At 28.5% G+C, this 144,179-nt stretch overlaps 1 protein-coding gene across 7 annotated transcripts; it reads right to left on the reverse strand.

The window, feature by feature from the left end:
- Positions 1-20,028: 20,028 nt before the first annotated feature.
- cib (thymosin beta cib) lies at positions 20,029-86,992 on the reverse strand. 7 transcript variants are annotated; one of them, XM_075370079.1, is made up of 9 exons: positions 86,839-86,968; positions 72,886-73,053; positions 67,075-67,259; positions 52,349-52,462; positions 38,243-38,356; positions 28,050-28,163; positions 24,946-25,059; positions 23,846-23,959; positions 20,029-22,356 (listed from the first exon to the last, which is right to left on the reverse strand). In XM_075370079.1, exons 3-9 carry the CDS (start codon positions 67,214-67,216, stop codon positions 22,331-22,333), a joined length of 738 nt encoding a protein of 245 aa, XP_075226194.1. In that variant the 5' UTR covers positions 67,217-67,259; positions 72,886-73,053; positions 86,839-86,968; the 3' UTR covers positions 20,029-22,330. The 7 variants fall into 7 exon arrangements, with proteins under 7 accessions (XP_075226194.1, XP_075226193.1, XP_075226196.1 ...); XM_075370078.1 differs by lacking the exon at positions 72,886-73,053 and having other exon boundaries at positions 86,839-86,992; XM_075370081.1 differs by lacking the exons at positions 52,349-52,462; positions 72,886-73,053 and having other exon boundaries at positions 86,839-86,992.
- Between the last annotated feature and the right edge of the window lie 57,187 nt (positions 86,993-144,179).

Raw genomic sequence — 144,179 nt, forward strand, 5'->3', positions numbered from 1 at the left:
AAAAAACTTTTTTTGTTTTCTAGACATAGTAGTAATTTACATGACCCACAAAAATACTTTGGAAGTAATATTGATGGTGAGGAAGCATATCAAATTTTTAAAATATTGATTTTTTGAATTTTTAGAACTTGTTTTAGGTTTATTCAAACTTTTAATAATTTTAGAAGTCTAAAATAAACTTTTAATAATAATATTACAATAAAATTTCATCATGATTCACCTTTCATCCCCAAAAAACAATCCCAAGTAATTTTTTATTCGTTGTACATTTTTCTGTGGATTTTTTTATTTTCTTTCATTTAACATATTAAATATTAAAAAAAAATCAAAAAATTTCTTGGAAGGTGATTTTTGGAAGTTGGAGAGCAAAAAAATAAAAAATAGCCATCTTTTGAATTTTCTTTACATTTTTTTGTATACATAATAATTTTACAACAAAACTTATTCATAAATTACCTCTACCCCAAAAAAGAAATCTTAGATAACATTTTTCATGTATCATTCTTTATTTCTCCACTATATAAGAATAACCAATGACAGGAAAGTGTTACGACTGTTGTCAACTTTTTACATTTCATATCAAATTCATTTTTTTTTTTTTATTTCATTCAATCATCTTTAAAATTATTTAAATATTTTCATATTAAAAAAATATATAATTAGATATATATATATTGAATCCTATAAATACAAAGGCATAAATTATTTTTTCAAGCACACACTTCCCACTACTTTATCAAGAACAGTTATTTGATTACCCTATATGAAGAGTTGAATATTTTTTTCGAAAAATAGTTAACTATCCTCTACCATTTAATTCTTTTTATCATGTACCCAGGGTTTTCTATGTAATATGAATTATTCTGTATTAATTTTATAAATGGAGGACTTGTTCAGAAGTTACAGAAACATGAAAACAAATAAACACATTATCCAATGCATAAACCTCCTGACATGGATGATAGGACTACAACTATAGCATATTATATTCCTCTCTTTTAATATACTACAAACTGATAAGAAAAAAATTGTGTTTTATGTATCCACAATAAAACAAGACTACTATACAAGATTCAGTTAGCTTACAGAGTTCTAGTAAACAGACTCCACAAACAAATGTTCAGGTGGCCAATTTACAAGCATCTCCTGTAAATCCTGATCCATATAGAAGAAACTATGCTAAGTTAATATTCAGTAACCACACACTATTATATTTTACTAAGTTTTATATTTTATATATATATATATATATATATATATATATATATATATATATATATATATTAAATTTAAGTAAATTAAGACATGCTAAATGATCAATCAGCACATCTGATAACCCATGAACAATTTATTCATTAAAATTCTTTGTTGTTACTTAGTTTCCATGATTTGTAGGAGTTATGAAACTCTCCACTAACAGAAAAAGTTCAATAATATTTTAGATTAAACTTTTATGATAATAAACAAATAATAAATTCAATTCAGTTTTCGTCGTCTGATGACAGGCTCAATTTTGTTTTCTATTATATTATCCAACTCCCAATAGTAATCATTACATGTTTTATACAGTTTTACAATTCCTGCTGACCCAATTTATCAATGCTGCTGTACACAGACATCACGTATTGTGAATCAGCCCTGATACACAGGATGTGATTCAGAAAAATCATGATGAACTCACACAAATGTAATGTTTGTTTATTCTTCACTCTATAAGCTAACTGAATAAAGTGTAGAAGTAATAGAGCTGAGAGTGTCTCTGTAAAAATAGTGTTTACATTCATATCCCTTTTCTAAACAATTTATCTAACATAGTTTTTCTGCTCATCTCAGGACATATTAGTTCTTGCCAAAGTATATGCATTAAACTAATCAATCACCTGTATAATAGTACAATAAAACATTTAATTATTTCTGAGGCAATATTCTTACAACTTCATACTTTTAACACAGATCGGAAACAACTTCATTTAAATTTGAACTTCAATTAAATTTTTACTTAAATGATCCTTACTAAATTATTAAATGACAAGAAAAAGATTAAAGTCCACAATTAGGTAATAGAGATGTAAAGGGACAAAAAGGATTAGTAACTGGATTGCTAAGAATTGGAAAATAATTAGTGGCAAGAAAATCATTTTTTCCTTTCATCAACCAAAGGTGAAAGAAAAAAATGAAGGAGGATAAATATAAGACAGAAAATAAGATTCTGCAGTTACAAAATAGGTAAATCAGACAAAGTAAAAAATGTGATCCAACTAAGCATCAAGGCCAATTTATCACTTGATTTAAACTGCCACAACAAATATAAGTAATGTACTGATACTTACATTTTGAAATACATCTTTGTACATGTAACCAAACTGAATACAATGCCTCCTTACTTCTAAATGAAATGCTTGTGTTAAGAACAACTAGAAAAAACAAACAATTTCAGAAAGATAAAAATCATCATAATAAAGTTAAAAATTACAATTCACATATATTTAGAGCTTTTAAAATATTTTTTGTTAATTCATTTTAAATACATAAAGACCGACATTTTAAAATAATAATAATAAAAGAAATAAATAAAAAAGATAATCACTAATTAAACTGAATAAAACAGAATAACCTGGTGTAAAAGGAGCAAAAAACTGTTTAAAATACAATTTAGTAAAACTAGTGTGGACTACTTTTCTCATAAAAATAAAAAATTGAATAACATAAATCTTCAAAAAAATATCAGTTTGTTTTTCTCTGATAAAATTCTCCTTTCAACCATGGCATGTGATATAAAAAATACAACATAGAAGTGATAAAATGTCAAGTGCTGTCACAGTGTGAAAAATGTCCAGGCACAATGAAGTGCTCAGATTATTGCAAGAAAGCTGGGATGATTTTGATTCTGAAATTATCTTCAAGCAGTGGGTTTCTGTTGACTGTTGTGAACTAACTATTTAAATTCTTCCATTTCAAGAGTAATTAGATAAACTTACGGAAAACTTAAATCATCTAAAGAGGCCTCATTTTGTTGTAAAAAAAATAAGCTTATTTCCTCAACACTATAGAGGAAAACTTGTTGGAGGATGAATGTATTGTAATGGGAGACTTCTCTCAAAATTTTATTTTTTTGATACAGGATGAAATCCAGTCACATCACTGGTCAAAAACTTAGGCCACAGTACATCCATTTCTCATATATTTAAAAAAAAAAGGAGAAAATTATAAAGTCAAAGCTACTGTGCGATTAATGAGTACTAGAAGCACCAATACTACATTGTTCTTCTGCTTACAAAAACAAGTTATAAATAAAGTAAAAACATTGTTACCAAAAGTTAAACAATTTTTTTATTTGTCTGATAGCTCCTCAACCCAGGAAAAAAAATTTCATAAATTTGTGCTACCATCAAGATTGTGAAATTGCAGCTGAATGGCAGTTTTTTGCCTCATATCATGAAATCTATAATTATTGGAAACTGAAGAATAACTCAGTCCTCGTTGTCGGGTACACAACAGTTCCAGAAACAAAAACCTTTCACAGCTACGTTCCAACAAGTCCGAAATGTATTCTGAAAGTCCAGGTGACCTCTGAACTAGAAACATTTACGTTAGTATCGGTATACAAGGACATTAGTGTTTCTGATTGCTTTATACGTTTACCAACGCCAAAATGTAGAAATTATATCTGCTGCGTATATAATGGCAAGCAGTGGATAGGCGAAGTCATTGAAATCAAAATACATGAAAATGAAGAGGAATATAGAATACTTTTTCCATCTGCAGGATCCTTGTACTTCATTCAAGAAATTATTGAGGGATAATCAAACATGGGTTCAACTGGAAAATATTATAAGATTCTCACGTCTTCAGAGCTTTTTCTATCAACTACTGGAAGAGGACACAACATTATACCAGAGCTGAATGAGGACTTATAAGTTCTACTCAATAAAAAAATAGCAGGAGCACTGTTATGTTAGTTAATATTTGTTATCAAAAATTTCAGATTTATTCATAACTTCCATTAGCAGAAGTAAAATAAGATAAAAGTGAATTGAACAACTTGCTAATGTATTTGAATTGTTTATCATTCTGTAATTGACTAATTATCATTTTGTAATTGACTATATATTAGTTATCAATTTATTCATTCTAATGAATTTAGTTGTAATTTTTATAATCTGAAAAAAATACATAACATCAATATTTTTGGATATGTTGTTTATGGTTAGAAGGAACGGTGTTTTTAGCGGTTTTGTTGACTTCATTACTCGTCAACCCCCTTTGAATAACAAAATAAATTTTATATAGTTTTGAAGTACATAAAAAGTACTTACTGATGTAAACACTTCAGATTTTTACCACCTGTCCCACATGTGGTTTTTGAGCCCAAAAAAATGAGAAATTTTCAAAATCTTACAATTTGGCAGTTATTTTTTTAAATGAAGAACACAGTAAGGATACTCATGCGCACACGCACACACAGGAAACACTTCTCTAGGTCAAGGGATTGTCTCTAAGGTAAAAGCTGTGATCTGGGAGACAAAAATTCTGATAAAATTTAGTTGCTTCAGAGCAAAGAAAATTTTACCATCTAAATACCTGGTAAAAGTCTTTCTCAAGCTGCAGTTTCAACTTTACAACTCCAAATCACATGATCTTATTGATAATATTACATTGAAAATTACTCTAGTGCTCTTTACTGTTTTGGACAAGCTCATGGTGATAGACCAGAGAAACCTGCACTGCAGAATAAGTGTTGTGAAAGCATCTTTGCCTTAGAAATCAAAAACAGAAATAAAGAATATTGAGAAACCATCCATTCGTGCAACAAACTCAAAATCAATCCCAGTCCTGAGACCATAAAAATGAAAGTGTCACGCTTAACTGATCAGCCTGCAGACATTGATTAAAAGGCTCCAACAGGTTCACCTGGAGCCACTGGCCTTCCTCAATGAGAAATATCCAAGGATTCATTTACTGCTGGAAGCCTTACTACCCAAGAGAGAACTCTTGTACGATTGTAAAATGACAAAGCATGTAGCTTACAGGAATCACATGCAAACCTTAGCACAGGCCAAAAAATTCCATCAGAAAAGAAAACCACATTTAAGCACAAAGTGTTCTACGATTTAAGTTTGTAAAATACATATTTCTTAAAAGTTTCAGCGTGGATAATAGAAGCGTAAATGAATATTTACATTTCAAACTCAAATATCTAAGTTGAAATTTTTATTATAGTTTACGCTTATATAGATATATATTATATGGAAAAATTAGATCTTTTTCCCAAGCTCTACCAGAAATATCAAGCCTCAATTTTCAAAAAATGAAAAAATTTTAATTTAAAAAGTTCATAAAAAAAAAGAAAGGAAATATTTATCAATGTTCTTACTCTAGCTGCAGTTAGTGTGGTAACATGTAATAATAATAAAAAATAAGGTTTGATATTTCACTCCAGATTTAAGTTCTCTAAAAAGTGGAATTTGTTAAATTTTGAGATTCAAATTTTGGAGGTTATTTTCACTAATTAGGCTTATTAAGGCTGTTAATGTATAGAACCCAAATTAAAGAGGAGAATTAGATGAAAAAATGGTCTATTTTGCAACATTTTATCATAGTTCAGCCCAAAGATATTAAAGTTACGTTAATGTCTGTAAAGTCCAAAATCAGCACTCACTTCTAAGCCAAAATGCCAGCCACTCACAAGCAGGCTGGGATAAAAAAAGACCTGTTTTGGACTGCCAATGTATAGGAAATAACAATAAAAAAAAAATTTATAAAGTAAAAATGTTGAAGCAACCAAAAATACTTTGTCTGCATCACTTCATACAGATTGACTCAAAACTAACAATTATTTCAAACATTATGAAAGTGCTGGGTGTCATAAAACCAGTTGGAACTTGTATGCAGGTTACAGACTTTCAACATCTATTGTGAAATTAAATTGTGTCATCTTATTAAAGTTGTCATCTTATGGAAAACAGTTTTAAATATACATTTTCAAAACTTGAGTTATATTCTTTGTTAAACAATTTCCAATAACCACACCAAATTTTTTCACTTATTACAAATTTAAACAATAGAAAATCATACAAACTCTAGACAAAATATAAATTAAATGAATAAACACTAAACAGTTAAAATATACTATACGACCACAAACTACATAGTAATGCTATAATATCACTGATATGTATAATAGTTTTGTAAAGATGTGAAAGTAAAAGGCAAGACATATTTCAAATTAGTTACTGCAAGGTTTAAACCAAATTTTACTAATACTATTAATTAATCAAATTTCACTAATAATTAATGAACATCCTCTCATGATTATACTAACTGTACAATACTCATTTTTCTCCAAACTTCAACAAACAATTACCTTGAAAACAAATACATTAAAACCACAAGGAGAGGGAATAATATTTTTAGTGTAGTCTAATTATTAACATCAAATAATTATTCTGAAAAGATAAATATCACAAACTTCTTCTGAGATTCTAAAACATGGACTTGTGAAATTAAATTGTGTCATCTTATTAAAGTTGTCATCTTATGGAAAACAGTTTTAAATATAAATTTTCAAAACTTGAGTTATACTCTTTGTTAAACAATTTCCAATAACCACACCAAATTTTTTCACTTATTACAAATTTAAACAATAGGAAATCATACAAACCTTTTTAGTAGCATTAAAAATCAGATAGCTAGTAACTGGATGTGACTGATAACAGCCAAGACTATCTTAAAGAACCAATATACAAATACCTACAGTAAATTACATATGAGACTACACTGAATTTTTATAAGCATTTATATTCAAGCACCTAAATGAATACATCACATTGATAATAAAACACATTACTCTAATTAAATTGATATGACATAAATTACAAGACCAAAATGAAAAATAAACAGCTAGTTCTTATATTTATAAAAATACCTATTCATAAACCATTTAACCTAGTTAAATGGTTAAAACTAGGAGTAAATGGTAAAGCTAAGAGTTGATTACAATAAATTATATTATTTAACAATTACCTGTTCGGACACCACACGAAAAAGGCAAGAACCATCTCGAGCTGTATGTTTCCTGTAGTATCCCTGAGCATCAAGCCATAAATCCATTCGATCAGCTGGTTTTAACCACATTTTAACTCTAGATGCCATCTTATGAATTTTTTTTAAATTCTGTAAAGAATAAGCAAAAGTAAACTTTTTTTAACCTATGGTAAAATGTAACTTTTAATCAATAAGTAAAAAACCAAAAACTTTACGTTAACAAAATGTTTACATCAGAAAATTAATTTAAAACTAATTTCATCCAAATGAAATCACTAAGTTATCACTGACATGCTTCAAGATGAAAATTAAACTGAATTTAAAGGAACTCTATCTAAATAAAAAACTTCTGTTTACTAATATATTCCATTAAATAAGACAATTCAAATTACTTTTGGAAAATGTAATATAATGGGGCAAATTCATATTACAGAATCTAAATTCACAAAAATGAACCAGTAATACACATCAAAAACTGAAAAATCTTTAAAAAAGCAGCTCAATTAATTTAATTACATACAACAATTTAGTACAAAATAAATTGAAAATTTGGGTGAATTTAAGTGTTAAATACAAAATAACTCTGCTTAACTCTATACCTTTCAATACAAGTATTATCAATTAGATAAGCAATCTGACAACACACTGCCTGTTAGGACATAGCTAAGCAGGTAAACGATGGTAACTTAAGACTAATATTGCATATTAAATGACATCGATATTCACTAGTTCTATTAATAAAATAAGAAATTGTAAGCCAAAAACATTAAAACGTAATAAAAGAAGTCTTTAAAACCCTATTTATATTATAACTGCATTCGATATCTTCGACGATCGCTGAACACACAAATCTGTAATTTGATACCAGCCTTTAATTCATATAAGAAAAACAATAAAATGAAACTAACAAAATACTTAAGTTACAGGCAATCAAACTACTCACAAACAAATAACTATGCAGAAATAAAGCGACAATACTGCAAATGAAAACGCAACAAGTGCCGGTAACTCACGTTATGTTAAGGTAAGTTTGCACTGCACTTTGAATCTTGTAAACTCAAGGACTAATCCATTTTTAGGGGTAGATTAAAACTACATTATTATAAAGTTAGGGTAGATTATTAAACATTCTTCTCGTAATTGTTTCCTTTCTGGTTATCGTTATCATATAAAAATACACATATTAAAAAAGGTCTTTATATATAATAACTACAAAAATATGAGTATTTTTACAGTACATTTAATTGATAATTTTGTCTTTAACGAAGTACAACAAACTTTGTACAACATTTTCTTTTAGGTCACTGTCGCCCAGAACTTATTTTGTGCAACCCCATTAGTGTATTTTTCATTCTAAATAACCTCATTTTCTTTAATTTTATTAGATTACATTGGCAGCGCTTCAGATTAATATTTATATTCAAAACTTACGAGCAATCAGATCGTGTGGATTACGATTCCTTAGTGAACCGCTCTCTTTAAATTGAATAAAAAATTGAATAAAAGAATATTTCACAATAGATCCATTTTACTCTACTAGAAAACTCTCAATTTTCGGAACGGCTTTCTGGAAGAGTCTTAGATTTAAAATGTATTAATTTCATTTTTTAATATAGCAACAAATACGTAGGCTATAGTTATAAATAAAATAATTATAATAAAATTAAACAATTTTAAGGGTAACGACTGCAGTTATTCATGAAACAAAGCTTCATAAACTAAATAACCACTCTAACACTGCTACAACAAAAAGTTAAATTATTGTTGATGGACAACCCCATCTTCAAACAAACCCCCCATTCATCAACCAATCAGTAGCAATAGATAGAAATTCCTGTAACGAATGATTGTCTACATTAAGTAATACATTTTGAACCCTTTTTAATACTAATTGTGAACTTATGTTGATCATTGATTAGGAAATGGATTTCAATAAATAAATAAAAAATCCAAAGAAATTATTAAAAAAAAAATAATAATACAAATAATGTTCTCAGCTAACTACATTTTTTCATAGTTTTACATCATTAAAAATAACACATTTTCCCCTACCCTGAATAGCATGATAAAAAATTATAATAAACCTGTTTTTTTTTTCTCCATCTGACTAGTTCTTATGTTACACCTTCTACTTGCTCTTTGTTATCTTACTTTCTGTCCATGCTAATCTTTTAATTTTTTAACTTCTAATAATTATTATATTACATCTTTAGTAATTAATTTTGTACGTTATAACCCTTGTTTCCTCAGTAGTTATTACCTTCTACCCCACATTAAGTAAATCTTGGTGTCTTAATATATAGCCATTTATTTTTGCTAAAATTTGGTTACTAGATTCCACCACAACTTTCTGCTTCTGTTCATCTTCATTTCATTCATTATGAACTTCAAACCTCTTCATTTCGTAATTTATCAGCCTTCCAAATTTTCAAAATCCTTTCATAACGTCACATTTTAAAGGCTTCTATTCTTTACCTTTCTGTATTTTTAATGTTCATATTTCATACCACAAATTTTTATTATACTTCACTTAAACATTTTCAAGAATTTGTTCCAAATTCTTTGGCCTTTATTTGATACTAGAAGACTCCTTTTTTTTCATGAAAGCTCTTCTTGCTTGTACTAGTTCACTTTTGATCTTTTACTTACATTGTCATTCCTTTGTAATTTTGATGCATAGGTAAGAAATACTGCAATTTCTGGTTCCTTGTGAATATTAATTCCTCATCTTCCTTTCTGTCACATTTCATTAGTTTTGTTTCATTTTTATTTATTTTCAAATTTAATTTCTCTCCTATTAATGGATCCACACCTTTCAGAATCTATCCTTACTCATTTTTCATTTCTGCCGGAAGGTTTTGTGGCCCACACACTCAAAACAATTAAGTTATAAAAATTTATTTTATTTAATATTAATTATTTATAAAAAAATTTAAAAAACAAAAACTGAATATTAATTTTAATTTCATTCATTATTTATTAAGTTGTGGTAAATAAATAAACTACACAGTAGTAAACACCACAGAAAAAATTTAGACAAAATAAAAATTTTAAGAATTTTCTAAACGAAATGGTCATAACTCAATTTTATTTTAAAATAAAAGTAATCTAACATTTTAAGTAAATATAAATGGTAATAAATTATTACATAAAAAGGGATTGAAATAAGATTACATAAAAAAAATAAACCTATAAAAAAAAATTTAGAAAATTTTTTTCTAACTTAAAAGAAGTATACACTGAGCCCTTTTCATTTAGGATGGCAGTATAGGCCTATACGAACAACATAAATATATTCAGTTAAAGTATTGTTTGTACTGGACTGCAATCCCCAAGCCAGTATAGATAAGAAATATTGACCTCAATTTAAGAGCTCTATCAAACTCTGATCTCAAAATAAAGTCCTCTGATGTTACCAATCTTTCTTCTTCCAAGCATCATCTGATAATTTTTCCCTCATTGCAATTTTTTCATATATTCCTGCTGTCAGTTAGCTTTTTGTTCTCTCTAACAATGGGTTTAAATCAAGACTATCAATACTAACACATTTTGAAATTATTCTTTATGCTAAATTTACCTTTTCAAGTAACCATATTTTTTTCTACATCACTACATCTTTTCATCGTCCAATTTCTTTTGCTACTTTGCACTTTCTAATAAGTCCCTACCTTGTTCATCTTTAGAACTTCTTTTTCTTACTTCTGTCCATTAATTCTAATATATATATATTAGAATAAATATATGTATATTTATTTTCCTACCAGTGGTTTTCTATCATCGATAGAAAAAATGTTATCTTTCTACCTGAAATTTCCATTGTTTCTTTTAATTATTCCATTGTTTAATTTATTCATTTGTTACCAACTGAATCTGTTTTGGTAGTAATTTCTACACCTGTATACATTATGATTTGTTCAGATTTTAACACTAAATTTTTTTCTGTTTATCTATACTCATCTCTTTGTTTTTTTTTCTTTAAGTTTTGTTGTAACTAAGTTGATATCAAAATCAATGTGTGCTCCTGAATATACTTTATATAGCTTAGTGTCAAAATTTCTGCATAACAATTTTATAATCTGTATTATACAAGTCTGTACAATCTTTGTTTTTCTATGCATATTTTCTTATTTATTGTTTGAAAAAATATACCAAAAGAAAGTGTTTGCAATCACTGATCTGTAACTAGTGCAGATCTCTGAGAATCTAATTCCCCTTTCATTTTTCTGATCTATTTCTTCATACTCTAATTATTTTTCCTTCTTGTCTTCCTATTATGGTATTCTAGTCTACCATTACTATCAAATTTTATGTTCTTCAATATATTTGATTAAATCATCTCTTTCTTCATATATCCTTTGTTACTTCCCACATATAATCTATTTATTTCAACTTCATATTAAGAGGCTGACTTAAATTTTAATTTTTACTTGTCATTGTAGGCTTGGGCTTAGAATCCATTCTAACTAAAATAATTCTTTCACTATACTACTTCTAATACCATATTCATGCCATGTATTATATTCATTATTATTCCTAATATGCATTTCCATTTTTACCCTTTGTATTAATTTTCTCTCTATTATATAGAGGAAATGTTTGTATATTAGTAAAAAACTCAAGAACTGCTAAACTAATCACTACCAAATTTTAACAGTAGCTTCATTATGTAATTTGGAGTGTCTTAGGCTATATTAAGATGAAAAATTATTTACTAAAACATGTAAATAATCTGTTATGGTGCTGCACCCTTTTCATTCAGGTCATTAGGTGCTGAGTTGTTAAATTCTCATGCTCCTTTCTTATGGTGAGCCACTCCTAAGATAATTTTCAATAGATATATGTATATATATAAAGTTTGTCTCTTTGTTTGTTCTTGCATCATGCAAGAAGCAACTAACCGATTACTTTCAAATTTATAGGATACATTCGTGTTATCCCAGGAAAGGGTTTAGGCCATAGACCAAGGGTCCTAGCTCTGTTGAAGATTAAGATTTAAAAAATATTCTTTATTTCTTTACCCCAAGGAGGATGAAGTTGTGAATTAAAATTATTCATTAAGGAATAAAAGATTAATCCTTTTACTTCATTATTATATTTCTGCTATCATGGCAAAGAAATAAGTTATACATTTTTCATCATCTAATGTGAGTGTACTTTAGTTATCATTACTGTCTTTTATAGTTTAGTTTCTTTTGCAGGTTTCTATAAAACTTAAATATATCAATTGCTCTTCATCAGTATTATTTTCATAACCACAAGGATAATGAACAGTACAGGGGTCGAGGGGCCCAGCCCTCTGGGTAGATGGGAATGGTGATCAAAGCAAGCTCTATGGCCATCACTAGTCTCTATGTCTGAGCACTAGTCCCCCTGGCAACATGATGACTTGGGCTAAGCCTCTTGGCCACAAGGAGCTCCTGAACTGTCTCTAGAGTTTGCCTGGGCCCTGAGGGTCCAGGTTATAGCTGCTAGATTATGCCTGACTAAAACTTTTGTTTATCTTACTAATTCTTATAAAGCTGTATTCTTTTTTTAACTTATCCAGCTCATTCTTGTTTAAACTTTGAACATTTTACTTTTCAGCTTAAAGAATGCCTTGGTTTTTGTACTTCCTGATGACCTCTTCTCAAGAATTTCATAACCGTACATTTAACTGGGTGACTATTTGATCCAAGAAACTGTCATTATATTGTTTTTTTTTTTTTTTTTTTAATAGTAATTATTATGTAAAAACTTTCTTCAGAAAATACATTGAAATTTTCTAACTGCCTCAAGTTTGTTATTCAAAACATATGAACAACCATCAGTTACTTGGATTTGCTGCCCTCTTATACAAGAGAAAACATTTATAGATACATGTTTCCTAAACATTTTTGTAGTACCTACAATATATCTGCTTTTCAAAGGATTATAGGTTTCTGTGTGAGGAATATGATAGCTAATTTACAAGTAGCCAGTACTTACTTATGATAGAATATCTTTATTGGTTTTGCGGTTTTAAATCTAGATTTAATGCCTAAATGTGTATCTGCTTTGTGTATGAAAACATATTTTTTTACCATTAAACATTGGTGAAGAAGTTATCCAGCCATCAGTGGAGTTATTGGCAGTTAATTAAACAGTTAGGAAACTATGTAAACTTATGTAAACCTTTTATTATGTTGTCAGATAATGTGTTTTATCAAAGTTATTCCTTCAGAAAACGCTTTTGTAGAATTTAGTGAGTTAATTGGGGTAATCTTTATTTTTTATTTTTGTTTCAAAAAGGGGATTTCATTTCATGTTAAAATTATTTTTCTAATAAGTTTTCATATTTCTAATAAGTTTTTTCTAGAAGTTATTGTACTGTAATAATTTTATTATTGAGCTATTGTTTTATTTTAAGTTGATTTATATGATAAATTACTTTACAATTAGTTTAGATTTTACTTGGTTTGCTTCATGGAACTGATAACTGGGCTTAACCTTCTCTTGTAGATTAACTCTCATCAACTAATTTTTCATAAACTCTCCACTCTCTAACATATTTCTCTCTCTAGGCCTAAAGTTTGACAAGTTCTATTTTACACTTCCCTCATGATTATTTTGCTACCATCTACTGAAAATCTGATTTTACCACTGAATGAATACCAATCTGCAAAAAATGGTGTTACTGTAGTATTGGTAGTGTAGAAGCTAATCTAACTGGTGTTTCAAAAACGATGCAACCCTTTTGTTTGACAATGTGAATTTATTACAAAAACATTAATGTTAATAAAATACTTACACAACAATAATCACATTACCTTTAATAACTTTACAATAGATGTTAGAAATGATTTCCTGTGAATCCAATGCAGGTTCGTACACATTTCATAACATTTTCAGCCACTTTTTGCAATGTTTGCTCAAAAAAAATTTGAAATCCCACTTTCAATATTAGCCTTCAATTCGTCAGAATTTATGAGGATTGTTTTTAAAAACTAACTTTTTAAATACCCCAAAAGGAAAAGCCTGCTGTTGTAGGATCTTGGCCATAACCCTTTTGACATCAAACGATGGCCAAAAAATTCCATTAACATACCCAGGGTTTCATTAGCAGTATGACATGTTGCACTATCCTGCTGGAACCAACATTCTAGTTTGTGTAAATCTAACATGACAATAAATTGTTTAAGTTGTGATAAAAATGACATCACCTACAGATTTGTCAAAAAATAAAGACCCTATTACACGACGCCGGGAGGTCGCTCACCAAACTCCAATTTTATGTGTGTAATAATTGTTCAAGAAACATGTGAGGATTTTTAGCGCTCCATATGTAGCAGTTTTAGCTGTTAATGTAGCCAACCAAATGAAACCATGCTTCATCGCTGAAATAAACCACGATCCAAAATTTCAATACCATTACCATCAACAAGAGAACAAAAAATGACAATACTGGAAACATTTTCCGTGGTCTACTTCTTTCAGTTCTTGAATGACACTGATGGGATAAGCATGCAATTGTAATATTTTAGTGGCCCTGAAAGCTGTAGATAGTGAAAGCCTAGCCTGTGAAGATAACTTGGCTGGGTGAGCGAGTCAAACATTCTTTCACATCCTTCAGAACTTCTACTGTAAACAGTGATGGTCTACCTGTGCTTTTCCAATCATATACACTCCCAGTCTTACAAATTCATTAATCAAATATATATTAGTCAAATATTGTATTAATATAAATGTATATTAGTCAAATTGTATTAATCAAATATTGTATATTAGTCAATACTGTCGACTTATTAGGAACTGAAGGATTGGGAAACTTTATCCGAAACTTGTCTTTCACTTGTTTGTAAGATCTATATGCGCAATAAGTCTCAATAATAATAAACACATATATCCTTCGAAAACGACATAATTAACACAATAGAGATGAATTTATAATAGTATAGCACTAGTGCATAAGAAGGATATTTCAACTGTTACAAGCTGCTAACTTTGAGTTCAATGTTGCCAATTGACATGTAGGGAGAAATAAAATTTACCTGTGTGCGAGTTCTACCTTCGTAATCTTAGGGTTGCGTTGTTCTTGAAACACGCGTTATATTAAAAGTTGTGCACTAAGTTTCAATGTATTTCATAGTATTGAGAAAATGTTCTTATTGAACATTTGAATGAACAAATGCTAATCAGCACCATTATCACATAAAATCAAATATCAGTTGAAAAACAAAGACATTAAAAGTTGTAAAAGATTAAAAGTTTGTAAAAGACTTGAAAAGTTTTTAAGGGTTCTGGTATTTTTTCAGTTTTACCACTACACTAAAAATATGTTCATGCGAACATTAAATAATTTCTGTAAAACTTTAAATAATCTTAAAAAGGTTGTGGTTGAATGTACTAATTACATAGATTTGTAATAATTTTTTGAGATGTTAAAATTGTTTAAATAAAAAACTGCAACTTTTTTCTTTCCTTGGTAGTTATAATTATAACAACTTGTGTTTTGTGTAAAATAATCAAGTTTTGAACAATATTTCTGTTTTTAACATTCACTTTATTCAAAGAAAAATGCAATTGTTTAAAAATGAGTATTATTGTTATTGGTACACACTACAAGTGGCTATACAGGTATGGATGTGTCACACAAAGATGTTTGATTATAATAGTAAAGAAATATCACTTCTAACAAAGTTATTGAATATTGTTTACAAAAATTTATTATGATTTCAGTTTAATGTAAATTGCTAAGGGTTTTGAGAAACAATTTCAGTGGTCAAATTTATTGTACATCATATTCAGCCTCTCTTATCATATTGACAATAACGTCAAGAATTTTTTTCTTACACTATTTTCATTCTCTAAAATTTTTTCAAGGCTACAGCTTTTATGGTTTTCTTTGCATTCAACTATATTTTGTTGTGAAGGAGATTGTTACATATTATATTTACATGTTACTTATATTGTATGTTATCTAAGTGCACACCTATTAACATTATTTGGGTATTTACAAATAATAAATTACTTAGAGAAAAAACCAAACTGAAGGCTTGATAAGATAAAAAGAAACATACCACTATTCTGGGTACAAGATTTGTACACAGTATCAAATAAGGTGCACTACAGCATGAGGTGATAAGTAATGGATTCCATATGAGCATCCTCAGCATTAAATATGTTAACACAGAATTTTAATTCTTTTATTACAAAAAAGTTTGCAGAACACAACTTTTCAGTAAATAGGTCAGGAATAATGAACTGAAATTAGCTGAAACCATTTTTTAATTAGTTTTAGATCATTATTCCTGAGATGTTAATGTTAAATGACCCCAAAAGCCAAAGGAAAAAGCAGGTTAGGTCTAATTAACAGTAACAACATTTACCTTAAACTAAACTTTAAAAAACTTACCAGCCCCTTAATTATTGTATAGATATCCCTCTCTTAGCACTTACGATCATAAGTATCTGAGTTATAATCAGCAAAATTGGATTTATTTAACTGAAGCATAATAACATGAAATAATGATTCTTTATAAAACATCTATAACAGTGAAAGAAAAAAACCTTGTAATACCAAACTATCTGATTAGTCATTTTAATCTTTCATAATTGAATGTGCTCAGGTGATAGATTTGTAGCTACAGCTTTCAAAGGAAAAAGTTTTACCTCATTTTCTTAGTAATGGGATTTTTCTATATATTTTCAGCATATATATACTTATCCAACTGAGATACAAAGGTTGATAATCCTTCAAATAAAGAAATGCAAGGTAAACTCCATGCACATATGCGAGGAGGTACCAAAAATTATCGAAAATCTTTACCTGGTATGCAATGCAGTTGTGAATTCTGCCACTAGGTGTAGCAAGTTTAGTCTGTTCTAGTCAGTCAAGTGGTGTTGCTCTGTGTAGTTTATATGGTGTTCTGTATGAGTTTTTCTTGGTCCTTGATTTTTGTGACTGATGATCATATAGAGTAGAATCTGCATTAATTTTTTTTTCTTTTAGGAAAAATATAAATGATAAATGACATAATGCTTCAAAAACATTAATGATGCTTTGAAAGAGAAAGCTTTAAATAAAGTAAGTCTAAAAGTGGTTGTCAAGTTTCAAGTAAGGGAATGTGACTTGAAGACCAACCAAAATTTGACCAACCTTTCACAATTAGAAAGTATGAAAATCTTGAAAAGTTTGTAATGCAACTTATAAAGATCATTGAACTATTGAAGAAAAGTTTAAATCGACTTGTGTGTCTTCGAATTCTTGGCAATGAATTTTATAGATGATTTGAACATGAAATCTGTTGTTGAAAAATTTGTGCCTTGCTTGCAAACAGAAAATTAGAAAACTAATTATGACAATGCCTCTGCCCACAATTTCAAACGGTTCTTGCCACAAAAACAGAATGACTAATGGCTTTCAGCCTTCTTACACACCCAACCTTCATCTGAGCAACTCGTTTAAAAGCATTTCTGTATCATGAAGGAAATCACAGAAAAATTGCTGCACGTCTTGAAGAATGTTCCACTTCAGGGATTCCAAAAATATTTCCAGCAATGGGAAAACCATTGGGACAAGTGTATTAAGTTACACGAAGAATATTTTGAAGGAAATTAAAATGTCAGTTAACAAAGATTATTTAAACAATATTTTTTTAATAATGCCAGTTATTTATGAGTACTCTTTAATATGCCCATATGCATTACATAACAATAAAAAAAGCAGAATAAAAATTACTGCACCACACAAACACTGTGCAGTACACTGTACTATGTAGTGTAGAACGCTAAGTAGAGTTACTTTATTATTATATTATTTATGTAATATCATAAAGAATCAATGTGTGTTAAAAACTAAAATCATATTGAACTTTATTAATCAAACTTATTTTCAACATTCTGGGTGAAATGTTGAATTACAAAAGAGGCAAATTTTATAAATAAATATATATATATATATATATGAATATTAACTTAAATGTAATTTAAGTTTATTTTCCTCTTGATTGGATAGAATTATTAAAGATATATTTCACTAAAAAATATTACCTTTATTAATTTCTTGGGTTAACCAATCAACTATACAAACTTATAAATTAAATTCACAATGTTTCACTTAGAATTCTCTAAGTTCCTCAGGTGGTAATACACATTCATACAACATACATCATACAAAATTCTCTTGCATACTAAGGAATTAACTGGTCTACCCACCCTAGATAACAATACTTTATCCCTAGTCTTGTTGTAATAAATCCCCCTTTCCTTTCTTTTTTCCTGTTTAGCCTCCGGTAACTACCGTTTAGATAATTCTTCAGAGGATGAATGAGGATGATATGTATTTGTGTAAATGAAGTGTAGTCTTGTACATTCTCAGTTCCTGAGAATGGACCATTCCTGAGATGTGTGGTTAATTGAAATCCAACCACCAAAGAACACCGGTATCCACGATCTAGTATTCAAATCCGTGTAAAAATAACTGGCTTTACTAGGACTTGAACGCTGGAACTCTCGACTTCCAAATCAGCTGATTTGGGAAGACGCGTTCACCACTAAACCAACCCGATGGGTTGTAATAAATCCCCCTACTCATACTCTACTAATCTTATCTTTAGAAAATTATCTCTTTGTATAACCTTATTGCTATTTCCTGTGTATTAAAACCTTTGCAATATTCAAACAATGCACATAATATTTTTTTCAAAAATTACAAACATTAAACATTTTTTTTCTTAAAAAATTTAATTTTAATTTAGAATTACAACTATCTGAATAGTATATTTTCTAGATTAAAATTCCTGATAGAAAAAATCAGCAAGCCAACATAGTGTACAGCATTCCGTGCAAAGATTGTGACATGTTGTACATTGGACAAACACTGCTATACCTTAAAAAAAGAATAGTAGCTCATAAATGTAGAATAAAGGAAGTGACAGCACTCACAAAACATACAACAGAACATGAACACTCGTTCGACTTCAACAGCACCAAAATATTACATAAAGAACAAAATACATATAAAGGACCACTCTAGAAATGATATACATCAAGAAAAATACAAGTGCTGTCAACAACAGAATGAACAGAGCTGGATTAAGCAACATATATGTTAATTTAATTTAAAAATTCATATTTATATTGAAAATCTAGTTTTAAGGAAAATAATGTTTAATGTTTGTAATTTCTGAGAAAAATATGCACATTGTAAAGGTTTCAAAATACAGGAAATAGCAATCAGGTTGTATAAAGAGATAATTATCTAAAGATAAGATGAGTCAGGTATGAGTAGGGGGATCTCTATTACAAGGGTGGGGATAAAATATTATCTAGGATGGGCAGACCAGTTAATTTCTTAGTATGTAAGAGAATTTTGTATGATGTATGTATTAATGTGTATTGTCACCTGAGGAAGCTTAAAGAATTCTAAGTGAAACGTGTATTTTATTTATAAGTCTGTACTGGTCAACCCAAGAAATTAATAAAGGAAATATTTTTAAGTGAAATATGTCTTTATTTTATATTTACATTATGGGGCTAAAAAAATTATTGCCAGTATGAAAAAACATGTTTCTAAAAAATGCAGAAGGAGAGAAAACTAAATCTTGAAAAAAAGAGGAATGTAAAGAAATGTTGTTAAGTGACTGATACAAAGTGTAAGCTACAGTCTTTCTACAATACAAAAGTATATAATTTTTTTAGTTAGCTTCCTAACTAATTTTCTTGTTTTGTTTCAAAATACTTTTATATCAAAATAACTTCAGGCTGTATGTCACAATGTTTTATTATTGGGAAGAAACTTACAACAGGTCACTAAAGTAACTTAAAAAAAATGGTAAAATTGATGAAGCTGGCATTAGTAAGACTTGAACAAATATAAAAGAAAAAAGCAAAATATAAATCAAACTGAGAACTCCTTTTTGAAGTTGATTATTGTGATATTTTGAGTCATAAAACTTTTACATACACATATGTTACGTCAAAGTAAATGATACCCAAAGGGCAAATATTAAACAACACATGCAGAAGTAGAATTTATACATTATTTTATTTATTAAAGTCTTTAAAAAGCAACAAGCTAGAAAATAAAGAAATTTAACTGTTACGCAGGCTGACGACATGTTACATATAATATCTGTACGTATTTCTAGGACTAGGACTAAACAATTATAAAATTAAATGCAAAATTAAAATTGAACAGTTATAATAAAAAAATAAAAATAACAGAATGACTTTACTTTAACGTGATATAAATTCATAGTTTATTATATAAATACAATATATGACATTTAAAATAAAATATGAAATAAAAATGTGACAATGAAGAAACTAACGGTCATGATTATGATGATGACGATTCATAATAATAATAATAACAATAATAATGTAATAATAATAAATACAAAGTCTTTTAAAAATTATTAATTAAATACATATGTAATTATATAATTAATAAAAAATAATATATAATGTATAAGTACATCTAAAATTAATTTTTAATTTATATGTATAAATTTTTTAATATTTATTTCTATATAAAATACATAACCTAACTTTTGCTATAACACACATGAAAAGTATCAAAATATTTTACTTCTTTATAAATATACAGTATTAATTTAAAAAAAAGAAAATTTTAAATAATAACTTTAATCAAAATAAAAAACTGAAATGGTTAAACAAGGTTGTAATATTCATTTGTAAAAAACCCTGTGTATATGCAAAACATATAATGTAGACTATAAATAACTGTAAGATACTCAATACAAAAATTATTTTAAAATATTTCATAGCTATTCTAGAATCCAAAGGTAATTAATTTTTTACTTTATACAAAAAATTTTTTAAATCTATCTTTTAATATTTACCATGTTATCTAAATTTAAAAAATAAATAATCAGAAAAGACTAATGTTGCAACAAAACAAGAAGTGGTAGATATTCACATTTATACTTTTTTTTCAAATTTAATTATGTTATAATAAGAATAATACTAGAAATTAAACTCATTTATCACAGAACATATAATACCTACTAAATTAAAAAAATACATTCCAATGCAATATCTAAAATTATATTTATTAATTTATATTAATACTCATTCAAACTTTCTAACATCATCATTACACAACCTTATTGTTAAGAGATTGAGCATTTATAAAATTAAACAATTTTTTTTAGGAAATTCTCATAGCATGACACCATGTTGTAGATAATACAACATGAGAGAGTGATACTTAAAAATGATATAGACAGGTCCCAGAGCAACAAACATTCAGTTTTAAAGAATGAGTGAATATGTTTGCTATATTCTTCACAGAGATAAATATACCACAGCAAATCGTCATGACAAGCCTATCAATATGAAGATGAGTTTCATACTTAAAAGTTACATTCATTATCTTTATCACACAAAAACACGGGTTGATTGTAAAGTAATTACTATTTCTCTTAGAATCATGTTGGTTGGTATCTTATGTATTTAGGTCACTACTCAGTCCGGGACAAATAGTGAAAAGGAATAGGTTAATATAAACCCTATCTATCATAATAGTGCAACATACACAAACACACTATCTATATTCAGAAGGAGAATTTAATAAATTAAAAAGATAATCATCTTAATTAAAAAATTAATTGCACTGAATTAGAAAAAATGACAACAAATACATCTACAAAGAAAATTAAAAACCTTTGAAATTCAAGAATATATATTATATAATATATATTAAATGTATACATATATAATAGCAATAAAACATGTTAAAATGCACAGTAATTTTGTAAGATTTTACAATAAAAAAAAAGAAGAATCACTTTCATATAAAATAAATGATACATCATATTTATATAAATACAATAACAAAATATTCCAGCCCAAATATTCATATAAATTATTTATCTTTTGTTTTTAAATATTTTTTTTTACAAAATTTGTCTAAAGAAAAATTTAACATTATAAACAGACTTTATTACAATATAGATTCATATTAAAAAATTGTATTATGAAAAAGGACTGGAAGCACTTTTTCACTGACTTCACAGGTTACAATTATTTTTTTCATTTATCTAAGAAGTGGGCGGAATAATAAATATTACAAATGTTTTATTTATTACTAACTAATGGTCATTATTTATTAATTTCATGTATGAATGCTCGTAAATACTGCGTACGGAGTTTACAAATAGTAATTTATTTACTGTTTTGGAATGGTTTTATTCTTTATGGTGACACAAAATTCTTCCCTGTTGAGCATTAACACAATACAAAATAGGCCTATACATGCACAGGGCTGTTCCAGTCTCACCCAAGTGTACTTTTAGATACAGCTTTATGCTGCTTTTTCCTGGTCAATTGCTGAAAAAAAAGAAGAAAAACATGGAGTATTGTTAATTAAAAATGTATTTCATATACACAAGATTTTAATATTGATAAGTTTTACAAATAAACATAGCTTTATATTGAATCTATAAAAACTAAGGATCTGATATGTAGGTTTTGTTAGAGCAATCATTGTTTTAAATGGGATTCTCTGGTCAAATATTACAAGAATTTTCTTATGTTTCTGTCTTGGTGATAATACAAACTTTCATGATGACAAAATTACCAGATTTATAATAAAATGTTTCTAAAACTTATTCATTTTCATTACGTTTTTACATTTTATTATTAAATTTTATGTAGTTTATCATTGCAAAAGTTTATATTTTTAAATTAAGAACAAGGATGAAATAGCAGAATTGTTTTACGGTAGCTAACACATCAAGGATAAGCCTAATGGTGAAAATATGCAAAAAGTGAAAATAATGACAGTCATTCATCAGGTAATGTTTTTAACTGAAATTCTTCTCAGAATATCACTGAAGATATAGTGTACAACACAGTAATATTTCTAAGGACGTAATTATTAGCTGACATATTTGTCTTCTTGTTTCATATTTCTAAATTTTAATTAATAATTAGTTGACAATAACCTAACATCATACCCAAATTGACTCATCCTGACTCCCAGAGCGGAAGAAGACCTTGTGACAATGTTGGTCGCCACACCATTCTCTCCATTCCTAGTCCTGGTGGGCTTTACCAGAGGTCATCTTTTAAATCTTCTATACTTGATAACACAACACAATCACCAGTTTGTTGTCTGTCAGGCTGCAACTGATGCAAATACTTCGGCAGACATTTCCATCAGTGTATTTACACAACCTACCTTTGTATGGTCTCTTCCAACCATGTCCACGTACAATAACTTACAACCCTCAACCAACTGACTCAGAAATTTTTAAAATTAACTAATTTAACAAACATTGTAGAGGTAGGTATTTAAATAGTTGATATTCGCATCTCAACTCAATAAGAATGAGAGCCCTTGCAATTCTTAACCAGGGCTGTCGCCCTTTGAGTATGCTGCACAGGTTCAGGACCATCTCAGGCAATGCTGCTGGCATAGTGGCCGGACTTGTGACCCTGGATTTCCTTGTTCAAAAGAGGGAAGAGATGTACAGGAGAATGGGTAAGGCGAATGCAGAGGCACTGGTTGTATGAAGGGGGTAGGAGAGATGGTATCAGTTGACAAAAGGCAAATGGACCTACTGACTGTCCAGAGACAGATGATGATCTGAGACCTCCAGAGATGGCTGTACCATAAACACGAGGAACTAGAGTAACACAGTTGACCAACAAAGAAAAACTCAGTAAAATTAATTACAGACGTATTTTTTTCTGTATCCTCCAAAAATCAATACTTAAATTGCATAGAAATAAAATCAAAAGCTTAAATGACAATTTCTATATTAAAAAAAATCTAGGATTTAAAAATATTACACTACAATTAATTCTAACTAACCTTCTTTTGTTGGAAGAGGATTCTTTTCTAGAGTCTCTGTATGTTTCAATTTCTTTGGGTCAAAGTTTTCAATTCCGGCAATAAACTTTTGTTGTCCCTTCTCCTGTTCAATAGCTAAAATAAAAAATTAATAACACTATTAGTTTGAAAATAATAGACCATAGAAAAATTAATCCTTTTAATACAAAATGCATTTATTAATATTAAATAAAATGTTAGTTAACTATTAGTTTTAGAAATTTATAAAATAATGATGTGAAATTTTTACAACTTCTAAAAAAAGCAACCTTTTTCTGTAATAATACTGATTTCTTAAAATCTATCATTATACATAAAATATATTTATTTCTTGAATAGTAAGGAATGCAGTAAGTATTGTTTAAAATTAAGCGTACATGCAATTAAATTTAATTTTAATAATATGCAATCAAATATTAAGCAGCAATTACAATAGGAGGCCTTAAAAATTAGTTTCATTTGGCAGAATAAATCCTGCTTTTGCTCAAATTGAACCCAAGGCAAAGTATCTCCTTTAGTAGCAAGAAAGACTAAGATTAGGACATAATACTTTTCCCAACATTCCCTTGTTTGAAGATATAAAGCTCAATTCAGTAATAAAATATCAGTTTTTAAATGACAATGATCAAATCATTCGATATAAGTATGGATAAAAAAATGAAGAAAAAAGTCAATGAATTGATTTTATAAATTTTTATGTTTTTTTCTTAATACTTTTTTGTAACTATAATTTTCTTTTTACCACATTACACTATCAACCGAATGCTTTGATAAATGAAACTAATCTACCAAATTTTTCCTCTTTTTACAAAATGCAATAAAAAATCTTTTTTTTTTTTTTTTTACCTAGTTATACTGATAACATGTAATAATTTCAGAAACTGAATTTCATACTGTGTCTATTTTTAAAATTTTCTAGTTCACTTATTTCTTAATCACAGTGTTTTTACTTAAAACAATTATGAAAACCTAAAAAAAAACTACTTATTAGAATATTTAAAAAAATATATAACCAAGGTAAGATAAAATGTGAGGTAAGAACATTATATTTGAAAATTTATTAAATATATTACTGAAGTTACCTTCTGAGGTAGGAAGAACAATCTTTTCATTTGTAACAGTATGTTTCATTGCAGTCTTATCAAAGTGTTCAACACTTTCAATTAAGTTATGATGTATTTTCTCTTGTAGGACAACTAAATTTAATAAAACATGCCATGCAAAGCAAACAATAACATATTGTTATGTAATAATTATTAACATGCAGCAAATAAAAATTATATTAAATATTAAAATAATTACACTACATAAAAAAACTACATAATATTATTTATTACTGGTATAAAAGCAAAACTAATTTTATAATTTTTAATTATTTTGATCAAAGATTCTTCCAGTAAACATCAATAAAATTTATTTTTTTTTTTACATAAAATTTATTTTTTAAGACACAAAAAAACATTTTATTCAACTCAATTCATTTTATTTAACGCGATTAATCATCGCTTTATTTAAATAATGATCAGTATACAAATATGTGTTAGCAGTCAATACTGTAATATGCTTTCAAGAGGTAAAAAATACACCTTTAAGATGTACTATTTCATATCAGAACTGTAAAACATTGAAGTGAATGTAATTTCTTTCTGTATAATCATCCTATGTTTCTGAACATGACTGTAAACTACCCATATCTTTCTTGAAATTAGTTTAATTTTAACCCATGAGAATCTTGGGTTAAAATCTCCAAGTTTCCTGAATGGAGCTTTCTAGAATGACAGCTGTGTTTCTAATATTGAGCAGGATAGCTGACGATAGGAGTAGCTATACTCTGCACTAGCAAAAACAAACCAAAAATCAGACTTTACCGTCATTATCTCATTGCAAATTCACAAAAAATTTGTAAGGTTTGTTTTAAAGTTAAACCTCTTTAAATTTATTCATCTCCAATACACTTTATAAAACATTAACTGAAAACTTTACAACTGTTAATAAAAGAAACAGAAACCACATATATTAGTACATTTTCCATTTTTATTGAGATAATATAGTACACTCAATTTCCAGAATAAATAATTGTCCTTTGGAGGAATGTTTTTTGCATATAAACAAAATTTCAGCATAAAGGTTAAGGAATTACAGCAGTTTATCTACTGTGACTGCTTTCCAAGGCACTTAGTGAAATATGTCCAATGTATCCATATTTTAACATATAAGTATAGAGAATTTCAAAGAAAATAAAGTGAACATGGAATTTTTTCATAACGAGTTACAGAATATATAAATATATGAATAGTGACACAGATTTTATATTAATTTTTTTTAATGAATGGACAAGAACTTATCAGTCAGCAGATAAAGTACTGCTTACAAGCACAGAGATCAATTTTTTAGGTTTTTATGAAATAAAACAAAATTGTTATCTAATTTCAGCTATAATTAATGAAAGGTATTTTTACTTAGGGTATTCATTCACATAATTTAAAAAAATGAATGCAATTATTTTGATGATTCAATCATGAAAATGAAAGGAAACAGCAAGTAATATTGTAATATTTCAGTATTTTGCATAAGCCAGTTGAATTAGAATAAAATATCAAAACAAAAACTCATTTTTACTCTTTTGTTTCTTTCATTCATGGAGACACTTAATTTGAACTGAATTCTCTTGCAGATTTTTTTTGTTAAACTCTGTAGTATGCAAATGAAACATTTTGATCTAATTTTTTAATTGCACCAAAAGTGTAAATCACACTTTTTTAAATCTGCAGGAATTTCTAACACTAGAAGATTGAAAGTATACTGGTTTCAATAAAAAAGTATATAACAGTATTTCCTTTGAAGAATAATTTTCATCCATATGTTACTACATATTTTCAAACTATTAAAAAAAAAAAAAACACTAAAAATTGGTTAGGTTATAGGTACCTTCTCTTTGTTAACAGCTACCAAAGAGATTTTAAAAATTAACAAGCTTAAAGAAATAAGCTATATATCAAATTTTTATGAACTTGCATTGATAAAATTTATGGTGGTTTTAAAACTAGTATAATTAATTCATCTCTCATTGAATTAATTACAATTGTTGGGGTATAATTATTAAAAAATCTAAAAGCTAGTGTGAATCTTTTCAGATAGGCACATTAATATACTCATATAGGCTCAAATAAAAAAAATAATAATCAATAACCAATGGTCACAGATTCTTACACTGAGCAAATAGCTTACTTACAAGAAACCTTAATAAATAATTGATAAACTTCTAAAATTACATTTTATAAGAATAATAAATTTAAAAAATTACATTACTGTAGAGCATGTTAAGAAGCTGATTTAAATAAAACAAATTTAATAATGAACTATATGTATAGTGTATTTAATAACTTGAGAAAGTGATTAGTACTTAATTAAAACAGTGATGTTGATTGTAGAATATACAATGATTCATTTTAGAAAAAGAGAAAAATACTCAGATGAGGGTATTCATATGTAAATATTTTCTATGAAATTCATTATATCATTTACTGTTATTCTAATAAACGTTTACTAAAAGGTCAGATGTCTAGCACTGATACCCTCTTCAAAAAACTAACTACTGTATAGTATATGTAAGTGCAATGGTCATTAGCTGCCAGTATTAATGATATTACCATATAGCTGTTATATAGCTATATGACAGAAAGTTTAGCAGGGTTATTTGCCATTAACAACAAATGTGATACTGATATGGCTGCATTGCATGCAGCCATATCAGTTCTTTTGGTGTATTTCTCAGTATACTACTCCTTGAAAAATTTCTTGTGGAAATCAACAGGTTGAAAGGAGAGTTTACAATCCTTTTATTGAGGACATACTAATAGTACCAACTGGTGTTCTACACATCAATAATATAACAGTTTTTTAAAATCTTAAAAAACTTTTTTTATTTTATTTAAACAATTACTGTTTACAAAATGCAAACACTATACACTCTTGTATTTTATTTAATTTAAGGCTTTAATTTTGTTTTTTGCTTTTTAAGAAATGTAAACAAAAAAGATGTACTGCCCAATGAACTTAAAAAGGACTTTACTTTTATATATTTGTGTGTGTGTGTGTGTGTGTGTGTGTGTGTGTGTGTGTGTGTGTGTGTGTGTGTGTGTGTGTGTGTTTGTAATAACTATTAACAAAAATTGTATAAATTTACCTTCAGAGTCAGGTAGAATTATTTTTTCAGTTGTGATAGTGTGTTTCATAACAGTCTTATCGAAATGTTCTACACTCTCAATCAAACTGTGATGTATTTTTTCTTGTTGAACAACTACAGCATAGAAAAAGCATGCATGCAAAATAAGTAAACAATTATGTATCATGCATTTGCATTTAAATCAATCATGCAACAAAAAAGACACACATAATCATTAGTAAACAATTAAGTAAAGCAATATAAACAATGCTATGAAATATTAACAGAAAATACATCTTAAAAAAAAGAATGTTGGTGTTTATGTACTCAGGAAGACTCCTTATAATCATAGAGTTTTTAAAATGTTCATTTAGTATTCAATGAATTTCAAGTTATTCATAACTAATTTAGTGTCTCCTCTGCTTGAAGAAGTGGATAAAAATTTATCAACAAAATTTAAGAAGTCAAAGAAAATTATTTTGATAATTCCATTGTATACATACAGTATGCAATTGTAAATTCATGTTTTTCATTATGAGATATTAGTTTTTCCTAACAAGAAATACTTCAAATCTCACTGGTAGACTAATATGCAATAGATATTGAACTATGAATTTCTTAAGTTGTTTCATTTTGAAAATTTAATATGGTCTTCTCTGATGTTTTAATTCTTAATGCTAATAATCTTTGTATTAATTTAACATAACTGAATTAAAAAAATAATCAATAAATTATTAACAAAACATAAAAAGAACCAGTCAGAATCATAAGTTACATAGATTTAAAAAAAACTGAATGTTTAGTATTAAATTACCATTTACGGATGGGTAAAATGCATACATGTTACCAAGATTCATTGTAAAGTACATACAAGATATAAATTTCCAATTAATTAACTCTTTTATAAGTGATATTACTAAAATAAACATTTATATCAATAATTATTATAATGAAAACAGTAAAATATAAATTATATTTTATTGCTAACTCGACAGTTTTGTAAAAAACTGTTAATCTTATAATAGAAGTGATTCAAATAAAGCACTTATGATATGAAAAACACTTGCCAGAGTTGCTGTCTTAATGAGTAATGATGGCTTACAACTGTATTGCGAAGAAATTATGAAAAGAATGACAACTTCATTTTGATGGTTTTGCCAACATTTCATCTACAATATTTTGTAATTTAGTGAAAAAGTAACCACAAGAAACTATATCATTCTTTATTTTCCTAATATACCTGGTATGGAATGGTTGGTTTTCTTGAGTTTGACTGTGACATTTCTATTTCAAGTCAGGCCATGTGTGAATAAATTGACAAAATTAACAAGTTTGGCAAGAAGTTGGCTATAACTGTGATTATCATACTGATAATAAAAGTTTTTGGGGAAGCACAGTGAATCTAAAATTGATAACATTATTGTAGGACCAAACAGGTGAATGATTTAAATTAAATTATAAGTCTTACAAAGCTAGATCATGAAGGGGTATTGTATGCTATTGGTACTTCAATTTTACTTCATGTACTTCAATTTTTATATAAAAAAAATATTCTACAATGATATAATATCCAACACTAGGTAAATAAACATGAAATGAACATAAATATAGATAGTGAACATCATCAACTGATTGGTTTAGTCAAAATTCTACTTATTTAAAAGTTACTGGTTCAAAAGTTGGTTACTTATTTTGGTTTTTATATTAGTAACAGTCTTAGAGTTGACATCTATCAAGTTCTATATGTTTTGATTAAGATTAGTCTTTTGTATATACATAAAATATTATGCATTGTGTATATAATGGGACACAAATGCACAATAATTACTAATGCAAGTATGTATCATTAGTTTGAATGAAATGAAAATTAAAAATTAATTTTAATGAAAAGAATGACAAATTCTTTAATTGTCATTGCCTTTAATTGGTAACCAAATTATTATTCTAAACTGTAGTTTTTAAATATATATAGTTAGCTTGGTATTTTTTTAAGTTCACAGTTATAATAACATTTTAGTGAATTGCAATTTTTGGATTGTTTACTAGTTTCTGCCTAAACCAAATATGTTCTTGTACTTTAAAATTCTATAAATGATAATAAAGGGGAGGTTTCAGCAATTTAAGTTAGGTTGCCTAAAAACAACTTTTTTTATGTTATGCACTTATTTAACTGAATAATAAATTAGTTTTAGCCAATGAGAATACCAGTTATTTACATTACACGTGCTTCATACTAAACTGGCACTGAGAATAAAAATTTTAAACTTCAACATGTGAAAACTCTTCAACTTACACCTTTTTGAGTTGTATGGGTTACTAGAGTAGTCTCAGGCACTCAAAAAATAGATACTGATATGGTACTAGGTATGTTATCACTGCTACAGATGATTTATTTAGATAATTTTACATTAAATATTATATTACTAATAACAATTACTTTTAAGTTAAAATAACAGAAATAAATATAATAAAAAAATACGTGATAAATTTGTTTAAAGTTTCAGTAAACACTCTTATCTAAACAGATGAACATCTATACTAATAATCCATCATTCAAAATCTAGTAAATTTTTTTTAAAAAGTCATGATTAAGAAAAACTTCCTGAAATTACAGTAATTTAAGAGTTTGTTGATTGATTAACAACTGTGTTTTACAACTGCAGTTCCCAGTAATATTTAAATCAAAAGAAAATTATGATTCACACAAGTCAATAAACCTATTATCATCATTATAGTCATTTGAATAAACAAATACAATGTTATAATGAAAACTGCAATGATAAACTGGATAAGTGGGAAGTTACTAATCAACAAACGACAATGAATACATGCAAATGTATAATGTCAATATAGAATGAAATATTATTTCATTTTTTTATCTAAAAAAAGCAATGTTCACTTACCAAAAGCAATACATGTAATTGCAAACCCATTATGAATGTTAAAACATTTTTATACAAGTTTTATTTTTTTATTCAACATTAATATTTACACAATCAACAGAAGCAGGATTCGCATTTAAAATTACAATGAACTAAAAAAAAATTCTACTAAATATTTGATCGGTTCAACACCGATTATTTTCCTAATTAAATTCCTTCATTAGATAGTATTTTTTACAATTCAACACTTCTAATCTTTACATTAGTATTTTTCTTATTTGCTTTCTATAAAAGAATGTATTTATATTTAATTGGAATGCTTTTGTGTTAAGAAAAAACTAATAAATAAAAGTTACTATTTAAAAACAAATAAATTAAAAAATAGCAATAAAATCAAATTTAAACAACTGAAAAAAGAAGCAAAAAAATTAATACCTTAAAATAGATAAAACTTTAAAAAGCATTCAGTTTTATTATGTTAAAAAGGTTTTTTTAATTACTCCCTGTACAAAAAAAAAAGTGTATCACAATTAATGACATGACAGAGGTGAGAAGAACCTACTAAAAAAAAAAAAAATTATTTTTGAATATGAGTTGTTAAGGTTCTTTTCTCTATATTGCATGCAACAATGTATATTATATTTTGACCTTAAGATTTGTCATCAATATTTTAGGAATATACTTATACATATAAAAAACTATATACACACTGAATTAAGAACCTCTTCCCTTTTACTACATTTTTTGCAGGGTCAATAAATAACATAATGGGTTGTTATCACCTGTAATCCACAACTAACAGAAGTTAGATTAACTATGACAATAATTTTATTATTAACCAAAAAAAAGTGTAATGAAATAGTTAGAAAAGAAAATACATTAAACGTTTTAATATATTTGGTAAAAAACAGAATAAATTAAACAAAGTTTAATGAAAAAAATCAATCAGTTAGAGTATAGCAGTATAACAAGAAAACAATAGTAACAGTACAAACAAAATTAAGGTTGTTTATAATTACAAAACCATAAATGTGTATTTTTTCAAGAAATATGAACACTGAATTGATTGAACAAAATGGGCAAGACATGTTCAATGAAAGTTAGAAGAAGTTGTTGGACACTAAAATACAACAAAAACTGATCTTTACTAATCTCTACAAAACAATTTTCTCTTGTTTACTGTTGTTCAGTTACAAGAGAAAGAATTTTCAAGACAATAAGTTTAACTAATTTCTTTGAAAACATGTTTTGTTATTCATGAGCTGTTCTTTCTTTATTCTTTACATTTTCTCCTTTTTTTTTATACGAATCCAATCTCAAGTTTTTAAAAACTTTAAATCAATTTTGTAGGTAGGTCATGTTAGGTAGGTAGTTAACTTAGTCTAGGTCATGGAATATATTTGAGTCTTTTAAATCAAGTTCAGAAAGATATAGTTTTGCTGTTGTCAAAATTGAAATTTTTAAATGAGACAAATCTTTATTTTCTTTTTTCATAAACAAAACAACCTGACTTCTGTTTTTATCATAATAACATTCCTTATTTATCATTTGACCAGGCATTCTTTCTTCTTGTCAGAAATTGATTATGCTTTTTTATATAGAAAACATTTATTGTAAGATAAAAGAGAACAAAATCTTCATTTTGTTTTCTAAAATTTTCATTCCATTATCGTGAAAAGATAAACTGTTTGTGAATCAATATACTTGCAATAATAACAGCAAAAGAAGTCATTCTTAACAGTCAAATAAAAGATTTCAGTATTTAAATCATTATAAAAATGACTCACAATTAACCAAGCAAATTCCAAGCTGTTTGCTCATGATAAATATACTGCTCTAATAAATGTGGATAATGCGTTTGCATTATCCACATTTATTAGAGCATCAAACGATGCTTCTATCAAGCGTATAATGCTTGCATTATATCAAGCATATCAAGCATCAAACGATGCTTGACTCATTTGTTCAATTATATCATACAATTCAAATGTATAAAAAAATGAGAGTGTATGGCATATTTCATATGTTGTCTGTAACCTAATAACACACTTTATTACATTGATAAAATTGACATTGATAAAATTTTGTAAAAGGCAAGAAGGAAAAAAGGAAAGAGAAGATGGGGTGAAAATTAGAAAGAGGAAAAAAAGGAAAGGTTAAATGTTTTTTAATGTTTTATCAAACTTTCATTTGTGTTCGTATAATATCTCTCTCTCTCTATATTTATATATATATATATATATATATATATATATATATATATACACACTTAAATCTAGCAATAGCAAAGCATTGCTGGGTAAGCTAGTATTAATAAATCAATATATTTTAATTTAAAAAAATATATGTTTATGAAGTCGGATTTGAACCAATGTGTCCATATTAGGGATCCGACTAGTCTTACACCACATTTACTTGAGTGACGTGAAATAAAATTATTATATAACTACTATAAAATGCTGATACGTACACTACAAACAAATGTGATACAATGTGGTAACCACCACAGTGCAATTGTGTAACTGTCCACTTTAGTAAAGAATTGAAGGATCGTATCTCACTTTCAAATGAAATAAGTTTAAATGAAGTAGCAAAAAATTTGTATATGTAATTTAATAGGCATACAATGAAGTCATGCAGTGTCAACATCAGATTTTTTCTTTTAGTCTAAGGAATTTTTTGTTTTTGAAGTCAGTCTTATTTTATTAAGAATTATTATAGTTATTTAAAATTTTGTACTCCTACGTGTCATTCTGAACATACCATACTTTTAAAATCCATATGAAACGTCATATGGATTATGACAGTTCCTCTAACAATAATTATTAATATCTATTAAGAGAGAATTTAATTTATTTATGAAAATAATAAATAAAACATAATACATTAACTTATTATACTCTAATGTAAAACATATTGAAAGAAAGATATATTTTTAATTTATGTAAAAAGGGCAATGCATTAATAATAATATAATTAATTCAAGGTTATTCAGGCAAAAAGAAGGTGGGAAGTGAAATAAAATGCCTTAAACCCACATCTGACAGGTTAGTGACTTATAATATTTTAAAATTTTTAATTAAGCAACTGAAGGTAAAACAATATAAATTATTTGTTTCTTTAAATGTTAAACATTATTATTTAAAATAGGCTTCATATTTATGTAATGCAGATTAATCTTTTTTTTGCCTCTGGGACAACAATTAGATATTGCTTCAGACAATTATGAAATAACAATTTTGTAGCATGTAATGGCTGACCACAGCGGCCAGCCATTACTGCAGATTGATAAATAAATAAATTTACAATAATATTTTTAACTGTCGTATGTGTACTTCACAATGTTTATGGAATCAGCAATTTGAAATAATTTATTTTATAAGTAAATTAATAGAAAAATAAAACTGAGGTACATATATTCCATATTTTAATTCTGAGATTAGATTTAACTACAAAAAAAGTACCCAAAAGAGCCTAAGTTGAATGAATTAATTTAATCAATTATTCCAGATATTTAAATTTTAAAAAATTTAATCGATTATTATTTTGTAATAGGTATGAAATTAGTAAAAGCTTTTGTAACTTAAATAATATAACTCTTTAAAATCTATAATAAATAACAGAAATTAGATATGCTTTAAAAGAAAGTAAGATTTGTTAATGACATTGGGCTCAGTTATTTATTATTGGAATGGCAGTGTTCTTGATCTGCTGACAAGGTGTATATGTTAAACTAAATATACCAGCTACTTATAACATCTTCAAGGAAAAGTAATTTAAAAAGAAAGAATAATAAATAAATAATATGTATATATATATATATATATATTTTTGTGATTTTTTTACCCCACATTATATCAGGAGGAAAGCATCTTTGTTTATGTATTCCTTGTAATAATTTTATAATTTTTTTTTATACCTAGAGATTAACATTGAAATTACTAGTAGAAAAACAAGTATTATTTATCTATTGTTGAAAGAATTTATGTGATATTAAACCAATTTATTTGTCAATATTTATTTATACTCGTACATTATTTAATAATGTAGAATATTATTTAGTTAATTAGTGTCAATTGTGGATATATAAAAATATATTAAGTGCAGTCTCAAAATTTAAAAAAAGTTACATTATCACACACTTCAGCTTGACCAATATTTTATATATTACATATATTGTAATAATAGTGGTCACAGGCTATATAACCATTGTTGTTTTTTTATTGTTGGAAAGCTACACTTTATTTAATTTTATAAATAAAGTTTGTTTTTTTGATTTATATCTTGTAGAGTTGTTTTGGTTTCATTTTTTCCTTTTGTTTACCCTGTCACTTATATATTTTATTAACAAAATTATTTAAAATTAATTAATTTCTAAATCAATTTTAATTTTTTCTAATGCCCATAGAGGTATAAATTCATTAACAATAACTTTGGGATAGGCAAGACCAGCTGTTAGCATCTTAAGCTGCCCATCTTAAAGGAAAACCAAATTACCTGGTCCATAAAGCAGTCCTTGCAAATTCTCATTTCCAATGGTATGAAAACCATCCACATTAATATAGCACCAATGAGCGACCGTACACAGTGTTTAATGAACCTTTTACATTTTGACCCACCTTCTGTTTTCCCAACTTATCCCTGTAAAAACTTCCATGGAGATTCGACCCCATTAATTTTAATTACGATTTCACTGTATATAATAAAAATTAACAACTCTTCTCTTTCAACAAACATTTTACCATTTTTTATGAGACAAACCCAGATGCAGTAGTATACACAGATGGGTTGAAGCAGAATGTTATCATTAAATGCGCTTTTGTTGTAAATGACAAAACTTATGTGTTTGGTCTACCTGGTATTATAATTATCTACAATGCAGGACAGTATGCCATCAAAATAGCGTTGAATATCATTAAATCAAAATATCATTACATCCTTATACATAGAGATTTGTGTAGTGCTCTCCAAGCTTTAGGGGATTTGTATTCTAGACACCCTATTATTACCGAAATACATAATACAATCACTGAATTAAATCATCACAAGACAAAAATGAATTTCTGCTAGATCCCTAGCTATGTGGGAATCCCAGGGTAATGAATGTCTGGATTCCACTGCTAAAAGATGCGATTTCATTAATTCCATTAAACATACATTTTGAAGAAGGTGACAGGACCACTACACCAGATAATAAACTCTGACACATCAAAGAGACTGTGTTAATATGGGACTCTTCATGCAGAAAGATTTGTTGAAAGGAAGTGATCCTGTGCCAGTTTTGATTAGGACCTACTGGAGCTGCTCATGAAAACCTGATGTCAGCAGAAAGTGCACTACTGTGTGTCTGATGCGACTGCCGCTTGCATGTGCACCACATCCTTGTAGATTGCATGTTATGCTGCCTTACGTCGTAAATTTAAATTGCCAAGGGACATACAGCGTGTCCTACAAAATGACAAGAGTGTACTAGACTGGGTATTGTTATTTTTGTTAATAAATTTTTTTTTCAAGGTCCGATCGGTCACGAAATTAAAACCACAGTGAAAATAAAAAATTTTTTATTTGTAACAAGTACTTACATAGTTGTAACTATGTAAGAGAAATAGTGTACTATTTCTCTTACATAGTCGCCAGTCAGATTTAGACATTTGTTGTAACGTGGTACTAACCTTCCAATACCTTTGTCATAGAACGGAGCCGCCTGTGTTTTCAGCCATGTTTCTACGCTGGTCTGCAGCTCGATGTCTGTGCCAAAATGTTGTCCTCCTAGCCAGTGTTTCATGTGAGCAAAGAGGTGAAAATCGGATGGAGCCAAGTCCGGGCTATATGTTGGGTGATCAAACACTTCCCAACGAAAATGCTGCAGGAGCTTCTTTGTTACAGCTGCAGTGTGTGGCCGAGCATTGTCATGGAGAAAGACAATGCCTGATGACAACATTCCTCTCTGCTTATTCTGAATTGCCCTTCGTAGACATTGAAGAGTCACGCAGTATGATGGTCGTGCCTCGTTCCATGAATTCCACCAAGAGAACTCCATTCCGGTCCCAGAATACAGTAGCCATACACTTTTTGTTGGAGAAGGTTAGCTTGAACTTCTTTGGTTTACTGGGAGAATGAGAATGCATCCATTGTTTGGTGTGTTCTTTTGTTTCTTCAGTTTCGAAATGCACCTATGTCTCGTCCCGTGTGACAATTTTGTTAAAAAAATCTTCTCCTTCATTATGGTAGCGCTGGAGAAACGTTAGGGAGGCGTCCGTTCTCATTGCTTTGTGATAGTCGGACAGCATCTTGAGAACCCATCTCGTACACAGATTGCGGTACTGAAGTCTCTCACTCACAATGGTGTAGAGAGCTGACCTTGAAATTTCAGGAAACGAATCACTCAATACAGAAATTGTAAACCGACGATTTTCTCGAATTGCCTCATCCACTCGCTCAACGAGATCATCGGTTGATACTTGCTTCCTTCCCTGACCGCCTGCATCATGAACATCTGTATGTTCTGCTTTAAAGTTTCTGCACCATTGTCGCACTTTGCTGTCACTCATTGAAGTTTCACCGTACACATTACTTATTCGTCGATGAATTTCAGCTGCAATACACCCCCAGCCTGAAGAAATCGAATTACCGCACGCACTTCACACTTGGCGAGATATGCTATTGTTGTAGATATGTTTACGTGCTAGCTGCGTGTTCAGAAGTAAACGAAGTGACGCGGCGTGATTGAAGACCATATTAGAGACGCTGCGCAACACATATGTGCAAAGGTTCACCCAATTTCTCGCGGTTTTATTTCGCGACCGATCGTACCTTGAAAAAAATAACCCTCGTATAATCAAATTTATACTTCTTCACATTATCAATCATTATTTTAAACAGTAAATTATTTGCATCCCTTCCAAGTTATTTTTTTTTATTAATTTTTTTTATACATAACCATTTTTTCATCAACCTGAAAGGTTAAAATAACAAGCATGTGACTTATAGAAAGTCTATTATTGCTTGTTTGTCTACATAGAAATATTGACAGATTGATGAGATTTTTCAGTAATTTTAGAGGATGAATATTAAAGAAAAAATATAGCATTATTAGTAAACTGAAGAAGATTAAGAATAAACTAAAGAAGAATTAATGTGAGCGAATTAACATGCTAATAAGAAAATGCTAATTAAGAGATTATCTAAGATTGATAAAAAAATAAACATGCATAATAGACAGAGATTAGATATAAAATTAAATGACATATGATTGAATTAAATGGATCTGAAATATTATCAAGAAAATTAAAAATACATATATCAGATAGGTTATACTATAACACAACTAACCATCCTTATCAGGAAGTGGGTTCTTTTCCTGAGTTTGTGTATGTTTCAGTTTACCAGTGTCAAATGTTTCCACACTATCTATTAAAGCCTTTTGTGTTTTTTCTGCTGCTACATCTGAAAAAAAATAAAAATATGATTTATAATTAGTTTTCAGAATTTAAAAAAAATTTCTAGCCGATATAAAAAAATCTAAAAAGAAGATTAATTTAAAAATACAAATTAAATTACATCGAATTATATATTAAACATTAATGAAAATGTTCTTTTCAGCAGAATTTTTTGTAGTCATTAAAGTTTGTTATTCTATAATGTTTGATAATTATTGCATATAATTTTCAGACTTAAAAAATTTAATTTATTAAAAAAAAAGTTCAATTAAAGTCATAATCATGCAATGTAATCAAGTTTCAGAACTACAAAATTATAGAGGAACTGTTAAACAAAACTGCAGAATAAAAGATTTATCAGGGTAAAAATTCTGTATATTTTTATGAAATAAAATGTTACATAAATGTTATGAAGAACCCTTCATAATGTTACATTAATGTTGTTACATTATGTAACAAACAGGATGGTCCTACACAAGACAATAAACTATTCATCATCCTCTATCAGAGGGACAATTCCACTGAGGATTGGTACTCTTTCCTTTTTTTCTACTTTCCTCGGGTTTTGCCTTCTTCCCTAGAAAATTGCCATTGAAGTTAGGTCAGGAGTCTGGTTCTTTATTTATGACACCTGGTAGACTGTAAAGCAATTGTTTACTTATTTCAAATTAGTGGGATTGTAACCCTGTGTGTGTCTATGCCCAAAGATTCTGTTTTTCTATTAGTATTCAAACTAATGGCAGAGATGCCTAGGGGATAAATTCAAACCTTTCCTAATCAATCCAAATAAAATACTATATGTAGGATTAAAATTTTCATGATCAAAGAATCTTTTCTAAATTGATTGATAGACCTGTTAGATATTCCAAGAACTCTTCGAATATCTTAAGGAATTTTGATATATACCTATACCTATATGCAATTGTGCTCCTAGTTTCTTGCAATGATTATAGTTTGTTACATCCTTGGAGTGTCAGGCTAGGGTATGTTGACAGAATCCTACAACAGAATAACAGGAGATAGTTTGGATGAGCGGATAATACTTTAAATGAATGATTTAATTGAGTGCCATACGAGTGAGTATTTGTATCAAACCTATTCTTTCTTATTTTTTTAAATTAGTAGATTATTCTCAATACAATATTTAAATTTTTTTTTTACCGATTTTTACATAAAAATCTTTATAAATGGTTCATGTTAGAGGCAGACAAGCCCTTTGTATTGTGAACAGTCCTTGTATTACTGTTTTTTGGGACCAAAAAACATATTATGTCACCTTTCTTCTACAATTCTTTGATTAGCTAAAGTTTTTATTACAACTACTACTTATTACTAGTGAGAGGAAACAATGTTTAAAATGTACTGCTTCCTACAGAAATATTCAAAATAAACTTGTTTAAACAAAGACAATCCTAATCTTTCTTATCACTGGAAAACATTTTAAGTGGTAACATATAAATAGCAATGTAGGAATTGTTTTTTCTTACGATAATAAATGTTCATTGTAAAACTAATTCCTATATACAAATATTGAAGGTGTCATTATCAGGACTGTACATCATCTACATTTCTGAAGGCTTTTCAAGCAAATATGCAATAATACTTGTACATTTAGTTCAGTGAAGAAGTAAACAGAAAATAGTTTCATGCCTAAAAATCTTCAGTAAACCTGGCGTGGAATTTCTTTAAATGGTTATGGGTTATGCAATTTTCATGAGCGATTTTATTTCATATCACGCTGCCTGCAATCATTAGATTAAAGCATCCAATTTTAATATATTAAGATATAAACCAGTACATATAATTAAATACTCACTGTTAGAGGATATTTTATAAATTGCTAAAAAAAGAGCTATATTATAAAGCTTTTTTTTAAATGAGAAAATTTTCTGTTCTGAATCAATGCTTAAATAAGGATTTCATTACAAACAATGAACTAAAGTGAAAAATGCAAAAAGAAATAGTTTAAGAGCAGATGTGTTATTTGCAGATAACCATTATTAGTAAATATGTATGGCTGAAATTTAAGCAGTACTTCAGACTGGTATAAAAACATACAAACCCTTCCATTCAGAATAATCTGTTAGTCAAATAAATTAACAATAGTTAATTAATTAAAAATAAAAAAGTAAACAGTTATGTACCATGGAATATATAATAATAAAGTATAATTAAAACCTATATTAATATATACATATTGCTGTGAATAAGTTAAGTTATGACTTTTATGGGTGCATTAACCTGCTTTATTCCGTATGTTCCAGTCTGAAGATTTCTATAATATGACTAGATACATATAAATTACACGCAAGTGATTTCATGTTATATTAATTACCTGGGTCAAAAGGATTCCTTTTAACACAGATGTTAATATACAATTTTTGCAATGCAAATTATTCCTTTTACAAGGTAACCAATTAAAATACATCAATATATTTTTATAATAATTAATAATGAAAATTATTAAATTAATTAATTAATAAAAGTTATTAATTTATATAATTAAAAAAAAAGGAGTGTAATGTTTAGGATCGGTCATTTTAACTTTTCTCAAAAACAACTTTAACAAAAGTAAGATTGAGTCTCCATTAGATGCACCTGGATATATATGGAACAAGTATGAGAAATTTGTCCAGTGAACTGAATCTAAACAAACTTAATCTATCACCAAGTCATACCCTGTTATCACCTCACTATCAATTCTTGAGCAGTAACTTGGAACCTAATCCTACCATTGGTAATCCCTTGACAGTCAACCATGAAAGGTCTTTTAAGGAATACTCCACTGGCTGAACCAAGCAACAAGAGAGTTCAGAGAAGGCAACATACAGATACAGTAGGCTGCCACTTAGAAGATAACATGAGATCAGAAGTATTGGAATGCCCTAACACTACACACACGAATAAGAACAATACAAAATCCAAAATCAAACCAAAGCAAATCACCTAATTTCCACAAGCAATGTAAACTCACTCATGTAGACTGGTAAACTAAAAATAATAATTTACCTAATGAACAAACATAAAATTCTCATCATGGGACTGCAGGAAATAAGAAACACCAACAAGGAAACCATGAAATCTCAAAGATATAGGCTCTACAAAGGTATACCTGGGAGGAGAGTAATGAAATATGTCCTACATTTTGGAACAGGCATTTTGGTTAGCTTCAAAATAATAAACTCACAAGAATTCAAGTCACAATACCCAAGAATCTGAACACTCATCCTAAAAGCATCTAATAAAATCTACACCATAATAAACGCCTATGCCCCCACTAATAATAAAAACATTTCCAAAAGACTGTAAAGAAACTGAAAGGTTCTGGGACCTACTCGACCAGACCATATATAAAATCACAATAAACAACTAATCGAAGATTTCAATGCTCAACTAGGCAGAGAAAGAAGATCATCAACAACATCATCAGAAAATGGCCTGCCCAAAAGAGAACAAATGAAAACAGACAATCATTGATCTCTGCAAAAACTACAACCTAATCTCGAAATCAACATATTTTAAGAGGAAACTTAAAAACCTGAAAACATCCTGATTACACTAACGGAGAATGACAACTAGATCATGTCTTCATCAACAAACAGCATCACAAAGACATCTACAACATAAAAGTCCTCTGAGGAGTAGACACAGGCTCAAATCACTACACAGTAAAAATTACATTAAATTCTCTCCCCGAAGGAAGCAAAAAAAACCAAGCTCCTAGAAAAAATAAGACCCTACCCAATAATCAAGAATGAAAATTACCAAAATGCAATCAAAAAAATTACTATCATGGATAAACTCAAAATACCATAAACAAATCGCAGAAGAACTGGCCCCCAATAAATCCAGCAAACAGCATCAATGGTGGAAATGAGAGAAAACAGTGTAAAAGAGACATCAACCCTAGGATTCTTTGGACACTTCATGAGGACGCAAGATTCGAGACTTCTAAAACTCCCGATACAGTACAATGTAGACTTGAAAAACACCAAGACAAGATGCAGATGGATCAGAGAAATTAGAGAGGATGTGAAGGAAATTGGCCTTACACCAAAAGACACCACAAAAAACATAAAATTAAACTAAAGAATCAAGGGCAGAAACACTTGCTTCATACTCACAAGAAAGAAACTCACAACACAACATTTTTAATACCAGAAAAAGCATAGATATTGGAATGTATGAAAAAATACTGGGAGACCACAAGGCCGGAACAGTCTCTTCAAAGAGACTTGGATAATGGATTGACTAAATCGATCCTATGTGGTCATAAAAGATGAAAAAAATGTGATTTTTAAAAACATATTTTATTTCTAAGGGATTCCACTGGAAAATAATTACAGGGAGTGATAACAACTTTGATTAAATATTTTTAGGATGCTAATTTTCTACCAAATTCTAACTAAGGTTAATTTTAAATTCTAACAAGTACTATTTTTTTACCACTCTAACAAATAATATGAACTGCTAATACCCACTGTAAACTTATCTAAAAAAAATAATATATATTTATAATCTTGAAGCAATTTTTATTGGATCTATAGGGCACATTTTAAATATTCTATTTGAGAAAAATAAAAAAACAAATGAAAATCGAACTAAAAATCTGGTACTTTTTCATTATTATTAACAGATTAAATTATATTTTTAACTAACACTGTATTCAGTTACATATGCAATAAAAAATAAACAAAATTTCTAAAATTAACCAAGAATCAAATTTTTATAAATCTATTTACATTGATAGGGTATATGGTTGTAAAACCATGTTCTTAAGTTTCATTCATCATTAAACACAGTATAATCATTAGACACTAGATATATTTCTACAGGAAAAGTTTTTGAATAATACTTATAATTCTATCTATTACATTAAAATTATTCCTACAAGAAATCAAAAAAATAAAAATTAATACAGAATTTAAGAAGGTTAAAGATATTTTTTTCTTTCCTTATAAATAAACACAAAATCACAGCAAATGTAACAAAATATTATACAATAATTAGTAATCATCATTATGTTACTAATAATAATCATTATAAAATAGAAAATTTATATTTTATTGCGTTTTTAATTTAATAAGGTATTGATTGATAAATTTGTAGTAAAATATTTAAAAAAAATTTAATTCTCTTTTATCCTAACATAAGAAAAACTAATTACATTCTAAAACTAAAATTAGAAAGTTCTAATTCTATGTATATGAAGAAAAAAACAGCTAGTGATATTTTTTACATTAAATTAAAAAAAAATCAGTACTTAGTTTTTTGTAATTTTTTATTTTTATTTATTTTATTATAACAGAATTGAATGTCTCAAAATGTATGAATAAGGAAGATAATAAGATGAAATGATAGAAGAATAAATTCCAGAACCTCACAAAGAATTGAAAATGAGACTACCTGATCTAGAAGCCCCAACTTGCTAATCATTGCACCAATTAGCCAGCCAGTTTATTTTTCTTTTAAATGAAAAAGCTCAATAAACTGCTAAATTTTAGGGCTGTGCTATATTATCAAAACAATATTATGTACTTGAGCCAAAATTATAGCCAACTGTTCCTCCAAGGAAACAAAAGTACTTTGTTTTACTTAATACTGGTAAACTTAACTTTCAATAATTTATAAATTGCATAAGAGAAGAACTTTTAATTAAATCTGTTGTTGTTTCTTGGAAAACCAACAGCAAAGAAATGGAAGTGGCTAAATAAATAAACAGCTTTTTAATGTATCAATGGACAGCAATTCTTTAACTAAAATTGTATCTCTGAAACTTAAAATAAAACTGTTTCTATGTATAATTGTTAATTATTATATGTACATAAAAGCAAATATTAATTAAGAACAAGATCATTTTATTGAACAAATTACCTAATTTTTTTTATAATGGTTGGTCAAGATGTTTCTCTAGTGAGCAACAATTAAGTGTTTGAATCTATTCAAACATATTATTGTGATAATTGTAATGATGGATAGTGTACAGTTACACTTTAGACAAACACAATTTACTCATACATTCCAGAGAAGTGTCATTGTTTATATCAAACCATTAAAAACAAATCATATATATGCATAAATGGCAGGATGCTGGAATTGTTAACATTTACAAACTTTCAAACCTGGTTAGTATAATTAAATGCACACGTAAACACAAAAATATACGTGTCAAAATGTACATGTCTATTGCTAATTTGTGATATTTCAAAGAAATAAATTATTAATTTATCAGTATTGTTTGTTATCAAACTTGACTGTTAAAGATTATAATTATTATTATTGATAACAAAACATGTTCACAGATGTGACAGTTATACTTAAATACAACAGCAACAAGAATAATAATAAGCTCAGTTAATAATAATAATTGGTGCTTCTAAATTTATACTTCTAAGAAAACCTTTAAATGTCACATGATGAGTGGTCATCCAATTAACTAAAATGTATCTGATTTCTTGACTTATTTTTTCCTTTCAACATTTTAAAATATAAAAATAGTAAAAGTTTATTAACATAAAACATATTGAAACATTGTTTTAACATTTTTTCTCTACACTCTCTTTTATTATTTTTCCTAGTAATAAATTCTTTATTTTTACTCCAACTGTTCCCCTCTGTTGAATAAAGAAGATAGACCTCATTCACAGACCAATGAGTATATTTTTCTAGCAGATAACCCCAGAAGAATGGGAAACATAAAGCATGAACAATATACACTTATCCTTTATTTTTTCTTGAAGATCTCTACTTTAACATATTTTTTAATATTAATTAATTTGAACTCTTCAAAGATTATTAATTTATTAATTTTAGTTAAAATAAACAGAAAATAGTTGTACTAGCTGATAGCTGCACTAGCAAAAAAAAAGAAAAATCTAAATTATCTTTCAAGAAAATTAAGTACAATCATAAAAAAACTTCCCCTAATTTATGAAAGTCTTGAGTTAAAAATAAACTCACATAAGTGTATATTTTAATATATATTCAATTTTTTTTTTCTCTTGGTGAGTTCTTTACCAAAAAGTGAATAATCATAAATAAACACATACACAAATGTTATATCCTTATTAGAATCTTTTACCACTTTTGTTTAATGAAACAAAAATGACTGCTGTGCATAGAGATGATAAAATTCCATCTTTTACAAGCTGATAATAATACAATATCTGCAATGTCTTGGGGAGTAATATCCTGAAAACTGAAGGGTTTTAAATAACTAAATTCTAAAAATTTAAGCCAAATTTAATACTCCAATTTTTGTATATAACTTGAGTATACTCCACCAAATAGCAAATATTGTTACTTGGAATTTATTAAATAAATGAGTTTAAATTGTAAGAATATTTATTAACAATGATTATTATTTACTAACTTTATGGTAGCGACTAAAATTCCTAATAACTTCCACTAAAGATTTCGAGTCAAAGAAAAACGCAGGTAAATAATTTTACAGCATTTTTTTATTTTTGGTTCAAATTAAAGTAGATGACTATAAATTTCAACAAATAAGTTAACATTCTATAATAAAAAAAATTATAAATAAATAAAAAAAGCAATTATATATCAAATTTCTAACTAATATGTTAAATTTTTTCTAGGTTGCCTTATTAAATATTAATTATAATATAAATTAATATTATATTGTTTTCTTATTAAAACAGAATAACATCCATAACATTTTTCTGTTTGGTTGGTGTTTATGTAAACATTTCTGTAAAGGATTTCCTAAAATTAAGGCAATATGCTTTCCCTGATCACACTATTTTCTAAAAAATTATTTTGTAATAAACACTTTTCACGGAGTTTTTTAGTAAAAAGAAATTTTTTATGTTAGTAACACCAAAATATGATCCCTCTTCACTATTATATAAATCTTAAAAATACCAAAGTTCTAAATAAAATTATGAATGAATCATATTTTATTATTACACAGTGCTCACTGTTAAAATATAAGACTTTGTTAATTTAATAGCATTTTTTATATTTTTAAAGACAATTAAAATTGCAGAACTGGTTTAGAAAGCTGGATGTAAACGATGACAATTTTTTGGAATGTATGTTGTGTTTAAAGTATAGTGTACATCATTACAATTATTAAAATAATAGCTTAAATTTTTTTTACCAAGCTAATTTATCATTACTCCTTTGAAAACACATTTTTGAAAATAATGTTTGATTTATACATCAGGACTTATGGTGGTAAATTATTATTTGGTTTATTATTACATCTTACTCAGTAAATAGTACTTTATAATATCCATGCAACTATTACATTTCAAATACCAGAATCCAGTGAAAATGAAAACTCAACAAGTGTTCTCACACTTTAACATTCTTATGAAAATAAAAAGACGAAAATAAAAATCATTCAATAAATAAATTCATAAATAAACTGACTCACAGGTGTGAACAGGTAATAACATGACAAGAGAAAAGTACATACAAATAAATAACTAGTTAACTTTAGTAAATTTATGTATACCAAACCTTACCTAAGCAAACATTACCATGTAACATGCATGCTTAATAAAATTTAATACAATATTATACATACAATTTGATTAAATATATATATATATATACATATATACACATATACAGATAAACTTACGGTGAGTAAAGTTTATTTAATTTATTTACCTGGATGTAGAACAGGAAGTTAAATGAGATCATGGCCATAAACTAGATAAAGAAAAATCATAATATGTAACAGTTCAGGAAGAAATATAAAATATTTAAAAGCCATTCTTATAAATTTAGCAGACCATGAACTCGTAACACGAAACATTTAATTCATACTCAGATTACCATATCATGCAATACCATAACCACAATAGTGTTAAAACAAATTAATTCAGTTTAATTCAATGTATACAATTATTATTATAGGCAATACTTCAATGTAATTCAATTAACTGTTATTGTAGTTACAACAATATGATATATTATAAAAGTTAACTACAATAAAGACCTGTTCAAAAAGCAATTTTTATCATTTAAATATAAATCTAGTCCAATTGGTATTATTAATAGTAGTTAATTTTCTAATTCTACCAGTTTGTAGTTTACATACTACAAATTTATTAATATAAAAACAGGAAATCTTGTCTTCTGAACATAAATAATAAAATCAATAGGTATACACCAGGATTGAAAAATAAGAGTGCCAAGTTAAAGTAAGTGATATGTTCAAGAACTGTAACTTAAGTATCTTGACATTCTACCACGGAACACAAAAAACAACAATCCAAAAATAAAACAATCAATGCTAGAAAAATCTGGTTTTTGAAGAATGAAATGAGGCAGTTGTAAATTATGACTTTACTTCACACAATCATAAAGCTTGATTGCAAGAAATAATTTCCTTGTTATTAAATAAATACCTATGTTGAATTAAATAGTGAAGAATATTAGGTCAATAACACTGAACAACAGTAATTTAACTGAACTGTCAGATATTACTTTGCTCTGTTTTAGAACAACTATAACTACAGCTAATCACACAGATTAGGGAAAATAAAAAATAAAAATTATAAGTCACTAAAAAATTTTCGCTATAAATGGTTGTAAATCTAATTAACAAATCTTCAAGAGAGAATACAATATTATGATGCACTTCTACCAAAAGCTATTAACTGTAATTAATGTAATGTTGATTAATTTTTCATTCTTTAAAATGAAAATGTATTTAATACCATTCATTCTACATTAAATGATTTATGTCTTATTAATGACACTTTGCTTCTTTATCTCTGAAGTGGACGGGTGGAAGAGTGAATCGAATTTTTACATTAGGCCTAAAAATATCTTATTTTTTTAAGTAGCATCGACTATTATGGTCATCAAATAATAACAAATACCAACAACATGCAGTGAAAATATATCCCATGTTCTTTAACTAATCTAAGGGAATTCTTTTCTTTACATGGGTTAGGCCACAGGCATTTATCCTTACCTCATAAACTTCTACATTTTAAAATTTCACTCCCTGAAACACTCCAGATTTTGCAGAACCACTTGTTTAGATAGTGCAGTTTATCATCTTACCTAGGATCCAAAGTAGTTGGAAGCCAAGGTAATTGAGATAAATTGGGTTACGAAGGTACACAACCCAGTATACAGATTTTAAGAGGACTGAAAATTTGAAAGTTTTAGCTATTTAGCTATTAGGTTTTAATGTCTGGGAACAAATGACTATAATCAGATAGGTAGATATTTCAGTCTTCTGTAAGATGTTTATTCCTTCTTAATCATCTTGTTGTCAAAAGATAATTACAGTATAACAATTCATTTCCCCACAAGAAAAAATTCTAAGCTCCTATTACAAAAATATTCTACATACTCTATTGACATTTAAAACTTCTAGAACAGTAAAACGATTAAAGCATGGTTGAACATTCAGTAAGAAGAAAATGGGAAGTTTACAAGGATAAAAATTGTTACTAAATACATATCATTTCTATTGCTTTGTGTGTTCCATTAATCATTTATTTTCAGCAAATTGGGTTGCTATACTGAGCCATTATAGATTGAGCAATCAAATCAGGGATCCACTGTACTATGTGTATACTACTCTTATACACATTTTTATAATTTCTTTATCTTTTTAAAATATCAACTTTGTGAGTTGTTAATATCATTCTGTTCAGTATCTCTGTTCAGTTGGAGAACACTATTTCATGTCTAGTTAAAGTATATTTTTAATACACTTGTTAAGTGTAAACTGTTGCATGGAATTTAATTAATGGCATTAACTAATTATTGTCTAGCTTGATGTTGAACAAGAAAATTCTAACTTTATTTAAAGATGTTAGTTAATTTATTTATTTTAATAATAAATTTGAAGTTGATATATGTTGTATCCATTATTTCACAGAATAACAGAAACAGTTCTATTAATAAATACCTTTAAAAAATGTTGATGGTTTTATTCAATTAATTGGCTTCCATTTTTTTTTATTTGTATGTATTTTCCATAAAAACTTGAAAAAAAATATGAACTAATTTTAATGAAATTAAATTTATATCAGATAGTATACATAACATTCAACTGAATTAATAAAAGAACAATTTTTAAATAGTTTTCTTACAATTTTAATACCTTACCTAAATTGCACACATTTGGGTAAGAAAAAGAAACTATTTCAAAATCTAAGTATATCAACAACACTACACTAACAGAACAAAATTACACAAAAACAAAAAAATTAAATTACAAAAAAAAATGTTTAGTATAGATGCTATTAGAATTATTTAAAAAATTCAATCAAGTAAAATGATGCTAACTTTTATTTAATTTGTATTAATAGATGTTACAATAAGGGAAAATCACAAAAAAATTATCTCAGTAAAAAAAGATTAATTTAGAAATTAAACCAATGGATAAATGGAAATAATATGAGAATACTGATTATAGAACTGAAATGGAAAATAATTTGAAAGTTTGATGAACAATAAGTTTCAAATAATTTGAAAGTTTGGTGATAAAGCAATGAAGTTGAAATTGAAGATAAGTTAAACAGGAAGTAAAATGTATTGTATTTTACATTAACTTCAACAAATAGTATAGTCTAGATATTAAACTTACCTTGTCAAAAATAAAATGAGTATTTATAAAGTTTATTAAGAATGAAGTTAATTGAATATTTGAAATTTCAAAAAAAAATTAATTTATGACAGATGTAGATGACCAATCGTCTTGAAGTTGCTATTTTTTAAAGTAAACTTAGGAACAGAAAATGTAATTAATATTTGTAAACCATCCTTATCTTGTTACTTTTAACATGTTCATTTTTTATTATTTATTTTAAATTTACAATATGTTGTAGTAAATTTTATTAAACAGAATCAAATTTACTCATTTTTAGTTATAATCATGATCAATCAGTCTCAAAATTCCAATTAGTCTTGATCAGTCTGAAAAGAAAACTACACTCAAAATCATGGGAATCAAGAAATTAATCTACCTGAGTCAAAATGTTCTAAGTTTAAATTTTTTACAGATCAAAGTTAGTAATTAAAAAGCCATCACTCTTAATTAACAAACTGAAAAAAAAACCATCAGCCTTGCCTGTCTTAATGAGAGAGTTGCCTAATAAACAGTAATTTAATTAACCTTTTTTTGTAAGTAAATGAATGTATAATTAATTATTCTTCGTACCATGCATTTTTATAAAATGTACATCCCATATAGTGTAATGTAAGAAATTATATTTAGTTATAAAATTCCTTAAAATTTCTTTTTCTAAATCCACAAAAAATGGAAAAAATAAAAAAATCTGGATAAAAACTATTTTAGACGCAAATCATGGAAGAAATTTTTTGTTTGTTTTGTTAGCAATAAAAAGAAAGAATTACACTTGCAAATCACCAAAATCAACATGAAACTGAAAAGTACATCAAACTTCATACTTATCATATCATCTATTGTACTCATCATTTATCATCTCTTCTCAGATGATGATAAAGCTATCACAGAAGACATCAATATTAATACAATTAACAAACTAATGGAAGACAGAAATACAGTGGAGAACACAGAATAGTTTGAAATAAAATGTGCTTTAAAGCAAGGAAGCATGATATCCCTAGGCCTTTTTTATATTGTAAAGGAAGGAATGAATAACAAATTTAAACAATTATTCCAGGGATAGCACGAAACAGTGTTTTTTCCTAATGATATAATGGAAAGGAGAAATAAAGAAGGCGCTATCTAAAAGCAGCTGGACTCTTAGATTCAAGAGATGTGGTTGTATGGCCTGAAAATATGCAAGGAGAAAAGTAAGATAATTATTGGTGGTTGAATAGCAGAAACAATTGAGAGGGTGTAAAAAACCACTAAAAGTTACACAGACTAACAAATCTGACAAATTTTATATTAGAGGATGGTAAATGATATAAGATTTCAAAAGAGTGTTAAAAGAAGGACATTTTAATAACATCAAACAGCTAATCTTAAACAGTAACAGACTAAGGAAAATTAAAAATGATAATTATCTAATATTGTATTATATGAAGTAGAACTCTGAATAAAAACTGAATAAGAACAGAGAAATGTACAAGCAGGTGAAATGAAGTTTCCTGGTTGTATAAAAGGTAAGATGAGTATGGGAAATTAGAATCACCACCATAACTGAAGTAGGTCTAAATTTTTTCTGACAGAAAACATTAAAAATTGTATGTGTAATGTTGGTATAGATTTGTTAAAAACTATGAAAGAGTGTAATTGTCAAAACAAGGTGGAAGGAATGGAACCTAAATGGCAAAAAATTTAAAGTTATCCAGTACAAATAGAAAGAAAAATAAGAAGGAAATGTACGATAGAAGAGGAAAATACTGACTGATGAGAGAAAATTGAAGAAAAGGAGTGTCTTGTTAACAACCAGACCTAGCGGTAGATGAATTCATTAATCATGTTTAAATGTAGAGCAGCTTAATGAAATTACATTTAACCTTAAGTTGAATTTAAAATTTAGTAATAAATTTTTACTTTGTGTAAACAGTTCTTGAGAGTATTCTTAATTATTTTATTTTAGCTTATTCCGTGTAAAAAACATTTTACGTTACACTGCAGTTATTATTTTTACAAAAGATTGATGATGTAACAAGGTTTAACATTTACGCAGCTTCTTTTTACTGTATGCTAAACTAATAGTTTGTGAGAAAGATTGTCCGAGAAATAATTAAAGTTTAAAACAAATAAATTTATTAGTTTGTCTTTAAGCCATTAGTTTAATTAATTATTATTATTAATGCTGTTATATATCAAAATACAATTACAAATCATTCATTTAAAAATATTCCTCTTATTTTATGTATAATTTTGCATATTATTACTTGTTTAATAGAATTGTTTTTTTAATTTTTATTAGTAAATTTGTGTTAAAAAAACATTAAACTTCTTCACCAGTTTTAAATTTATTACTAGCAATTGGTTAACTAATACATTGTACTATTAGTAAATAATTTTGTAATTTTTTTTCTCATAAGAAATTCATACCTTCAGCATTTGGTAGAACTATTTTTTCAAGTGTATTTGTCCTTTTTAACATATCAGCTTTAAAATTTTCAACTCCATGAATAAGTTCATTATGCTGACGCTCTTTCTTCATATCTTTACATCATAATGTTTTGTGTTTTTTTTTTCAATTCAGTATCACAAATGAGATGATAATGTTGTTATTAACATAAATATGATAACAATACATGCATTAACAATACAATTCACAACAAAACAATACATAAAAAAATAAGAACAAAAACAAATATCATGCAATAAAAAAAATTATTAAGCTGCAGTAATAAGAAAAAGATAAATTAATATAAAATAAGTATTTTTATTTAATGCAATGAATTGTCTTCATTTAACAAAGATTACATAAAACTGGAGAGTATTTACTTATAGTACATTTCAGCTATCAATCAGTTATTAGGTTTTATACATAAGGCAATAAAAAAGTAAATAATAAATGTTAAACTTATAAAATTTTGTGAATGAATAGTACACTTTGTTCAATGCTAATTTAATTGTACAATAATTTGGGCAAGTATAGTTAATGGGGATAAAAAAATTCCCCATACACTACTAAAGTTAAATATTTCTAATCAGAAATAGACAAAAGTGTTATAGTATATCAATAAAGTAATGAATAAGAAAGCAAATGATATATAAAATAAGTAGTAAGCTATTCTTAAATTTAAAAAAAATTTATTCACACAATGGGGTACATAAATATGAATATTGTATAGACAACAATACAAACACAGCTGAACATACAAAGATGGATGAAAAGATTTTTTTATTTAACCTTGAACATTTTTTAAAAACAGACTACAAAAAATTATGCAACAGCATTTATGTAAGAGGGAATTGAGAAAATAAGAAATTGTAATATTAAATATCTTTCAAAGTTTGTCTTTAGTAATGCACATTTCTTTGATGTACATTCACAGGCATGTGTATTGATAAAAGTTAATGCACTATTTAATCTGTAAATTGGGGTTTAATAGAAGTCCAGCATATTACTAACTCTAAATAATACATGATTTTTATCAATACAAATGCCTGTGAATGTGTCTGAAAGAACATTTAAAAAATATTTAATATTGGACTAAGAAAGATTTTCTTTAAGAGTGAAATATAAAGCAGGGAACTATGAAATCAGCAGTCTCAGTCATAATTACAATTGATAAATGAAAAACAATGAATGAAACTGAGAAACAGTGTACAAAAGAGTGGAAGTGTAAATTAAAGAATTGCAGCATAAATATGAGGTTAATTACTGAAAAAAGACAGAGGTTTAACCAAAAGGAGAACGATAGTCTGGAATGATAAAATTTTAAGATCAGGCATTGGAAATGGTAAGTAAGTTAAAATTCTTGGGAAGTGAGAAACTGAATGATTAAAGATACAGAATAGAGGCAAGATCCAGTCAGTTAAAAGTAAATAAGGGAGAATGTAAAATTAAGAGCTTGGAAATTAAAAAAGAACTGAGCTAATTCAGTCATATCAAACAGACGAATGAAGAAAAACAGAGCTGGTGATATTAGATCATTAGTTCATGAGGTAAGGCAAAAGAAGCAGTAGTTTGATAGAATAGCGAAAAATGTTGGTAGATGACTGAAGGAAGGGCAGGAAAAGGTATGTATGAATTTACAATGTATCCAATATAGTTAAATGAATTAAAAACCATGGTGCCTACAACATTTTTTGTTAAGTACATGATTAATCCAAACTTTCAACAATTCTCGTGAGTTTCAATTCCGGTTAGTTTAAAGTAATATAGTTAGTTTATAGTAATCAGTTTTAAACTAAAAATTAAGAATACTTTAAGCAAATAATATAAACTGGTTAAATACTTATTTTTAGGTTTAATTGTATGTTTAAAGAGAAAATTATAATTATATTCAAAACAACTTAAAAAATAGCAATTTCATTTATTTTTATGTACAAAATGAATTTATTTATATTGTTAAATAAGTAATAAAAATATTCTCTTAATAATTTCTCTACCATGTAATACGATCAATAAAATAAACCCTTTTACATGAAATGTTAAGAAAATAGGAAGGAAAAAAATACTTTAAAACTTACAGCATATGAGTTGTTAAAAGAAGTCAAGGATAACTTCTTGGTTTTAACCCCATCAACATAGGACAACTCTATATTGTATTATTGGCTACAATGGACAACCTGATGTTTAACTGTTGTAATTATAGTAGTATTATGTTATATGTACAGCTGTTACTTTTTATTATAGCTGTTCAAGTCAGTGCCATAAGTGTGAAGGTTGTAAATTTACTAACATGAGTCATAAATTACTCTTGAAAATGACATAGTCATTCTTAAGAATAATGAGTGTCCCAAGACAAGCTTACTAATAGATGTGAGTGAAATGGTTACATGTTTCCTTCTTTCCTGAGCTGATTAAACAGTTATGCATCAGCATACCATTACATATGAGTATAATGCAGGTAAAATTCAGCCCTACAACTGATATCTACAATCAGTCCACCACCACAGGGATTACCTGTACCAGTTAACATCATTACTCTCTGAGAATGCATGGTGCCATCTGTACTATAGCTGATTTACATCTATCATAGGCATAAAAAAGACTGTGTAAGATAATATAAAGCAATAAATCAATGTACCCCCTTTCTGTAGTGAAAAAAGTATCACATACTAGTTGAAACTATTGTTTAAACTCATCAGGGGAAATTGTAATTGTATATTTGAACAAAATTTCAGAACTTACATTACTTTGATTGTTCCCTAAACTGATATCTACTTCCAATAAGAAAGATTTAAAACTTATGGTAATGAATAATCATTTCCATTAATAATAATACTATGAAATTTTATTCATAAGTTGATGAGACTTTGAATAATATAATTAATTTTACTAAAATGAACTCATTCTATATAACTATGATGTTCAAAAATTATCTTTACTTTTCAAGGTAAGAGAAAATATAGTCGTAATCTGCACTAAATAAACTGCTACTGTATGTCTGATTTCTTTTTTAATTTCTTTCCATTATACTTTCTTTTCTGCAAAAGGTGAAGTGTTTTGTACTTCACAGATGTGTTGAGTTGGATTGAAAAGATAAATAAGAAACACCATTTCTGTAATCAAAACAGGAATAGCAGTGCAATGTAAATGCAGTATTATGAACAGTATTACATAAGTACACACTCAAAATGCTTAAAAAACAACTTAAGAGATTGGTGAAAACAGGAAGACCTCACTGATTCTTACTCAATCTACAGAGTTAAATGAACCATAATAATACATAATTTACAATAAATAGAAAATACATTTAAATGAACTAATGAAGAAGCTAAAGTGAAAGGAAAAAATAAAACGTGCTCAAGAATATTGGAGTAGCAGCAATATCTTTTATATTATATAATTGTCATTAGTTTAAGTAGAGGATTTTTCTGGATTGGTAAGCTGCCTACCTTACATTAAATTAAGATAAAAAAATATTATAGTAGTACATAATGAAAACTTTAGTGCAATTTCTGCCAATATTATTAAAACTACCTGCTACACGTAGGAAATTATACTTCAAAACAAGTATAAACAATACCATGGGAAAATCCCATCACTAAAATGATACACTTAACACTGTACACATTATTTTTATAATCCTGGAAAAATCCAAATTGAAGTAACAAGGTTCAAATTATTGGAAGTTTTTTTTCTATATTGTTTTATGCAAAACTAAAGGAACTCGTAGAAAATTTAAAATTACTAGTGTTTGAAATAAAATTGTTCTATTCTCTTTTAATGTCTATTCCCCCCCCCCACCATTTTTTCTAGGTTATGTGGGTGGGATTTGGCAGAATTTTTGAGATCCAATGACATTCCTGACCTACCTACTAGAAAAAATGTTGTATGCAAATTTTTAATATGTGAAAGATGATTTTTCTGTGATTTGAATTCACAATTTCCAAATGGCAGATTAAGAAAGAGTCTGCCAAACTAGTTGGTGGAGTTTTCGCTCCTATAAAAGTAATTAAACTCTACAAAAAAAAAATTATTAACAAATTGAAGGATAAATCTGAGAATGAATAATTAGTCAAGTAGAAAGAATAAAAGTTTTGAGATTTGCTGATGTCATAGTTCTTTTAGCAGATACAAAAAATTAAGTTAAAAGAAAATCTAAATGACTTAGATTTGCTGCTAGGGGGGAGATTTGGTTTGAATAAAAAATAAAAGAAGCTAATAAAATATGAAACAAAGGAGCATAATGAAGACCTGTATGGACTAGCACGGGCAAGGAGAGCATTCATGGAAAACAAGAAGATATATGAGTATTTCAAAATATTTGTGTGGAGTGTAACAAAACAAGAACACTGCTTTATGGTAGCAAAACAAGAAAACGCAGAGAGCAAAAGAATAGAGGTCCTTGAAATGTGATATTAGAGAAAAATATTGAAAATTGGTTGAGTTGATAAAGTAACAAAGATTAAAATATGAGGAGAGGAATTTGTGAGATGAACTCAGTTGCAGGCATTGTATTAAGCTATCTAGGTTTGTTTAATTTTGTAAAAGAGGATGTACAAAAGATAAAAACTATATTTGAAGAAAAAGGACTGGAATATACAAAAAAGATAACTCAGGATGCAGTAATTACAAAAAGGTTAAATGATTAGCATAGAAAAAATGTAGAGTAGCAGCATTCTTATGCATCAAGTGACTTATGATGTTAAAAGATAGACAATTCATAGCTAGCTTTCAATTGTACTATAATATAAAAGTAAATGAAGTATATCTTTGAAGACAACAAAAAATTTATCAAACCAAAAACTACTTACCAAAATTTACTTTTGTTAATTATTTAAATACAAAATAAACAAAAAATGTTACAAAAACCTTTTATTCATTCAAAATAAACAACAATAAAGCAAAAATATAAATGTACATTAAAAAGTTGTGATTTAATATTATTTTAATTTCCACACTAAAATAAGGATTATTATTCTAGTACTGTATAATAAAAAAAGAAGAAATGAAGCTTTAGTTAGAATAAAAATCACTCCTTCAAACTGCTGAGTAATATTTTATTGGCAGCAAAACATCAATAGCAATGAACACATCTCCTACTGAATTACAGATTAGATTAAAAGAAATTCAACATCCATTATTTCACAGCTACAAATAGAATATCACTTATAAAAATAAATTTCAATACATCTAAACAAACCTAATTCAAATCAAAATTTATTTTTTCCATAACTGGTTACATTTTCTTTTATTAAAATCTAAAAACATTTGTAAATGTGGTTAAACAACCTAAAAGAAAATAAAAAATCAATATCCCTAATATCAAAGCCTGTAAGATAGAAACAGATGTAACAACAAAAAGCCAAACTAAAGTAGATAAGAAAATATTTAGAACCTCATTCTACAGATGAAGGGAGGAAAATATGAGATCAGAGAAAGGATAAGAATATATCACCTGACAATTGCTAACAAATATACACTAAAATACCCTGTGTAAACAAATGGATACAACACACTTATTAATCTACTTCTTTATAAAATAATCATATTAAAAAAAATATATATATTCTAAAATAAAAAAATTAAATTAAAACTATATAAAATAAAAAAATATACTAATCAAATAAAGAAAATTCTTCTGAATTGTAGAAACTAAAGAACTGTGTTAACACTTAAATAGGACAAATAGGTTGGGATATTGATGATGCAATAGGATGAAATCATAAAAGCAATTGGAAGTAACATAAAAATGGCATTTATGACTTATGACTGCATACACAGAGAATCTCTACTAAAAATTCTAAGACACCTCCAACTAAATACCAAATTAATAAACTTGATAAAACTGACCCTTACTGAACCTCAAAAATAAGTCAAAGGTAAAATTCAGAGGCGAGCTCTCAGAACCATTTGAGATCAAAAAAGGACTGTACCATGGCGATGGACTCTCATCACTATTATTCAACTACGCTGTAGAAATGGCAATGAGGAAATGACTTAAAAAATATCTCCCAAAAGTAAAAATATGCCAAAAAATCAAAACAAACAACCTTAGTTTCGCCAACAACTTGACACTACTAGCAAACAACATCGACAAAGGTAAGAACTTCAAAACATTGCAAATAAAATTGGCCTAAAATATCATTCAAAAAGACAGAAATTATGCCCCAAAATCCAACACGATTAAAAGAAGTAGACATAAATGGTAAAAAAATAAAAAAAGTAACCCAATTTAAATACCTCGGAGAAATAAAAACAAATAATCTACATGAAAAATCCTCTATCCAGATAAGAAGAAAAAACTAGCTAAAGCTCAAAAATTAACGTGGTACACTTACAATAAAAATGCCTATTAATAAACACAAAAATAAGACACTGCAACACAGTTATAAAACCAGAAGTCATTTATGATGCAGAAACACTTCCACCTGAATGAACAATCAAAGACATACGGACTCCAGAAAATCAAATTAGAAGTAGAAGAACTTGCATCAGTAAAAAGTACTGGGAAGATGGACAGTGGTGGATTATGCCAACAAAGTCGTGTACAGAGTTAGAATCAATCACTGATATCATGCGTAAGAGGAGACTAGGACTCTTTGAACATATCATGAGGATGTCAAGATCAAGACTTCTGAAACATCTAGTACAGTAAAATCTTGAGTTGAAAAACACAAGACAGGAGGCAGATGGATTAGAGAAATAAGAGAGGATCTAAAGGAAATTGGCCTTAAACCATGACACTTTAAACCATGATACATAAGATAAAATTAAACAAGAGAATCAAGAACAAAAACACTAGCTTCACACTCACAATAAAAAACTCACAACATGAATATTATCAACACTAGAAAGGGCACAAAGATCAGAATGTATGAACAAGTACTGGGAGAACCACAAGTCCAACAGTCCCATCGAAAAGACTTGGATAATGGACAGATAAGTGACCCAAGTGATCATAAACATTATGACTGCTAAGATAATATAAGCATAAGTCATAAAAGATAATAATAAATAATTATATGTATATATATACTTTTTTAAGATTAAAGATATTTTTTATAATGAACTGATCCCAGTCATAAAAAATGGGTTTATTGATAGTAACTGTAGGTGCTTAAATTCTATTTAGGTAAACCTAACTTAAGGCCAGTAATCATAGTTTATAAACAATTTTTAATTTAGGATTTCTTTGAAATTAAATTAATATTATATTGGATTACAAACACAATAGAGATTTTTTACTATCTCCCCCAATAGAAATAATTTTCCTCAGAATTTCTGAGAAATATTTATTTGGGAATCTTAGGATGAACTGGTCCAGCATTTTTATAAAAAAGTTTTTCAAGAAATTAAAATGAGAGTAGTAATAATAATTAAAATTTTTAAAAAATTAATGAAACTAACAAAATAAATAAAGCAGACAAGACACAAAGATTTTCATAATACTTTTACAATATTAGAACAAAAAAAAAATGTTTTTTGGAGGAAATATGAATAAATTAAATGGATAGCACTATTCCATGAATTATTATTATGCTTCTGTGTACTGAATATAAAATAAAAAAGAATTCAAGCATAAGTATGGAAGGCAGACTAATATGTAAGAATGAGTATGGGTAGCTTGTAACAGAGAGTTCAAACAACTATTATGTATTCATCTCACACAATCAATGAAGCAACTGTCCTTCAACTTATGGAGGGAACTTCCACATCTATATAACCAACTATTTTTTTTTGTTCAAACAACTAATAGATCTTCAGAATATCATCCAAACAACCATCATAGCTTACAGTATGAGGGCTTTACAATGTCAGAATGCAGCAGTTTTGTATAAAGGTTTTAAAATTGATTGGAACCTTGCATTTACCAAAGCTTCAAAGTGATGAATTCTTAATGTCTAAACAGTAATGACTAATTATTTACTATCAATAAAACAGAAATAGATAAAAGTTTTTATTTATTTATGAAATTATGGGCTCAACTGCTATGGTCATTAGCCCAAATGGAAATTTGTAGCGTATGAAAAATGCACTAAAAATTTATTTCATTTACATATTAATTTCTCTTTAATTTTTTTTACCAAATTCTGGATCAATTTTTTTGTTATCTCTGAAATAGCACTCTTACCATTTTTAATGCAACGATAATTGCATTACAATGTATGTAATTATAATTATAAATTATTGTGAAGAAATATTAATTTTGTATTATAACCTACATCTATGATTACTATATCACAACATGATAAAAGTATTCTTAACAAGCATTATATACATACCACTTATAAGTAGTCTCTAACCTTTGCAGTAGTACAGACTTTTAGGGCTATTTAGGACCATTAGTAGAGTAGTAATACCTGTCTCCCGGCAAATCATAGTTTATATGTAACCTAACTGGTTACATATAATCCTTATTGGATTATAGCTTTATAAGGATTTTAATTATTAAGAACTTGGCCCAATAAGAAAAATCCTTTTTGGATTATGATCCAAATAAGGATTTATTGAGTTTTATCTAATCCTATTGAAAAAAAATTATGACTAGGTCATTTGGCTTACCATGTATGAGTGTATAATATAACTTTTTAAGCATTTAATAATCATTATATCAATTAACCAAGGAGATAACCTGAGCACTAACTTTAGTAATATATATATATATATATATATATATATATATATATATATATTCACATCTTTTTTTTTATGTATTAATACAGTTCATAACCACTCTCTCTTTATTTATAATTTTTGTATTTTATGTCTGCACTAATTTAAGGTTTTTCAAGGGTCTTCTTTGACTCTTTTCAGCAAATTCTGAATCATTATTTTTGTTATTTCTGAAATAACACACGAAGCATTATTCTTCTTTAATGATCATTTCATTAAAATTTGTTAAAAAATTCTTTAAAAAAAAAGATTTTTTTTATTTTAATTTTATACTGATTTAAATATTGTACTTTTTGTAAATTTGGATTTTGTACTTTTTCTTAACTGCAGTAATAAGCCTTCATTGAGAGCTTTTCAATGATATATTATAAGTGGTACTTATTTTCATTGGTTTTTTGAGAGTTATAGTCAAATAAAATTTTAATTAATGAAATTTTTGGATCTTATAAAGGTAAGGCACATCGATTCAAATCACCTCCTTTTTTTGTTAATTTAAATATATTGATGTATTAATAATTATTAACCTCTGATTGTAAAAAAAAAAATTACAGTAAATAATACAATAAAAAAAAATAAAAAAATGAAAAAATATCATAAGTTATTAATTAAATAAAATTTTATGTACTTTTCATTTTAATAAAATGTGTATATGTAATTTAATATGCATACAAGGTAGTCATGTGATGTCCACATCAAATTTTTTATTTTACAAAAGAGATTTCTATTTTATAAAATCCCCTTTGAACAGAATTTTTATAATAGTTTTTCTTCTGAAAATTCATACATCATTTTAGGTAAAAAAGTTAATAAACATTCCAGTTTTCTTTATTATCAATCCTTTATATAAACAAGCTATATATATTTTTTTATACATTTTTAGTGAAAAGTGGAAAATAGGGAAATATGTTACTGACAATCTCAATCAGATTTATCATAATTTCTCACAGTACAGAAAACATTCTTTAACTAACTAATTTCACTGATTGAAAAGAATTAACAATGCCTACTTTAACAGTTGGAAGTTTAAACTTAAGTATGAGTGCAGCAAACAAATTTTAAAACTTAGAAATATTAGTGGTAAATTTATAATATTACTGTCTGATAGCAGAAATCACTGTCATGTCATTTTCATTTTTATAAAATCAAGAATCACTAATTAAAAGAAAATAATAGTTTAATACACACATGAGTAGTTAAGTATGAAACCTAAGTAGTGTATTACAAATACATAAATCACTGACTTTGGTAAAGAATCCTGTTAACTGCATTTACCTTAGTACAGAATGATGTCAACAATCGAACCTCTTAACAGACTACACTACATTAAAAATTCATTAAATAACTGTATTCAAATACCAAAAGTAATGAATAAAATGATACTTCTTTGATGCAAATTTAATAAATAAATAAATAAACCTAAAAACTTATTTAATTTACCTCTTCAAGATTGTAACAGCTTAATAATTTTTTATACAGTTATAAGCAAACACTAATAAAATTCAACATTTTAAATGTAATCTAAAATATGCACAAAACTTATATGAATGTATATTACAAAGGAATTACTATAAAAAAATAAAATAGTTACGATAAATAAAAATCAATCTGCTGTTTACTCTTTGCAAATCAAACAATTCTATTAGAAATAAAACAATTTAAAATTGAAATTTTATATATATTATATAATAAACGCTATGGCACGTAAAAATACATAGAATGAATATGAGTTAAAATTTGCTAAATAGGTTTAATTTCATAATAACGAATAAAAAAATATTCAACAAATGATATAAAAGACTGAATTTCTTTCTTTCTTTACATCTTGCCAATAACTTTAGAGTTTGTTTGTTATAGTACTTTACTTTTAGATTTTTTTTTGTCTGTTAACCTATACAATTTCATTTCATTACTGAAATTTATTTTAAAACCTTTAATTAAAAAAAATATCCTTTCTGAATACATTTAAATCAACTTGATTTTAACCATTGTGAAATGTACAAAAGAAACGTCTGAAATGTATGTCCATTGTTGCCTAAAACTAATATTTTCTTATTATTATCCTGATCCAAAATAGAGGTTTTTGGAACAAACGTTTTCCAGTTATAGACCATTTATTTTCAAATAATCGTGTTTTCATAAGGAAAGGTTACTTCTTTAAATTTTCATACTTATTAAAATTTTTATTTAAAAAAAAAAAATTTATTTTTAAATTTTTAAAATTTTTATTTTTAAATTAAATTTTTATTTTTAAAAACAATGAAAAGCTGTTGGTCCAATTTTAATAATGGGAAAATATAAAATTTGAAAAATAGCCAATTTGAATGAAAGTAATCAAAGAAGAACAGTTTATTGTGCATAAGACATCATTTTACTTTTTAATTGTTTCATACAAGTGTAAAATTATATTAAGTTAAGCACCTGTTAAAAAAGATAATTTTATTCAGTTTTTTTTTTTGAAAGCAAACAATCCAGTAATGAAACTAAACAAGATAGGCTAAGAAAAAATTGCAGATAAAAGTCGACCATACACATTATTTTACTATTATGAAATGAGTTAAGTTTCACACTTATCCCCAAAAATATAACCTGATAGTATAACAAGCATTAAATCAAAACTAATAAAAATATTAAATATCATTTTTCACAAAAGAAAAAAAGAATTTCCTTATGTGAGCAATTTTGAAGGAAATTAAATTGGTATACAAGTTAAATAACTACTGAATATGCATTACAAATGTATAAAAATGCTGACTGTAAACTGTTCTGTAAATATAGATGAACTGTGTACACTTGTATGAACTGAATATATTTAGTTCATACTTATCCAGAACAAATAATCATCTGTTCATGATTCTTACTGAACATTTAATAACTAACATTCTTGTTTCATACAACACTAATGACTTTAACCCAATTATTTATCCTAACATTTATAAAAATTATTTCTCCTAGTTATGTTTTATTGAAAAAGAGGTGGATATCATTTTATGTTGATTATTGTAATTAAGAAATTTAGCCTTTACTTCTCTATTTTATTACTAATATTACTTTTTAATCATAAAATCTATTATTTTTCATATCATACTGTAATTAATTGATAAATTATTTTGTGATTACGTTTAGTTTTATTCTCTGTAATTGTATTTTATTTTACTTAGAAATTAATCTATAATGAAGTGTGGAGTATGAATTGTATGAAGGATTTGGTGGTGGAGTTCTTCTTACTCCACACAAGGATACATAGAGTTATCATATTGTTGTTACATACTTGTACTCCACACAATCTTCTACACATATAAAAATGAATGTCTGTTTGTTCCATATGCATTCCTATACCACTCATCTAACTGTGATAAAACTTTGGTGAGCTGTTGTTTGCACGACTGCAAAGGTTTCCGAGTTAGTTTGGACCTGCTAGGTAGCGCTGGGTGAAGATATTTTGAAAATTTGTATTTATGGTCCAATTTGGCATATTCAGAATATTTATTAGTTATGTGAAAAGAAATATTTTTGCAAAAAAGGAACCCAAAGGTGGCGCTAGGGTTGAGATATTTGGAAAAATTGCATTTATAGTCTGATTTTGCCCATATTCAGAATATATATTACTTACGTGAAAATAAATATTTTTGCAAAAAATGGACCTACTAGGTGGGGCTGGGGTTAAGATATTTATAAAAATTATATTATATGAAACAAATATACAAACAAAAGAAGAATAAATATTAAACAAACAAAAGAAGAACAAAATAAAGAATAAACAAAGAAGAAACAGACTTTCTTCTTTTGTATATATAAAAGGCAATGTTCATATGTGTGTTTAGTATAGACTAAAAAACTACTGGACCGATTTACGCATGGGTTTTTGCAAAAACAATTCTATACAAATTTACAGGCAAATAAATATTTTCCTGTAAATTTTATATTATTTGGGCCCACATAAATCTTAAATATATGGGCCAAATAACATGATCACTTTATTTAGGAATCAATGATTACCTTCTGGAAACTTAGTGACTACCAACGTTTTCCGTATCTTACATGACTCACATCAGTGAAATTTAATTGATAAATAGCATATCGGAATGGGAGAATTATTTGAAGCTTTCATTTTAGGTTTTAATTAATCCATTATAAAATATTTGTTCTGAAGTACCAGGAATCTCCTCTATAAAAGTATTCAATGGAGATGATAAAAAAATATATATATATATTCTTTTAGTTAATTTAAACAGGAATATCTATTTTGATAAAATGAATAAACAAAAACAAAAATTTTCTTAATAAATAGGTGAATATTTATAATGTGTTGTTTCAAAAAAATAAATTTACGTCTGACTGAATTAAGTTTATTATATTATGCAAAATTTTTTTAATAAGTTTATTTATTTATTCTCTCTGGTAAATATAGTGCCTTATACTCAATAACAGCTACCCTCACTTCTATGGCTTTTATTAATTCTTTATGATATGAAATAAATTTTGTACTATGTGAAAAACACCAAACCAAATTGTGATTTAAAAAACATTATGAATGAAAGGTAGAGGACACTACCACTCTGGTACGATAAAAATCAGTGGAATATTACTAGATATGTCAATATCATGTAATCAACTTTGGGACTATGGAATTAGTATTAAACTTCTACTATTTTTTTATGAAAATCCATATAACTCTTGTTCAGATGATTCATCATAAAAAAGATGATATATGATTATAATAGTTGAAATAAAGAATTACATACAACTTCTAACCAAACAAAGAAAATAAATTTTATATAAAAGTTAATACAACCATAAATCATAAATTCAGTCATAGGTAGTAATCTGATATACAGCATATCAATTCGAATTCAGACAGAGATATGAGAAAAGAATTAAAATACAGACACATATCTATTAATACAAACAATCTAATTTCTTATAACATAAAACAGTATGTTGAAAATAAAATTCAGTGTTGTTAATAAAATTGTTCTTAAGCAAAGAGTAACAGAAAGAAACACAATGGTAAAGCTGAAAACTGTGCAAACATTTGAAATAAAAACATGCAAATATCAAGCATTAAATACTGAATTTATAACAAGATTACATATACAAAAATGGTACAAAGTACTTCAGAAGTAATGTAAATTTGAAACCATTGAAAGTAAAATACATCAAGTCAATCATAACACAAAACAAAATATATGTATAAGCATTCAACTCTAATATTACAGTTAGGATCACATTAATAGAAATAACAAGTTTTTTCCACAAATTAAAACTCTCATACAGTAAAGCAAAATAAACTAAAAATCCATGCAGAAATATTACAAATGGTAATCTTGCATCAAACATAGTAATAATTGTTTAATATAAAAACATGTTTTCAATAAATTCTTATTGATATATAATTTCTTAAGTCTTAGCTTGACAAAGTATTTATTTTTTAAAAAGGGTACAAGTTCAGAAATGGCAGATATAGGACTACTTTTGAGAAACGGCACAGTAAATAATTAAGGAAATATTAATTTTATTGGCATCTATTTATCCAAAATATTGTAAACAGAAACCAACTGATTATCTTTAATAATTAAATACTGATGTATTAAAAAACAAATCATTTTCTCTTTTAATCACGTGAAATTTTTCCTAAATTTAAGATGAGTTCACGTCAGAAGCAAGTGTTTTCCTTCTGGGTATGCCATTACAGTTCAGTATTCATCAGACTGAATTACCCTCAGTTTAAAAATTTCTTGAACTGTCCATTTAATAAATTATATAACATTTGAATTACTTAAAATGATTGTTGAATGAAAATCAGTTATTTCTAAAACTAGAATAGCATACATACACACACACACACACACAGAGAGAGAAAGAGATTAGATAGGAATGTATTGCCAATGACGTGACAAAATTATGTAGTTGTATACAGATTTTAACAAGGTGAAAATAGTGATGAATTTCATTTAGATTAGACAGTTTAAAAAATTAACTATTCTATCGCATAAATAAAATAAATATGATATATAAATATACGTTCATACAAACTTACCATCGGCAGTAGGTAACACATTTTTCTCATGTGTAGACGCATGTTTCATTTTCTCTGTATTAAATCCTTCTAGCTGACTTTTAAGATCACCAGCAACTTTTGGAAGATCTTTTAATGATGGACTAACAGGACAGGCTGACATTTTTCTATTTAATTTATTTTAATGAACTAGGTGACAAAAAAATCTGAAACAAGAAGAAAAAACATATAACAATCAATAAATCTGATACTTTTTTGAACTTCAAAAGATATTTCGTTTTCTTGATTTAAAATAAATCAAGCAGAAAATATAAGAAAAAAAGTAAATAATATGAAAAATACTTCTGGTTCTTTTTAACCAGTTCACTTAAGTATACAAAAATATACCCATTATGTTTGAAGTAGGCAAAAAAAATACAATAACGAATGTAAAAAAAAAAAAATACCTATGAAACATTTAGTTACACGTATATGAATGTATACTGGGGGTCCCATAACAATTAGTATGTGACCTGACCCGAGACGCAGCTCATTTATATGAAACCACTCATTTCATGCCAGTCTTATTAGAGAAAGTGAAAAATGAAGTAGATTGACATTGCCTTCTTCATCAAGCTGAATACACTCTTGTACATCAACCAAGCTCACCAAAGTATTGGTGATATTCGCACCTTTATGTAACATATCAACTGTTCAAAACAGGGAATGGTTGTGTAGTGAACATGATTGCTTTCAGAACAAAAAACTCTGGTGCCATCCTGTTTGTCAGATATAATGTTTTCAAAAAAAAAAAAAACCAGAATAAATTGTCTAGTTAAAAGACTTATGACCTCTTTCAGATAAGATACAATATATTATACCACTGTTCCTATTTATTTAAAAAATTCACATAATAAAGGATAAGAGTTTAATAAAATTTTATAATAGTGTTATATACATATTATTATTATATTATATACAACATGGAAAGGAGGTTAGAGGAATAGTCTTCATTATAATATTCTTTCTTCAATAAAATTATAACTAACTAATTAATTTAATAGGTGCTCTGTATTACTTTTATCTTCATGATGAGTTTTATTTATTTTCGTTTCGAGTTAAAATGAATACACAATTATTGTATAATTTTGTACTGTTTCTATCTTATATTTGTAGTCAATTCTTAGTATCATGGAATGAAAATTGGATATCTTTATATGTTTCATACATTTGTGTTTGAATAAATAAAACATATCAATGAGATTAAGTTTTATAATCACTTTAAAAATTTATTTTTTATGATTAGCTAACAAATTAAATAGTGACAGATTTCATATTCTGTACAAATTCGGTTACGTTGTTTATGGTATACTCATCTCCTACACAGCAATCAAATTTCCAGATAAAAAAAGAAGTTATATACTTAACAGATATTTCACTGCATAATTATTACCATATTCCGTTATAAAAAGGCAGGAAATAAATTTATTCAGGTGTCAGTGTGTTTGTAAATAGGCGTATATATTTATTCATGAGAAAGAGAAAACATAGGTAAAAAAAAACAAAAAACAAAATGATACAAAAATTAAAAAGGATATTCAGGTCAAGGAATAGATTTAAAAACAATAAAAATGATAATCAATTAAGACCTTCATTAGTAAAATTATTATTATAAATATATATATAAATTATTACAATTAGTAATCAGAGTAAAACAGCTATGATAAACATAAATGATATATAAAAATAACACTGTGTAATTCATAAAAGTAGGGCAAAATGTAACAAGAAATCATAACAAAATATTATATTTTGCTCCAATTACAACAATAAACTGTTAAAAAAAATTATTTTTATGCTACATCAACATAACTTAATTGACACAGATGGAAACTTTATTACTTTATATAAGGCGGCATATGAAGGAATGTCTTTATGACCTTCATGTTAAGAATGACATGACTATTTAATATAATGTGAATTGTATTAAATACAATTCAATCTAGATAAAAATGGAACAAGTAAAGTAATTATTTTTGCAATTAAATCAAAATACAGCAGCAATTCAGAAATGCCAATTTCCAGTGATCTGATTTTATTTGTTAATGTTTAAATTGCTAATAACTATTTTTGATACCTCGTTATTTATTTTCTCTTATTTTCATATTTATTATAGATTTATAACTAATCTTTTCTCCCTCCTAAAAACTACTCGGTTATAAAAATCATCCATATACATACAGAAATTTTATAGATTTATAATTATAAATCCAGTTATTATTCTTTTTCATGAACTTCAACAAGGAAGATGAAATGTATGAAATAGTAAGTAAAAAAAATTCTTGACACCCAATAGGAATCGAATGCAATACCAGCTGAACTAGCATGTAAATACTACACCAACCTAGTCAGGAATGATTTTACCTCTCCATTATGTGATCAAATTTTTAATTTAAAATATAATTTTAGTCAAACGTGTGTACACGTATTCATAAATTTTTAGAGATTAAAGTAAAGGGGAAAAAATACTTTTATGTATTTCATTATGAATATTATGTTATGTATGGTAAGTACTAGAACCATACCAATCTTTCTAAATCTGGTGGTGGTTGTGGAGATATTGCTTTATGGAGAATTAATCATTCAGTTTACCGAAATATGTTTACCATTATAATGACATGTGCAAAAGAAAAATGTCTATTTTAACTTTTGGTAGGAATGGAAGGACTTTTAAAAAAGTTTGGGCACAGAAAAATTTGGATTATCAGATTATGTTGCGAGTTTTATGCATTACTGAATTAATTATAACATTTTTAAGTATTTATAATTCCGCAGTATAAATGGTAATTGTATATTTCTGACATTGTAATGTATTAGGAAGGTTTTGGGTTTGAATGAGAAGCACTTCAACCCTTGGTTGGGTTTTGTGTAATTATCAAACATAACAGTGTAATGTTGTGTTTCTGGTGGTTTGAGCCACAACAAAAACACACAAGCACAAAAGGTCACAGAAATCAAAGGGGTGCCCACAATTTAATATTTAAAAACTAAAAGAGAAAAAAAAGATCTTGGTTAAAAAAATGATATAATGGATAATCTACCTACAATAAAATGAAGTAAGACAAAAAACCCAACCCAAGTATATCAGGCTATAAGTAGAATATATGGCTAACGCCATATCCATCACACCCACAATTTCTTAGAAAATTAGGGTATCTTTAACCAAAATCAAAACACAGAAAAAAATCCACATATATATATATATATAAATTGCTATTTCTTCTGATACTCAACCATTTAAAGCTAGGCTCAAGTTTTTTTTTTTTAAATCCTTACCCATCCAGAAAATTGTGTGGTGTACGAATAGCCAATTGAACCATACGCATCATTTAACCAGACCACTACTGGAGAATGAGAGTTTCAGCACAATTTGAATCTGCTTTGGGAAATGTAATTAAAACAAAAAACATTAGTGGAACTATCCACTTGTTTGATCAATGAAGCTTATTGAGACTTATGCCATGTGGATAAAAAAATGAAAAAATAAATTTTTCCATACACCAGTAACTTTCTTTTTGGCTAAAACGGCAATTCTGATATTTTCCCTATATTTAGTACATACAAATTTATCTATTTGTTATTGAATAGCTAGTTTAAACAAATAAATTATTAATGTGACTCAAAGAGAATTTAAATGTGAAAATATTAAAAAAAAATGTTTAATGTTTTATTATGATTCATAATGCTGCTCAACATTGTTAGAATCTAATCATAACTCAATACTCATGATATCACAGCAGTCATCGTTAGTTTTACAATAAACAATTCCTTTTCTTCATCAACTGGTTTCATCTATGCATCATACAAGTAGTAAAATAATGCCATAAACTGACAGTATTTTCATCTTTCAGAAAGGTAATAGAAGGCAGTAATCATGAGGTACTGTGTTTTATAAACAAAAATGTTACAAAGGGTTGATATATAAATTTAGCACCACACCTACTTGCAATCATCTTTAACTTTCTCTTCACTGAAAATTAGTTCTTGTTACAGCAAGATACATTAAAATGTAATCAATTAGACTAAAAATTTTTAAAGTTAACCAGAGAAGTACTTAACTTTAAAAACTAGAAATGTTTTACATTCCTACTTTCATGTGAAAATAGAAATGTAAAACCAATATTCTATTAAGATTTGCTGAACTCTGAATCTTTCATAAACAATAGTGAAAATTTGTATAGAATAATAAAAATTATTTCATTTTTAAAGCAAAACAAATTAAATTCATTAATAATTTAAAACCTAATAATTAAAACTCACAACAATCATTTAAATGACTCAGAATAATGAAAATATAAAATGCAAAAAAAGTTAAAATAAAAATTTCCCATATAAACTGAACAACACTGGTTTATAACAGTTTTACTTTTAATATTATTATTATTTATATATATACTTATGTTTAAAATGAATATAATTTAAATTCAATTCACTTTCAAAATAATGAAAATATGTAGATATCCAGATGTTCAGGAAGCAAATTTCCAAATAATTAAAAAGTAAATTGCATTAAATTATTATTTTTATATAAATTTTAAATAATAAATCTTTATGTTATTTTAACAATGTATTTGTTAATTTTTTTTTAATGTTTAAAAATTCTCTGTACTCCTGGGTAAATCTAATTCAAAAACTTAGCATTAGATAAGCCTTTTTTTTAAATATTTGAAAAAACTTACTCCAAAATAAATCTTCAATTATCAAATTAAAAAAAGTAATTTAAAAATTGGGAATTATATAACCCTCTTAAACCATATAAAAATCACTCTCTCTTTCCCCCTTTCTCACGGTATGAGGGTGAGCATATGTAACAATTCAACACATGACACAGATACGCTGCTCTCCTTCTCATTCTTCAATAAAAACACAAGCCTTGTTTAAGATGACAGATAAAAAAGCTTTCACTAATATACTTTTAGAAAAAAAAAAGAATGAAAGTAAATTCCAAAGAGCATAAAGTGGTTTACATTACTGTCAAACACAACCTTCAAATAAGCTATACAATAAAATATAAGGAGCTAACAATTTCTTTAATATGTTAAAACATAAATTTAGAAAAAAATGAACACAAAAATTCAGATAAAAACCTTCCTGTATTTTCTCTTTCAATTATTTATATATTAGGAAACATAAAAATAAATCATTTAATAAAAAATGATAAATATTGCAATTGGTACACGTTTTAAAATAATATGTAATAAACTTCAGTACTGTTATAATTAGATAAAGATTATTAAAAAAGACAATAAATAAATCTTTTCTTAATATTATCATACATTAAATTGCGTATCTGTCCCTGTGAACAGTTATAATGGATTTTAACAAAAATTAATAACCTTTCTCATTAAAAAAAAAAAAATGGTATACAAACAATCTATTACTCTGCATTATACCATTTAATTTAATTACTTAATTGACCCCCAAAAAAAAATATTTAACTTGAATCCTTTACAACCAGAAAGTTCTGTAACATCTGGAATGTCTCAGAAAGTAGCATCCTGGAAATTGAAAAGGGTGTGATGTTAAGTTAAATACCAATGGGTTTTGCATTTAATGAACCGGTTTCATTAGACCATCAAAGTTAAGAATGTTGGGTGAAATTCAATGCATTCTATTAGCATATTTATTAGTAGCTAATAAACATAACAGTATTTATCACTTAAAGTTTATTAAAAAGTAAATAAATAAATTTGAATAGTTCTAAAATAATCACTACTTACAGAAACCTGCTCATCTGCAATTAAAATGATTAATTACTTTATAATATATATTCTGAACACAACAATAACTTACGACTTCTAATTACTATGCTTTTAGTAATAATTACTGCTTGACAACAGAAAGGGGTACATTAATGTATTTATTCCAGTATTTCTAATGGTAGTGATGGTGATGTTTGTCAGATACCCCCTTATTCAGATTTGCCTTCTCAGAAGATAATGCCCAATATAGAACCAGTTCCTATAATAAACAGATTAAACTGTCATTGTGAAACTGAATACAAACAGCATTCTGGTGAATTTAGGATGATGATACATAACATTATACTTAGCTCAGTGAATAAGGCTATAGGTAATGGCTTCATCCCATATTACCCAACTAAGACTGCTGAAATGCTTGTTATTAATAAGAATATTTTATCATTTTTGATTGAAAATTTTTAATCATGTTCAGTCACCTACAACTTGTATTAATTCTTTGTAATTTTCTAGAGCATCCTAGCTGCTATAAATTGTATTTAAGTCAATTTAAAATAAAATAATATTGAAAATAGATATCATACCTCAATTATTAAATTATGTAATAATAAAAAGAAAGATAAAACAATTTTTTCAAAGAGAAAAATAAAAAATAAATTGTACATAGGTTTTTTGGGGTTCATATTAATTTTATGAGTTCAGATGAATAATGGAATATACTATATATACATATATCTTTTAATCTTAACAGGAAACAACAATATCTTTAGTACAGTTATTTCCCCTCATCACCATTTCACTAGTTATTCTCTTCCAAGGAGTAGTTAGTAATAATTTAAATGAATTACCTTATACGAAGTAGTACCACATTTAATAATTCTATCTCCTTACAAAGCACAAAATTGCTTATTCCTGATTGTATAGCTACCTAGACAAGCTTTTGAATTATTATCTATTATTTATTCATATTGCAATTTATATCATAGGAATGAATATTAAAATAAGATAACTTTAATAAGATATGAAGCCTGCTTATAAATTATGCGCTATCAATTTTTCCTTTAAAATTTTAAAAAGAAATTCTAATTTTTACAATTAAAAGAATAAGGTAAAAAATATTGTAATACACATACAAAATTAAAAATAAAAAAGAATTTTTTAAAAATATTATTTAAAGCCTTGTTTCTTGCTTGGTGAAAGATATATATTTTTTTAAATTCATATGTCCAAGATCCATTTTACTAGAAAATTATATAGGATAATAATTAAAGCCCATACAATTAGCATAACTTTTGACATTTATTTAGAGCTAAATTTTAACTATAAAAGGTTAGTATATTAGAGGAATTTTCTAGATATGACGTCCAATGTGATGGCCTAGGTGTGCAATCTTTATGAGGCTCAAGTAAGCAAAAATTTTTTTTATTTCAATTTGAACCTTTTCAAGTACTAATATACTCCTAAAGTGCTATGTTTAGAATATTTTAATGTACACTAAACAAATGTGTTAAATATTATCAGTGAACAAAAAAAATATTACAAATTAAGAAATTCTATGAAAGGTGAATGAGAAAAAACAATATTCCATATCATCAATTAGAAGTGAGAAAAATTAGATTGGTCAAGGAATTAAAAATAAGCTTATTTAATCTATGCTGGTTTTGGTCTAGTTGTTAACTCGTCACTGTAAGTCAGCTTATTTCGAAGTCGTGAGTTTTAAGGTTCAAATCCTAGTAAAGGCAGTTACTTTTATACGGATTTGAATACTAGATTGTGTTCTTTGGTGGTTGGATTTCAATTAACCACACATCTCAGGATGATCGACCTGAGTCTGTACAAGACTACACTACATTTACATTCATTCATACCCTTATTCATCCTATGAAGAAATATGTTACAGTGGTTCCATTGGCTAAACAGAAAACGAGAGAGGTTTGAAGGAACAAAAAGAGAGTGGAATGAAATGAACTAAACTAGTGGATAATAAAAAAAAGCATGGGGATACAGTCTAATCAACTGACAAACGTGGAGAGACAAGAGCCAATACAACATCGAAATTCCTTATGCGCATAACCTTTGTAAATTATTATATCGACTGATGTATCAATAAACAAAAATTTACTGTTTTTCTCCTACAACATAATTTTTAATTTCTTGATCAACTGATTTAATTTTTTTTTCTACGTTTCCAGATATTTACTGCGACTTTCTTTATTCAGAAACCATAAGCAGCCCATTTTTCTTGTTTAGTAACTGTAACTTTGGTTTGTTACATTCATTGATCATCACGTAAGATATTAATTAGAAATCAATAACAAAAGAGTAGCTAGGGAAAAATATTAAGGAGCTGTTAGCAATAAAAAACTGATCTAGACGAATATTGAACCCCTGCATGGAAAGTCAACTGGTAAATGATATGTACTACTCTGAAACACATTAACAAATACAGATCGTTAAGCATAGCTGGGCTAGGGCTCCAATACTTGCAAATCCCTGATTGAAGTTTAATGTACAGAATAAATATTGTAGAAAATTGAAATTTAATTTAATTCAGCAATTATCTGTAATTAACATCTAATTACTAATATAATTCTGCTATTATACATCCCAAATATACTTTTCTAGCCATCAACGATTATTCAGTGCAAGATGTAAATACAAATACACTTACCTGAATATTCCATCAATCAAATATAACAGAGAATTCTTTTGAGGTGAATAAGAAATTATCAGCAACCCCATAATTTGAATATGTAATATGACTTAATATTCAAACCATTAGTGCTACCTAGGCTTTGTAAAAAACAAATAACGGTTGCATTTACGATTTTTATTGAGCTTTCTGCATATGTTGGAAAATTAATTTATTGTAATATTAAACTTATTTTAGATTATTAGTTGTTTTTATCAAGTAAGGGCAGCTAAGAAAATAACATTTTTTTATACTTCAGGTAACATATAAAAATCTAGTTGAAAGTGAAAAAAATGAACATGTTAAGAAATCTGGTTTCATATTCCACAAATCATTGGTAAAAGCAAGATAGTTTCCCACAGTTGATATGTGATCTGCACGTAACTAAGACAACTCTCACTGGTATAGATTTAAATACTTGTATTTGAATCTAGTAAAAGTTTTTTTTAAGAATTGTTTCTTCTTTTTACTATATTTATTTTAAAAACTGCTTTATTATACGATGGTATGGATTAGAAATTTTAAGTTCACGGATTTTTAAAACATTCATTATTCACAGTTATTTTTCAGTTTTTTTAAAATGTAATTATGTAAAATAATTAGCATAACAATTTAACTTCCTAAATAATATTCTAAAAATGATTTATTTATATTAGGAAATAATGTGACTAAGCATTATTATACCTTGACTACATTTTTTTTATCGTCCCTATGGGAAACCAACAGTGAACGTGATGGAGAGAAGTTAAACGAACCTCTATATCCAAAGAAAAAAAAAAAGTGGTAGACTTCTAAACAGTAAAATATGAATGTGGAAGTTCTATTTCTTCAAGATATAAATAATATAACCTAAACTAAAAAAAGAAAACCTTTTAGTTCCATTCAAGTCAACAAAAATATTTTTTTATACATCAGAATAAATAAATGGCGTATAATCTTACTTAAGTTTAAGATCCTTTTAAAGTGATGAATATGATGACTAGGTAACATAAATCTAAAATTTACAATACACTGGTTCAATCACTTAAAAAAAAAGAAAAAAATATACAATAACCTTGTTTAACTTTTTTTATGGTCGAACCTCATTCCAGGTTCGATTGTATCTTTCTTTAAAAACTCCACGTATTGTCGAATATATATAAATATTTTTTTAAAAACTAAATCGAAGCTATTTCACCACATATATCAATAATTAATTGATAGAAGTAATATTAAAGAAATAAAATAATTAAATGAATCATCTTAATTTAGTGAATTAAAAAAAACCACATACAGTCAAGTGCTTTCATTTTTACACAATTTTTTACACTATCATCTACGGAATACATAAAACATCAATTTTGGCCACATTTAGGTTATTGTAAAACGTTTGTCAGTCCTTGTGAATATATTTAACAAAAGTTAAAATAAATTTTTAAATATAGCGTGAAAGCCTAAAATATTTTAAGACCTTAGTTATTGTAAAACGTTGTCAGACCTTGTCAAAACCTTAACATAAAGTTAATCCAAATTTTAGACATAGCGAGAAAGCCTAAAGCTGTCGGTCGTCTTTTTTAATTTTTTCATAAGAGGTTGATTTAATTTTTATAAATTACAAATTAAACAAACTCTACTTTACTACTAAATAATGTGTTCTTATATAAAATTTAAAACATAAAAAAAATCATATTTATCACAAATATAATCTCATTTTTCCCCCTTATTACTATGCCCATTTTCCTTTTCAGAAAATGTATATATATATACATTTCCTTTTTTAAATATCCATTCCTGACTAAAATATCAATCTCCTAAAAAAAAGGCCCGTAAGTTAATTGAAAAATAGTTGTTCGCTGTAATTCTCAGAACAATGGTAAAATATTCTTAACTTATTTGGTAGTTAAAAAGAAATACACTTTTGGATGACTGGTGTAAAATAGTGATATGTAATATTTGTTGTCAAAGATGAGTATTTTTTTTAAGTCTAAAAAAGGTTTCAAATGTTATATATTAAATTTAAAATTCATTAAGTTTAAAAACACAATTACTGATGTAACAGTACGTATTTTCAATACATATTAAATTCTGACAAATTATATAGAGGTTAACAAAATGGCAAATCAATTTTGTTTGTTTGAAAATCTTCTTCATTCTGTACAGTTATATCAGTGGAAGGAGGGGAACAAAGAACAAACACATCTATAAATGTAAATTTTGAGATTTGATCTGAAAAATAGTCAAATGGGATTGCGTAGGTACATAAATTGAGGTAAATAATATTTTACAGTGTTCACTTCTTTTTTGCATCTTTCAGTTCAGAATACATTTAATCAAAATATGAACAAAAAATTACATTTCATAAAATCTACAATAACTTTTTATTTTAATATTTACACTTTTGTAACGAAAAAGAGAACCAGTTTTTATAACAAACTTTTTTTTTAAAAATACTTACTTCAAACCGTTTTCAGGATCCTATGAAACTGCCTGGGTGCTGTTCTTACACTGGCGGGAATTTTTATTTTACACACGTGTTTAAAAATGTGATTGAAAAGCGAGAGGATTTGAATTATATCTGTTCATTCAATATATCGTTGTTGTGTGTTTTTTACGTTAATTTACTTAATTTTACTCTTTGAAAAGATATTTATGGCCAATAGGCTAGATACAGTAGAAAAATTGGGGTACCACTGGAGCTGTTTCCTGTTGGGGGTTTTCCTTTTTCGAAGTATACATAGATGTGCCTGATCTCAGAAGCATTTAAACATATATATATATATATATATCGTCTTAAAAATATTTTCACAAATTATCCCTTATAAGAGGCAAGTCAACAAGAGAGATGATGATAAAATCCTTGATTTTTTAATCTTATTCTTGCGTAACACAAAAAATTATAAGCAACATATGTAAAAAATATAATAAACTTGTAGCATCATTATTTTTTAAATTTCATCAAGCAATTCATTACAATTATGATCATTTCTAATTTATTTCATCGTTTAGAAAGAAGCATTTTACTTTAAAAAAAAAACAAAAAAACGACAAAAGTTATATTTCCATTCGGAATTTCGACCTACGGTAATCCTAAAATGGATCAGTAGAAACTAATAATCTGACGCACACCGAACATTAATCATCATCATACGGTTAAGGCAGGTTCTTTATCATGATCGTCTCCATTCTCTCCCGCCTACAGCTAATTTTTAAGATTTGGATAGATCTTATTTCCTTTTACGTCGTCTATAACTTTACTCTTTTTTTTAACTTGATCCCAGTCTTTCTAACACTATTTTAATCAATTTTTCTTGTAATAATAAAACACAAATCAAACTAGCTTTCCCATTCGGAATTTTTTTGACTAAGCATTAATTTTCATTTACTTTCCTTATTACATCTTCATATTTCTGTCGAAACATTTAATTATTTTCAAATTTCTTGCACGAATCTAATTCAGGATAAGTTATCTATAAGCTTAGACTTAACTGGAAAAACTTTATTAACAGAAAACAGTCTTCGATTCTCATTTAATCAGCATTAATATAAAATCGTAATACACGAATGTAACGCGTAACAAATGGAAACAGAATTCAGCTAATAGGCAAAGCAAATAAATTAGCTAATAAGAAAAAAAATCAGCTAATAGGCAAAGTTTTTTATCAGCTAACCTCCGAAAAAATTCCCAGCAAAGATTTAAATTTTAACTATCATTAATTTATCTCATATGATTTTTTTATTCTGCTTAATACGTGTATTTTTAGACGAATAAAAAAAGAAAGTTTTCTCGTTTATTTTCACTAGAAAAATTATAATTAATCTTATTTTACAATAACCACGCCTTAACACTCCCATAATTAAAACGATTGATATTAAATGTATTTTTAACAAAAGATAAATAAATAAACATGGTCATTGAACAAACATATAATTAAAAGGTATCAATTTTTAAGACTATTAATATATTTAATCTTTTATCCTAAGTAATTTAATTATTAAAACAGTAATAATAAAATTAAAAAGTGAAATCGATGATGAATCCATTTTTTAATAAGGCAATTATAATAATCTATAAATAAACTTCCGCGTAAGAAAAAAACACTTGTTTACGAGTATAAAGATAGCATTCACTTGTTTCTAGTTTACGGATAATACTCCGCATATACAGAGTGTTTCAGAGTGATTGATTAATTAATTATACATAAAAGAACAACTCAAATAGTTTTAGCCGAGTGCAAGCTCATAAACTGTTTTCTCTATCTTCCACTTGAAAGCGCTAGTAGCAAAGATGGCGACCCCTCCCCCAACAGAAAGTGTTCTACACTTTGCAAGTGTCCAACCTGTAAAATTACCGTTCAACGTCGCTCTGTTGTGATCCCTCAAGTGACAATAACATTCGTAGATGGTATAAACAGTTTGAAACCACTGCCTGTATTTGTAAAGGTAAGTGTACAGGATGATCGAGTGTGCCCCAAGACAACGTTGAACCTGTAACAGAGTCCTTCGTGCGTAGTCCTAAGAAATCCGTTAGGAAACTAGTCGCAAATTAGCAATCCCAGGGACGTCCGTGTGGAGGATTTTAAGGAAACGCTTACAACTGCGTCAATATCGTCTACAGATGTTACAAGCTCTAAAGCCTAGTGATTATGGTATGCGTGTTAGCTTCGCAAATAAAATGAAGTTGAAAATTTTCGTGTCGTATTCAGTAACGAATTCAACATTTCATGTTAATGGAAAAGTAAACAATCGTAATTTGCGTAACCGGGGATCAGAAAACCATAACGAAATATTGTAGTGTGAACGAGACTCTCCAAAACTGAATGTTTTTGCCGTATCCTGACGGAAAGTTTACGGGCAGTTTTTTTTTCGCGGTGACAAGTGTGTCTGGAAAAACTATCTTGATATGCTAAAACTATAGTCGCTTCCTCTACTGCAATACGGTACACAAAACTTTATTTGGCAACAAGATGGTCCGCCTCCTTACCGGCATAACGTTGTACGTGATTGGTTGAATGAAATTCTCCCCGACCGCGGAATCGGTCGCCATGGCAAAAAAAACCGTGGCCTCCACATTCATCTGATCTGACCCCGTGCGATTTTTTTTTAGGGGGTTTGTAAAGGAGCCAGGTGTATGAGCCACTCGTCACCAACTGACCTATCTGACTTGAGACACAGGATTGAAGCATCAATTACTCCGGACTTGCTGATTAAAGTTCATTCCGTTGTGTGTGACGAATGATATTCATATTGAACACTTATAGGAAAAATTGTTGCTATTTCATTTCACGTATAATTTATCAATGTAAGTAAAACTTAATAAATGTTACATAACTTTAAAACTGTTATTCATTTTGAAACACACTGTTTAAATAGCAGGCTTTATTGGTTCTAAAATATCTTTAAAAATATGATTTATACTTACTTTTATTAAACTAAAAATTTATAATTTAATGCTATTTAAAAATAAGAGATTTAAATTTTACTGGTCTATTTTAATTTTCATCAACAAAGCTTTAGACTGTCAAATATATAAGACAGAAAGGAGCCTTGCCTGTTAGATACTATAACAGTAACGGCTACAGTTTGTACGTGACCAGACATGACTCATGGCACTGTGTACTATTATTGCACGACAGCTCCGAAACCCTTTCTTTTACCACTACAACGACTATTGACGATATTACATATATTTCAATTCACAGAAGTCGAAGATGACTCACATCCGCTTATTAACGCATTCAGAATAGCAAACTGAAACAGTTTTTTTCTAGCTTAGGGGTACGTAAAATTAGTTACTTCGTATACTTTTTGGCATCTTTTCTGTTTTACCAGTATGTTCTCCTTCGTAAAATTATATATTTTGTTCTGCTTTGGTGTTTTTTATTATCTCCAAATTAATAACAACAGAATTACAAAACAAATCTATGAATTCCTCAATTCTAGAAAAACGAAGAGCAAATGGAAGCAAAACGAAGATTAAAAATGTATAAAACAGAAGAACAATAAGGAAGAAAAACCATGGCAGCATAATAGAAGAAACCATTAAAGAAAGACAGTGACAATCTTGATACATTTTGATCGTAAGCTTACAAAATATTTTGTCGAAACATATTTATAATAGGACTTATTTAATCACACTAATTCGTACAGTTCAATTTTTTAACATAACTGAGCACAGAATATTATAGCATTGTCAACTACCAAAACTAAACTAGGGAAAAGCCTAGGGTATATTAACTTTACTTCCAGTCATTTGTTGTTGTTCTCGGCAAGATTATTAATATCCAAGAGCATATCAGTATGCACTGGCCTGAAGCTTGATGTTGTTAATAAAATTACATTGGAAGGGTGTTCTTTCAGTGGACCCTCTACTGAGTGGATCAGTATTCTTCCGTAATCAATATTCTCTGACCCAATTTAAACTCAAAAATGCATCAGAAACATCTCCTTCAGAACTATGAACAGACATGTTACAAAGGTCAGCTACTAGGTTAAGCTAACTCCAGCTTGAATTCTGAATGTAACACACTCGTGAATTTTCTTGCAATCGTTAATTATTATGTATTTTCTTTGCTTGAAGTCCTTATCCAAATCTGCAGTTAGATCTCGTTTAAGCATCTCCCGAATGTAAGCATCAATGATAAGTTTAAAAAAATGTTGATGATGAGTATTAAGGAATAGTTTAACAAAATGTTGAAATGAACGAAATATTAATAATACGAATGCAACAAGGCGATTGGCTTCTTGCTACCTACGACTCCACAACACTTTTTACCAGTTCAAACATTAATTCACCTCAGACTAAACTATTAGGTAAGCATTTATATGATTACGCTTTCAAAATTTTGACGAAAGTAATGCAATCTACATTCAGCTGACAGCTCTTTATTGTATCTATCATAAGGGATCGGCTGTGAAAATGTTCTTTATTTTCAGAAAAAAACAAAACAAATCTGAAACGTAAATCTTCTGATAAGAGTTTTAGGTGAATTATAGTAGTAGGAAAACCTTTTATAGAGCCAGAAAGGAATATCCAGAATAAAAGATATCCACGTTTATGAAATGTCAGAATTTAAAGGTTCTGTTCATATATTATCAATAATGCATTGGTTATTTACAAGGGTGTTATCATTAGTACCAACCGTAGGAGATATAGTCACGTGAAAAAGTTATTTTCAAAAAATTTAAAAAATCTCAAATATAATATTTAAAGAAATATTATATCTAATAATAAAAGTAGTCTGACGTACTGATTTCTGAATGGTATTAATTTAGGTGTAAAACGTTTGTTACTAAATTTTAGTGATTTTTTTCTTTTACTTCCTTGTACAAAGCAAAGGAAGTATTTGTGATCGCGAAATATTTCGGTTTTCAATTTTCAACGGAAATATCCATTTGACCATCCCTGAATCCATTTTACTAGGTCCGGCATGACGTCTGTATCTCGCATAACTCAAAAAACGATTAGCCGTAGGATGTTGAAATTTTGCATTTAGAACTGTTGTAACATCTTCCTCCCCTTTTGATTGCAGTCAACTGAACCAAAAAAGCCCAAAATCCATAAACCTTTGGATCTTAATTGCAGTAATAAGCCTTCATTGAGGGAGTTTCAACGATATATCGTAAGTTGTACTTATTTGCATTGGTTCCAGAGTTATAGCCAAATAAAATTTTAATTATCGAAATATTTTGATCATAGAAGGGGAAGGCACATCGGTTCGAATCAGATTTCATCTCCTTTTTTTAAAATTTAAATATATTGATTTATTAATAATTAACTTCTGACTGTAAAAAACTTTTACGATAAATAATAATTCAATAAAAAATAAAATAAAAAAAATATCAGAAATTATTAATGGAATAACATTTTATGTTCTTTTCAGTTAAAATAAATTAGGCGTACAAGGAAGTCATGTAGTGCCCACATAATTTTTTTTTTACTGAAACGCTTTAGTATTAATAATTTACACGGTGCAGACCTTATCAAGATTGATGACTGAATGTCATTTATGTGCCGATAATTGATCTCTAACGATTGGCACATACTAGTTACTTTATCATTCTTTGTTTAAATTGGCACATACTAGTGGGTAGTAGAAAGATTTTTGAATTTGTGTTTAAATCCGATTGTACTGCAACAACATTAATTTAACCAAATGGTTATGGAAACAATACTGGTTTTATAATTAATAAAACTCAAGAAGTAAAAAATAATGAGCTTCTCTAAAGCAGTTAGAAAAAATTATCAGACAAACTCACAAAATCGTTAATTAAAAGAATAAAAGCAGAATCTTATATTAATTATTGTCAATATGTGTAAGAAACCAGTAGAAATAAATATCGGAATTAAAATAATTATTAAATTAATAAAAAAAATTCTTCCAGAATATTATTATAAAAAAAATGTCTACCTGCTCTAGCAGGTTTATTTTCAAAAAAAAATCATTTTAACTAAAACAATATAAACTAATCTTACGTAGCATAAAGAGGTTATTTTTAATAAACAATTTTTTTTAACAGGTAAAAATATTTTTTTTTACTAATACATTTTTAAAAATCTTTTTAATATATTCCTTATTTTTACACGTAAATTTATTTTTAATAAATTCATACATATTAAAAGTAATGGTAGTAATTTTAACAGTCATAAAGCGTATCTAGTTTTAAAAATATATGATATAGTAATATATTGTTTAAAACCATTTTTCAAACATCTGTATTTGTACTAATTGTAACATTTAAGGAAATTTTTACAGGAAATATTATCTTTAAATCATTAAATGTAACCAAACTGAGTATTATAGACAAATTATTACCGAATAAAGCCGTTATCTTATCAAAAACGGAAACCACAAAATGAATCTAGTTCAGTATATCGAACGATTTACGTGTAACTTGAGAAATTAAAACAATGAATGCCGAGTAAACAAAAGTGATTTGCTTGCATGACACGTTTTATCATATAAAATGAAGAACATAAAACGAGAAAATTTTTATCTCGAATAACATTACGTATTGAAAAATAATAGTAATGAATATTACATCTGTAGAAGCGATAATCTAAAAAAAACTTAATTACTTAAACTATCAGCGTTTAATGTAACTATGTTTGTACAAGTGTTATGTCGATCAGATTAAATATTTTGCTAATTTAATTACGTCAATAAAGAAAATTAAGTTTTATTTTAACTCTTAGTCATTTGATTACAGTATCTATAAGAACCATAAATGTTACTGAAAATGAGGGCAATAAAAAAACTGCATGACTCAAAGTAATATAAATGAATAAAAATACGGAACAATGAATAATAAAATAACAATTAAAAGGCCATTACATTATATTGCATAATCATTAAAGCAATATTTTTACATTTTTAATTTATATATAGAATAACTATATTAAGAAATAATATCATTTATTTTTAATTATTGGACTGTATATCTTAGTAATATCTATTGGGGTTTTCCGGATAACTTGGAAAATTTTTTTAACTGGTTTTAAATAAATTATACTAAATCTTACTTTAGGAGACTGTTTAATTCAACTGGGTATGACGATAAACTTTTCAATTGAAAATTGGTCTATTTTTATACAATTTCTATATTTTTTCTTAATTAAACAAATTTAAAATTATAGAAAAGATGCAAGATTAAATTAATTATGACATCTGAAAAATATTTTTAATTTAAAAAAAGAGTATAATTTCAAAAAGTTGAGTTTATTAAACTCAACTCCTGACAATCATCTAGTAAAATGATGTTAGAAAATATCCTAGTAATTTCTTCCAACCTAAAAAACTATAAAAAAATGGTGGAAGCACAACTTCTCTCTAAAATAAGCCGTCGGGTGGACAAACCTATTAATCTATAACAAACGAAAAGAAATGGAATTTTCTCAAATATTTTATAATAAAACAGAAGCAGATTTCAATAAATTATCAAGAACATTTAATTGGCAATTTACATTTTTCTATTCCTTGAAATAAAAATTTAATAAAAGACTTTCAGTTAAAAAAATTTTCAAATTTTAGTTTTTGTCAAAGAAAACGAATTTTTCTATTTACAATTACATAAAAAAGGATGTAATGGATTCACAGATTTTAAGAAATTGTAAGCTAATTCCTAATTACAGATATTTTATGATCAAAGGCGATAGTTTGAACGTAATACCTTATAGATACAAGGTACTGACGCTAACACAAGAGCATTATACAATTGCCTACCATATGATTATTATAAGTGCACAAAAATGTATCATTTGGTCAAATTAAAATCGAACACATCACGATATACCATTACAATATAAAATAATAAAAATTGCTTAAATTATTACTGCATGATAATTACAGAAAACAACCGTAGTAGTTATACTGGATCAGACATGATTCAAAATTCAATTCTCCAGAAATGACGTAGAAAATAAGAACAAGTTTCCATGCCAGGCTTACTACGAAAGTAAGGAGTTAAGTGATCGCATTCTCCACAGAGCTCAAAATGCGATTGCATGAAAGCATGCTGAAATTCAGCTATGAATTCTCTCTAGGGAACTGATTAAATTGAACATTATTACTTTCAGAGAAAGCAACTGTGACTAGTTCTTCTTGTAATTTACATGAATAAGAACCATAAAAAAGAGTGAGATAAGCTGAATTAATGTACCTCTTTATATTGTGAAACAATGCTTCAACCATGCTGGAGAAACCGGTTTTATATTAAAAAAATCTATAATGAATAATTACGTTCAAATTATAAAACAAAAGGTACTATTTGTCGTGATGTAGTACGATAAATTGAAGATCGTAACTTTATTTGAAGGGAATTATTTAAAATGAACACAGTAATTAGATTTATTGCAATTAATTAATAAATAATTAACTAAATTATATATATATTTTTTTCATTTACATACTCAAAGGCAATTATTTAAAATAATGATATTAAAGTTTTTCCTTTTTTTTTTAAAAAAAGCTAAAGCATTAGAAAAGTCGTCATAATAAACAAAGGAATAATTAAAAAGTAAAACGCCCAAGTAAATACTTTAAATAAACTTAAAAATAATTCAATGGCCGTTTTGAAGTTTTATTTTATTTTTCAAAATGACACGTAACATTTAACCGAAATTCTGATATGAAAAAAGTCAATTAATAAATTCATATTTATTTTTAATATCGATATTTTAATACGAAATGTTATTTCTTTCAAAACTAAATGAAAATTAATAAAATCCGAAGACGATTTTAACTAAAATTAACACTATCATTAATTTTATAAATATGAAAATCACTGTTTAAACACTTAAATTTATAAACATGTTACATAAAACTGATAATATTAACCGAAATGAAACAAAAAAAATAATAAATTAACAAAAAAACTCACTTATTCGACGGAGATTTTCTGTTAAATTAAAAACGATGCTAGGTAACTAACACAGAGCAAACAACCAACTCACAACGAAAGCTGAAGCCGCACTGAATGCCGCGTTGTTCACAGTGCTCCACCCGCCCCCCACTACTTCCGAATGAGTCACAGGCTGACGCACACCAGTGAGCGCGCATACACATCACAAAACACACACGTACACATGCAACGTAGAGGGAATGGAGTATACCCAGTCGTGAAATGCTTCTTCACTTTCATTTATTTCATCTCACCTGGTGTGTGTGGCACGAACGGCGAGGGGGCAAACAACTGTGGCCGGTTTACCTTGGCATGTTACGAGGTTTAATCGTAAACTGTATAAATTTTAACTTACTAGGAATAAAAAGTATCATTAAATAAGGTATATACAGGACGTATTAGTCATGATTAGACCTCTAGGCCATGGTAAAAAAAATATTCATTGTTTATTGTCAAATTCCAAAACAAAAAATAAATAAAACAACTGACAAAAGAAATCTTCTTTTATAAGCAACCTGTAAATATTTACTATTTTAGGAATAATCACGAAGTGGCATTGGATAAAAAAACCTTTTTTTATTTACAGTAATTATTAAAAGATTTAAGAATGACTATCGATTAAATTATGAGACTGAAATCATAATAACATATGGCAACAATATCGTGACTATTAAGGATGGCTTCAAAACATTAAATAAGAATTTGGTTTAATTTAACAGCCAGTTTCTAAACTGGAAATAGTTTTGAATACAGAGTATTGTAAAATTTGAAATAAGTTGGGTTAATAATATTAAAAGTTAGATAATCATTTTGTAAAAATTTAAATTGTATGTTATTGTATTTGTGAGAAATTCTTATGACGACATAAGTATTTGGAAAAATTTTCGAATTTGGTGAAATACTTAGTTTTTCGATGATATATTATTTTCTTTAAGTGAAACGAAATACCTTAGTTTCCAAACTAAAAATGCTCCAAACGCTTTTAGAAATACTCAATTTTCAAATCTAAATCTTAAAGCAAAAGAAATATTTTCCTCTATTTCTAAAATAGAACCCGTAAAAAATTGAAAATAGTCACATTTACTCTTTTTATGGTAATAAAATAGAAATTTCTAATTAGGTAAAATAAATGACAGATTTATAATTTAATTTTTATTTTCCCGTCTAGAGAGCGCTATAGCATAGTTGTAGCCGTTAGTGCTACCACACCCGTGCGAATTAATACGGTATGCGCGCGCTCTTTAGTTAGAATCATTGAATTAAATAAACGAAAATATATTATATTTAAATAAAATGATAAATATCAGAAAAACTCATCAGTTGTTTCCCGCGTGACGGGAACGTCCTACAACTGTGTTGTCAGTTTTTTTTTATTCATCAGAAGGAAATAACTTAAGTGTTACGTTAAAAGAAATAAAATATTTGACCAGCACGAATCAAGGAATATAAGATTTCCATGATGGTTTTGGTAAATGAAGCTGATTCTTGAGGTTGCAAGAATACATTTTTTTAAAATTCTAATTAAAAATTATGTTTATATATACTTATTACTATCCAAAAAAAAAAAATTATCTGATGCTCGGTTCCAAATGAAAATTAAAATAAATTACTATCTCCAATGATAAAATGAATAGTTTACGTACAAATAACATAAAAAATGAACAAAACTATTTGGGTCAGCTTGCGAAATATTTATATATTTAGGACTGTTGTAACATCTAGTTGTGCACCTCTCCTTTTGATTGCAATCGACTGGACCAAAAGTGTCCAAAAAAGCCCAAAATCCAAAAAAGTTTGATTTTGAATTTTTTCTGAACTGTAATAAGCTTTCCTTGAGAGCTTTTAAACGATACATCATACATTGTACCTATTTTTATTAGTTCCAGAGTTATAACCAAATAAAATGATAACTAATGAAATATTTGGATCTTACAAGGGGAAGGAACATCGGTTTGAATCCAACTTCATTTCCTTTCCTTTTTTTTAACTTAAACTTTTTAACCTTTTTTTAATTTAAATATATTGATTAATAATAATTATTAACCTCTGATTGTAAAAACGTTTTACATTAAATAGAATAACAATAAAAAAAAGAAAAAATATCAGAAGTTATTAATGAAATAAAATTTTATGTATTTTTCATTTAAAAAAAAAATGTGTATATGTAATTTAATAGGCGTTCAAGGAAGTTATGTGGTGACCACATTAAACTTTTATCAATATGTAGGGTATGAAAAGATTTTCTACGATATTTGAAACCTCAACGGTAATAATTAATATTCTAACGACTACGTAAATTATGTGAACTATACTATACTGTATCTTTTCCATATCACATATTCTTCGTTTAATATCTACAGATCTTAAACCAATATCATTTGCTTCAAATGATTTCATTAGATTTGGGCACTACAGTAGGTGAAAGATGTACTAAGTAAACGATCATCATTCAGATATCCCTCTCTCCAAATGTAGATAGCGTTATCGATGCATTGCAAAACGAGACGTTAGCCTAATAAGAAATCTCCATATCGGATATGGCCAATTCGTGACATATGAAAAAACATTTCTTGAATTTTAGTTCCAAAACTTTACGTAATTTTTTTTTAGCGAAGCAATGAAGCTTCTTCAGATTTGCAATGTAGAAATCTAGGTGTCTATGTAATGAGTTACATTGGGTCAGTTTCTTGACGAAGTTTTCACCCTCTTCATTTACTCTCCTTCTTCTAATATATGGTGGGCGTGATATCTGCCAATGCATAGATCAAAAGCAAAGGTGTAACTGTACATTTCAAACACCCATTCACAATTAATATGATATTATTCAGAGCCACATCGACCTTAGCAAGTTGAAAAGCATTTCACAGTAGGACCGTGTAATCTCCTGCTGAGAAACATAAACCAGGATTACTAAGCTTTGAAGAACGCTGTGGTTTGCCGCTTCCCTGCGTACATCCTGCATATTTCTTGTGAGTGATAGGTAATATCTTGCGGTTATGTTTCCATGATGCTTTTTTTAAGAGAGAATTCGATTCGTATTGTACTCTTAAGGTTTGGATACTCATTATGAAAAGAGTTTTATTTTCCCAGTTAATTATTAGAAACCATCTTATTGCATATATAAAAAGCATTTAGTTCAATTTTCCTTTATCTGATTTACGACGCAGGTAAATTATTTTAAAAAGAGGGGTATTTTATTTGTAAAAATGAAAAATTGTTCCAAACTATGTAACTCAACATTTCTTGCGTCAGAGAACAATTAATAATAAAATAAAGATAAAAAATATAGAAATCTTTGGGTGTAAAAAAAAAAAATATTGAGGCGATCTGTAGGAGATGCACTGAAGTTACTTCTGATTACAAGACGAGATGGAAGTGGTTATTCGTTAGGAACTTTATTACCTCATCTCGAAAATGTGTTATATTGTTTGGAATTCTACAACAAACTATTTTCAACCTTATTATGTATAAGGCTGAAAGTAATATATAATACAGCAATAAATAATAGATAATTTCATGAAGTGAACAGCATGACTGACAATATTATTAATGAAGATTGATTGATTAACAAGAATGAGAAGGTGACACAAAACTGATTAAAGCCGTTGAAACGGAACTAGTAATCAAACCAAATTTACTGAGTCACGAAATTGTAACATCAACTTGTCAGCTTAAACGTTTCATTTGTTCTGCGTTTAGGCAGGTCCTTATATGAAATTAATTAACTAAATAATAACTAAAATCATCATGATCCTAATCCTAAGTCCTAATCATAGTTTGGTAGATTTAAGTGCTTTAAATTTAGAATTTAATAATATATTTTTTACAGTCAGTAAATGGTTTTTTTATTTTTATTATTCTTTTGGGTGTTAAGTTTACTTCCTTGTACGAAGTAAGGGATGTATTGTAATCGCGAAAAATTTTGGTTTTCAGATTTCAACGAAAATATCCATTTTGACTAGTTTCGGCGTGACGTCTGTACGTATGTATCTCGCATAACTCAGAAACGATTACCCGTAGAATGTTAAAATTTTGGATTTCGGACTGTTGTAACATTTAATTTTCCAGGTTCCAGAGTTGTAGTCAAATTAAATTTTAATTAATGAAATATTTGGATCTACAAGTGTTTTTTTTACTTTAAATATATTGATTTATTAATAATTATTAACCTCTGATTGTAAAAAAAGTTTTACAATAAATAATAATTCAATAACAATAATATATATATATATATATATATATATATTTTAAAACAATCAAAGGTTATTAGTGAAATAAACTTTTATGTAGTTTTAAAAATGGTATATTTAATTTAATAGGCGTACAAGGAAGTCAGATGGTGTCCACATTAGTGTTGGTGAAACATCTGATTATTTCGTTATAATTGAAAATTATAATTTAGAATCGTATTAAATTTTTTTGTACTTTTCATTTAAAAAAAAAATATGTGTATGTAATTTAACAGGCGTACAAGGAAGCTGATGTACACATCAGATTTTTAGTTTGAATGTATAGTGTTAGGATACATTCAGTTTCGAAGGGATCCCAATAAAATTGGTTATATTGGTTTATTTCAGCCTTTTAGTGATGCATTAAAAATTACCATTGAAAACATGATCTTTTTAATCATTTATCTTTGTATTTTTACAGCTACTAACGGGTTTTTCAAAAAGGACGCAACCCTAAGATTAAGAAGGTAGGAGAGTGACGTACAGGTAAACTTTATTTCTCCCTACATGTCAGTTGGCAACACTGTACTCAAGGTTAGCCGCTTATAACAGTTGAAACATCCTCATGCACCACTGCTACCGGTATACCAGTATTCATCTCTATCTTGTTAACTATGTCGTTTTCAAAGGACGAAATTGTGTTTATTATTGAAACTTATTGCGCGGATAAATCTTACGAACGAGTGGGAGACGACTTTCGGATAAACCATTTTTTTACTTCCTAATAAGTAGACAATATCGCGTTTGACTGGTAAATTTCGTGAGACTGGGAGTGTACAAGATCGGGAAATCACGTTGAACAGCATTGTTGACAGTTCTGGAGGTTGTGAAAGAACGTTTGACTCGCTCATCTAGAAAATCGCTCAGAAAGTTATCTTCATAGACTGGGCTTTCAGGACTACTAAAAAATTAGAATTGTATGATTATCGCATCGGTGTCGTTCAAAAACTGAAAGAAGTAGACCACGGAAAACATTACATTACTGTAGTTGGGTTTTATTCTCTTGTTGAAGACAACGGTATTGAAATTTTGTATAGTTATTAGTTTCACTTGCATGGCTACATTAACAGCCAAAACTTCCAAATATGGAACGCTGAAAATCTTCACGGGTTTCATAAACGACCATTACACGCACGTAAATTGGTGTTTGGTGTGCGATCTCCCAGCGTCATGTAACAGGGCTTAAATGTTTTGACAAATCTATAGATGGTGTGGTTTATCGAACCTTAATCGAACAGTTTACTGCCATGTTAGATTTACCCGAACGAGAATGTAGGTTCCAGCAAGATAAAGCTGGAAACGCTGGGTATGTTACAGGAATTTTTTGGCCATCGTTTAGTATCAGAAGGGTTGTGGCCTCCAAGATCCCCAGATTTTACACCAGCAGACCTTTTCCTTTGGGGATATTTAAAAGAGTGTCGTTTTAAAAAAAAACAATCCTCGTGCACTTGACGAATTGCAGGCTAATATTAAAGGGTGGAGGGGGCACCCTTTAATATTAAAGGGCTAATAATAAGAGGGTGAAGAGGGCACAAGGCAAGCCAGAACAAGAGGTCAGGGATGCTGTTTATAATATCTAGCAGGAAACATGGTCGCAGGAAGCTGTGGGTCGATGGACGAGAACCCTCATCCCCAACATCAAGCCATGGTTGTCGAGAAGATTTGGTGAGGTTGATCATCACCTATCGCAGTTTTTTACAGGACATGGTTCCTTCAATAACTACCTGCACAAAATAGGCAAGAGAAAAGAGCCAATTTGCAACGAGATAGATGATGCTGAGCATACCTTTTTTGAGTGCAATAGGTGGGACACACTTAGACATAGTAAGGCACTCACATGTATAACTCCAGAGACAACAATAAAATACATGCTAAGAAGCGAGTTAAACTGGAATAATTTTGCTAGTTTTGTTAGACAAGTCGTTCTACAGAAATACTCCGATGAGAGAAGACAAGGTGTTGGCTAGAATAGGACTGGGTGGACAGCCTTGCTGGTGAGGTCCAACATGCTGCGATGTGTTGGCACTGATGAGCCACCAAGGACTCCATGGGTAACAGTCAGATAACAACACACTGAATACCGAAGGGACCCGGCGGCGCACTGGGTGTGGCGTGGTGGCCAAAAAGGCAATAATAATAAAGAACTCTCAAAAAGAGCTAACCGGTAGGCCGACCTGCCATGCCGGTGGGTGGGGAGGCCTATTTGAGTTTAAAGACACTCCCCTGGGCGGCGTAATACCAACAAGTCGGTCCGGCCCAGGGGAGCTGAGAGAAAAAAAAGGCTAATATTAAAAGTAAGATTTCGAACATTACTGAGCAAACATTAGGAAAGTTAGGTGCAAATGTTATGAAACTTTATCGGGATCACAGGAAATCATTTTCAACCTCTATTAAAGGTAATTTGTATATTTTTTTGTATAAGTATTTTATTAACATTAATATTTTTGTAATAAATTCAACTCGTCAAACCTTGTCTTTTTTTTTTTTTGTCTTCAGTCATTTGACTGGTTTGATGCAGCTCTCCAAGATTCCCTATCTAGTGCTAGTCGTTTCATTTCAGTATACCCTCTACATCCTACATCCCCAACAATTTGTTTTACATACTCCAAACGTGGCCTGCCTACACAATTTTTCCCTTCTACCTGTCCTTCCAATATTAAAGCGACTATTCCAGGATGCCTTAGTATGTGGCCTATAAGTCTGTCTCTTCTTTTAATTACTCTAAAATCACCTGAGCAAAAATCGCCTTCCTCTTCCCACCGAACCTCACTAATTCCTACTATATCCACATTTGTCCTACCCACTTCCCTTTTTAAATTTTCTAGCCTACCAACCTTTTTCAAGCTTCTAACATTCCACGCTCCGACTCGTAGAATGTTATTTTTTAATTTTCTGGTGACGCCTTCCTTAGTAGTCCCCACCCGGAGATCCGAACGGGGGACTATTTTACCTCCGGAATATTTTACCAAGGAAGGCGCCTCCATTATTGCTATGTGAAAATGCAGAGAGCCACATTTTCTTGGAAAAAAAGCAGCTGTAGTTTTCCATTGCTTTCAGCTGCGCAGTACTCAGAGGACTGAGTGATGTTGATACGGCCGTTTAAGTCGTCCTGACTCACGCCCCTAACAACTACTGAAAGAGCTGCTGCCCTCTTTCAGGAATCATTCCTTAGTCTGGCTCTCAACAGATACCTCTCCGAGGTATGGATACCTCTCCGTCTTTTTTTAAACACTTGTTATTTCTTTATATGTTTAATAAATTTCATGTTCATTCAAATCGGTTATTAATTTTAAACAATATTCCTGTTTTGTTTATTAATCCTTTCAACACAACTTTATCAAAATTTCTTCTTGAACATATTCTATCCAATTTTTTCCTACTCCGGAACGTATTAAATAAACTTATATTCTTATCTCGGTTCGTTCATACTTTTATTTAAACGCACGTTACTTCGTTTTATTTTAGATAAATAATTAAAATACTTTTTCTGTCCATAACTCAATTACAAATTAAATTTATCTAAAGCGGGTTAAAAATAAATTCTTAATTAATGTTTTCTAATAAGAATATTTCATATTATAAACAAATAATTTTAATACTAATGACAGTTTATAATTATTTCTAAGGATTTCTTATACGGAATGTGTCATTATTATCTCATTTATTTACGTATGATTTATCGGTGTCATATTATTGACAGAAAAGAACGACATAGTTTGGATTTTTCTATTAACTATTCGTAGCCTCGAAATTATTTTTCAATAACAAAATGACGATATCTTTATTTATATATAAAATACAATCGATTTATAGTAGCTATAGAAATTCCATTCCATAATGTGCATTTTGTAGAAATCTAGGAAGGAGTTATTTAAATTCTGAATTCCCATTCTTAAGAAATTACTAAAAACGAATATTAGAATATTAATTTTTTTTCTTATGTATGTATATGTATTAGTTTATACGTTGTTCTGTAAGAAACTTTATTCAGAGAAAATAAGAAAAAACTACTCTAGTACATGAGAAAAAAAATAATTTCAAATAAGTCTACATAGAATGATTCAAGAATGTAACAAACTTTCAGGACGTGTTCTATTGGTGTCACAGGTTCGGAAAGGTTGGGAGTTCAGAAAGGTTGGGAGAAGCGAAGATCCTGGGTGCATGTACTGTGGGGAACTGGATGACACCGAGCACACCATTTGACTGTAACAGATGAGCCGAGCTATGATTTAATGCGGCGCTTACAGAATTGGAACCAACCAATATAGTAAAATTTATGTTAGCTAGCGAAGAGAATTGGGGAAGAGTTGCTGACTTTGTAAAAAGGGTTATCTCCAAAAAGAATGAAGATGAGCGTCGGATGGGCTATTAGTTGCAGTTAGGTTTGGGTGGATAACCCCAGCGGGGAGGGTCGGCATGCCGAGGTGTGTCGGTCCCGATGAGCCGCTGGGGACTCCAAGGGTCCAAGATAGGGTTAAGGAAAATAAGTGATTTAGGAAAAGACCCGGCACCACATCACGACACACGAGGTATGGTGTGGTGTCTAAACTTGGGCAAAAAATTAATGATTACTCTCTCAAAAGAGTTACACCGGTAGGCCGACCTGCCATGCCGGTATATAGCCGGTAGGTGGGGAGGCCTATTAGAGTTAAAAGACACTCCCCTGGGCGGCGCAATACCACCAAGTCGGTCCGGCCCAGGGGAGTTTCAAAAAAGCTTCGTTGCCGGCCTCCGTGGCGCGAGTGGTAGCGTCTCGGCATTTCATCCGAAGGTCCCGGTGAAGCAATATCTGAACGGTGGTCCCGGAGGTTAAAAAAAAAAAAAACAGGTAATACTGATAAAAGATTCGCCCTGATGTTTAAACTTCAGTAAAATTAAGCCAGTCGGTAATTCTCGGGACCCAAATTAAGGAGAAAAATTTAGTGGTTTTATATGAAAACTAACCAAAAGGATTAAAAAAAAAAAAAAAAGTACATCCCAGAACTGTATTTATAGAAGTTTTCGAGAAAAGTGGGGTCGATAAACATACAATTTTATTTTATGTGCAAGATTTTTTTTTTGTCTTCAGTTATCTGACTGATTTGATGCAGCTCTCCAAGATTCTCTATCTAGTGCCAGTCGTTTCATTTTGGTATATCCCATACATCCTACATCCCTAACAATTTGTTTTATATATTCCAAAAAATTTATCCCTTCTACCTGTCCCTCCAATATTAAAGCGACTATTACAGGACGCCTTAATGTGGGACCTACAAGTCTGTCTCTTCTTTTAACTATATTTTTCCAAATGCTTCTTTCTTCATGAATTTACCGCAACACCTTTCATTTGTCACTATCCACCCATCTGATTTTTAACAATCTCCTATAGCACCACATTTCATAAGCTTTTAATCTTTTCTTCTCAGGTACTTCAAGCGTCCAAATAAAGCTACGCTCCAAACATATACATGCGTAAGATAACTTTATTAAAGGGTAACTAATGAATAAAAGCCAATCTCCGTGGCGGAGTGGTAGCATCTTAGCTTTTCATCCGGATGTCCCGAGTTCGAATCTTGGTCAGGCATGGTATTTTTCATAAGCTACAAAATTCCATTTCCATATTTTCATGGACAAGCCTCAGGCTTATGTGTGGAAAAAATTCATCAGGAAAAATAATAGTTTTAAACAAACTTGTAGAACATTCAAATTTGAATCAAATGCTACGAATATAAAGTCCACAGAAACTAAATAAAAACGTAAGCATTTTGAAGATTATTAAAAATAAAACATATCAAAATCTAAAAATTTTAACCATGTATTAAACGAAACCAAATTTTCAATATTACAAAAAAAGGCGCAGAAGTTTTGGCGAAATCTTTCGTCAGTCGACGCTAGCTAATGAAGGGTTTTTGAAACTATGTATGAAAGTTTTTCTTCATTTTCATCAGTAGAAAAGATCTCCTGAAAGTTTGTTAAATTCTTCGTGAATCACTCTGTTTATAAATCATGTCCATGTGTATGTTTGTATGTACATACTTATGTTTGTTTATACCGATGTTCGCCTTTTACTCAAAAACCATTCACTCGATCTAAGTGAGTCTCTTATTGTAATTTTCTTGAACTGTTATGGTAGTTTAAAACAAAACTTTCCCAGACAATTTCATTATCTGATGACCGATAAAGTTTGAACGTATTACACTATCATTTTTCACCTAGTAATATTAAGAGTTGCAGACTAAATTATGTTATTTAAGAGGTCACATAGTTACCACAAGTGAAATTTTGAAAAAAAAAAATGAATTTATTTTTTTGGTATTCATTTATCAAAATTAGGTAAACTACTCTTAGAATGTAGAGTATTTAATAGAAAGTTCTATTGTACCACGATTTTCGAAGATAGATGTAATTTTTTTATAAGAAATGCTATCTATATACATAATACAATGTATATGACTAAAGTTACGTCTATACATTTTTTCTAAGATGCGTTTTGCTTTCATATTATCTTTATGGCTTTACTTCACTGTTTTATTTGTTTCAATTTGCGTTTATTATCTCAATAGTTTGTAAGTTATTATGTATGAATAGACATAAAATTTTTAACGAAGCTTGACGAATGAACTTATTTTAATTAGACATGGTAATTTAAATAACTGAAATTTTAACTCTGCATTTTATTTATTTAGAATATTTATGATGTCGTTCGCTGTTTATAAAAAAAAATATTTTTGGCATTTACAGCCAAAAATTGGCTTAAAAATATAATAGGGCAAAATTTAATCCCGCTCGTCGTTTTGTAAAACTAATTAATTTGTACGGCCAAATGGAGTAAAAATTGTCATGCTATGAAAATTAAAGCAAATAGACTTTATGAAAATTTTATTGGAACCTTTTTGAAATTCAAATTAGGGTTCCTTCTACAATTTAACGGAGACAGTTATTTATAATTTACATACTGCCAATAAACTTTACCAAGGATTCCAGGGGGAAAAGGTTAAAAAAACAAAATTTTAATCAATTTTCGTACAAAATATTTGTTAGAATTTTTACTAAGATTTCCCCTTCCGGTAATAAATACGATCTAATATCCGGAAGGCAGTACAAAATAAATGTAAAAACCCTGGCAATGATTTTTTTTAACTTTATCGAAATTTATATACAAATTATAACTGAATCTCTTACGTGTGATACAATTTGAAAATAGTTTTATCCATTTTAAATAAGCACCTTTTTGCTTTTCAGTCGGTTAAAATAGCTAAATAAAAAGTATTAATAATGATAATTTAAATTATTTTTCCAGTTTTTCCTATGAGTATAACATAAAGAGACAACAGCGAAACTAGTCACAGTTGTTTTTAATGAAAGTAATATTACTCATTATAAAGATATTCCTTGTACTGAATGAACGGAGTAAAGGTTTCACTTGTAAGGTAATTGAATTTACCTTACAAAGGAGTCTTGTAAGGAGTATTGCTTGAATTTCGGTGGGGATACCATGAGGATATATGAAGAACATTAGTCTAAGAGAAGAGAGCAAACAGAAACCACTTCACCCCTCACCGTCTCTGATAAGGATAACATGTGATTGTTTGTTTTTGTTTTATTCATACAAATTCAACAAAATTTACATAAATAATAATCATTTATTTCTATGCCTGTCTTAACAGTTGAAAACTTACGTAAAATGTTGGACAAGTAGGTTAAGATTTTCAGTAGTCAAAGAAAAAATTAAGCTATTTTTAAGAGCAGAATATATTAACTTCTAGGAACTGAAAATTGTGCTTATTTAATAACGCATAATTTTTAAGAAACTTAAAAAGGTATTCAATGAATTGAATAGAAGTTTCGATGACACAAATTTTGAGATTTTAGGGTTCAAACTTATTTCAGGAGGCTTCTTAAATTCTCCCCAATACATTTCAATAACAGTGCTTTCTTTTTCAATAGCATTGCTTCTTTGGTATTTTCTGGTGGTATAATATTGTAATAAGATTTAAAAAACCCCTTTTGAGTATTGATATTTCCTCAACACCTCCTCACACAAATTTATTTTCATAAATTTAACAGAATCAATCCTGTAAACAAACGTTACCGTACAAAATTCAATAACTTTAGGTTAAACCGTCCTTGAAGTACAAATAATTGACGGTTTTACTACTTGTAACATATTCATGAAAACACAATTTTATCATAAAGATTTTATGGTTTTGGACATTCCAAATTTGGGATTCCAAAAAATGTGAAAAATTCAGGTAATAAATTTGGTTGATGTAAATACGTTTCCTTCGTTCTATATAGAGTGATTCACAAAGACTGTAACAAACTTTCAGTAAATATTCTACCGGTGAAAATAAAAATGAAACTTAATATAAAGTTTGATTCGGAAAGGCTTATCCATTTAACAATGTCATTTTACGCTAAAATAAAATAGTGTGTTTTTTACCCCAAAAGTTTTGTCTTTTACTCCAAATTTCTCGATGACTACCTAAAAATACAGTTCTCGGATTTTTTTTTGGGTCAGATTTTAATATAAAGCACTAAACTTCGCCGTTAATTTGTGTCTCTAGAATTACAGTCGGGCTTAACTTACCGAAAGGAGCAGAAACCAGGGAGAAATCTTTCGCCAGCCACACTCGTTAACGAAGCGTTTCCGAATCTATGTTTATATGAAATTAAATCGTTATTTCCACCAGTAGAACATGATCTGAAAGTTTGTTATATTCTTCGTGAATTACTCTGAATAGAAATTTAAAAAATAAAAATACAATAAATGAATTTAAGGATAACAAGAAGCTACTTATACTTTTAAGGATACATAATACTTATTTTAAAATTATTATTATTGCTTTTTAAATTAAACCTTATTACAAATATAAGGAAATAAATTCTTGAAATTAGTATTCGGATTTTATAAACTAGCATGACTACAATTGAAACGAAGCATGCATTTATCTATGATTACAATTAAATGTACAAAGTTGTTTGTAAATTGGATAAATTAAACCTATTTAAATGTCAATTTACGTAATAATAATTTTCAGTTGTAAAACAACAATTTATCTCTAGAAACGCACGTAACCAATTTGTTTTTTATTATTATTAATATTTATGTACTAGTGGAAAAATATCTGCAATTAACTGAAAGGAAGCAAGATTTTCGTAGTTCATTATTGCCCAACAATAATTTTACAACAGATACAATAATTAAAATGATATCTGTAAACATTTTTCAAAATATCTTATAATATAGAAAAACGTACATAGTTATTTTACATTGGAGGGAAATCTACTATGTGATTTATTATTGTTATGTAAGGCCGTGGAAATAGGTCCCTAAGATAGTTTACCAATGAGAATTTTTGTACATTCCGAAAGTGTAATGGGTATCAGAACTTTCTCAACTACGTTAAAAGTATCCACAACGCTAAAGATAAGCATCAAAGGTATGGAATCATCTCTAAGCAGGGGCTTAGACTCAAAATAACAGATTTTCCAATTTCTAAAGCTAATAACAAATTCTAGATTGGATATCAAACCGAAGTAGAAACATAATTCTCAAAGTGCCTCCAAAATGGTTCAGATATCCAACAATGATGAACATAACTTCACTCAAGCTATTCTTATCTAGCCGGATCACGGAGTTCAAGAGGACTTATTTATTTCTTAATTTGCGTCATCTCCACTCTTGTTGAGAGTATTCTCAATAATTATTGAGCACACTAGATACTAAACTGAAAACTTTATTTCCGTACTTCATCTATTTTAGATCTTTTGATAATCTTTTCTTCCACGCAAATTTTACAGCCCTTTGACGATGAGTTTTTTTTATTTAACCTCCGAGACCACCATTAGGTATTGCTTCAGATAATGAGATGAAAATGTGTGAAAATGCCATGCCGGACCGGGATTCGAACCCGGAACCTACGGATGAAAAGCCAAGACGCTACCACTTGCGCCACGGAGGCCTTCTTCTTCTTTTAAGGGCCTTCTTCTTAACGAAGGTTAGCGGTCCATGTAGCCAGCTCCGAACGTGATGCTACAGACACTGAACAGAGCCATGCCATGTTTACTTAATGGGATATCTTTCAGAATCTTTAATGCAGTGATTTTCCATTGCCTTCTGGATCCTAATGCTGTTGACCAATTTTGGCTTTTCCGCCTTTTGGGGCCATTTTCTGCCTCAAGGACAATAGAATGTCCTAAACTCTACTCGCTCATTCACCCTCAAAGAGGCTGTTGGCATTTTATAGAGGGGATCTTTTTATCCCGGAAGATAGTCAGTCCCTTCATTCATTTGCCGCCTGCATAAAACATGTTGTAAACAGCCGTTGCCCCCTCTCTACCACGGGGAGATGAATGTCAGCATTTCACCATCACTTAACTGAGACCGTAAAGACAATTTTCAGTTTCTATGGATCTTTAGAGATGAGACACGCTGATAAATGCCTTTACAGTCTGACAGTAAAGCTTTAGATGTCTTTTATTAGTCAAATCATATTGTATTATTATTATTGTGCAGGATAAATCTTTATCGGAGAAGTTCACTAATAATTAACTATAATAAATAATAATACGAGGAAAAGTCCAATTCATACTCCTTTACTCCATTACGCTTGGCCAACAGCAGCTATTTAGTGCAGAAAAGATTTGTACAATGGGGTCCTCGTTACTTATTTGGCTTTTCTGAAATCTCCAGGCAGGAGTCCTCCGACAGATCGACAGAAACATAGAATCGTCACAGTCCTCCAGTAAAGAAATTGCTGTTCTGCCTGCAACAGATTAAATTACGGAGGCTAACCCAGTTCCCATAACGAATGGACAAGTGAAAGGTTGAGTACTTGGAAAATGACGATTTTACAGAGAGGGATTACGAAAAGAAAATTAAAATTATACAAAAAATTTGATTAAAGACCACTTCCAGGCCATGGGTATCTATTCTGTCTACAATTATTAGGAAGATTAGAATATCTTTACGCGATACGGAAGCACCACAATACTGAAAATGATTTTGCGTTGACCAGCTGAAATAAATATGTTATAAATTACTTTTTTTTTAGGTACTAGAGAGCCAGTGAGAACAAGCTCAAGTTTTTACTTAAGGCAACCTATTTTCGCTATCTTTATCCATTCCCAGAATTGTTTAGGGTATATATGTTATCGTGAAAGATCGAAATTAGAGAATGTCGATATTCTCCGGTGAATGTCGACACATACCAAATACATCTGTAAAAGACCGAAATATTTGCTTAAATAATTATACATTCCCACCTTCGCCGGTATATGTAGATACAGATAAGCTTTGGTGGGGGTCGAAACTAGAAATTAAAATAAAAATCATTCAGTACCAATCACTAAGGTAAATAAACTGTGAGAAACTCTCATAAAAAAAAAGAAAGTTTAAATTTAAGCCAAACATAACGTACGCTCGCTAACCTCGTCTAATAAACGTTAAATATACAAATTATATATGTTATTTCCAACATTGGAGGCAAATAATCAAATTCACTGCATTCAGCACTCCCTGACGGTGAAAGTTGAATAAAAATATTTTTATAAAAAAATTAAACAAAGGGTAAACCATCTGACCATTTATTTGCATCGTTATCGTTCATCCGTGCAGTTAATATCCTGATAGGTATTTTCATTTTATATACTGCTGAAAATTTGATTAAATTTTTTTTGTAAATGCGGTGAATTTGATTAATTCCATTTCCAATTTTTGAAAATAACATGCATAATTTTTATATTTAACGTTAATCAGACGAGGTTAGCGAGCGTAGGTTATGTTTGGCTTAAATTTAAAATTCATTTTTTAATGAAGGTTGCTTGTAATCGATTTGCTTTAGAGATTGGCATTGAGTGATGTTTTTTAATTTCTAGTTATCGTTTCGACCCCCCACCAGAGCTTATCTATGTTTGTCGACATATACCGGCGAAGGAATAAGCAAATATTTCGGTCTTCAACGGACGTATTTGGTATGTGTCAACATTCACCGGAGAACATCGATATTTGCCAGATATCTGTTTTTCACGGTAACATATACAAATTATTATAATTAAATCGTTTTTATATATCATTATAACCGAATTACAATTAATTGACATGATATTTTCATGTTAGAACCCCCTGAAACTCTAAAAAATAAAAAAATAATAAAATTTTTGTATATAAAAAACTCATTCCCTGAAAGTTCCCTTTTTTAAGATATGGTATGGAAGTTACACTGAAATGAGTTTAATTTGTTTGATAATAAGTATATGCAAAGTTAACGCTTTTTATAAACATACTACTTAATATCTACAAGAAGAAGACCTTGTTTGACATCAAATAAAGCTTCCCGCACACAGCTGCACATCGAAATTTAACGTACAATACCTGCATAAAGATGAAAAAAAACTTAAATAAAAAACAGCTGAACGATGCGTCCGGAATTATTTACCGAAGACAGGATTAATGGTGAGGAGGGGGTACAACAAAAATAACGTAAGCGCAGAACCTTGTTTTCTTATAAAACAACTGAATGTGTTCTAGACAATGTACTCCATTGTGGCACAAAACGTTTATCTTTCTTTTTTGATAAGTAGGTTTTTACCTATTAAGTAATGATAATACAATAAGCTGGGAAAAAACTGAGTAGAAAATGGAAGGACAGAACGGTTGCATCTATAAAAAAGAATGTAATTAAATTAACATTTACACGCACAAATATAGTTGAATTTATATATATATAAACTACTTACATAACAAAAATCGTTCACTTGTTGGTATGTTGCCTCAATTATGAAGAAAAGAGTCCAAATTTTATTTTTATGTCTGACCATCATGAAATGATTTTATTTCTAATTCACGAAATAACAAAGGATGCTTGAATCTTTTTTTTTTATTAATTAATTTAAAGCTTTCGTGTAATATGACTTAAACATATTCAATATATGAATACTATGGGAGAAAGCGCTTGCGTGCTTCAAACTAACTTAGGCACCCCTTTATTTCTGGCACCTCCCGTCAGTCACTGAGAAAGCCGGTCCGGTCCGTACCTCATGTACCGGCGCGTTCCAGACCATTACGCCGATCCAGAAGGGAAAGGTTCCGATAAAACGATTAGTGAATTACTTAATAATAAAAAGCTTTATTAAAAAAAAAAAGGTAATTCATTCATATAAGGAAACAATGTCCATTTCCATAAATAAAATTAAAAAACTCATTCTCGCGTGACGTAGGATAGTATTCCTGTCTACAAGATAGGACCTAGTTATAAATCCGTTATTTTTAAAAATAAATTACTTAACTATAATCCTCCAACATACTATTTAAAATTAAACTAAATATTTTAGTCAATACTAGCTTCAGAGGCGTGCCTACGGCACGCCCACCGGGCGGGTTGCCCTGGCGGGCGGGTCTCGGAATGGGATTATTATATGTCCAAAATTGATTACCTCTTGTGTAAATTTTTTTTTTGAATGATGAAAATTGATAAAACGAAAGTTAAATTAGAAATTTAATTATAGAAATTGATACTAACGAATCGGGATTTTCCGCTAGTGATCGGTACATTCCGTTGCCTACTGTTTGGTTATAGTTCACTATTTTACGAAGAAAAACAATCATATAAAAATTATTAGTATATATTATTAAGATATATAATAGTATAACAAGAATATATCTTACCACCACGAGACATGTGCTAACGAATCAGTATTTTCCGCTAGTGATCGGTACATTCCGGTGCTAAGCTAAGTAGGACGGGGGCACACACACAGACAGACACACTTACAAATGTCCTTTATTGGGGTAGGATTATGTTGTTTAGTCAATATTATTATGTTGATAAGTTTTTATACCATATAAGTCAAACAAGAAACATCATTATTATATTGTAATTATTCTGTTATATAAAATAGAACATTATTATGGAATGAATATTTTGTTTAATTGTTTCAGGCAAATTCAATTTATTAATAATTCATTCAACGAAATAAAATACACTAATGCAGTAAAATAAATAGATTCCAATTTTTTTTTTGGTAGTTTTTGGTACGTAATAATTATTAAGTTATTAAAAACTATCAACGACTCGCTTATTTTAGGCGAAAAAGGCTTTCGCGTTATCATCGCCCGGGTCAAAAAATAACAAAGAGCTCCTTCTCGGATATTAAAAAGAAAATAATAAAAGAAATGTAACAATTAGGATAACAAAGTAGAATTTATGGTTGATTATCATTATATCTTTGTGAGTATATTGATTCTTCCTAGAAGTAGCAATATCCAGTCTAGTAAATTCTTATCATTTCCTCGGATACGCTGAATGTCCTTCGGTAATTTAAATTTTCGACTTAAGGCCGCATAACATATGCAGTCCACAAGGATGTGGCGCACGGTCAAGCAGCACACGCATAGTGGTACGTTTTCTGCCAACATCAGATATCTGTGAGTAACTCTGGTATCTTCTAATCGCAATCAGCACAGGACCACTTCTTCTCGGAAAATTATTCTGTATGAAGAGGCTCATGGTAAAATTTATCTTTGATGTATCGGAGTTTATTATCCGCTATAGCAGCTCAGTGTCCTTGCCTCGTTCTTCGAAGTGTATGTTTAATGGAATTAATAAAAGCTGTAAGTAGAATGGTGAAAGACGGTTGGCTACATGCATCTTTAGCAGCGGAATCCGCACGTTCGTTAACCATGATTCCCACATGGATAGGGATCCAATAGAAATTCACTTCTATGTTGTGATGATTTAATTCAGCGATTGTATTATGAATTTCGGTAACGATAGGATGTCTATAATACAAATTCTCTAAAGCTTGGAAAACACTACACGAATCGCTTTCAAATTGCATGGAAATTATTCTTACAAAAGATTTTTTCGAAGGTAATTATGCAGTTCCTCTTCATTTATGCAACTCCAGTGTCAAAATTTGGTAATCAAGTTAATTAAAAGAACGTTTTGTTTTTCTGATCAATGAATATAATGATTAACTGTAACCTTTCGACTGTACTATTCTAGGACAACATAAAGAAATATTGTTTGGTGAACGTTTAGCTTTGTTACTTAATATAATTCTTCATTATGTTATTAGTATGCTATTGCATGTTAAAAACATCAGGTTGCGTATACTGTAAATAACTTGGATTACATGGACTTACTGATTGCTAGAGAGGGAGTCACATACTTTTCAGTAAGATGTATTAGCACGAGACGTACACTTTAAGATGCCATAAATTTATTTTGTAATTTCTTTTTCAAAGGTCCTGACAAAAACTACTTTAAAAATCTAATTTTACTTTCAAAATTTTTTTATAGTTCATATTACTATATTTAAAGAACATATTAAACGTAACATTTTGCAGGTCTAACTATTTCGTTTTAATGCTTGCTTAGAAGCACTTGGGTGGTACAAACTAAGCGTTGAATGATATGGATTGAGGAAAACTGTTCTTTTCCAGATAACTGTAAGCTTTAAATATTCCCAAATTCAATTTTAATACATTATAACTAATGATCTGATATTCACTTCAATTGGAATTCAGCTGAAACAGGAAATTCTGATTTATGACTGGAAAGAAGAGTTCCAGAATATTTTAAACATGTTTGGAGGTTGAACATGATAAGATTCTTGACAAAGATAAAAACAGAAAAAAGAAAAAGAATCGTATAACTACAAATATTTAAAATTCTTTTTAAATAATATTTTCCATGTATGGGTTGATTAGAGAATTTACAAAAGGCAAAGCTGCTCAATATATATATATATATAAATTACTATATATATTTTTATATAAATAATTTTATTATTCGAGGGAGAGGAAAAGAAAGACAAACTGAAACTTGAGATAACTTACTGCCGGGACGCAGTATATGCATGGGTGTATTTAGTAAAGTGTGATGGTGTATGTGTGCGCGCACGCGCGAGGTCTTAGCCTGAGTTAATGGGAGGACACAGTACGGGAGACGGGGGAGATAACAATGTGAGCTCGAAATCTCACGAAATTTCATTCGTCTACAAGGCCGGGTGAACGAACTAAACAGAAGCGATACTATTTATAGTATCTATAAGTCAACTCAGTGGTGAAAAACATCCACCCTTCTGCCAGTAAAATACGTACATTATTTAGAGAGGGTTCAATTCGGGCTACATAACTTTTTTTTTAATTCTTTTTTATTCATCACAATTTCAGAAGTAAATGGGTACCGTAACGTACATATACGTTTATTCCACTCCCTGTACAGCAATAAAACCAAACGCCTATATATATATATAAAACAGCGTTAACTGAGAATGTGAATAACCCTCTTGATTTTATTGACTTGTTAATGACTAAGTAATTCAGTCGTCAAACAACATGCACAACATGTTTTATGTCTTCGTACTTCACTAAACCTCTGCAACTGTAGGAGTACATACATTGTTAATGTGCAACACGAAGAGATAAAATACAAAACCGTTAAACCTCCTATTACATACCGGGTAATGAACTTTTTATGGAATTGCAATAATTAAAACATTCCTTACAAATAAAATAGTAAACACGTTTACACAATATAATAATAATATAATTTATTCCTATAAATAAATGTTTAAGAAGTTCCATCGATAATGTACAGTATATTACAACTGCCAAAGTAATTTTCAGTTTAAGAAATATTAATATTTATTTATTTCGCTATATAAAAAAAAAAAAAATTAAAAATTTCAAAAGTAGTAAAAATATAATAGATTTATATTTATATGTAAAGATTTTACCCAAACTTAAGATACATCATAAAATTAAATGTAATTATAATATTATATTTAAGATTATTAAGAGCTTACAAAAAATAAATCGGTGTTTTAAACTGTTTAATATCTCATAAATGTGTCTTACAGTAACAAATCACTGACAAAATGAAACAGCAACTTTTACAATTTTTCCCTACATGTGTTCAGTGTGAGAGCACCTGTCGTCACAAAGCGCAAATCCGACCGATAGGGGAGGGTTCGTCCCGTACTTTAACTAATATGTCTGAGATACTAGAAACGACAGCTGCTTCAAAACTGTGCCTCAAATCGGGTAGATCAACAATATAACGGAGGCGAATACCCAAGATAATTTTTAAAACCCCAAAGGAAAAAGTCATATGGGGTCGCATCCTATAACCTCGGAGGCCACTGCAAATAAAATCTATCATTGGAACCAGCAGACCGATCCAACGGTCGGGGAAAACGGTAACGTACGCTGAATACCCAAATAATTCATTTCTGTTACGCTCGTTTCATCGAAAAAGAAAAGTCCTCAAAACTTGCTCTCGGGATATCACACAGAAAACATTAAATTTTGCGCAGTCACTTTCGCATTGTAAGAGTTCATGGAGATTTTCTGATACGGACATTATGCGTGTAAACGTTTCCATTAAAATTAAATGTCGACTCATCACTTAAAATAATGCGATCAAGAAGTCGTCATCTTCATGCTGCATTATTTCGATCGCGAACTCGGCACTGAATTTTGCTACGCTCCTTAGATTTTAGTGCAGAATTTGGTATTGTAATAGAGAGATGTTCAGAAACGTGATTTATTGTAATGAGTTTTACGTTCTAATTCATACAAGTAAATTTTATATAGTCTTGTTCAATCGCTTAAAAATATTATTACTTTCTTGGCATCATAGCTCTAGAGTTATGCTCAAGAAGGAAAGTAAGGTAATCAGTCAAAAAATGGGGTATGGGTTTTTCTCGACGTTTCATGCCCAGGAACCACAAAAAAAACACGAAAGGAAGAGTAATGTTCGTACGTACTTATGTACGAATGAATAAAGCTTAATTACTTTTGATTTAATGAACCGATTTTGATAAAATTTTGTACTGACATTCGTGTATATGAGGCAATATGTCGGTAAAATTTTGGGGTCAATATCTCCAGGGGGGTGGGGTGGATAGTTTTTTGGGGTCAATCTTCTCAAACTCTTGTAAACATAACCTCACTTTATATTAAGTTCAGTACATGCCTGCATGCTTATCTTACCATTTAAAAAAAATTTGTTCCAAAATTCACCTTCCCCAAAATTCTAAAAAAATTTTTATTTATTGTGTATTTTTAACCAATTTTTTTAATGTCTTTCTAGGCATAAAAGTAGTGCAAGCAACCCCAAAAAAATACCATTTAAAGTTTTAATAATATTAAAAGTTTAAATAAACCAACTACATCCGTTTAACTAAATTTTTAATAATATCAAAAATTTAAATAATAAACTTTTAATAATAATATTACAATAAAAAAATGTACCACCAAAAAGAAATCTTAACTTTTTATTAGTTGTAATTTTTTTTAGAATTTTTTTTTAGGTTCTTCCATTTAAAATATAAAATTTAGAAAAACAAAAAAAATTCTTGGAAGATGATTTTGGAGAGAGCAGAAAAAAATGAAAAAATACAGATTTTTTTAAATTTTTAAAACTTTTTTTGATTTATTTAAACATATAATGATAATTTTACAATAGAACTACAATCATAAATTACCCCCCCACAAAAAAAAAGAAATCTTACGTAACCTTGTTCATATATAATTATCTTTCCACTATGTTTGAATAAATAACCTATGCCAGGAAATAAATTTTTAAAGCATGTCTACAGTATCCTTACGGAAAAATAATATTCTGACAATTTTTCGCCTGTTTTCACTTCCTTCATTAATTTAAATAAAAATTACCAATATTAATTTATATTTTTATTAAAAATTTAATGAGACAAAAGATTAAAATGAGATCACTACATGCTTTAATTATTTCCTTGGTCCAGATAATTCAATAAACAAATTTAGGAATACATCGAATTTCATTAAACCATTTCAATCCGGAAAAATTAAGTGCATTACGCCCTATTTATTAACATAAACTTGTTTGTTTATTCTGAAGCTCTGAATCATTCCATACATTTCTTGGGACACTACATATTTTTTCGTTAAAAGCATCCTGGGGGAATAAAAGCTATTTTCTTTTCAACAGAGACAGACAGAGCTAACAACATTTCATTTAGAGTTCAGATAAAGTTCATTCGACAAAACTTTGTTAAAATTGGTTCAGATGTTCTTGCGTGATGTGCAGATAAATAGAATTAAAAAGAAATAATAGGTTAATTTGTTTTAATGTAATAAAAGAAAAATAATAATATCATGAAGTAAGTGTGTTAAAATAATATATAATTTTCTTTATGTATGTTTACTCTTTTTGCCAATATTATTATTTACATACTCTCAAGATTTACTTTCCGTTATTATTTGGATAGGGAGTCGTAGAAAATGCTATAAGATATCTTGCATACTTTCTTACAAATAGAAATATTTCAAAAAATTATGAAGTTAATAATAATTTTTTTAGGCATAATTATTTGAACAAATCTAAGAATACACTGAAATAACTTTAAAAAAACTTTTCGGAAAAACTATAAATATTCGAAAAAATGTTCTTATTTATACAGGTACAAGTATTTATAATATTAAATATGCAAGAGACAATAAAACCACAAAAAATCGAATAGAATCATTCAATAAAAGTCGTATTTGTTTTAGGCCTTTTGATTAAGTTTTATTTTAAGACTATGTCACATATAAAAATAAGATTTTATTAGTATAGAACTTACTTTTAAAAGTTTTATAAAATCTTTTTCTATCTTTACAATGCAAATATTTGCTAATATTATTATTTACATAATCTTAAAATTTACTTTCCGTATGATTTACTTTCAGGCTATATAAATTTGTGTGTGCGCGCGCACACACACACATACATTTATATAGTCTATGACACTCCCGGTAACGTAAGGATTCCAAACCGGGGTAATACATCTAAATCGTTTCAGCCGTCGAGCTACTATGGTATAACATACATACATCTTAAATACATTACACTCCTTTGTGGTCCGTACTTATAATAAATTTATTACTTATGATAAACAAAAATATAACTTTTAAATGAAAACATTTTAAAATTTGTTGATGATCTGATGATTTTGGCAAAAGACATTAAAGAGGAGTAATTCAAAATTCAAGAATTAGTGAAATGTGCAAACCAAATTTGTCTATAAATTTCATATGAAAAAGAAAATGGTTTTCCAATAATAAAAATAGAATTCAAACAATCAAAAAATTTCAGGAGAAAAATCAATCAGAAGGGTTAAAAAATTTAAATTTTAAGTGAAATAATTACTCCGAATATTTAAAAAAAATAAGGAATAAAAGCTAGAACACAAAAGATTATAAAGTAGTGTTTATAATCTTACAAGAAAAATTTACAATAAAATATTAAAAACACGATTGCCAAAAAAAATAAAAAAAACATTGCTGACAGTCAGCAATGTTTTGATATAGGTTTGCTTAAAGGTTTTGTTTAATACAGGATAATTATTAATACAGAATAATTATATAAAGAGCGTGCGGGTGACAATTTTTTATATAGTATAATTTTTTTCAAATTTTTTAGATTTATTTACTTATACAAATGATGCAAAACTATACGGCAATCTCTCAGGAGCTGATTTTATAGCTAAAAATAGGAAAAAAGTTCACATAAACATAAGCCCGAATACGCTTCTTTAGCGAGTTACGGTTAGCGAAAGTTTTTTCCCGGATTTCGGTCCCCCTGGGAAATGAAGACTTCAAAAATTCTGTTAAGGTAAATTAAGGAGCGAATTTAGTTGTTTCTTATGGTTTTTGACCTGAAAATATTAAAAAATGTATCGTTGACTAGAATTCTATCCATTATTTCCACACAAAACTATAGCCGAGCAACTTTTATTTTAGCCTAGCTAAAAAATATTTAGCCAGATATTTAAATGTGCGTGTGTGTGTGTGCGCGCGCGCGCACAAACACACATATTTATATAGCCTATGACACTCCCGGTAATGTAAGGATTCCAACCCGGGGTTATAAATCTAAATCGGTTCAGCCGTCGAGCTGCTATGGTGTAACGCGCATACACCCTAAATACATTACACTCCTCTGTGGGCCGCTGAGTAAAAATTCCTTGGCCGGAAACGCGAATTATGGACACTTTAAGCTGTAATTTTATCAGAAGTGCTATACATAATGCAGAAAATTAAAATTTCTCAGGAAAAAATCTAGTAGAAGTTAAAAATAGAATTTTAAGAAAATCCATGATCAAATCAAAACTCGAAGATATATATAAATATAAAAAAAATCAGAAGAGATCTATCAACATTTTGAAATATAAACCTGACAATGAAAAAAAGCCTCAAATTTTATGTTCACTTATGGTGAATGGAAGAAACTAAATTAAAAAAACAAATATTTAATGTTTTCGAGTAAAGGAAAACTAAACTAAATTGCTACAAAGAAATTGAAAAATATTTATTTCCAAAGAAATAATTTTTGACAGATAATTATTCAAAAAACGAATGGATAAATCTTAATTTCAGAAAACAGAAAAACGAAATACAGTGGATGGGTCGAAGAAAGGAAAAAAAAACGTTAAGGGAAAGAATGAACGAATTTTGAAAATGAAAAAAAATCTGGATTACGCATGCGTTATCCTTAGGAGACGCAACCGTTAAAAAAATTAACATTACTGAATGTTAAAAAGAGATAAAAACGTTTAAGTAATAAAAAAAAATATAATTTCCTAGGGAATACATTTTGATATAATTTCGGAAAATGTCAAAAGTAAGTGAACAAAAAATCAATAAATAAAAAAGGAAAAATTTTTAACTTATATTAATAAAAGCACTTTACTTTTTTTTGTAATAGGCTAAAAACAAATAACATTTGTTAGAGGCTAGAGCCAACAGTACTACTTATCAAAATAACATTTTGGCTTAGTCATACAAAACACACGATAACACATAAAAGATAATTCATTTCCTGTTCTGAATACAAATGAAATAAATAATTTTTTCTTAACAGGAAATATGAGTAAAAATAATACAAAAATCGTTCAAAGGATGTATGTATTTTTCAACTGATTTAATGTCACTTTTCATAGACTAGAAATCATTCATAACACATTTTAAACAAATTTGATATAATGTGAAACAAAATAAAGTTTCTCTACTGATTAATACAACCCTAATATTTTTAATGAAGTATTTTATTTTAAAGAATAATTTAGTTCTTTACATCAACAACCGCTATTTTTTAAATATTAATCGGAGAGATCTTAGTAATATCAAATTACTACTATGGAGTAATTCCCAAACTGTACGCCGTGGCCTCTTCATAGGGGCGCCACGAAATATTGTAAAAGCTTCAAAATTAATTGAACCAAGACATTTATAATTATTAATTTAATGTTAACAAAGTAAACATATAATGAAGATACGCAAGTTTTATTTATTTTTATCTCTTACTTATGAGTAGTCATATTTTTACTTAGGGTAAGGCGCCATGGAAAAATTTTAATTGAAAAAGGGCGTCGCGACTCGGAAAATTTTGAGAACCACAATACTATCGTACAATTCATAAAAAAAAACTGATCGAGAAAAATGTTAGTAAGAAATTAATGCATTCATTCACACATACAGAAAACGCTTGTACAGAATACAAAAGATGAATTCTTTTTTAAACAAACATTTCATTTCAAAAATAAATAATTTTCAAGAAAATTATATTTTTAGTGATTCAAAACTTAAAATTTACTCATTATGATCCGGGTTTAAATATGATTAAACTCTTGCAAAAAAGAAAAAAATAGAAACATCATCAGCTTTTAATTATTTTCAATATGTAATAATAGAATTTTACGATAAGGGTTTATAAAACAACAATAAGAAAAAAGATCTCAACATGTAAAATAACAGTGAGTTCTGTTTCAGACAACTGTTTTTTCTTTCTTTTATAACAGAAGAAAATAGTAAATAATTAAATCGGTTCAAGCAATTAGAAACAGATATCAGAATAAAAATAAGTGAAATTCCAGAGTTAAACAAAATAGGAAACGTAGAACACTTTGCCCGATAATAAAGTACTAAAGGAGAGAGAGAGAGACTGACAGATATAAAGAGAATAAAGATAAAAGAATAAAGAAAAGAATTTAGTCTAATTCGTTTATAAAATAAAAAATAGAGAAACAAAAAACCACTCCTTCAAACAAATTGTTGACTAATTTTAACACCATTTAAAACATTAATCACAGAAACAAAAACGAACCAAAAGGAATGATTAGATTCAGATTAAAGAAATAACACCGAAAAAAAAATGAGAGAAAGTGTAAGTAAAGGGAAGGAAACCCAAAGAAGAGACGAAAACCAGCTGGAGAAGTGAATGGAACGACTGTCGGGACTTGTAGGGGTTCATCACAAATGAAGGGTGGAACTGTCTGTCTGACGACCTATGTCTGGCTGTCTGTATGTCTTTATGGAGCAATTTACTTCCTCCCCTCTAAATAATCGATCAGGGTTGATACGCACTGTTATACTATTGTCTATCATCAGAACAGACCCAGCAGCATGACTATCTTTCACAGATTCACTTTCCTAACTCTGATAAAACAGTACAATGTATATTTTAAATCAACTTTATTAACAATATAATAATCTAACCAATGAAAGTTTAGTAAAAATAAAAATAAAAAAAAATAAAAATTAATACATCGTTTAAAATTATTTTTAAGCGTTTTCAAAAATGAGGATTTTAAAATCCACCATATAATACCATTTTTTTGATACTGATTTCACTCATTGTAAAATGATTTCTTTTTTTAACAATTCCTCAGGTAGTGCCGTCATAAATCTTTTTCAATTGAATTCAAAGATTTTGAAAATAATAATTATATGATTCACATAAAAATCTGAAAATATTTTTTAGGAATTTAAAAAAAAATTACAACTGGATTTATTATACTTTAACGATATCTTGATTTATCCAGCTTTTTTAAATATTTTCAAACGAAATTTAAAAAAACTTAATTGAAAAAATTATGGGAAAAAATTTAATGTCACCGCATTCTAGAGGGTCTTAACTCATCATGTAATTTCGTAGGTTGTCAATGTCTACATTTTTCCTTTCAGTTTTATAAAGATGCAAAATTCTCACCTTTAGCGTTTTTCGCTAATGATCTTTGTTATTTTTTTTTCACAATGTATTCTACAGGCCTATCTATATTTTATAGGCAAGATAATAATTAAAATAATACAAATAACAAAACTGCAGAGTAAAAAATAAAACAGAATTAATAAAAACATTAATTAATAATCATAATAAATTTTCAGTTTTTCTTTAAAACCTGATTTTTAAAGTCTGAGCCAAATTAAAGTTAGTAATGTTTGGTACTTGTTCGATTTTAATTTGATGTTAATTTGAAAAATCCGAAAATTAAAAAAAAATATATTAAAACTATTCAAATGTTTACATTTTAGTGCGTTTTTAAAAGTTTGTTTTGCTATTTATCTTATTTTCTTTTTATCTTACTCTTCAGCTCAGTATCAGTAACCACGTCACTGTTCAGGCTATTGTATAATCTGTTTTATGGTACACGTCCTTTCTTCAATACAAGACACTGTTTATTTGATTGTAATCATTGCACATCTAATAAAGTCAACGATCTATTTTATAAATGTTTTTAGTTTTAAATCACACAATTGTATGATTTTTAAAAGAATTATCTTTATACAACATATGAAACAAGAGAAATAGAAAACTCTTCTAACGAAAATTAGAACGTAACAAACCTTTTTCAGTATGAATTCATATGAACACATTTGCATTTAATCTCATCAGCATAAAATACTCATAACATGAATTATTAATAAGTACACTAAGGCTATTATTTAATTCTAGTATACTAGTGTATACTTAGAATTAAATAAACATTATTTAAGTAGTCTCAAAAAACTTAACGAGAAATTTACGATCACCCACCATAGAGTCCGGACTAACCCCTTTCTGATTACCATTTGTTTAGAAAATTGAAGGAATTTTTGAATGGTAAGCAATTCGCGGGTGACAATGAACTTAAAAATGCTTTTAATCAGTGGGTAAATGCACTGGCGGCAGAAGAATACGACGAGGGTATATTGAAGATGGTGTATCGCTACGATAAATGTTTTAATGTGGCGATTATATAAAGAAGTAGTATAAGGTATGTAGTTTAAGAGAAATAAAGAATATTTATAAAGTTTTCAGAATAAATTTTTTAAAAATGAAACGGTTTTTAATTTAGAGATAACTTGTATTGCTTTTGCCTGCCGATCTGGTTGAGCTAAGTTTTCAAATTAACGCCGCAGCTACAGAGGTAACGCTGGCTACAGCTTGGAATGAAATCTACTTCAGGTGTGATGTATGTCGCATTACAAATGTAAGCCTTATCAAACTAAAGTGAATGTTGGATGACACAAACTTAATTTATTTTTCTATAAAATGAGACCTCAACCGAATCTTTAAGTTATCTCAATAAATGTTATATGCTTTGAAGTTGTGAAGTTCTTTTTTTTCATCCGATACTTTAGTTTTTGTGATTACATTAATGAGAATACCTCATGAACTGAACCACTACCAATAAGTTATTTTGCTTTTTGTAAAGGTGTTGCAAGGTATTTTGATCCAAAATGGGTAATTTTGGTGATATCAAAAAATCGCTTACAATTACACAAATTACAGCATGGTGATTCAAGACATCTGCCAGTATACTTTATATTATTAATATAAAGGTACAAACTAATAGTTTAATAATGTATTATATAAATTATTGAAGAATTTACGAATTGTTTTTCCTACATAATTTACTGTTTAACCTAATAAAGACCGAAAGCTTCCATACAATATAGCATTTATAATTTGTAAAAATCTGAAACTAGTTTTACAGAAGTTCTATAACAATAATTTATTTGAAAATACTTAACGATAAAATATGTTAAGTCGACATACCAATTTTGGAGATTAAAAGTTTAAGAATAGTACATAAATAAACCCAAACGCAATTAGAGGAGAGTTGTTAGCAATTCTATTGTAAAAGGTGAAACTTAGAGAAGGGAAAGCGCGTTCAGTAGACGGGTTATTTAACACATTCCCATTTGAAACAAAAGACCCTAGTGTCTACATATTTTCAAACTGTAAGCATTAACGCAAACGTACCTCCATAATAAATGAATAAGCCGAATAACTAAGTTTCTAATTTATGTAAAACAATGTGCCCAGGAGTATTTATTTTTTCTTATTACAAATTTTCTTAACTTATGAAAAGGGTTATTTCCAAGGGATCTAGCATTATGTTTCAAAAGGGGGAGGAAATTGTTGGAAAAAAGGAAATTACTTAGATGCAGTGAATATAAAACATTTTTTACAAGTATTTTTTGTTGTTTATAAAAAAAAATTTTTTAAAATTAGATCGAAAAATAAAATTAATAAAGAATTATATCTAGTAAAAATACCTAAGTAAATTTGTCGTAGACGAGTAATTAACTTGATTTTAAAGAAAATAATTTCAAACTGAATGATTTTATGAACTTTAATTTTTCCGGTTAGTACTGAATGAAATGTAGAATAAATATTACTGATGATCTCAAAGACTTTTGTGTTTTGAAATACCTGAAGCCAAAAATATAACACTTTTAGTTGAAAAAATTCTTTATGTATATAAATAGGTGAAACAAATACATTTTACGCTATGCACTTTGATTAAGAATAGAATTGATGAATAATAAGAGGTATTCGTAGTAAGTATAAGTTGGATATTAAGTTGTCATGTAAAGGTATATGACAATAAAGAATTTTGCTTGGTTCTATAACATTCGCCAGTCGTTCTTTGTAACTAGTGAAGAATTTTTAAGCTTTGTAGGCTTTCTTTAACTAGGCTTTCTTTTTTATTTTATCTTCTTTCCTTACACCTCAGAACAGCTCAAGGAACTGTTCACTTTAACGGATCGTTTTAGTGTCTGGCACTAACCCCTAGGGCAAGGTATCCAGGCCCGACTATGTCGTTCCTGAACCCTACCCTTAGAGCCGGGACTGGGTCTTGATGTCTTGCCTCCAATGTGAGTATTCCATAAAGAGGGCCCACAACGGGTCTCGATCTTTTAACAGCTGCCTGCCTCTGACCGGGTCCCCCGAGGGCGACGGAGTCCTCGTTCACATTTTCTCCAGGATCGATTCGCAAAATTCCAGTCGCTTGCTTTTGTCGTTAGAGGAAAGTGCTTGAACGAGTTGCAGTCTGTATGGCTTCATATGTAGACGGTTTCTTAGTACACGCTAGATAGTTGGTTGAGGAATTGCAAGCTGACGGCTACCTCTATTTGTGAACTTCTATGGACTACGCTGAAACTTATCACGAATTCTCTTCACTTGTTCTTCCGAAACCCGTGGTCGTTTGGACTTTTTCGTTTACAGACATGCAGTTTCCTCTAACTGTCGAAACCATCATCGAATGTTCATTAATGTCGAATCTTCTTTTTCTTCTTCTAGGTAATAGATAAGCTACAAATTTGATACATATTAACTCGCACAAGCATTGAGAATATTTTTGATGAACTAATCATAAATAAAACCTTACAATGCTAACATCTAACTAAAAAAACTGAATTATTAAAATTACATTAATTTCCCCTGAAACAATTTTAAGATAAAAGCAATATTATGGAGTCGTGTAACGGAATATAATTTTTTTTTGCAAAAACTAATTAAAATGACCTGATTTTACCGTTCCTTGTTTTAAGTACAGCGATTTAAAAATGCACTATTAAAAGGTCTATGGAATCTTAGCGGAGATCAAGCTGGGTTGATTTGATAGGTGGTTGTTATAGATGAAACGTAGTACTGAGAAGAAGGCACTAAATTAGATTGAAAGAAAGAGAGTTTTCAGAAAATCTTATTTTAACAAGAATTGGAATTCAAATAATATCGTTAAGTAACAGGATAAACCAAATCGGAACTGGAAATAAGAATGCAGAATAAAACAGAAAATAAACCATTTATTTGTATAACACACATCTCCATTTGGGAGATATATTATGTAATATTAAAAAGGGTGCTTAAAACAATTTTAAAGAAAATTATCATAAACTGTATTTTGCCGATCAAGAAAGCGACTTAAAAATATACTGTCACTTGAATACCGTACCGTTTATAGAGTTCTAATCTATGAAACGAGTTTTATTAACTTTTATTAAGCAAAAGTTTACAGGAAATTCTGAGTACATGAGGTAACACAAAACCACAGTAAGCCGCAGTTATCTCAACAATTTGCAGGATGTTACGGTTTTATTTCCCAGAAAATTACTTTGATCGGGGATTTATTAATGTATTACTGTCAGTATCTATATAAATAAAAATGTAAATGTTCGTTTGGTCAAAATCTTAATCTCTGCAAGTTCTTCACAGATTGCTTTGAATTTTTGACACAACGTTGCATTCAAATACGCGCGTGTGTTTATATACTTAATATTTATATACCTAAGATGTCACACCTATGACAGGTAAAAACATGCTTTTTAAAAAAAAAAAAACAGCGCTATGTGTTGAACGTAAAAGCAACACACGCTATACTAAATATTTTACGATTCCATTTCAATGTTTCTGATAGGTGTGTCCGCTATAGACTAAAAACCTACTAAATCGATACACGCGCAGAGAAAAAGGGAAAAATCTGAAAAGGGAAGAAGGTAGAAAGGGAAGAGGGGGAAAATGGAAAAAAGAGAAAAGGGAAAACGGGGAAAAGGAAAAACGGGAAAAGAAAATGGGAAAATAGAAAAAAGAAAAGGGAACAAGGAGAAAGAAAATGGGAGAAAAGAAAATAAGGGAAAGAGAAATGGGGAAAGGAAAAGGAGGCTAAGGAAAGGGGAAATAGGGGAAAGAGAAAAATGGTAAAAATAAGAATGGGAAAAAGGAAAATGGGAAAGGGGTAAAGGGGAAAGGGGGAAATGATAGAGGAACAGGGAGAAATGTAAGGGGAAAGGGTTTAATGAAAGTTATTTAAAACCCCACTGATGAATTATTTAGATATTAGTATTTTATTTAAAGAAAATTTTTAAACTCCGCGAAATTACAACCTAGGGTAGATAAATTGGGAATTCCTGTACTAAAATCCTGACCACAAAGATTATGAAAAAAGATAACAAAGGAAATCCTTTAAATTTGTTTTAAATAAAGTGGTCAGAAAATTTCTGAATAGGTAATTTATTAAAAACTGCAATAGAAGAATAATAAGATCTTTCTCGTGACAAAAATGAAAATATATTTTTTTTAAATTTTGTTGTCTAGCTTGATACAGATTTGTCTTTGATTTTTTTTAATTTAAATTTCAATCGGGTTAAAAACATTACAATCGACGCCAAAACATTTAAAATTCCATTTTAAATGTAATGTAATGTAAATGTAATGTAATGTAATGTAATGTAAAATGTAATGTAATGTAATCCATTTACAATAAATACTGTAATGCAGTTTGAAGAGCGCCTAAAGGTAAAATGATTTTTGTGGAAATATATTTAAATGTATTCGTACTTAATTAATCACCCACCCTATATATAACACCTATGAACCAGACAAACTTGTGCTGTTTAAAAGTAAAACAATTAATTTATGACATGATGAAATGCGATAAAGATACTTTAAATATAAATTGATAATCGATAGTATTAAAATCTAATACTACACTACTTGCATTTAAATTAATTTTCTAACGATCTTCCACAGCCCTTCTTTTCAGGATAAAAATGATACACTTAAAAAATTACGCTGACAAGGACAGTAATCCGAAAATATAAAATAATTAAATCGCAATGATTACATTGAATATTACATCGGACAGATAGGATACACATTCGTCTACAGTTACCAGTAATATACGAGGTGTGGCTATTAAATAACGATACTAATGCTACTAAAGAAGAACTGCGCACGCGCCAAATTCGTACGACCGACAACTGTGTTACGTGAAGTCTTCTCTTTGAGTTGTTGCCACTCCAGCTTCTGTAGACATATTAGTCTGGCCTTTGTTTGGATAACATCTATTGTTTTTTGTTTTTCCGAAAAAATGATATGTGTTTTATTAGAGCAAAGAGTTGTTGTAAAATTTCATATGAAACTTGGAAAAATCACTGCTGAAACATATCTTTTATTAAAAAAAAAGTATATGGCAATGAATGTTTATTACGTGTTCGGGTTTTTGAATGGTTTAAGTAATTCCAAGATGGCCGAGAAGACGTTGATGATGATCAAAATTCAAAGCGGTGATTGTTTTTTCGATATTGATTGGAACCTCACTGTACTTGAACTTCACTGGGTTCCTGAAGGTCAAACTATTAATCAACATTACTACTACCTTTTGAGCAGGGCCTTTTTTTACTACAATTTAGCAAGGACCTCAAGGTCCTTGTTCAATTCCGTGAAAAAATAAGAAAAAGACCCGAATTGTGGAAGAACAAGTCATGGATTTTTCATCAGGACAACGCACCGGCTCACACTGCGTGTTTCTAGCCAAGTTTAACATCCTAGTATGAGACCATCCGCCTTATTCGCCTGACCTGACAGTATATGACTTTTATCTGTTCCCCAAGATCAAATCTGTATTAAAAGGAATAAAATTTTAGACCGTTGAAGCTGTGAAAGAAAAAGCGGCACACGTCATAAAAGAGCTCACAGAAGACTTCCAGCACTGTTTTGAACATTGGAAAATTCGCATGGAACGTTGTAGGGATAGAGGAGGAGTATTTATTGAAGGGGATAATTATTAAATATGTATAAATTTAAAATAAAATATTTTACAGCATTAGTCTCGTTATTTAATAGACACACCTCGTACTTCTCAACAGTACTGCACATACAGAATCTTCTTTTTTAAATTATCTTATAGAAGCGCAACATATTCGTACTTACAAAGACATTAAAAACATTTTTTAAGTAGCATATTGAAATCACAATAGATCTGAACAATTTGAATTTTATAAAATTTCATAAAATCGATTTCTATTAAAACAATATCCAAAAATTTTTAAGATAGGGTCGTTGGCAAAAGCGCTATCTGATATTACATTACAGAAAGAGTTAATAATTAATTAAACTCATATATCTCTCATTCAAAATGCCTTTGAATGAGAGATAGATTAATTTTAAGCGAATCGTTTAATAATGAATAATTTGAACAATTAGATTTGATCTAGTTACAAACAAAGATATAACGAGTCAATTTATTAAGTTTAACAAGACATCTTAAGATTTCATATTATGGAACTATTATTATTACAAATGGAAATACTAATGGGTTTAACAATTCAATTAATAACGAAGGTTCACTTATGAAGGACTCCGCACGTCAATTCTTAAACACATCGGGTTTATCCAGATAGGTTATACAATCACAATGTGAACAAACAAGGATTAATTTAACAGAAGTACAAATTTCTCTTTGAGATGTGGTATTTACTTATAAAAGAGATAAAAATAAAAATAGTTTTTAACTATTTTAAAATAAAATAATGAAGTAACACAACGGTTAATCCGTGTGTTTTTTTGTCGTACCGAAGCTTGTTAGATCGAGGCCTGGTCGGATTAGTTAAAATTCAACGCTCTTGGTCACCGTCCATTTTTAGGTTCTAATTAATATACTTTTTTCAGCTTCTGGTATACTAATAATGAAACGAAGAGAGTTAAGTACCTGTTATACCTGAAATCTAAAATTCTGTAAAATACATGTTGCTAAGAAGTGAAAAGTATTCTATGAAGTAAAAACATTTTAAAAACAAAAACAATAAAAAAATAAAGAGAAATTCTTTGCTAACATAAATTATAATTTATAAGGGAATTTTATCCATGAACTTTGGCCCTAAATAAGATGAATTACATTCAAATAATTTTTATTTATTTATTTTGTTAATAATTATGATTTATTTTTAAATGTATTAGCCGAAAATTAATTATCTTTTTATAAAAATACGTTGAATGAAACATGATTAATCGTACATCTTTAAAAAATTGATTATAAGTTTCATATTTCCTTGTTTTTTAAATTATATAGCCTTCCAAAATGACTTACTTTTGAAACTTAAAACCTTTTTATAAATTTTGTACCCGTTCATGATTAAAATTAGTATTAAATAATATTCATAATAAATTATCAATTCTAATATATAAATTCATTAATTTATCAATTTTAATGATATAATGACAGATGATATATTCAGAGTTATTTTGCAGTTGAAATATGTTTCTAACACTACTAAATGTATACTGTTATTTTGTAATTAGCTACTAATAAAGTCTGATTAAATAAAAACTTTAATACATAATTTTAACAGTACATTCGGTTTATCATTTGAAAATTAGAAAAACCATTTTCAATTACAATTTTATTTTTTTGTGGTCAGTATAAAATAAAAAATAAACATATTATTCATAATTACGAGGCTGAATTCTATAAATTATACAAAAAAAAAGTCAATCATTTAAAGTTTCCCTTCTAATATTTTCTAATTTATTACCTCGTATATAGATTTTTTCTTAACATAGATTTTTTCGTAGGTTTTTGTATAGATTTAAACTAGATTTTCTAAATTCGGGTGCCCTTTTCCCGATACTAGTTAATGAAAGGTATAAAAAATGAATAATAAGCGATTTATTCTAATTCATACATTAAAATATTCTCCTACTAAATAGAAGTATTACATATAAATTATTATTTTCCAAAGAAACAAGTACATTAATTTGTTTCTTCATATGCTAAAATATTTACAAACTTTCATATTGATAAGATGAATATAAAACATCTGATAATGCAAGTGGCACTAAATCTCCATGCTTTTTCTGAGAGTAATGATGTTTCTTGTCGTGAATAAAATTTAATTGAGCTGGAGACGCCGATATGAATCAGATCAATAAACAACACGGGAAATTACGTTGATGTAATCGTTATACTCAAGAATAGCTGTACAAATTTTTTTTTGAAATGTCTGTTGTCTCGTGTTAAGGATTATCTGTTTAATCTTACGGTGTACAGAGTATTTAAAAAGTGACGAAAACTTATGGAAGACTGCTTCATTCTTCTGTTGCTGGTTTAATTGAGGAAAAATGGGTTAAACAATGCAGCAGAAAATATTCATTGTTTCCCAATACATTAGATGTACCAGTTATGCCCAGACACAGAATGCTTTCACAGAAAAGTGTGGTGTGGATATACCAAACAAGTCCCCAATCAAACGGCTGTACGGCAAGTTTAAAAAGAAAGGGAATGCGGCAGATGCAGCCAAAAGTGGTCGACCGAAAGTGCTAACACCAGAAAAGTTGATCGACGTGCAAGCTGCGTATTCTATTAGTCACAACAAGTTTGTGTGACGCCTATCTAGCCAGTCTGGTCTCTCCGTTGGTACACACGACATTGCGCAAGTGTTTAAAGATGCATCCGTCCAGAATTCATATTGTTACTTGCAGACACTGGAAAACGTGTAACTTTCTGTCAGTGGTTCATGTCATTTGTAACGCCAGATGGGGAAGAACTCGATGATTGTTTTTGGTCTGACGAGACATGGTTCCACCTTGATAGATGTATGGATGCACAGAATTAACGCATTTGGTGTACGGAATATCCACATCAGCTGTACGAATCTCCTCTGCACGAACAAAAGTGGGTGTTTGGTGTGCAATTTTACGTAGGTGAATTTTCATGTAATTTTTTCATGACACAGTGAACAGTGAGCCCCATATACAAATGGTGCTACAATTTGTAAACACTATACCTGTAGACCGGCTAGAGTACACGCAGTTTCAGCAGGGCAATGCTACGGCTTATACAGCCAACATTATGACTTTCTTGGATCAGTGTTTTAATGAATAAGTGATTCCAAATGGGTTGTGGGCCCCTCGGTCTCCTGATTTATCCCCACCTGACGTTTTTTTGTGGGGATACCTTAAGGATGCTGCTTACAAAACTTAACTTCACACCATTCCCTAATTATTGTAGAGTGAAATTGAACGATGTGTCGCTGCAGTTCCTCAACATATGTTTAAGAGCATGCAACGTCGTATTCAATTATGTGAATTGCTTAATGGAGGCCACTTTCAACAACTATTGCAACTTACTCATTTTCCCATAAGATTGGGTCACTTTTTGAACACCGGAATAATAACTAATATTCATTAAATAATTTAAATTATCGGGTATAATATAGATTCTGACACGTCCCTCGGAAATGTTTGCCTTATCCTAAAGTGTTCTATAGTTTTTCAAGCAGTACTTATGGGAGAAAATATGTGATTTTTAATTATTATCGATCACTAATAAAGAAGATAAACTACAGCAAATTCAATACTTTATAAACAGTTAGGTGTTATAATTACAAATAACAATGAGATGGACATTTGATACAGGTATGATTTTTAAAAATTACTAAAAATAGTAACAAGTAATTATGTTTGATTGATTAGCTTTATTAATTAAATAAACGTTCCGGCCTTCGTGGCGCGAATGTAGCGTCTCGGCCTTTCATCTGGAGGTCAGGGTTCGAGTCCAGGTCAGACATGGATTTTTATACGCTAAAAATTGTCATTTCATCTAATCCTCTGAGGCACTACCTAAGGGTGGTCTCAGAAGCTAAAAAATAAATAAATGTAAAAACAATAAAACTGCAATTATTTAAAAATATTACCTCGTTCAAAATTACTTTTAAAACAACAAAAGAAAATAAGAAGAAAAACAAAAGAAAAAAGAGGATAATCTCCAATTCTTATTGAAGATTATCGTTCTTTTGAAAAGAACAAAACGAATTGAAAAAAGTAATATAAAAGATATTATAACACAACGTTAAAAGTTCTTTTGTAGCTTACAAGCAAGAAATGTCTAAAAAGATTTAAACCAACCATTATGTTTGAAAAAAAGATTGTATATATCTTTCACTATAGTGGAAATATACAAAACAAGAGTTATATTCAATCAAAGAATAAAAGTTTAGAAAGAAAGGAGAAAGAGAGACGGAGGTAAAAATATTCGAAAAACATATTATAATTCTTTTCTTGCTCATACAAATATAATTAAACAGATAACAGTTGTTTAAATTCTTAAATAATAAACAATAATGCACTATAAATACGTTAGTCTTGATCTTTTGACAATAAAAACAGTATTAGATGCTTAATATCGTTTCCGATAAGTTTGAAGCTTAATAACATGCTTTTAAATAAAAAAATTGAATGTAATTATATGTATTTTATCCAATAATCTGTTTTCATAAACCTATACAAGCTCTTTTTTTAACTGAAATCTTTTTTAAACTGAAGAAATTTTAAAAAGCTTTTCTACTAATTTTTTTATCGAACTTGACTTTACGTCAGTAAGAGTTTTTCTAAAAATCTGCCTTACTTACAACCTAACTAGATTACTAATTTTTTTCTTATTGTCTTCTTGTTAGAAGAAGCTGTACTGATTTTCACGATCTGTTAATTAAGCGTAGAATTCTACGAAACTTGAATGGTACAGTTCTATATTGACAGTCTGGCGAAGAAATTATAGGCCCGACTAATGATTAACAGAAACTGCACATCATAAACCAATTTTCTCGTGGACGCTCAAAACATCTAATGAGGATTTTCAGTCAACTGATACCTGGTGTTGTGCGAATTAATATGTCCAGATAGATGAAATCGTGCCTCGATTGGTGTATTAAAATACAGCAATAGGGTCTATCCTGCAATCGTAATAATTAAGACGTTTCGGTTTGACTGTTCTCTTAAGTTGTTGCACGATACGGTTTCAAATTTAAATAATGAAAAAACTTACGGTAACATGTGTATTTTACACCGCTTTGTTGAGATAACTTATCGATTTTTTCGGACCGGAAGAAATTCTTGTTCTACTGGAAGATTTCCTATTTTATTTTGTGTTTGAAATCGACCCTGTTGTAGTCATTTTTAACCAAATTATGTATGGTATTCTTTTTTGGGATATTTGCATTCAGAAATTTTTTGGCGAATATTTGAAATGCTTCTTGATAGAATTCAGAACGCACGTAAGATCCCACTAGTAACCCTTTCCTCATCAAATAAGGCATTTTAGAAAAAACACAACTTTAACGAACGAAACTATACTGCACTGAAGCATGAATAGTTTACAACTCACGTAATAGACGAGAATAGTAACATACACAACCAATAGTTTCGTTAGTAGTAGCAGTAACAGTATCAGCGTTAAAGTTACACGTAAATAACTGCAGGCCAGGTCGGTTCGGTTTTAAACAGCTTGTTCAACCGGTATTTTTAAAAATAATTATTTCTAATTAAAATAAATTTGAATTGGAAGGTAACTGGAAAATCTTTGTTTCATCACTCTCAAAATGAGTGAAGTCAATGAGAAAAGAGTTAATTAGAGAGTAAACCTACCTATTAGAGCAAAGAGTCATCAAACGATTCACTAGCAGGCGCTCATGGGGCTTTCACCGTAGAACAAACTGTCAGGAGAGAGCGGTGACCTACGCGTTTCCTAGATTTTTCTAGTTGCAATTTTTTCTTTGGGAGTATTTGAAGGATAGAATTTATGAATCGAATCTGCACACTATGGATAAACTGAAGGCGAAAATTCAACAAAAAATCGAACAAAAATGAAGTCAACGTGTCACAAGATACTCAATATAACTCGAGCAAAAAATTACGTCGCTTTGTAGGCCTCTCATTACGAAAATCTTTTGTAAAAGTTTGTTAAATATGTAATATTTTGCTAATATAAATACAGAAGTTAATTTAATTAACGTTTCATTATTTTTTTCATTTCATTTATAAAATGTTATAACTGTGTTTAATCTGTAAATGTTCGGTTTTAAGTTTCTCACAAAACAAAATCAAACAAAAAAAATACTGACAACCCAGTTGTAGGATTTTCCCATCATGCGGCTAAAGCCGCGTTCTGGGAAAGTCCCACAACTGTGGATTGTTTCTTAAGCATGGCTTACACGCGCGCGCAATCACACACACACACACACACACAAAACTTAATTATGAATATTTATCATTTTATTTAAATATAATATTTTTTCGTTTATTTAGTTCAATGATTCTAACTAAAGCGCGCGCGCATTCCGTATTTAATTCGCGCGGATTTGGAGGTACTAGCGGCGACGGTCAGCACTAACTAAACTAATGTAATTTTACAGTTTACATAGAAAAAATTTCGCTTGTACGGTCGGCAGACTAGTGTACAGTGCACTAGTGTCGGCTTTACGACACTAAGTCAACCGGGCGATCGAGTTCGAGATCCAGCCAGACCGAGTTATCTTTTACACTTAAATATTATTCATTTATTAAATTTTACCTCTCAAGTGTAACGTCACAACATAGCAGACGACTATAACAGGTGTACGTCAGTGCTACCAACATTTGAAATATTAACTAAATTAAATAATCAATATTTAATCCGTAAAAAATAATTTGGTTGGCAACCCTGTGGAATTTCAAATTATACAGACGAGAAAGTAAACGAAAACAGCGATATTTTCGTTCAGATAAAATTGAGAGTAAAAAAATATATTTAATAAGGGGAAACAATTATTATTACGTTTTGTAATGATTAATAATTATAAATAATAATATGAATAAATGAAATTAGAATCGTTATCAGAAAAATAACCACTAAATAAAATTACTTCAAGTTCAATTTATGAAAACCGAGTTATTAAGTTTCAAATCATAGGCAACGCGTCTTATTTATTATAATCCTACATTAATAAGAGAGAATTTATTTTAATCCCCAAACACTTTTGGATCAATATTGAATAATTTATCTAATAAGAATATACCTTTAAAGAAAAAAAAACTATTATTCATCAAGTTGAAATAATAATTTTTGGTTACGGGTGTTGGATAAACATGTGACCCTTCATCTACTTGTCATTAAATTTTACTGCACACTTGGGTATTTTAATGATCATTCAAAATGATCGTCAATTATTATTAACGGTTTTATGGAACTAATCCTCTAGGGATAAAATGTAATTTATGATGACTTTGTTTAGCGGCTAAAAGTGCATTTTCATTCTTAATCAATACAGCATTCAAAGAATATCAACATATACTCTGTCTCTCTCTCTCTCTCTCTCTCTCTCTCTCCATACATATTATATATATATATATATATATATATATATATATATACAATATATATATATAAAATATATATACAACCTTAGGTTGTGGTGTCCAAGTAGAACGTAGGTGGACTCCAAAAAATTTTGGAAAAAGAATAAAACGTTCTCTGAACCCTGTTCACCGGGTGGATCGTAGTAAGCGGGGTGAATTCCAAACTAGACTCTCTGATAAGGGTAAACGGATCAAAGTATTTGTTGTGGTGAGGGAAAATGCTTCCATTTCTACTTCGAATTAAGCGCTACGACGGCAGGGTGTAGAACTTGACGTTAACTTTCTCTTTTTCGTACTTTCAAAATTAGATTAAATTTCTTTTTTAATATCAATACGGAGTCATCAAATTTTTTATGATCAAAAGTTTGAGAGCTATTTGTAATTTATTACGTTTGTATTTTATTGAGTATATATAATGTTTTTTAAAGGTTAATATTTTTCTGTTCAAGTGCAAAGTGAAAATAAAAATAAATACAAAATTGAACTTTGTCTATATTTTCCTCAAAATGTGATGTGGTGTACTCATGTTACATATCTTAACGTTTCAAACAAGAATGATGCAAATAAAAACATAAAATGGAATTTTTTTACAACTAATGAATAATTGCTTCATGTTTACGGTTACAAATTCAAAATTATATTTTTTAATTTACCTATTCTACAAAACTATTTTTGAATAATACGGAGTAAACAAACTATTCAGCGTATTTTAGTGAGTTAATAAAAAATGAACAAAGCAATGTAGTACGCGCTGATTTTTTTTCAAACATTAATGTAGACACTAGAGTTACCTTGAATGAACACGCCGGCGCGATGTATCGTCAGAGGGGATCGTCAGTCGAGCAATAGGTACCATGTAGGAGAAAGCAATTTGCGTACTACGGTTTCATGAAAGCGGATCAGTTATTACTGTTTGTAGACTTTTCTTTTAGAGTACGGCCGTGATCCTTCTAATAAATGCTCTATTAAACATTGGTATTAGCACAAAAGAAGTTGCAGACAGACCTCCCATCTTCGAAGTGGTTGATGAAGCAAGAGAAACCTTTAAGAGAATCTTAGGTAAATCGACTCTTCATGCAAGTTTAGAACTGGGAATACCTCAATCTACTTGTGAAGGTTCCACACAAGCGCTTAAAACTTCATGTATATAAAATTCAGTTGGTGGGTGCAATTGAAGATGACGATAAACCACGCCGTTACAATTTTGCCGTGGACATTCTTGATAAAGTGAACAAAGATAATCCGTTTTTAGAAAAAGTAATCTTCTCTGACGAAGCTACCTCCCATATTTCTGGTCACGCTAGCCGTCATAATTGTCGGGTTTGAGGTAACAAGAACTCTTATGCCGTTCGATGACGCAATAACCCGAAAATTAACGTTTGGCGTAAGTTGATTATTTATGACGTAATCGGATCATTTTTTCTTCGTCGCGCTAACGGTTACTAGCGCTAGGTATCTAGACATGTTATAGAATTATCACAAATTGAACATCGGCAACTCAATATTTACTTACAACAAGATGGCAAACCACTACGCTGGAGTTTATTTGTTAAGGAAAACCTACATGAACGATTTCTTTAACGTTGGATTGGACGAGATAGATCAATTCCCTGGCCACCCCTCGATCCCTTAATGTTACGCCGCTCGATTTCTTTATTTCGGGGTTTATCCAAGGATGTATGCAACGAAGTTTGCTAACACCAATAAACTAAAAAGAAGAAATCGAAGGTACAATTAATAAAATAAATCCAGATACTCTTCGTAATGTGTAGCATGAAATTGAATATCGTCTAAACAGTTTACGAGCCACAAAAGGTGCTCAAGTGAAATCTGTTTGAAGTTAATTAGTGTTGTAAACAAAATTTTGAAATCCCCTGTTCAACAATAAAACATGCTTGTAAGTACATTGATTTTTGATTTTTTATTAACACCTAAAATGCGCTGAATTGCCTATAATCACCTGTATTACTAGCCACAACTTTTATGAGTATTGGCTGCTAATAAAATGACATTACTAAACCCAGCTAAAAGTTGAATAAGCACTTTTGCAATTAACTTACATTGCAGTCTATTTTAATGATTTTTTCTTTTCATTTTAATTTATAAAACTAATAATAACTATTCATCTCTAAATTATATAAATGGAAAACTTTTACATTAAATATTTCGAAATTTAAATATTCTACGTTACTATTTCAAATATTTAGAATAAATCACCAATTTCTTCATTATTTAAAAATAAATATTTAAAATTTTTTTTTTTAAAGAATCCTTCTGATCAAATATAATATATTTGCATGATGTGGCTGGGGAGTTATAACAAAACCCATTATGATAGGAGATCTAATTTCAGACAAAATAATGTGATTTTTATTTTTGGTCTCTTATGCCAGATTTGGAATTCATTTATTCAAACATTTGAATAAACAAGAAGAACCGTTGCATGTCTATAGATTACTACAAAATATATATATTTATTAAATTCATGTTCTTCGAAAAGAGTTGATAAAATAAGCTCATGACTTAGTTACAACTGGATAAAAAGATATAGTTTTCTTATAGGAAAACGTTTTATGTAATTTATAAAGATTAGCTTCGTCTAAGAAAGTATTCTAAAAGGCCAACCAATTAAGTGATATATGTTACTTCTTCAATAAAAGCAATTTTAAAATATTCGAGTATTAAAATGAATATATTTCATATCCTCTTACAGCTGTTAAGTATTTCATTTTAATAGATTATTTATTCTGTTATAAGTTTTACTGTTTTAGTTTCTTTATTCCAGAATTGGTAATCCGGACGAAAATGTTTAATATTAACGGAAAAAAAGTTTCCTAAATTATATAGCGCAATAATTTTTTTAATTCTGGCATAGAACCTAAGTTACTATAAAACAGTATTTTTGAAAGGAACAGTCACTAAAAGGAACAGTCTTTCCAATAGAAGGCGCATAATTTTTCAAAAGTAATTATAAAAATGTATACTTTTATGATACTGTAACAGATTACATTTGAAATTAATTTTATTTAATTTCTGTAACATTTATATAATTAAGTACTGTAAATACAGATACGGAGATATAGTAGGTTGAACTCGACAGCCAATTACTTGAAATTACATTCTTGTTTAATGTAAATAGACTGATAAAATCTTACTAAATGGCTGCATTTTAACTGTCTGTAGGTTGTTTTACAGACTTTTTTTACATCAATAGAATTTAACTAAAAAACTGAGTTATGACTCATGATATATTGTAATCAGAGATGTTCAACCTAAATTGTAGAGTTGATAAAAATCTGAGTTAACCATTATAAAAAATGAAAGTGGTGTCGGAGTTTTTATCCCATTAGATTCTACAAGACTGAAGAATGAATGTATAATTTCTGAGATAACTGTTCGACATCGACTGCTATTAGTTTTAGATATGTAACATTAGATTAGTAGCTCATTGATTGAAAACTATTATCAATTTTTCTACTTCTAAAAAAATTATTTTAGAATTCATTAGGTATGGTGTATTAGTGAATCTAGACTGACTAGTCTAAGATTGTTAGGATATCTTTAAAAGATCAACAATCATTTTTTTTTGGGAGGGAAACAATTTATCCTCTTTATTAAAATTTATAAAAAAACACCTTTCCTTAAAATAAATTTCTGAAAATTATTGATAAAACAATGTAAATATATAAACTGAACGTATATAAAACACCTATACATAAAAATAAGGTAACAGAAAGAATACTGGGAATTAGAGGCGTATATTGTATGTTAATTAGGTTCCATTACGTTCCATTTTTGCGAATTTTATTAATATTTATCAGTCGGTGTTTACAAATTTAGATAAAGCTATTCAGAACGATGTTTTTATTCAGGCATAATAACATTTGATAGAATAATTCATCCATCCTCTTCTGAAAAATTTCACCATTACTAATCTTCTCATAGCCCAGTAGTTTTCTTTGCTTTTTATTTACCGAACAGAAGAATATTTATATTAGATTCGTGAACATAAATATTGATGAATCTATTATTCGATCGGGAGTACTTCAAAGAATCATTTTAGGTCCATTTCTATTCAATAATGTGATAAGTTTACTGTCTTGTGTATTCTTACATATTATTATACGCTGATGACTTGAGATTGATAAGTGTATTAATAATAATTAAGAAGATCATATTTAGTTTCAATAGGAATTAAACTATTTAGATGAAATGTGGAAAACGAATTCGAATTAAATCTTACTGACTATTTTGTATATCTATTATGTGTATACTCTTCGGAGTGTTAATCCTACATTACGAGTATATCGTCTCACGGTTTCCACTACTCGGTGATGGAGAGTTGAAAATTAAGGGTTTTGAAGGCACTATTAGATGCAGAATTTGCATTTTCTTCGGGTATTTTGCAAACTATTCTGCAGCTTACAGAAATCTAGGTCTTAATTTTAATGTTCAAATAATTTCAGTAACAATTTTTTAACAATTAGATAATTATGCAGACACATTTAGAATTTCTGTTCATAATATGGTGTCGCCCAAATATGACAGAAAGACAGCAAGAAAAAGTTCGTAAAATTTATTTAGTATTCGACTGATGATTATACTTACTCTTTTCTGTTTGGGTATCTATTAAAAATGTTTGAAATTGATTCATTAGTTTTATAGGATAAATTTATTTGATCAACTAATCTGTTTATTTAGGACATTATATAAAAAAAGTTAATCCTGTAACGCTTGCCCCAATCAATGTACGAGTGTTATGGATATAGAGTAGAATGCCTTATATCTCAGCCACGTTTTACTAAAAGATTTTCTCTAAATGAATGTCGTTGATATTGTTTAAAAACATTAAAAATAATTCCTTATTATTTAAGGCCTCTAGCCTTCTTTCTGAGTGTCCAAGTATTTTTTTTCTGACTACATCGGTGTGGAGTTCTTACGATTTTTACACCATTAAATTAGTGAGATGTTTTTGTTTGTAACAGGTGATTTGAAAAATAAGTACATCCCACAGTAATTTTGTTTATTATGTAATTATTCAATGATATTATAGTTTAGATTTGAACACAAGGAATGCTTTTGAACTGCTTCATTGTAGACAGACAAATCCTGCTTTGGAATAGGGATATTTGTATAAATAAATTGTAATAAAATTGAATCCATTACGAAAATGTGATAGAAACTTGATTGATGAATCTTTAGCAACATAAAATTTTTCAAATAAATTTAATTGATGGACACCAAATAATGATAACTCAAAATTGAAAAAATTTGATGAAACTTATTTAAATTTTTCAGAAATGTAAAGAAACGGAATAAAAATCAAAAGAATGTTATTAAGTATAAGAGATGATGTTAAAAAAAATATGTATATCGGTTAAAAAGAAAACTGTATTTAAATCGCTTCGCAATTCAGAGTAGGTAGTGCTGGTTATAACATCACAACAGTGATATTACTTTTTTGAACAGGTGGACTTAAACGTGGGGAAGTAGGTTAATATTGCAAAGCTGTTTCAGAGAAAACGATTTTACTTTCAGTCTGTGAATCTGAAACTTCAGAAATGTACCATTCCTATTGTAATAACTATTTTTATAATTCCAATTTTGATCTCAATTCTTACAAATTACATACAAACGTGGGACAACTACTAAAAAATAAGTAACGCAAGTATACGTGTTTAAGTTACATTACAGTACAATAATATTAATATTTTTTTATAGCTTCATGTAGTACAATAACTAAATAATACTACAAATTGACATTACGTTACGTTTACAAGGAACTTTAATCAAATAAATTGGATTCAACGATAAATTATCTTAAATCCCTAAAGCCTTGCGTTGATGATCATTCACAGTAATGTAATACAACGTAGTCAAGCATTATCAAGTAGCAACAATTAAAATTTAATCATGTAATTAAAATTCTATCAACATTGCATTAGTTGATTAAATATTTCTTAATTATTTCATGTAACGTCAAAATATAATACAGAACGTTCCAAATAACACGAACGATTAAAAAAAGGCTATGTTAACTAATGAACCTGGCATCACTTTGATGTTAATTAAAATTAATTTCTTTATAAAAAGATTTCTTAGGACTGAAGAAAATTACATAGTAATTTTTGATAAGAAATCAAAATACTTGTATCCGGGAAAATCCTATAGTTTTTTTCTTTACGCGAAGTTTTCTATATGTAAAATGATAACTACAAGTTATAAGCAATTGACATGGTACTAAAAGTGGTCTTTACTAAAAAATGTATATTCTTAAGAATTAATAATCATCTCATACCATCATTACTTAGGAAAGTGAGGAGTGAAGTGATTTTCCATTGTGTTCTTCAATGTGTGCTGCAAATCAACCAACCAAAATGCGGTAATATAGCCTTACACGTGACTCCTTTATTCTATGTCATAAACACTTGGGCGATAATAAACATTGTTTGTTCATTATCGCACCTTGTTTGAACATTTTATGTGTTCAAACAATATTTTAAAACTAAATTTTATTTATTTATATTAAAATAATAAATAAATATGGTTACGTTAAAAGTAATTGCTTTACTGTTTTAATTTGTAATTTCAAGTCTTTACTTCAGAAATGTAGTACACAATTCCTTTGGGGGGTCGATACCATGTACAGATAGATTCATACGGACATTTGATTTTTTAAATCGCTGACGGTCAGGAGATGTAGAGGAAAAAGATCCAAAAGCAGCTATTCTCCATAAAAAACAGAAAAATTAGAACTATTTTGTATATATCGTGGATTAATTCGATTAGGTGGATTTTATCTTTCTGATAATGAAGTATAATAATACCAACTTCAAGTTATTAAATCTTCCATTCATCAATTTGTTAAGTACTTCTACATTCATTTAGGTTAATATTTTGATTTTAAAATTTCTCTTACACTGTTTAATTACCTGCTTCCAGTACAATTGTTTCAATTCATTGGTCTACAGCATTTAATTATTTAGATTATTTATATAGTTTTTATTACCTACACTTTCTCCGCTAATAAACAATTTAAAAATTCTGGGTGTCTTAATATATGATTCGCCAAAATGAATTAAAAAAATTAAATAATAATAACATTGATCAAATATAATGTAATTTTATCAGTTATTTTCATCACCTATATTTAATTATTTAGAAACTATAAAATTATCTCTTTCATTAATAAATTTATTGTAATTTGTTGCTTTATATGAAATATTTTGGGGCTTGGAATTCCTATCATCTAATTATTTACATATATTAAAGAACATCTTGACTTTTATACCAATAATGTATTTGAATAAAAATAGATTTTTTTACACATTTAGAAATGAAGAAAAAGAACATAAAAAAGGACGTCGTATTGTCGGTTATGTAGTTAATAAGACTGTATATTTATTACCCTTTGAGGCGCATAATCTAAGATATAATTATTGCGGTCCGGGTACAAAATTAAATAGGCGGCTGAAGCGCGGCGACAGGGGTATCAATAAATTGGATGAGGCTTGCAAACTGCACGATGTAGCTTATTCGAATTATTCAGATAATAAAACCAGATCTAAAGCTGATAAAGCACTAACTGAAAGAACTTGGGTACGTGTGATCTCGCCAGATAACAGTTTAAAAGAAAGAGCAGCGGCTTACGCTGTAACTAACGTAATGAAACTTAAATCTAAATCGGTGGCAGTTTGAAACTAAAGAAAAAATCTGGCGGGAGATTAAAATTAAAGAAAAGGCGGTACTATTAAGAAAAAGGTTAGTAAAAAAAATTAATAGATTCAATACCGAAACGTTCTTTATGTGATTGGATTGAATTAAATTGATTTATATAATTGGATTGGATTTCATTGAATTGGTTAAATATGCAAAACAATTGAAAATTCCACATTTTAGAGTGTTTTTATGCGAGATGCTTTACCAAAAATGATTACAAAAAATGAATGGGCTATAGTCAATTTAGATTCTTTAAACGGACTTAGTACATATTGGATTTGTATTATAAAGATCGATAAAAATGTAGAGTATTTTGATAGTATCGGGGTGTACAGCCCCCTGAAAATTGATTAATTATTTCGGAGAATCTTTAACATACAATATTACTAGATATCAAGCCGATGGCGATGTAATTTGTGGTCGATTATGTTTAGAGGTTTTAAGCGAATAAAATATTAATATTTGTTTTTTTTTTTTAATAATAGAAAAATGATGCTTCTATTATCGATTAAGGGCACTAGTTCAGTGATTAAAGTAAATATTTCCCACCAATTGAACTTTTAAAACGACGGCATAAAATGGGATTATAATGTTTGATAACGGGGAACTGCATTCCGAGTGTAGAAGAAATAATTCGCGTTTGATGAGGACGTAAAAAAGGTTAAAACAATAATAATTATGGGCTAACTATAAAACATTACATAACTATATCGACTATATCGGCAGTTTGAAAATACCGGTGAATATATACAAGCCGAAATGAAAAACTTTAAACAAACCGTTTCCATTAAAGCAAATAAGAATATATTACAGACCGAAATAGAAGCACAATATGGATAGATTTTTCAGATAAAGATTGGAGTATAGGTAGTCTAATGGGTTATGGATTGAGACTACTTAAACCGAATTTAACACACATATCGGATCAACCAACAAATATCGGTCCTGTAAATGCAATTCGTGTAAAACACAAAAATATTATTACGGATAGTTTCAAAGATAGTAATCAAGACAATATTTTGTATGCGTTTCCATTATCCGCTCCGACCTCGGTGATATGATTGAAGAGCATCCATTGAATATTGTATTTACTTGTTGGTGTGAAAGAAGTTAGCAGTTTAGAAATACAATTGATCGATCAAACCGACAATTTATTAAATTTGCCCGGCAACAAGTCAGCATGTTGTTGGTAATTCAACCTATGCAAAATAAACTATTGCAATTTAATTTTTATTTTTAGATTGATAAAATATACCTGTTATATTCAATAGTGACGTCTTTGTTAAAAAAACGTTGCCAAATTGAGTGAAGAAAGCATTAAAAAGTTAAGATTTCTAGGACATGAAATCGTAAATGGAAAATTAAAATCTGTAAAACAATAAAATTTGCGAGGCTAAAAAAGTCGATGCTCAAACCTGAGTTGCGGCTTTTAACAAGAAAAATCCTATGGGAGAATCCGGACCGCGGCTTTTTATGAGATTAAGATGATAATAAAGATGAATCGTTACTATCTTTGTTGAAAAAACTACGTTATATTAAATATTTTGCGACTAGCTTTTTAAAGCAAAACAATATTTAAATTAAAAATTAAATTTTCTTATATAGATTCCATAATGTATTACATAAGCGTTGAAAAATATAAATGTGAAGACGAATCGTTAACGTATAAAGAATGCCATAAACATTATCTCTTTGTGGATAAATTCGATATGGGTGTGGAAATTAGAATCGCTGTAAATCAATCGGATGTACATACTATTCCCGGTGATAATTTTTTGATTGTTTGTAGAAAACTCATAGGCAGAAATGGGAAAAAATCAACAATCACATTTGGCAAATTTTGCGGGTAAATTTGGTAAATTTTTTTACCCAATTAGAAATCGTATGGATGTTTATTTCTGTTACTTGAGAGAATGAGATAAATAAAATTAGGTATTGAAGATTTGAAAATTAAAATTGAAACTGAAGAAAATTTCTAGTCCAATAAAACAGCATATTGCTTATTAATATACAATGCAGTCACTTACTCACCATTAACTGGTAAAGTAATAAAACACGAATAGTTGATTAGATTTTTACTAATTTTCTGTCGCTGTAAATTGAAGATTGTAATGGATCAAAGGACAAATGTAGTAATATTATTTTAATTTTAATTCATATCATTTTATAAAAAAATAATAAAATACAATTTTTTATTACATATTAATTATAATATGTAGAAGTAAACCAATGTAATTATTATTCATTTAATTTAGATTTATCAGTCTATACTATCTATAATAAACTCAATACATCAACATATCGTTTATTTATTTTAATTAAAGAATGAATGATTGACAGCTGTGAGGATTTCCCTGACGTCATCAACAAACAGACCATTGTAAAAGATTGGGGAGTCCCCTTGTATTAAAGAACCCGTGCGAAGTGTGGGTAGTATACCCTAGGACGCACCCTTTTCGAGATTTTTTTAGATACCGCTGCTTCTAAAAGTTGCAAATAAAAAAAATACAAAAATAATTATTATCATGAAAATGCTGCTTGCAAAAGTTGTGTAATATGTGAATTTTGCTCGCAAAAGACTGCAAAATATGTGAATTTTCCTCCAAAATAAAGTGGGCGTAGCTTAAGTACGTGACCAAAATGTTGCGCTCAGATTGGCTGCACTGCTAGACTCCTCCATTTATAACTACTAGTCTTGTACAACCTCAGGTAGATAATTCCTGAGATGTGTGATTAATTGAAAACCAATCACCAAAGAACACCGGTATCCACGATCTAGCATTCAAATCCGTATAAACGTAACTGCCTTTACTAGGATTTGAACGCTGGAACTCTCGACTTTGAAATCGGCTGATTTGCGATGACAAGTTCACCACTAGACCAGCTCGGTGGATAAGGCCATCAACCTACGCAACTAAAACTGTCGTTTTTGTTCTTTCGTTCTTGGGTTAAATCAACATTGTATACCTCATCCAAGAGATATTATAACAGATTAAAATTTCGATATTGTCCCTTTGTACAACCTCTATATTCTTTGAATAAAACGTGTTTAAATTTTTATACAAATCTTTGTATAAACATTTCTTTTTATATTTTTCTAATCTTTTTTGTAAGAGATACAAAAATTATAAGGTCAAATGATAATTTTTCAATGATCTTTGGTCGGAAGTTTACGTTCAATAATACGAGTATATTTCTATGAAACTATTAGAAAACAATGCGTTTTATTTCTAGTGTAATATTAAGAGAATGTATAAATCTCGTTTTTAAATTTGTCTGTATTTATCTCTCCCAAGTGATTATTACTTTATAAATAAATAAATAATGAACGCTCATCAATTCTAAATTTTTAAATTAAAGTTTGTAAGACTTAGTGCCAGTTAATAATCAGTAAAACTTCAAAGCAGTCAGGCACGTAACTATGAAGTATACATACAGAAAATAATGAAAATAAGGTTGAAAATAATTAATCAAGACTTTCTGTCTATAAATAGCATAAATTATATACAAATTTTTATTGCCTGACAAGCGGAAATTGCACTTGTCTGTTCTTCCTTTTTTCTTCATTTTTATTTACATTTAAAGTGGATCAAGTGAACATCTCTTTACTTCCAACTGATCCTATATTAATAGTGATTAATTATTTAAAATTATACAATATTAATTAGTTAACATTGCTTCTTAAAAAAAGGATTACGTAAAGCAAAATACGATAGGAAAGGTTGTACTTTTTTTATAGATTTCAAACAGAACAACAAAAGACTATTTTATGAAAACAATTAAAAATTTTATATATGCCTTCTAAAAAACAATATAGAAAAAATAAAAACAGGTAAAATCATTTTCCATAATAGATTAATGGATGTAATAGACTAAAACAGATCTTACGATTCATGATAAAAGAGAGAAGAAAAAGAGGAAATGATATATTTATTTAGAAAAATAATAAAATAACGGGAATCCTTTCTAGTTCCCTCATAATTAGTTGTACCTAAAAATTAGTTATACAGAAGACTCAAAATTGCTAGCAATACTTTTGTACGTAATTTGGGATTTGGACATTAATATAATATAAAAAATTTCTACAAACATATCTCGGGAAATGCATTATTTTTAGCAAGCGAAATATTTCATCCTGATATATTTATGTTCCAAATATAAAATTCCAAAAAAAGCTATACCGAAATTCATCAAAGCCAAATTAAGAAGTAAATTTTATGACTTTGATTGAAAAATTGAATGAAAAGTTCCTAAAACCTATACCTTACATAATTTCTAAGAAAACTGTTACACTTCTAAGAAAATTGTTGCTCGAACACTTGGGAACTGAAAAAACTATTTTTTTGTGGGTTGCCGTAAGTAAACTTTTAAATTGTCAATTAATAAATAAAACTTTCTAACAAGATTGATAAAAAGAATTCATATAAATAATCTTAATATCAAACAGAAATTCAAGTTCAATTTATTAAAACTTTATGCTTATTAAATATTCTAAATCAGTTTTCAAATTATTTTCAAACACTTGGGGGAGGGAAATTGATTTCCCAAAATCATTTTTTTTTTTAATTTATGCAATTTTAAATGATTCTAAACACTTTTTAATCATACTAACGTTATAAACAAATCATTAAAATCAAAACAGAAAATTACATGATCTGTCCTTTTACATACGTACTAAATAGGCATTTTCATGATCGTAATCATTATGTGCATATTCTTACGGCCTAATGATAAGAACAAGTTATATTTACAGCGGTAATTTATCTTGCAAAGGTTGGCACATCTTCCTGATTCAATGTCAATCAATTTTTTTTTTACTAATATTGATGTCTCATTTACGTGTGATGTGTCAAGTTTTGGAATGATTAAAACTATCGACGTTTCCATCGGCTATAACATTTAATCAGTGATAAAAGTAGCGTTAATTCATAAGCAATTTATTGATGTATACTGTTTATGTGGAACGTTTAAAAAAAAAGTATATTAATTGTATGAGATATTTCTGAACGGTTAAAATGAATGTGAATGACGGAGAACGATAACACGCGCCATATTCTCCAGCTGTAATACTTTGTTTGATGTAAAAGTTTGTTTAGATGGAAAGTTCTCAGTCTCCCATCATACAAACCGGTTTTCAAAGAACTGAACGATTTTTTAGGTGCCAACTGATCTGTGAATAATGATGATTTAATTGAAGGGATCTGTCAGTTATTCTAATTGAACTGGAGGCAAAGGAATATGACGACGGAATATAGATTGTGGATTATTACAACAGTGATTCAATATTAATGCCGTTATGTAAAGATGTAAACAAGTATAAAATAATACGTAAATTTTGTAAAAAGAAAATTGAAGTATGTTATGTAATAATAGCTTTCCTATAATCCAATGAGATCCAGCAAATAAAACACAACTGAAAAAAAAACTATTTAAATTTGAAAGAGAAGAGAGAAACCTTGCGATTTCTGATGGCGGTGTTTTGCATCCTGGAAATAGGCAATATTAAATATCGCAGTTATTAAATACAGTTTATAAAATCTATAAGTTTATTTTGGCCAAATTGACATTTACCGAATGTCTCTCATAAAATACAGAAAATGATTTTAATACCTTATTCATAAAAACTTCAAAAATAAAAAAAAATTGTTCAAATCATAATTATTATTATTAAATGAAATTTTTTTTTGTAATATCTACGCACTACCTCTATCTAAAGAAAAATTATTAAATACTGTGATTCAATTTAATTTTGTTTTACACTATTTCTTTTCTTGAAAAAATGTTCATATTAAAATTAAAACATCTTCAATTCTCTTAAACTTGAAAAAATACACACAATGAAAAATAAGAAAAAAAAATTAATGAGCAAGTACAAGTTGAAAATCAAAATAGATTTTATTTTAAATTGCATTAAGTAAATAATAGATTTAATTTAAATTATTTATTTATTATTTATTATTTATTTATTATTTATTATTTATTTATTTTAAAAATATATTTATTATTCAGCATGCCAAAACAATAGTTTCGTTATCAACCAACAAATTTACAAACTACGTAATAATTCAATTTATTTCAATAACTTAGACGGTATATTTTTTAATATTTTAAAATATGTATTAAATGATTTTTTTTTATAAAAAAATGCTCTGAAGAAGAAGCAACAGTCTGTGGAAAGCAGTCACAGAGAAAAATAAAACTAGTTGAAATAATAATTTTAATAAAATAATTAAGTTTTGCTGCTTGGATGCAATTCTCCTTAAAGAAAACCTTCATATAATCCATAAAAATACAACAAAGAAAAAAATAATTTTCTTTTCTTTAATAAACAATTTAATAAAAACATATTTTCGGTTTTTGGGACAATTTTAATAAAAATCCATTTATGAATTGAAGTTATTTTTTTTTTTTTAATACAGAATAAGTTTTTAATGTAGAATAAGATTTAAACATCGTTAATTTTAACAGGTGACTTATAAATTAATATTTAATATAGATTAAATATTAGTTTAAAGTTTTAAATATTAGATTATTTAATTAGTTTAAAATAAAAAAAATATGTTAAAGCAGAATGTCATTAGCATAGAAATACGAATATTAAATCATTAAATATGAATTTCTGCAAGAAGGGTAGAAAAAAGACGGTTTTCAAAAATGTAAACAATTTTTCGTATTTAAATTTACTATGCAGCCTTCAAATTTAATGTTATCAACCTAATTTATCTTGAAATAATTAGTAATATCTAATTTGAATTTGAATTTATTGTGGCAAGTAAAAAATGATATGATGATTACATAATACACAATACGTAAGTGTCCAAAAGTAACATTAGTACTTTTCTGCAAATCTGTTGAAAAAACTTATAATATTTGTATGATAAAATATAATTTACAATACTTATACTACACACACAATAACGTTATATAATAATTTTCCTAAGTTTGAAGATTAGACTATCTATTTGTTCACTGTTATATTTGGATAAAAATTCTTTAGTCTTCTTCAATAAGTTCAGACTAAATCTACTTAGATCTTGTTTCATTCTAGTGTTCAGAATATTCAAACATTTTGGTCCGGTAGATAAAATATCTCTTTTGAAAATCTCCTTATTGCACCTTGGTAATTTTCCCGTAAATATTATTTCAGACAATGTGCATATATCTATAAAGAAACTTTTTTCTTAAAATATATATATCTTCTGCATCTACAAAGAAACTTGTCCTGACTGACTGACTGATTCATCAACGCCCAACAAAAACTACTAAAGATAAATTGATGAACATTTGTATAAAAGTTCTTCTTACGGTATACGTGTGCACTAAGAAAGGTTTTTATGAAATTCTAGTGCAAAAGGTTGAA

This window comes from Lycorma delicatula, chromosome 7, assembly GCF_047948215.1.
Source record: "Lycorma delicatula isolate Av1 chromosome 7, ASM4794821v1, whole genome shotgun sequence".
In the NCBI taxonomy this organism is placed as follows: Eukaryota; Metazoa; Arthropoda; class Insecta; order Hemiptera; family Fulgoridae; genus Lycorma; species Lycorma delicatula.

Coding starts and splice junctions, on each gene's coding strand:
- cib (XM_075370078.1), bottom strand. CDS start 67,216: ATGTCAGCCTGTCCTGTTAGTCCATCATTAAAAGATCTTCCAAAAGTT. Junction 28,164..38,242: donor CCCACTTCCTGATAAGGATG/GTTAGTTGTGTT, acceptor TCTATGCTGTAG/TTGTTCAACAAGAAAAAATA. Junction 25,060..28,049: donor AATTCTACCTGACTCTGAAG/GTAAATTTATAC, acceptor TATTAAATTTAG/TTGTCCTACAAGAGAAAATA.